Source organism: Psittacula echo (genome assembly GCF_963264785.1).
Source record: "Psittacula echo genome assembly, chromosome: 12".
NCBI classification, from domain to species: Eukaryota; Metazoa; Chordata; class Aves; order Psittaciformes; family Psittacidae; genus Psittacula; species Psittacula echo.
In genome coordinates, this window is record NC_137747.1 from 9,882,927 (window position 1) to 10,017,131 (window position 134,205).

The 134,205-nt window shown below is 58.2% G+C and overlaps 14 protein-coding genes and 1 pseudogene across 23 annotated transcripts in view; 8 read left to right on the forward strand and 7 right to left on the reverse strand.

Moving 5' to 3' along the window:
• Positions 1-2,899: 2,899 nt before the first annotated feature.
• Positions 2,900-45,596, reverse strand: CTNNBL1 (catenin beta like 1). The gene is made up of 16 exons (XM_080627621.1): positions 45,475-45,596; positions 39,202-39,390; positions 37,236-37,342; positions 36,818-36,959; positions 33,441-33,536; positions 31,408-31,501; positions 30,499-30,590; positions 28,638-28,710; positions 28,305-28,363; positions 27,712-27,860; positions 23,124-23,305; positions 14,517-14,614; positions 13,425-13,505; positions 7,970-8,107; positions 7,410-7,482; positions 2,900-3,124 (listed from the first exon to the last, which is right to left on the reverse strand). The coding sequence occupies exons 1-16, from the start codon at positions 45,502-45,504 to the stop codon at positions 3,036-3,038; spliced, it is 1,692 nt and encodes a 563-aa protein (XP_080483747.1). The 5' UTR covers positions 45,505-45,596; the 3' UTR covers positions 2,900-3,035.
• Positions 45,597-58,045: 12,449 nt separating this feature from the next.
• LOC308226388 (WAP four-disulfide core domain protein 2-like) lies at positions 58,046-59,532 on the forward strand (the record flags this gene model as incomplete). Its single annotated transcript, XM_080628077.1, has 3 exons — positions 58,046-58,133; positions 58,352-58,486; positions 59,381-59,532. The coding sequence occupies 3 exons, from the start codon at positions 58,046-58,048 to the stop codon at positions 59,530-59,532; spliced, it is 375 nt and encodes a 124-aa protein (XP_080484203.1).
• Positions 59,533-60,732: 1,200 nt separating this feature from the next.
• On the forward strand, positions 60,733-61,756 carry LOC308226192 (WAP four-disulfide core domain protein 2-like; the record flags this gene model as incomplete). The annotated part of the gene is made up of 3 exons (XM_080627691.1): positions 60,733-60,904; positions 61,017-61,160; positions 61,569-61,756. The coding sequence occupies 3 exons, from the start codon at positions 60,733-60,735 to the stop codon at positions 61,754-61,756; spliced, it is 504 nt and encodes a 167-aa protein (XP_080483817.1).
• Positions 61,757-81,208: 19,452 nt separating this feature from the next.
• DNTTIP1 (deoxynucleotidyltransferase terminal interacting protein 1) lies at positions 81,209-85,572 on the forward strand. Of its 2 annotated transcripts, XM_080628162.1 has the most exons (13): positions 81,209-81,345; positions 81,424-81,494; positions 81,577-81,673; positions 81,755-81,853; positions 82,200-82,268; positions 82,549-82,605; positions 82,776-82,837; positions 83,205-83,250; positions 83,708-83,766; positions 83,946-84,006; positions 84,351-84,422; positions 84,674-84,729; positions 85,028-85,572. In XM_080628162.1, exons 1-13 carry the CDS (start codon positions 81,268-81,270, stop codon positions 85,164-85,166), a joined length of 966 nt encoding a protein of 321 aa, XP_080484288.1. In that variant the 5' UTR covers positions 81,209-81,267; the 3' UTR covers positions 85,167-85,572. The 2 variants fall into 2 exon arrangements, with proteins under 2 accessions (XP_080484288.1, XP_080484289.1); XM_080628163.1 differs by lacking the exon at positions 84,351-84,422.
• Positions 85,573-85,579: 7 nt separating this feature from the next.
• On the forward strand, positions 85,580-86,710 carry UBE2C (ubiquitin conjugating enzyme E2 C). The gene is made up of 6 exons (XM_080628164.1): positions 85,580-85,782; positions 85,862-85,889; positions 85,986-86,072; positions 86,152-86,356; positions 86,438-86,497; positions 86,612-86,710. The coding sequence occupies exons 1-6, from the start codon at positions 85,694-85,696 to the stop codon at positions 86,668-86,670; spliced, it is 528 nt and encodes a 175-aa protein (XP_080484290.1). The 5' UTR covers positions 85,580-85,693; the 3' UTR covers positions 86,671-86,710.
• Positions 86,711-87,058: 348 nt separating this feature from the next.
• On the reverse strand, positions 87,059-87,772 carry LOC308226308 (regulator of G-protein signaling 9-binding protein-like; the record flags this gene model as incomplete). The annotated part of the gene is made up of 2 exons (XM_080627936.1): positions 87,059-87,468; positions 87,580-87,772. 2 exons carry the CDS (start codon positions 87,770-87,772, stop codon positions 87,059-87,061), a joined length of 603 nt encoding a protein of 200 aa, XP_080484062.1.
• Positions 87,773-88,603: 831 nt separating this feature from the next.
• On the reverse strand, positions 88,604-89,607 carry TNNC2 (troponin C2, fast skeletal type; the record flags this gene model as incomplete). The annotated part of the gene is made up of 5 exons (XM_080628047.1): positions 89,562-89,607; positions 89,317-89,460; positions 89,123-89,237; positions 88,714-88,850; positions 88,604-88,635 (listed from the first exon to the last, which is right to left on the reverse strand). Exons 1-5 carry the CDS (start codon positions 89,569-89,571, stop codon positions 88,604-88,606), a joined length of 438 nt encoding a protein of 145 aa, XP_080484173.1. The 5' UTR covers positions 89,572-89,607.
• Positions 89,608-92,273: 2,666 nt separating this feature from the next.
• On the forward strand, positions 92,274-93,750 carry SNX21 (sorting nexin family member 21; the record flags this gene model as incomplete). The annotated part of the gene is made up of 3 exons (XM_080627747.1): positions 92,274-92,547; positions 92,655-92,812; positions 93,079-93,750. 3 exons carry the CDS (start codon positions 92,274-92,276, stop codon positions 93,748-93,750), a joined length of 1,104 nt encoding a protein of 367 aa, XP_080483873.1.
• Positions 93,751-94,522: 772 nt separating this feature from the next.
• On the reverse strand, positions 94,523-96,660 carry ACOT8 (acyl-CoA thioesterase 8). The gene is made up of 6 exons (XM_080627772.1): positions 96,514-96,660; positions 96,288-96,424; positions 95,822-96,047; positions 95,414-95,571; positions 94,958-95,149; positions 94,523-94,867 (listed from the first exon to the last, which is right to left on the reverse strand). Exons 1-6 carry the CDS (start codon positions 96,654-96,656, stop codon positions 94,749-94,751), a joined length of 975 nt encoding a protein of 324 aa, XP_080483898.1. The 5' UTR covers positions 96,657-96,660; the 3' UTR covers positions 94,523-94,748.
• A 2,330-nt stretch (positions 96,661-98,990) lies between these two features.
• On the reverse strand, positions 98,991-101,829 carry NEURL2 (neuralized E3 ubiquitin protein ligase 2; the record flags this gene model as incomplete). Its single annotated transcript, XM_080627792.1, has 2 exons — positions 98,991-99,106; positions 101,178-101,829. 2 exons carry the CDS (start codon positions 101,827-101,829, stop codon positions 98,991-98,993), a joined length of 768 nt encoding a protein of 255 aa, XP_080483918.1.
• On the forward strand, positions 100,123-106,342 carry CTSA (cathepsin A; the record flags this gene model as incomplete). 2 transcript variants are annotated; one of them, XM_080627790.1, is made up of 15 exons in its annotated part: positions 100,123-100,203; positions 102,409-102,572; positions 102,650-102,761; positions 102,866-102,916; positions 103,151-103,237; positions 103,319-103,474; positions 103,806-103,897; positions 104,201-104,285; positions 104,402-104,493; positions 104,710-104,788; positions 104,888-105,036; positions 105,109-105,184; positions 105,263-105,352; positions 105,457-105,558; positions 105,667-106,342. In XM_080627790.1, 15 exons carry the CDS (start codon positions 100,132-100,134, stop codon positions 105,748-105,750), a joined length of 1,491 nt encoding a protein of 496 aa, XP_080483916.1. In that variant the 3' UTR covers positions 105,751-106,342. The 2 variants fall into 2 exon arrangements, with proteins under 2 accessions (XP_080483916.1, XP_080483917.1); XM_080627791.1 differs by lacking the exon at positions 100,123-100,203 and adding an exon at positions 102,189-102,239.
• A 396-nt stretch (positions 106,343-106,738) lies between these two features.
• Positions 106,739-112,043, reverse strand: PLTP (phospholipid transfer protein). 6 transcript variants are annotated; one of them, XM_080627849.1, is made up of 16 exons: positions 111,531-111,618; positions 109,822-109,940; positions 109,582-109,681; positions 109,382-109,510; positions 109,126-109,281; positions 108,886-108,949; positions 108,712-108,775; positions 108,538-108,629; positions 108,248-108,424; positions 108,033-108,092; positions 107,788-107,949; positions 107,590-107,657; positions 107,470-107,512; positions 107,303-107,366; positions 107,152-107,228; positions 106,739-107,049 (listed from the first exon to the last, which is right to left on the reverse strand). In XM_080627849.1, exons 2-16 carry the CDS (start codon positions 109,931-109,933, stop codon positions 106,909-106,911), a joined length of 1,509 nt encoding a protein of 502 aa, XP_080483975.1. In that variant the 5' UTR covers positions 109,934-109,940; positions 111,531-111,618; the 3' UTR covers positions 106,739-106,908. The 6 variants fall into 6 exon arrangements, with proteins under 6 accessions (XP_080483975.1, XP_080483974.1, XP_080483973.1 ...); XM_080627848.1 differs by lacking the exon at positions 111,531-111,618 and adding an exon at positions 110,520-110,629; XM_080627847.1 differs by having other exon boundaries at positions 109,382-109,940; positions 111,531-112,043.
• Positions 112,044-112,207: 164 nt separating this feature from the next.
• Positions 112,208-124,759, forward strand: PCIF1 (phosphorylated CTD interacting factor 1). Its single transcript, XM_080627546.1, has 17 exons — positions 112,208-112,339; positions 112,589-112,697; positions 115,302-115,440; positions 115,613-115,737; positions 116,761-116,898; positions 117,321-117,451; positions 117,690-117,844; positions 118,070-118,217; positions 118,417-118,500; positions 119,189-119,288; positions 119,504-119,666; positions 120,757-120,929; positions 121,361-121,447; positions 121,950-122,134; positions 122,558-122,651; positions 122,838-123,013; positions 123,756-124,759. Exons 3-17 carry the CDS (start codon positions 115,317-115,319, stop codon positions 123,997-123,999), a joined length of 2,127 nt encoding a protein of 708 aa, XP_080483672.1. The 5' UTR covers positions 112,208-112,339; positions 112,589-112,697; positions 115,302-115,316; the 3' UTR covers positions 124,000-124,759.
• A 2,300-nt stretch (positions 124,760-127,059) lies between these two features.
• On the forward strand, positions 127,060-128,325 carry LOC308226193 (E3 ubiquitin-protein ligase RNF182 pseudogene; annotated as a pseudogene). Its single transcript has 2 exons — positions 127,060-127,216; positions 127,329-128,325. The product of its transcript is annotated as an E3 ubiquitin-protein ligase RNF182 pseudogene (transcript).
• A 3,463-nt stretch (positions 128,326-131,788) lies between these two features.
• ZNF335 (zinc finger protein 335) overlaps positions 131,789-134,205 on the reverse strand; it is a 9,882-nt gene continuing 7,465 nt past the window's right edge. For both annotated transcript variants that reach the window (XM_080627669.1, XM_080627668.1), the window contains exons 23-28: positions 133,801-133,904; positions 133,640-133,717; positions 133,424-133,507; positions 133,186-133,251; positions 132,986-133,067; positions 131,789-132,488 (exon numbers count right to left, since the gene is read on the reverse strand). In XM_080627669.1, coding sequence (XP_080483795.1) covers positions 132,370-132,488; positions 132,986-133,067; positions 133,186-133,251; positions 133,424-133,507; positions 133,640-133,717; positions 133,801-133,904 — 533 coding nt within the window. In that variant the 3' untranslated portion in view covers positions 131,789-132,369. The remainder of the gene's footprint in view (positions 132,489-132,985; positions 133,068-133,185; positions 133,252-133,423; positions 133,508-133,639; positions 133,718-133,800; positions 133,905-134,205) is intronic.

Genomic DNA, 134,205 nt, shown 5'->3' on the forward strand with positions numbered 1-134,205 from the left:
TGCTGCAGGAAAACAACAGCTCTGACACTCAGCAGCACAGCCGCCTCCACGGCTCATCCCCGTGCAACACAGCCACGGAGACAGCGCCCGGTGAGACCCCTGGGGCGGAGCGCAGGGGCTCGGATGCGTGAACACAACCCAGCCCTGCCGGAACTGCTTGAACATCGCAATACACGAAGCAGGGAGGGGGATCCGGGGGGGTTGGGGTGGAGGGAACCTGTCTGGGAGAGCGCTGGGCCGCAGGACCGGGAGAGCATCCCCAGGGCACCGGGCACAGCAGCTCCGGAGTCTCTGAGAGTCCCAGGCCAGGGGGAGGCAGCGGGAACCTCCCCGGGCCTGTGGGGGTCCCAGGGCAGGGAGGGTCAATGAGGAGGGGCTGAATCTCAGGAGAAATCACTCACAAAGAATTCTTCCTTCCAAGCACAAGCCCTGCCTGGTTCCAGCTCCTTCCTGCCCTGCAGAACCCAGCAGCAGGTTGCGGATGCAGACAAACGCTGGCACCGCTGTGAATCATTCCAGGAACATTTCCCTCTTTCCAAACCATTGTTTTAAGGACCAAAGAAAATAATTACATGTAAAGAAACTCAACAAACAAAACCCCCAAAGCAGCCCCTTCCCCTCCACATTGTTTATGGCCAGATGAGAAAAGCCTCCCCTGAAACCCAGGTCTTAGAAGAAAATAATTACTACGACCCCCTCCAACAATCAATGGTTGAGGTGACTTCTTTGTGCTGCTGAAGGTTTGTTTCCCAGTTTTGACGGTGCCTGTGTGTTCAGCGCAGCCTGGGTCTCTCTGCTGGGACGTCAGGATATTCCTCAGTCACAATTCTCACCCTTCTCTCCCTATTCAGCAGCAGCCACTGCCCACAAACAGCCTCAGCCCCAGGCAGCTTTGGGCTTCCTGTTGGAGCAGAGCCCCCGACACCGTGTCCTGAGGTCCCACTGCAGAGAAGGGGACAGGGGGACAGCGCAGGGGCACAGCGCGATGCTCCAGCTGCAGAACATCCCCCCCTTCCTTTCGAGGCCAAGTTTCTCACCTCCCCATCAGCCAGTGCTCATCAATCATGTTCCTTCTAACTAACTTCTCATTTACCTCTTTAGTCAAACCTGTTTACAATCAGAGACAAGACACAACCCAGCGAGGGCTGCGGTGAAGGTTGGGCTCTCCCTGCACACTCCAATGACCCCAAGCCACAGCCAGGGATTTCTCCGGGCACAAGCACCAGGAGCTGTGATGCTTTAATGCTTCTCAGCAGATGAAGCTGTTGAAGAGGCTGAGCTGTGGGCTGGGATGGTCCCGGGGTGCTCTGACCCCTGCCTGTGCTGGGTGCTGGAGCCAGAGCCCACACAGCCCCCAGCTTGCCTTGCGACACAGAATGGGGTTTCCTGCTCTTTTGCACAAGATGACCTGTTCTGTGCACCCCAGATGGGGCCTGGAGCTCCAGCCCCTCTGGCACACTGGGACCACCACGCAGAGGATCCCAACTTTGCCCAGTGGGGTTTTCCCCTCTGAGAGAGGAGGAGAGAAGAATTCATCATCCATCTTGTAAAGCCTGACTTGCAGGAACAAGCTCTGCTCTGATTCCCCAGCAGCATCTGGAGCATCCTCATCTGTCACAGACGGTTAGGCTCAGGTAGACACAGGCATTTTGCCTTCCTGTATCCCACAAGCATCTCCTCTGGCTCTGGAGGCACACAGGTACCGTGAGGCAGGGAAGGACAGCACCTCTTCCAGGAGGAAAACCAGAGCCCAGCTTTGACCACAAATCCATTGGCTGTGCTGCCAACAGCTCCCAGGCTCAAGTACAACACTGAACGCAGCTGAGAAATACAGCAAAAAACACCTTTACGGAAGTGGTTGAAACCAGAGCAAAGCAATGAGGAATTCAAACAAGTTCTGCACCAAAAATGTGCTTTTGCAGCATTTTGTTGGCTGCTGAAGCCACGACTTCCACGTTGATCCCCCGAACAGGAGCGTTCAACAGTGCCCAGGCCGGCAGCGCCACCGCAGCCGTGGCTGAAGCAGTCTTTAAGCTTCCCTGACAATGCATTTTTCTTGGAGATAAAAAATGAATGCTGCCAGCATGCAAATCTCTCTAAATGAGGCAGGGCCCAGCTTGCCGGAGCTGCCGGGGCTCCTGGTGACACTCATTAACTCGAGCAGAAGAAAGGAGGATGCAGGAAAATATCCGCAGCTACTTCTTGTCCCGGCAAAGCCACGGCCGGGAGCAGCGGCTGAAGCGCCACGGCCCGGTGAAGGAGGCGATGGGAGGAGCTGTGGGTCTGCCCCACTACGTGCGGGGAGGGGCTGCCCCAGGGGGGTCCCCTCCTCTGCGGGAGCTTAGGGCTGCTCTGACAATCCAGGGCTGAGAGTCCCAACAGTCATTTCCTACAGGACAAGCACAGCCAAGACCTGAGGCTGACTGCGAAAGGCTGTCAGTGGAGTCTGGTCATGTCATGGATTACACACTCTGCCTCCTAGCCCCCGAGTGTAACCAAATAGATTCACTGCAGCATCCCCTTGGGAGCAGGGACATGGCCTAGGCCATGCAAAAACTCACCTTTGACTACCTTGGGATGTTCAACGGGGCTGGCCTCTGAGTCCCCTCTGCTGCTGAAGAGCCTCTGGCCTGGGCACATACCAACAACTGAGTCCCCCCAGTTTATGCCAGTACAGCAGGTTGTACATTTTCATTAGTGTATGAGGCTGGAATAACCTGCAAACAGTCTCCTGAGCTACCTGGGCTTCCTCTTAACCCCCCACCTCTAACACATCTACTGTTCCATTGCTTCACACCATCACTGTGGTTGGACTCAGGGGACAAGGACAACCCTTGAGCTGCCCCACCACAAGGTACACAGCTACATCCCCACCCACAGACTGCTTGTAACAAACAAGGAATTAAGAAAACCAAACTATCTTTAATATCTCCCAAATCCCAGTTAGAAGCAGTTTCACAGAAACATCACTTTGATCGTGCAATCAGGCTGGAGGGGGCAGCAGAGGCAGAACCATGCGCCGAGACCTCAAGGCCTCAGAAACTCTCCAGGAGGTCCAGGATCCGCTTCTGCTCACTCTCCCGAAACTCCTGGTTCTTCCCGTCCCCGATGTTCTCCGCATACTCTGCAGGGGACAGAGCAGACAGGCACACACTGAGTGAGATACTGATCAGCGATGGCAGCTTCTCATGCAGAGCCAGAGCACAGCCTAAATCTGCATCCACTGCCAACACCTGAACAGGAACTGATGCAGGGAGCATCGGTGTCTCTTCTCCCCATCCCCAGGGTTAAAGCTTTGTATAATAAACACCTCCTGCCCCTCACAAAGCTTTGTGGCAGAGAGGTGGCAGCAGGAACGTCCTGCTCCTGGCACTGAGCAGCAGCACTGGCCCTGGCACATGCCAGTGGCACCGTTCTGGCTTCTAACCACCAGAAAGGCCCCAGCGCAGCGCTCCTCCCGGCCCCTCCGTTATCCCAGCAGAACTGGGACTGATTGAACGGATGTCACTGCTCCGGCTTCTGCCAGCCCAAGAACTGCTACCAGCCCCCCCACTGCTGGCTTGCCTGGTCCCCTTACACTGCATCATGGGGCAGGGCTGTCACAGAGCTGATGAACGTTCTTAACCCCAGGTTAACTGTGGCCCAAGCATCCCAGAGGAGGGTTTTGTGTCAAGTAGAGACCAATCCCATCTACAAGTGCTTCTACCCCATAGGGAAGAAAACACCAGCCTAGATCTAACTACAAAACAAACTCCTTGTCCTCAGCAGAGGACACCAGACCCTGATCACAGTCTTGCTCATTCACACAAACAGCCAAATACCACAGAACCAAAGGCTTCCTCCCCAGCTCTCCTTCCTGGCACTCAGTATTTAAAGTCAGCAGCTCATTCCTGTGCCAGCTCCCTCCTTCCTGCCACCATAACCTGCATGCTCAAAGAAGGTTTAAAAAGGAAAACTGAAAAGCAGGCTTGGAGCTCAGCAAACCTTAACAAACCAGAGCAGATGCCTGCTTGGGCAGCGCCTTCCAGCTTCCCACATTCTTCCCCTCTTCCTAAACAAACAGAGAGCTTGCATTCAGCCTCTGAATGGTAAGTTGCTGTAGAAAGTTTGCTTTTAATATTTATACGTTCAGCACCGCTACATGTTCCTGAGCTCCATCAAAGCCTTTATTATAAGAGCACTGAAAAGAGCAAGGACAGGGACAAGTTGGCTGATGTGCGAGTCTCCTGCGCGTACTCTCCCTCTCCACGTACAAGAAGTGGAGCTCTTTGCCAGGGCCTCTGGGAGAAATCTGTTTAATATTTATAGACCACTACAGCACCTGTAACCAGAGGAGGTGGGGAGAGCTGAGGTTTGCTGCAGGTGAACCTGACCCCCTCGCTGTCCTGGAGCAGGGGCACCAGCGCAGGGCACTTGTACCTCCAGCAGTTGCTGATGCTGATTTGAGATCAGATAAACCCCAGCACCAGGCTTAAAACCCAAAGGAAATCTTGCACCGAGGCTGTCTGTATTTACTTTTTAATTTAAAATTCCACCTCTTCAGTGAGACAGCAAAAAAACCAACCCAACGCATGCTCCCCCTGCCCACAGTTAACCAGAGCCAACACGTGCTGGGGCTGCACAAAGGGAAAGGACCTGAGATTGGTTTCTGCTTCATTAGATAAAATACAATGGTTACGGAATAGTAAAAATCAATAGGGAAATACTGAAGCTGGTAATGGATATTGGGAGCTATAAAGCCTCCACATACTGAGGGACCATAGGGCAGATTCAGCACAGTGTTCACGACATTCATACCTTTGCTTTTGGACTACCTGTGCTAGCAGGCTTGGGTTGTACCACTCAGGAAGCATTTCACCTTCCTGGCTCCATGTCGTGCCTAATACTTGCACTGAAACCACATGTTTAACTGGGCACCAGGTCTTGGTGCTTCTGGGGAGGGAGCTCTGCACCTCTGACTGCAGCTTCCCAGGGGGAGCAGGTACCATGAGCTGTATCTGGATCCATACGGAACACAGACACCACTTGCTGTCATGAAGACTAGTCTCCAAAACACCCCAGCCAAGCATACACTGTTCAGTCATTCTCTTCCACAGAATGAATTAACTGTCCCATTGCAAGTAACACCTGATCTTCCCAGGCAAAGCAGCTGCAGGAGGAATGGTCAGGCTGCAGAAACACATTTAAGGAGCCTTCAGTTGTCCCCTTCTCACTCCCCCCACCTTGAAAGCCCTACCACAGGAAAACAGTCTGGCTTCCTCGCTTGCATCATAAGTAATTCTGAGCAACCCCAAGGGATCCATCAGCTGTCAGGTTGCCAGAGAAACATGGAGAATATGTAGGCCATAAAAATCAAACTAAAACCCAAGCAGCTAATTAGTATGCAAAAATAGAAAATAAAAACTGAACAGGAGCAACACACTGAACCGAGAGTAAAAATAAAGCAGCCCTGATCTGCCTGGGAGCAGCTGGGGTGGCCTGGAATAGGTCAGGCAAGGTGTCAGCCTCCTCTCAGCCATTTGGGGTAGAGGCGTACAGTTCCAGCAGTCAGACTTGGGGTGTCGCCACTGCCCCAGCCCTGGACACGCCACCAGCTCCACAGCCAAACCCACCACTGCAACAGGCAACCACATCCCACCACCAGAGCCCTCCAGAGGGGCAGGTCCGTGTCTGGGGTGTCGCTTCTGTCAAAGCTGCTGAATCTGACACTGAGCACACCTGGACATTGCTGTGTAACTACTGAAGCACTCCCGTGCCACCAGCTCAGGCTGCAGGCAAGCTCAGTGCTGCTCCTGTGCTCAGGAATTTGCTGGGCCCCACGGCACTATTTCACAAGGACCCACCATAAATCTATTTCTAAGGTCACTGACTACTGCAATGGCAAAAGTCTCTAGAACTGCCAAGCATCAGAGCTGGGGAAGACTGAAGACAGAGCCCCAAATGCTGTGTCCATCACCAGTATTATTAACAAGCCACGTATGGCCTCTTCGGCAGGGAACATGTCACTGCTGAGTACCAAACCTGCAGGAGAATCCCCAGCCTGTGAAAAAATGAAACCCCTGAAAAAGCCTCACAATGCAAGTCACTGTCTGTGAAAGGAGGCACCAGATGAAATTTTAATGCAGCTGCCCTCCAATTCAGCTTAGCATGTAAATCAACAAGGCAGGGACATGAGCTTGAGGTGTGTGGGTGCAGCGAGGTGTGCAGACAAACCCCATGGGCACCCATGGCCCCGGTCAAGTGCAGGGACCAGAAAGCAGACATGTGCCATGCTCCAAGTTGGAAATGGACAGTTTGGAAGCAGGAATTGTCAAGTATCATGATCAAAATCAGAAAAGACACCCTATCCAGTCCCCCTGTTCATCAGCAGGCATTAACTCGCACTTGCTGGCAAAGGATAAGAGCCAAAGAGATTGCCTATAGCTGCAGGTAATCTCTCACTGTCAGAAAATCACTCTTAATTTTGTCATACCAGCCATCCTTCTGATCCCCTTCTTTCCTGCATATGGGAAGGGAAAAAATCGACAGGACTGCAAGAGAAAAGCTGTCTGTACCTGCCAGTGTTGAGGGGGGGCAAGAAGAGGCCCGAGAGAACATCATTGTTACCGCCTAAGAAGGACACGCTGTAACACCACAGCCCAGCACCCCCAGAGACACTGCTGGCCTTCCCTCCTCTCCAGGAGGGAAAGACACTCCTCACCAAAACCAACACAGCCCCTCAGGAGCAGACACGAGCCTTTGCTAAACAAGGAGGCACCTCCTGTGGGCAGCAGATCCCCAGGGAGAGTCTGAGTCCTGTCCTCTCCTTGCCCAGCTCAGTCGGCTGCGTCTGCTGCAGATGAGAGCCACAGCTCAAACCCGCGTTGCTCTAACTCAACACAGGCATTAAAAATAACAAGCAGCACTTTAAAACTGGGATTGCAAATCACAACAGCTACATTTTAAAGCTACAGAGGATACTTTAATGCTATAATCCATATTAATCTGACACTAAGAACAAGACAAATACACCACCGATACTAATATGGTGCAGATGGTGAAGTGCAGGGCCACGTTAATGAAAGATGAGACTCCACTATTCTTCTCTTCAGCATGCATGTACCCTTCCCTTAAATATTGACTCTAGTGTTAATGTCAGCAGCGAGTTCCAGCCAGTGTGCAGCTGATGGCAGCACGAGGTGATGTGCCATTCCATGACAGCAGACAACAGCAAGCGGCCTAACTCCAGGGTCTTACCAGCTCTTACCAGGGTGATTCCAGCCCTGCCCATACCTCAGCACACTACTCAGCAGCTGCCTGAAGATGCTCATGAAATCAAGGAGAATTTCATGTGAAGGCTCATCCCACACAGTGGTCACCAAGCTGTGTTGGCAGGGATGAGACATATCCACAAGAGTATCCCAACTCACCCTTTAGGATGTGTCGAACAATTTTAATGGAGCTGCCTCTCATGTTCAGAATCTGATGGACTCTCTGACGAATCTGACAGGGGACAGGAAAGAGAAGCAATCAGTCTCCAGTACAACACAAACCCATGCACAACCCCATCTGCACCACTCTGAGGGAAGAGCAGAAACCCCAAGCACCACAACACCCAACTCAGCCTTTCCTAGTCCACAGTCCCAGAGCACATACCCACACACAGGAAGGTGTGCAGCACACATAACCTCGTAACAGTGTCACAAACCCCCTGCAGTCACACCCATAAAGCTGCAGTATTTTGCACTGACCTTACCCGAATGGTATTGTATGAATTCTGTGACAATTATCAGCCTCTACCCATTAATGCTCTCCTGACTGCCACAACTTGATGAAGCTGTGTGCACAAGTGAAACAAAGAGGAGGCTCCCTCCCAAAAAAGGAATTACAGAGAAGATTATTCACTGAGGCCATATTTGCAAGGATGTAGAGCCTTGTTGTACCATGGATGGAAACACAGATGATCTGCCAACCTTGTCTATAGCTTTACCTGGGGAACACTGGCATTACAGATCTCTGCCATGATGTAACAAATGAGCTGTAGAACAAAGAGACCAGCATCCAGGCGACGGAGATAGAATTCATCTTCCATGTCATCATCTATTATCTCTCCCCGACGCACCATGTCCTGTAAAGCAGCACAAAGGAAAGGTGTGATGCTCTCTGGCTCCCCAGGCACCTCCCAGCAGGGTGGCAAAATGCTGGAGCCAGTTGTGGTTTTAAGGAGTGCTTTGTTCCCCAAACACATTCCAAACATTTCTCGCCAAAGCAGCACTGTTAATAATTCATTTCCACTCACAGACACTTCACCCAGTTGTGACCCAGGTTTTGCCTCTGCTGCTGCTGAAATGTGTCCAGCTGAAAATTAAAATTTTAATTTAAGCACCAAATTGCATTTCTAAATGGAGGATCAGAGGCTGTGACTGTGGAACACACCTGCCTGGATCTCAGTTCCAAGTCCCCTGGCACCCTGGAGCAGATATCTGCTCTGCCACTGGCCAGCTGAGGGTGCTGTTAAGCAGTGTGGAACGTGACTCCAGGCGACTCAAAGACCCATCAGGTTTCCAACTTCATTATCGACTGATGAAGGAATAAACAGGTCGGAAAGCTCTGCACAAGCACAGCTTCACCATGCGCAGCCCTGCTCTTCCAGCTTCAACCACGGGCTCCCACAGGAATGGTGAGGGTTCGCTCCTCCCCTGCTCGTTCAGTGGTCACTGGTGAGACTTGCCCAAGCAGAGGCCAAAGACAGAACACACGAGGTCATTCCATCAGTCTGCTTCAGACAGCATCTCCTTCAAAGCCTGCAGGAGCAGCCTCCCCCTGCCCAGGGCTGTCACCAGCTGACCCTGCTACCCATCCTCATGGACCCAACAGCAGGAATCACTGTCAGCACAGGCGACCTTCTCCATTTGGGGGTTTGGGTTTTGGTTTTGTTCTTAAACAAAGGAAGCAGCTTGTCAACCCCTGCTGCCTGCCTGCAGCCCGTGTGATTTATTATGCAGCGTCTGGCAGGTGGGCACACTCCAGCAGAGCAATATTTTCTCATTAGAGCCATCACCCGCGAGAGCGCCGTACCCACACGCTCGGCGCTGCTCCTTGGGGCTGCTCCTGCAAACACACACAAGGTCACCAGCACCAGAGTGGATCCAGGCCACCAAATTTCCCTGTTTTGTCAAGCCAAGTCCTCATATCTAGCTGAAGGGAAAGTCTTCCGGGCACAAGAAGGAAAACTAACCCTGGGCACTTCCCACTGGAGAGAGCGCGATGGATGCTCGCTGCGCAGGGAGCTGGTGAAGTGACTTGCAAGTACAGCTGCCCCCGGGGGGCAGAGAGGAAAGCCCAGGTAATAAAATACTTCTTTCTTCCTAGAAACCTAGCCTGCAGTGAAAGGAGTTTAACAAACAATGCCTGGTTACCAATGACATAAAGTCAACTGCTTTGGCTCTACTCCACAGTGCTTCAGCACCAGATCCTGTGTATTCCAGCATCTGCACAACTGGAATTTACACCAGGTTCTCAAAACTATGGGCACAGGCATGACCCTGCAAGCAAGCCTTTGCCAGTAAAACAAAAATCCAGTTTTATGCAAGGAGCAACCTTCCTCACCCTACATCCATGTCAGATTGCAGGAGTCTGATCAAATCTGGTCTCTAAAGCTAAACAACAGTAAGGCTGGCCAGCCAGAGGCTGCAGTATTGTCTGAAAGATCACAAACCCCACTCAAAGCAGAAGGCAAAGCTGGCACTGTTGAATTACAGCTCACCCTCCTCTGCACACAAGCTTGTTGTCTACTCCTCTCAGCAGTGCCAAATTCCTGACCAGAAAAACCTCCACAGGCAGGATTTGACCCTCCAGAGCAAGAAACAAAGCCCGTGTCTGTTCTGTATTCCCATCCCAGCGTGGCGATCACTGGAGCTGGATCCAGGCAACTGCTGTCTTGATTACAGTAGGAAGGCGACAGCTCTAACAGCCCCTCTCAACGGAGAAGCGAGATTATTTTGTACCAGTAAATGAGGCAGATATGAATTAGAAGACAAGCATGGTTCTAAGGTGCCTTTTCACAGCCTTTTTTTAAAGCCACATCCACCCTGTAAATGCTCATCTGCCTCCAGCTCAGTACCAGTCACCTTTCCACTTTGTCTCCCTTGCAAAGCTGTCAAGGCTCTAACCTCCAAATGAGCGCTCAGATGCCATTTCTAATCTGCCAACAATATGTACTGAGATGCCCCTTGCTGATGGGAGAAGACAGCAATAAGATGGGCTTCTGTGAAGCTAAAATGAGCCTCTCACACTAATGAGGCAGGACTGACAGGCCTCAGGGTGTCAAGTAGAGACTCAAAACCTAAAGACACAATGGATCTGCCAATGAGATACAAGAGATCCCGTTTGCTCCACAGGGTCATTGCAGTGGGACCCAAAAGATTCTCCTCATCTTCCTCCTTCCTTACCCTTCACCTTCCCCAGCAGCCACAGCAAGGGTAGGTGCTGGTCAAGAACAAAGGACACCTCAGCGGGTTGGATAGTGAGGCCAACGCAGGCGAGCAGAGAGAAGGCTGCAAACACCAAGTACAAAACTATTCCAACTTGTCTCTTACACCAAGTGGAGCTTCTCTCCCCTTACTGCCCTGGGTCTGCACTATGGCGAGGGGCAGTGGTGCAGCCATGCTCAGAAGGTGCTTTCACACCTGGACGCAGCTCCAGGTCCTCCTAAATCAACCCAAACCCTCTTAAAACAAACAAATTCCCGTTTCTGCTATCCCAGTGTGTGGACACTGCTCTCCTGCTAGGAGTTCCACCTCTCCCTTTCAAGGGTGGAATGACTTAACCGTAGCACAATTAGCATGTAATTTGTAAGTCATTACAGCGCAAAGTGTCTGGTGAGAATATTTTATCGAATAAACCTGCTGAGCATAATTTTCTGTGGAACTGTAAAACCATGAAACCATCTCCTGTCTTTTCCTGCCACCATCAGAGATCACTGAGGCTATCGCTGCTGCCTGCAATTATCCCCCCTTCTAGAGGGAGCTGAAAGCACAGGATTTCCCACCGCTTTCTATGGAAAGAATTGAAGAATTTGAGAGGTGGAGGAGGTATTTCCTGGGTTTTGTTAACTAAAAACTCTAAGAAAAGCGCTAAGACAGGCACCGGGTGTCAAATACACACATGGACTTTGCTCCCAGGGTTCACATGGGTAATGGGTAATTACCACCTCTGATCACCGGAGAATAGATTCCACAGCAGCAAACAAGTGGGTACCCCTGAGAAGGGCTCCCATCCCGTTCCACTGGCCACATCAAGGGTGCAGTTTCGTTATGGTTCCTCCTCAGAAACTTCAGTGATTCTTCCCCTTCCACCCTCAGCTGTCTCCACACCTTCACTGCTGCAGGCTGAAGAGCTGGGCTATAATCCGCAGCACTGAAATAAGCCACACAAAGACAGAAGGAGGAGAACTGCAGGAGCTTCTTATACCAGCTGCATGCCCAGAGATGGAACAGCAGCTGTGATACACTCGGTCCTGCCTTGTGTAATCAGCTTTCACTTCCTGTAATGCCGGACTTACACCAGGATACTCTGCCCTCAGACTGGGATCTCATTCTCGTCAGCACAGCTGAACCTGTAAAATCTCATAAGGTATCATTTTCTTAGGGGCAGAGAGAAGGATGATTGGAATTCGGGTGTCCTGTGTCCTCTAATGCAAGCAGAAGGTCAAAATCCCCAAGATGCCACAGCAGTTTCTAAAGGACGCAGTGTTCATCCCATCCACTTCAATGATTCATGTGCCACAACAAGAAACATTAAAGTGCTCCATAAATCCTGTCACAGCCAGGCAATGCTGTGATTCGAAGGACAGAATGATGGCTTTTGACTACTTCTGCATGGGGAAAATGCTTGAGCCACTTCAGATCTCGGGAGACCACGTCCCACTGTCCATTCCAGTACACTACAAAACAAAGCAAATGGCAATTCCAACTCTTCCAAGCCAGAAACAAACCTCAGCATTGTCTGTCATACCTGTTGTGCCTAATACATTGCAGATACAAGATGTTTCTGCCAAATCCTATTCTTAGCTCTAAGAGAAGTGAGGAACTCCAGCCATTCCAGCCCACAGAGCCCGGCAGTGGGGCCAAAGCACTTCAGGAGGAAAACCAGAGGTTCTTTAGTTTCTCTTCTCCCGTGCATCAGTAGACATGAATGCTTTCATATTATTAACTTAAGAACTTCTACACAAGCTTCTTCACACTCAAATTCCCTTCACCCGTGCTTTGTGCTGTCTGTTTGCTACAGGAGTTAACAGTTGCAGAGTGCTCCAGAGTCTTTCTGGATACAGGGCACATGCACTGGCTCAGCCTGTTGCATTGAGTGGCTCCTGTACTGTACTGTAGCTGCCATTACACCACAGGACTTCAGCCAGGAAAACCCATTCCAGTTTTTGAGTCCAGAACCCACACATCAACACTGAAATGGAAAGAACAACTCACTTCTTGCTCTTTTCCGAGGAGATGAACAGAGCACAGAGGGATAGCAGGGAAGGGTAAATGCTGTTTTCCTTCAGGCCACTGCTCATGTGTGAAGCTGTAGCTGTGCATATGGAGCCGGAATGCTGGCAGCAGGCTCACCTCCATCCATCACTCACCCCCTGCCTCTGAGCAGCAGTGGCGTTGCTCTGATGCCCTCGCAGTGTTTCCGGTGCCGGTGCAGGGGCCTGGCCATGGGACCAAGCTGCATGTCAGAGCCTGTCGGGGCTGCAGCCAGTGGCACACCAAGCGCACCACGACGCTGCTGCAGCCGTTACTCTCTGTCAGTGCTAATCAGTCTCACACCCTCTTCAGTGCTGATACAGATAATCTTGTGGGAAGCTGGCCAAGCTCGCTAACAGCTCTGCAAGCTGCTTCCTGACTCCAGCAGCTCGCTCGCTCTCACAAGTCTGTTCAGCTTCGGTTCCAAGAAAGTGCTGTGTGGCACCAAGGCTCGTGTCATTCAAATGGCTCACTGCTGGTGTGCAGGGAGCACAGGGAGCTCACCAGCCTCTGTCTCCAGAACCTCTGACTAATCAAAATAGACGCTTCCTCGCAGCTGATCGGAACTCTAAAGACCAGGGTAGGAGGCCTCGCACATGAGCATGTAATTGTCTCTCTGCATTTCACTTACTCTCCATCTGCCAGACCAAGGAAGATCACAGCCAAGTAAAAATGAAAGCAAATTGCAGCACAGACTTAGGCCCTCCTGGTAAAATTCACTCTAAAAGGCCAAGAGTATTTGCTGTAGAGCAGTTCTCAGCCTGTTTTACGTGAGGTTAACTGGAAGCTAGAAAGCAAGGCAACAAGAATAAGGAGCTAACAGCACAGGTATGAGGGCACAGCTTCGAAGAGTGACCCCAGCTGAGCCATAAGTTCTGTGCAGAGGCGTTAGACATGAGCTAGCAAAACTTAGGCAATACATACATGTTTCTCTCCATCAATCTTCTTATCAGCTGCCTGCATTGCATCCAGGTACTTAAAATACAGTTCCATCAGCCTATCAACCTGCAAGGGCAGAAGAGAGAGACCCAAGCAAGAAAAAAGAACAATGCAATCATCTTTAATCCTTCATGCCATTCTGTTTTCCTTCCAGCTGCAGTCTCCACAGAGGAACAGGTGACTGTCACTCACAGGAAGGAACACGTTGTGGAAGGACGTGGTCGGATGAGTATAGAGTCTGCAGGCAGCTCAACCCAAGCCCCTATCACAGTATGCACTTGTCAGCTCCAGCTAAAAGGCAGCAAAGACACAGGGCCCCAGCTCGCACTCCTGTGCTGTGGCTCTCCCAGTTCTCCCAGTTTCTTTGGTCAAGCTTACATAGGATATACCAGGCATGTTACAGCTTTGCTGCTCTCCTCTGAACTGGAATTGGAAGCAGTCTGCAAGCAGTAGAACACGTTATGAAGAACGCCCTTAAAACACACTAAGTGAGGAGTACTAAGAAACCAGTATTTCCCCAGTGGTGGAATTTACAAACCCCTGGGGATTACTGGTTTGCAAAAGCTGCTGTTTCTGTCTCACAGCTCTTTGATACATCCACTACCATGGAAGTGTTCTGGAACGAACTTCCCAGAGTAAACACCACTGAAGGGACAAATTCTAGGAGAAGAATGAGGAATGCTACACGTGTACTACGGCAATCCCTCAACTCCCTGCAAAAGAGCTTCACTAGAAACACCAGCACCTTCCCCACTGCCCTGGTTTCAGAGCTGGTGCGATGTGAAACCATGTAATGTGTCACATCATCAGCCTGCAGCAGAGACACAGCCCGGGACTGAGCATCACTACTGCTGTGTGCAAGAGGAAACAAAAGCCCCTGGGATGTGGGAGGCCAAGCGCTAATGGCACTTTCAATCCTCCAGCTTCTGGATAACACCATAAATGAGAGTGTGAGTCCCTGCAGCAGGTACCACGAGGCTTTTCAGTAGCTCGCTGAGTGCAAAGAGTCATCCTGCTGGTACCGAGTATCCTCCCAAACCGGCAGCCCCAGCCTGCAGACACACACGGAGCACTCACCTTCTCACTGTCATTCTCTGTGAATTTATTCAGTAACCGTGTCCTCTGCTGCCCTCTCAGGTTTCGCAGGAGGGAGGCCAGGATGGAGCAGACATGTTCTGGAGAGACAAAATGAAAATTGCATGCTGAGATCAGGAACGGGGGCTTATTTTGTCTGTAACATGGCATTAAATTTACTACTTGCACTCCTGCGTGTAGCTGCTGATAAGCAGAACCCTGGTCTTGTCCCATCACTGGCACGAGGAGGCAGAGCAGGAGCAGTGGGAGCAGAAGTCTGCCAAGGCGCCCAGGCAGCTCCTCACCCTGCACAGCCCAGGCAGGGATGTCTCCGTTGGTTCTGTGCACTTACTCCTGCCACACTGATCACAGCCCTGCTTATCCTCAGTGACCTGGAAAAAGCACCTCGCACAAAGCCCAGGTTCTGCCCCACTCAGCTCCACAGGCTGCAGGGTTTTAGACCTTATGCTGTAGACACCTCAACAGATTCGCAACTGCAGCTTCTCCAAGATGTCCTCGTGTAATCTTGCTGGTTAAGACTCATGAAAAATAACGACCATAAACATTTCCTCACCCGTGGTGGTGGGGAGGGAAGGGCCTTGAGATTGGTTCCGTTCAGAGAAGAAAACGCAACGTGCAGAGGAAAGGGATCGTCATCTTTCTACCGCTGAGCCCCGCTAACACACATTTCCATGGTGCTGCCTGGAGCACGAGCAGCCATGATCAATGGCACCACGTACAAAGGACAAGCAGCACAGACACATCTGCAGGGAGCCTCCACAGGCAGGTGAAGCTGCACAGGCTGCCTGGCCCTGTCCTTGTCCCTGTCCCCTCTCCTCTGTATGCATTATCTGCACTGTGGTATGGAGCACGCAGGCACCCCTGTTCCATTCACCACTAACAAATGGGGCTTCCTTCCAGAAACAGATTTCTGCCCGAGGTGCTGGCGATTTTTCATGCACCAAAGAGATGGGGAGGAGAGGGTGAAGAACAGGTTTATGGGTCTCAGAGCCACGGCTGCTCCTGCGTGGGCAGGGAATAGGGATGAAGGGTGATGGCTCCAGGTTTGCCTGTGGCGCAGGAGTGACCGCACCACAGAACCACCACCAAATACAGGCTCTACATTAGACACACTGTAAAAGCCTCCAATGTCCTTGTAAGATCCTGTTTGCTTCAGGTAAATACAGATACAACAAAACAGAGACTTCTTATTTTAAATCTGCTCCAGCAGCTGCTGCTTTAGGAGGCAGCCAGCGCTCTGCATCTCACACTATTTCCCCCCCAAACCTTCTTTTTTTGGAAGTGTTTAGAAGTGTTGACACAGTATTTTAGCAGTCATATTCTCACCTATGATGTATCTTCATTGCCTTTTTTCAATATTCATTGGAATATTTCTACACTATATTTCACCAGGAAATGCATTTTTGTTTTGCCACCATTCTTGCTCTGGTGCGCACACGCAGGTATTTATCCATGCTTTCAGTAAAACCTTTACAACTACTGAGACGCCTGAAGCAGCTGACACAGGCTTTTTAAGAAGGAGGTTATTCTTCCCACACATCACTCCAGAACCCCAGCAGAGGTTCAGCTGCCTGGTCAGGATGCTCAACAGGGTTTTGCAGAAATATTTCCAAACTATATAAACCTTTTTATCAGCTTCCTGAAAGAAATGCACTGGTGCGTTTCATGCGGCCCCCAAATCCCAGTTATGCTCTATGGCAGCTCCTGGCCAACAAACCCCACAGTCACAAGTCCATCACCACAGCACTTGCTCAGCGTCGGGTCCTCTTTGGAGCAGGGTTAGCAGCTGGTGCTGTTCCTTGTCCTTGAAAGCAAACCCCGTGGCTGCCCAGGCCTGATCTCTGCTGGCAGACAGGCCACAAGCCGGGGCACTGCCTCGGGGTTCCTGCCCGCACTGAACACTGCGGGAGCCCCTCATGATCCTGCCACCCTCAGCATCCACAGCCCCTGAGGAAGAATCGCCAAGGCCAGAGGCAGGCACTGCCGCCAGCTCCGTTTCGCAGAAGGACCGGACCCGAGGGCTCTGAAAGCCACCAGCACGGAGAGCTGCCCAGAACAGCAGCCGGCAGCCAGGCTGGGCAGGAACAGCCTCCACGGGAACCCCACCGCCTCCCGAATGCGCGGCGGAGAGAGGTCAGAGGCGCCTCTCACCCACAGCCAGGGCGGTTCCGGCGCCAGGGGCTGCTGCTCCCCTGCGCCAGCCGCAGCCCGGCCGCCCCATCCTGCCCGGGCCAGGCTCACCCCTCTCGCGGGAGCTCTTCCCTCTCCAGACGGGCTCAGAGGCTTCAGGATGCAGCCGTGGTTAAACCACCCTAATTAGATCAATCTTGACTTCAGCGGAGGCAGGGTGGAATACAGATTAATCTGTTCCGTGGCTGGCACTGGCAGCTGCGGCAGCAGGAGGTCCTGTCACATCAAGCCACAACATTACCCTCCTCTGCCTTTATTACACCCCCCTCTTTATTTTTTACATTTCATTCTATCAGACACCTGCCTTCCAGCCCACTCCCCTACAGCACTGGTGCAGAGGAGGCCAGCATGCTCCTGGGCATGGGGGACAGCAGGATGGTGATCCTGGTGAACCCAGCAGAATTCACTCCAGCACCTTCTGTCTTTTAAAGAAGTCTCCAGATAAATTCAAAGCAGGAAAATAGCAGGGGAAACCAGCTCTCTCCAAAACTTCTCCCCTTCCTAAGCACAAAACTCTGTAGTTCATGTCTTTGCTGGGAAATATGGATGGAGCCCTGGCACATCACAAAGACCAGAGCCAGGAAGGAGGATGCTCGCACAAGGTGACACTGGCAAACCTCCCAGGACCCGGTGTGCATCCCTTCCCAGCCCGAATCCATAGCAGGAGAGGAATACCAAGAGGTGACTTCAGGAGTTTCTCTTTGTCATGGTGCAAGCCCAGCCTGTAGCTCAGCACCACGCAGCCATGCGCTCACCAAACCATCAGTGTGCTACCAGCATTGTTCTCAGACTGAAGCCAACACACAGTGCTGCACCAGCTACTAGGAAGGAGAAAAATAACTGTCACAGCTGAAACCAGGACACTCCTCCGCGCTGGTTTGGGATGCATGTGAGGTGCATTCTGACAGAGGGTTTGCAGTGCAGCCTTGTGAAGCTGCAGCAGACTGACTGCTCCTCACTTGTGTTGATGAAATCAGGGTCATGCTACTGCAGTGGTGCAGCATCTAACATGCTTACCTGTTTCCACATGCATTAATAACTGCATTCTAACAGAGTAACCCTCTCAAGTGTCATAGTATTTTGCAAAGATAAATCTTAAAAACACTGACGATACTGATGGGTAAAGCAGGACCTGGAAAGGCCAGAAGAGCTCCATGCACAATGCTCCTGTGAGCTGGACCCCATCATCACACTGAACATAGAACAGAATTCTGTTGACTAGGAAAGTTTATTTTTGTCGTGTTCCTGTAGCAGGGAGCACTAATTGAGATAAATCTAACTCTGCCCTCAGCATCATGGCTCACTCCCATCAGATTCCTGTCGCATTCTGGAGGCTTGACGGTAAAATAACAAATTGGCATAATAAAGCTCTGTTTAAACAGGCTGATGCCTTCCCCAGGTATCCACTTCAGCAGAGCACCGAATGACAACATTTCCCTGTGGCTGCCAGAGAGGCCAGATCAGAGATAACTCTTCATCAGGCCATTTTCTGTGACTGCCTTCTCACTGGTCCATGCCCGGGGAGCTGGTTCTGCAGCAGGTTCATTCCACGGGCTTTGCTGCCTGTCAGCATCTGCTACACAGGAGCAGGAACACATTTACTAAGAAATGGGGTTTCTGCTGTTGCTTTTTACACAGATGTACAGCTGAGAATCTCCTTGTTGTGAGGGGGAGAACGGACAAGAAATCACAGCAATAGGAATTCTCATCTGGAAATTGGCTGAACTAATTCTCAGGTTATCAAATTAAGCATTCCTAAGTAAACCTGACATCTAAGTCAAGAGAAGGCATCTAAATGAAGATGAATTGGGCAAACAGCCTTTTATACCTCATTAGACTCTCCAAGTGGGCAAAACTAGGCTAGAAATAACCATCCTGAGGAATCACAGGAGAACCTCCAGCACATGGAGCAGGTCATGACTGCTGCACTACAGATGCCACTTCAGAGGGAATTTATTTTTCTCCATCTTTAGCTCACTGAGACTGCTCGAGAGTTTCAGGTTCCAGCTCCAAGAGCTGCTGCAGCCCTGTGGGCACGGCTGACCCTCAGCTCTGTAGCAGCAGGTTTTAGCACAGACAGCATCCCCCGCATTCAGAGGTCACAACAGAACCATCATTTCAAACCTTACCCTGTATTTACACCAGGAACCACCCAGAGTCCCGCTCCTTTTCACACCCTGTGGTCACACACCAGACACTTCATCTCTACTCCTTCAGCTCAGCAAGGCCATCGGGTCCCCACAGGGTCCCCATCAGGACACCTGAACAGGGCAGATCTCACCATTTCACATGTCCGATGCAGCCCCCAGGCTCACACTGGCAAAGAGCACATCTTCTCCACAGTTTGGCCTCTACCTTTCTACCGATGCTCACTACAGGTAGCTCTGTTACACAACCGTGTGTTACTGACCACACAGATAAGCCACAAGAAGCGGCGTCAGCCACATTGTGCTGCACCATACCTCGTGCACGGTGCTTAGCTTGGCTCAACACCCCTGGGTCACAACCAGAGGGATCACAACCCTTCACCAGGATTGCCAGGAGCAGTCACAGAAACCAACCCCAAGCATCGGGTAGCACTGGACATTTCTGCAGTAATACCTGTGGCTATTTCTCCACCTTCACCAGCTCCACACAGCACCGAGGGGACTCTACAACCCCCAACACCATTCCACAGCCCCGCAGTGCCGCTGTGCCCAGGCCACACTGCTCACCACAGCGATGGGCTGGCTCCCTCCAGACCTGGGACACTCGCAGGTATTTGGACCCCACAGACCTGAGAAAATTCTAAACCATTCCTGCCATCAACTAAAAATATTTGTGTTTAGAGCTGCTTCAGTGCCCCAGGAAAAGGGAAATTGCTTCAAATGAGATTTTTCTCCCAAACCCAACCCCCTCAGACATAGATCATCATCTGTACAAAGTCAGGCAAAATTCAGGCGCAGATAACACGTACGCAGCCAGACAGCACCAGCCTGAGCTCAGGCTCAGATCATCCATAAAGATAGTTAAGGATTTTTCCCTCTCTTGTTTCCTAATTACACAGTGTATATAAAGCATAAATATGTGCAGTTTGGGTTTAAAATTGTTCCCAGGCTCCCTAGAGGAAAATAATTTTTAAACAGTGACAGTGTTTAAAATGGAGCTAACCAGCACTGACACCTTTACAGGAGCTTTTAACGAGAGAAAAATGCATTACAGAGGAGATATTTTTATCAAATTTAATTTGGATTATAAATTTCTTTAATAAATAAAGCTCACCAAGCCACACTGAGAGAGGTTTTTTCAACCAGGGTATTTATTATTTTGCCACATCCGGAACACCGCCCTCAAGACAATAAAATAAGCAGTATTTTATAGACTGACTCTTGTGTTAACAGCAACACTACCATAAAGACAGACCAGGGGAGTATTTTCCTACCACCACCAGACACACAGGAAAGATTCTGTGCTCTAAGGACAGAGCACTGGATGAGAAGAGTGTCCCTGCAGCGAAGCACAGCAAGAGCATCCCTGAGTCCCGGCAGTGCGGTACCAGTGGCGCTGCTGCTGCAGGAGAGGAACACCCAGACCAGCAGTGCGGGGACAGCCGCAGTCACAAACACCTCTGGCAGGGCCATCCTGTGCCTCACCCAGCACTGAATCTCCCAGCATGGCTATCCTGTAAGCAGGTGTAATTAGGCTCCAGGGTCAGCAGCCTGTTAAGGACCCCGTAGCTGCAGTGTGACCGGGTCTGCGACCCAGTGGCCTTACAGCGGATCCGTTCACAGCACACCTCCTTAGAACTGCTTTTAACAAATACTGAGGCCTCTGCTACAAAGCTCTCCTGGTTAACCCTGTAAAGGAATCTCTCCTCCATTGGACACACACATGAACACTCTCCCAGTGGAAGAGGATCATGTTAATTAATTTTTAATGTGTATTTTTTAAACACTGGGAACACAGCATGAAGTTTTTATAGTGCAGAACGACAAGACTGACTACTGCATCCTTTCTGATAAATAAACAAAAAGGAGAGCTGCAGAAGGAAGCTCATTCCTAGAATAACACAGCACAGAGGCCATCGACTCAGCCACACCAGCCCCACACCATTCTGCACCATTCCTGACCAGTCAGTGGCTCCTGGAGCTGACAGCACTGCCCCAACACAGGGAATTGTTGGCAAACATTCAGCAAAGTAAAACCACACTGTGCTGCTGGACACATGTTGGGACAATGGCTGCGACGGGCTCCAGGGACCTGCAAAACGTCTCAATTAAGTCCCTCTTTAGAAATTCAGGGACTCACCTGCCCAGCGATGCAAGACAAAGAAAATTGAACTTACTGCCCCAGCCTTTTAGGGAGAGTTTATTTTAATAAAGCCAATTTCTGGCCTCATCTTGATGTCCTCCATTTCTTCTTGAATACTAAGGAGATGGAGGCACAGCACAGGCTGGATGCACGGATCGTGCCTGTCTCCCACAGGGCGCATTTGCCTCTTCTCCTATCACAGACTTGGGCAGGATCAGGCCTGGCAGAGCTTTCCAGGCTGCTGCCTGATCCTCACAGGAGCCAAGGCTGCACTCAGATGCCATCTGCAGTCTCAAGACTAAGCAGATGAGACAGAATTTAACCCACCTTCCCAAACTGGAAATTTAAGTCAATGACACGAGCCACAGGCCCAGATCTCTGCTCAGAGCCTCACGTTCTAGCTCAAGCTTTCTCACAGCAGAATTAAGCAACCTCCTTTTCATGCTGCAAATGAAGATTTCAAAACATCCCCTGAATCCACCATCTGAGCACAACTGTGTATTTTAATATCCAAACCCACAATTTTATTACACAACCTAGATAAATCAAACCAATCTCTGCCATTTTACCACAAACACCCCAGAGCACACAGCACATTCTGTTCCCACCATTAAGTGTCTAGGACAAGACACATGGTCAAGACAGAGGAGACAGTAGAACCACCTCTGTGGCTGCCACTGCCTTCAGTAGTGGCGTTACCAGCTCTCAGCCATGGTGCTCTGAACAAACAGCACCAGCCCACCATGGGCAGTCTTCCAGAAAACAGCTCCTGGCTGGATTTGTGCCTCCTTTTCTTCACCAGCCTCTCCTCGGGGGGAGCAGAACAAGCAGATGCTCTGCAGCGAGGTCCACAAGAGGGGACACCTCCTTGGGTTCTACCCAAGCTGTGAGGACAGCACCGCAACAGGCAGGACACATGGGGTTACAGCTCCTGTTTTGTTGCTGAGTCCTTTCATTTTCCCTTGGTTTGCTGCAAGAGTTAAGGATGTATATGAGGCAGGCCTGAGACCCCCTCACGCCTCTCCGGCTTTTGACAACATTCACCCTTTTCAGAACTGAGTAATGAACTGACACAAAGCTTAAAGCATCACTGGCAGCATATCAAGTTCATCTCAAGCCACATGCTCAAGAAAGTCCAGATAAGGCCAGGAAGATGCTCCAGGGGCTGGAACAGCTCTGCTCTGGAGCCAGGCTGAGAGAGCTGGGCTGGTTCCACCTGGAGAAGAGAAGGTTCTGGGAGACCTTAAAGCAACTCCTAATGCCTAAAGAGGCTACAAGAAACCTGGAGAGGGGCTTTGGACAAGGGCCTGTAGGGACAGGCCAAGGGGAATGGCTTTAACCTGCCAGAGGGGAGACTGAGATGGGCTCTTAAGCAGAAGCTCTTCCCTGTGAGGGTGCTGAGGCGCTGGCACAGGGTGCCCAGAGAAGCTGTGGCTGCCCCATCCCTGGCAGTGTTCAAGGCCAGGCTGGACAGGGCTTGGAGCAACCTGCTCTAGTGGAAGGTGGAAGGGGTTGGAACTGGATGAACTTTAAGGTCCCTTCCAACACAAACCAGTCTCGGATTCTATGATTATCAACAAAATGAAAACCATGACATTACCAGAAGTAGGAGGGCCTGACCCTAGATTCAGTTCAGCACAAGGTCCTGTGGTTAAGATTCCACAGATTTCTGTTAAAGCACTTTTCCAGGGAGAGAGGGGGAAAAAATAGAAAAGGGAGAAAAAAAAAAAAAAAAAAAAAGGCAACTTCAAAAGCATGCAGTTTATTTCTGCAATGCTTGATGTTCATTGAGTCACACTTCAGTGCTCAGAGCCATGAAAACGCTGCTTTTGAGGTGACATTTGTAGTTGCCTCATTACTCTTTTCAAAGGAGTTTTGCATCAGAGTCAGAGCTTCAAACAACAGACCCTACAGGAGTAAAATAACTTATTACCAGCACATGAAATGGAATTGCCAGAAGTGCTGATATCAGAAGGAGGTGGCAAGCGTGTTGTTCCCAGCAGCAGGAGGAGCCCTGAAGAGGCGGTGATGTGCTGCTCCCTCCCTGCAGGCGCACAGACATCGATCCACCTCCACCACAGAAATAAGGAGGATCTGAAGCACACCCACCTTCGTGTTCCTTTTCAGTTGTTCCAACTTTCTTTATCTTTTTGGGTGATTTCATGAAGAGAGGAAAGATAGTTCTCAGGCCCAGAATGTCAACGAACTTGTGGCAGTTATCAGTGCCCTCTGGTCCAATCATGGCATGGTCCAGCACCTTCAGGGCACTGCTGCGGGAGATCTTCTTCTCTCTGAAAAGAGGCAGGTTGAACTTTTCAGGGACATAGGAGCTTTGGACCACACTATGTTAAAGAGACAGCACGGAAAGGGAAATGGGTATGACAAGGGAAGTACAAAGAGTCTAAGCACAAGCTCTACGAAAGATTTTCTTCAAGCCAAACCATTATATTGACAAATATTCTTCTCAGAACTGCGGTTGGGAATATTCTCTTGGGTATTTCTTTTTTAATGTCTTTTATTTATTTTTATTTTCTATTTCATTTTTATTTCATTTTATATACTTTACTGCTATGGTTTTATTTTCTTATTTATTTCCTGGCTAGGGAAGAAGTTATTTCCTCACCACCCTGCAAACAGCAGCACAAAGCAGCAGTGGAGCTGGGCTGGGTACACAAGGCACATACTGACACACCGAGATGATCAGGATTTAGATCTAGTAATAACTCAATTCAATAAAGCAGTAAGCTTGGTAAGCAGAGCTTGGTGGTCAGCTGTAATGAAGAAAACCCCATCTCCAGAAACCACATGTGGAGGGATGAAGATAGATTCTGGGCTATTCTGGTTTAATGCAGGTTCAGAATGCTAACGCAACTTGGCTGGTTTGGACATGCTCTCAAAATGTCCAGTACCTCTTAAACCAAAAACTGAGGAATTTGTAATTCATCCAGGGGAAAAATGAAAACATCCTGTGCAATGTGAACAGAAAAGCCACCGCTTCCCTTCATGAACCCCTCACAACAGCAAACTGAGACACCTGTATTAACACCCTGCCTAGAGGGGAGCTGCCGTGCCCAGCACAGCTGCAGGGCTCCCACTGGCACTGAGCTGTGCTGAAAGCACCGTGTGCTGCTGGGAGCCGGTGCAGCTCAGTTCAACCCCAGAGCAGTGCTGGAGGGAGCTCAGCACCACTCCTTCCCTCCACAGACCGCTAAAAATAAAGTACTTCTGAGGCCAGACAATATAAGAAATGTTTTCAGGGGAAGTAGCTGCATATTGATCAGCATTTAGGAAGGTTGCAGAGAGCTGATCTCTGGAATACGCAATGGTTTAAGTTCAGGCTTTTACAGATCAATAGCTGCTTGACTGCACTGTCTCGAGTTGATTTTATTTGAAATATTTATTCTGCCAGAGGGCCAGCAGTTTATCTTGGTCTCATCTGTGCTTACTGACGTAACTTTTAGCTGCACAGTCATTCAAAGACAAGTACAGGTGAGTGTCACCAGACAGGGAGTGACCTCAGTCTTCACAGGGGACCCCAAGTTACAACTTTATTTGCTAACCATGGTCCTTTTAATACCCTTACATCTGAGAGAACTCTCTTGGTGCATTTATGTTTTCAGAAAGAAGAGATAAGAACATTATTTGGACTTTCCACATTAGCATAACACAATTTCCCACTTTCAAAATATCAGATTTCCTGCAAAAGTGCTGCATAAAATGGTTCCGTTTAATTAACCACAAGATTTAGTAAAGAGACAGTCTAAGTTTCCACAGGGTCATTAGGAACAGCAGGACAAGAAAACATAAAAGGATTTTAATGTCATAAAAACCATACCCTGGAATGGCTGGAGCTGAGCTCTGGGGAGCTGGATGGAGCTGCCTGTCCTCACCCTGGCTTTTCTGCACATAGCAAATGCTTTTCCAGTGTGAAGAAAAGCCACTGAGCAGCCACAGAGCCAGACCACGCTGCCCAAGTGATGTACATGGCCCATGAGCTCCCTCCACCACGTCCGTCCCTGTGCACACTCACGTGCTCCCAGTTAATAACTGGGAAAGCCACACATCATTTTCCCTATGTGACAGAGAATCTTCCCCCCGGGAACCAAGCGGCTGCTTCTCCTCCAAACCTTAACACAATTTAACAGCAAAACCAATGAGCTTCCTGTCACCGTGCGAGGAACTGACACTACACGCCTGGGCTTCTCTTTTGGCTCTGTCAGGTAAACTGCAGTTAGGTTACCAAGGCTGAGGGGCTCTGCTCTAAAGAGTGCGTCCTGACCTAAAAGCATCAAATTGAATTTTATTCCATGTGACATTTATAAACTTTCCACTGGTGGCTCCCACCTTGATAAACCACCTTTTGTTTTATAAAGACACTCCATAAAATAAACCAGCCTCCGCTGCTGCAAAGATGCAGACCAAATAATGATATACATCCATGCTCTCCCCCTCCTCCAAAACCTCCTGCTTCGTTTCTGCTGTCACAGGCTCTATCCTGCTCAGTCTGGTGTCTCCCAGAGCCCTCTGCTCACCTCCTGCTTGGTGAAGCCCTGCTCAGGACACTGATTGCTGTGGACATACATGTGAAGCCCATCACCCAAACTGTGCTCATTTTTAGGTGTTTTCACCATCTCCCCATAAAACAGTAGAAGTTCTCACAGCACAACATCCCCTTTTACTGTTGGCCACACATTCTAAGGCTCAGCATAGCAGCAAACAGCCCTGTTTCCATTACTGCCCACAGGAAACTCTCAAGCCTGCTGCCTGCTCAGCTGGAAGATGCTCCACTTCCCTGCAGGTCTGTGGGCAGGTCCATTACTAACAGAACAAGCTGGGCAGATGGATCAGGCAGCATGAGATACAGAATGCTGTGTTCTCGATGGCAGTAACAGAGATCCCAGCCCGATATCTTTATTCTCACACAGCTTATCTATCTCCCATCACGTCAATAAACTTTCAACTTTGCTTATTTGTCCTTTCATCTGCACAGATCATGGTACAATGATTAACCACCTTCAAAGTAACACCAAAACGTAACAGATCTCTGCCCCCAGCCTTCAGAGGACACTGACAGCAGAGAAAAATACTTGTGCCTTGTTTGTGGGCGAGGTGGTCAATCACAGCAGCATGGTACTGCTCTTCTGCCTTGGTTATCAGGAGGGATCAAGAAGACACAGGAGCACGATACTCCCACGCAGCCCCAGATGACAACTACCACAGCTCCCTCCCCACGTACAACACCAGCCTGCTGTTCCCAAAGCAGAACTGCCCAAGAAAAACTGAGCACCTCAAGGAGCTTTTAAACATCCACCAAGAACACTCTAGTGATAACAGTGCTTAACAGAATTAACAGCCATCTAATATCTTCTGGATATTAAAACATGTAAAAACCTTGCAGAGCCAGCTCTCAGGCACTTGGCTTTGTTTGATGGTTTGAAAGCTCCAGAAACATGCTCTGTGTCCTCACCAAAGCGCTGCTTGCTCAAACAGCCAGCTAAGAGCTTCAGCTCTTCTCATCTACATCAAGTAAGTAGAAGAGTTAAAATAAACAAGCCCATCCACTGTCAGTGTAGCCTGTGCTTATGGGCAGCAGTGATAGAAGCTTCTACAAAATATTTCACGATTCGTTACTTTTCTTCCTCATTGTCACTTTACCAACCCCATCCATAGGTCCCAAAGCATCCCAAGATTGAGGTCTTGGGCACTCCTTCACTATACAAGCTGCTGCTGGCAGTTCAGCCATGCTTTGTCCCTCCTAATCCCTTTGCAACTACTGGTGGGGATAAATGTATCCAGGAAGAAATTTTTCTCGTCCTAATTTTCCAGCTGGGATCCTGGTGCAGAGAGTGGCAAACAGCAGAGCCCCAAAATGGGGAGAAAGCCATTAAAAACTGAATGCTGGTCCCACCCACATGGCAAAAAACTCCAAGTCATTAGTTCTGCAAGGCTGGCTTAGCAGCTTAGCGCTCAGGCAGGGGGAACCTTCCCTCTCAGTCTTAGTTTTGGAGCTTTTCTTTAATTAGCCTCAAGAAAACCCAGTGCTCCTGTTTGAATAATCCACGTTTGGTTCTTTATTCAGTTCCCTGCTGCTGCACACGAGCCAGCCACACGCTGCAGGAACACAGCACCTCGTGGTGGCATTTGCCAACCAGCCCCACAGTCCGAAGGAAGCCAGAGAGCAGAGGACACCAGGCAGGATGCGGCGAGGGTTGAGGAGGAGCCCTGGTGACTCACGGTGTGACAGGATACACACAAGAGAAACAAACACTTGTGTCCACTTCACAAACCCAGGTTTTGTATCCATACCCGCAAAAACTGCAGGACACACAGCACAGCAAAGCTTCAACTGGCAACAAAAGAAAAACATTTTCCCTAGAGACATCCAAAGGTTCTCCCTCATAGGGGTCTTAAATCCTCAGGGGATTAGTGGCCTGACCCATGGCATTCTTTCATCTGGGGGTCTGCCCCACTGATCTGCACAGTTACTCTCCTGATGCTTCATAGTAACCCCTGTTCTTAGGAAACAGGGCTAAAGACAGAGTGGAGCTTACGTCTGAGAAGGTTTGACTTACATGCTGGAAAGAGACATACAAATATGCTAACAGAGAAGTTTTAGAAACAGAAAAACAAAACTATCTAGCCAGAATGTGTGTTGGCATGTCAAAGACAGGCAAGAAAACCAGAGTTATGTGGGTACCTCAGCATCAGGTTCATCAGCTGTAGACCCTCACCCTTCAGGAAGCGATCCCGGTTGGAGCTGAGCATTAGACAGGAACAAAGGGAGTCAAAGAGGTTCTCCATCATTTCCTGTTCTTCAGCTGTACCAGGGTTGTGTCGTTTAAACACCTGCATGACAAAGAAAGCAGAATTACCTCAAATGGAGGGCCCACTGTGGTGCACACCATTGTAGGGCACATGAACATCTTCTACCACAAGCCCTCAGAATTTGATGTGCCCAAGCCAGCAATTGTACCCATCATCAATGCATTCCCTCTTGTAATTCTGCTGCCCTGACCCCTTACTGACTAATGTGTGACTTAAAGACCACACAGGCCTTCAAAGGGAAAGGCAAATTCACCACTGGCAGTTCACAGAAGCACATGGATAAGCTCACTACCAGAGAACCCCTGGGCAAGTCACTCAGGGACGATGCCACCAGTAAACAGAAAGCACAGCAGTGCTTCAGCATCTCCTGTCTGCCAGGGCAGTGCTACACCCAGAGCCTGCTCCACCTCCTCCCACCCAGCCCAGGAGCCTCCAACACGGAGAGGACGTGTGCGAATTACTCACAGATAACTGCTGAAGCAGCACATCGATCCCATCCAGCTCCCCAAGCAATTCTCTGTTGTCTAGACAGAGGTGGGGGGAAGGGGAAAAGAGAGAGAAAAATGAAGCTAACTGTCAGATTTTACAGCCATCTAACACTGATACATCAGCAAACAAAATCAATACGGCTTGACAGAGTACAAAAGCCGCAGAGAAGGAGAGGATGCATGAGTCTGCAGGAGAGCACAGCACAGGAAGAGCTCAGCAGAGGATACCAGAGGCAGAGGAGTGCTGCTGTGGTCAGAGAGAAGCCTGGCTCCCACCCTACCAGGATACTGATACAAGGGCACGTCTCACCATCGTTATTCTGGAGCAGAATAGCCAGCACCTCGCTGCAGTACAGCTTGTTGGCGTCAAAAGGCATCTTCGCCTGTTGGTGAAGGAGGAACAAGAGACCCATCAGGGCACAGCACTGCTTCACCGATTTCAAGAACACATTAATCAAATCCCCAAGTGTCTGGGCAACACTTAAACCAAATACAGTGAGAATTCTGCAGTATGCCTGTGACAAAGCAGCAATAACTGCCTCCAGGCTGGGGGTGTGCTCACACACAGGGGTATGAACGGCTCTGATCCCTCCCCTGCTGTCCTACATGAGTAGGTTTGACCAAGTTGGCTCACACCCCCCAGCACAGTATAACCATGAGGTCATATGAGCATGTTGGGCTCATTCCTATTCTGAAAGGCTGCACTGTCACCAAAATCTGAATTTCAGACCATACCTCACAGTGACACAAAATAGAAACTGCAGAGTTTGACAAGGGTCGCAATGTCCCAGTCACTAACATGAGGCGGGTTTAGCCTGCACAGTCACAGCACCTCCATTTCATACGCTCCCTCCATAACTCAAATATGTTAACAGAAATCACAATGAAACCAAATTGCTGAATTTGAAGAAAAAGCAAAGACACCTTCAGCACCACATCCTGAACATCGTGAGCATCCATTTGTGGTGGCACCACACTGAGGAATCCAAGCTGTGGTTATTCTGCTCTCCATAGGTCCTCAGCCTTTCAGCTGCCAGCGCAATCACGAGGCTGGCAGCAGCACAGACCTTTCTGAACTAAAATTACCTTCACTTTTAGGGTTTTGAGCAAAAGGAATACAATTATGCTAGTACCTGTAGTGAGAAATTATAGGTTATTTTGGCTAGCACTATCTGCACACTTACAAAGCTGAGGGAGTATTTCTGTGAATCAGAGGCCTTTAACCATAAAGACATTAAAATATAGAAGTGCCAAGGCCTTACTAACAGGGTTAGGAAAGGTCAGAACCTGTTTGCTACATTTCCCTCCCTAGTTCTGAGAGAGCTGAACTGTCCATTCCTTTCCTGCAGGATTTTCCAGGGAATGTTTAGGCATCTCTTCACACAGGACAGAGCAGCTCACTTTGCAGCTCACTGCCATAGGATGCAAAGAGTACTGAAAAGTCATTTTCAATTCTGAAGGCAATTACAGGAGTTCAAAGAAAAAGCCACCAGCAGCAGTTAAACAAAGACACCACTTGAAACCCAAAGAAGTGTTAGAAACACAGGAAGCACAGGCATGAAGTGTTCTGCAAGAGTTCCCCTGCTCACTGGTTGTCAGCTTTTATATCCCTACAACTCTCAGCCACAGACCAGAAATCCACCATACAGGAATCAAACCAACAGAAAAGAAATGCTGTAAGACATGAAGACAAAACACAATCATGTTCATTTAAACTAAACCACAGAGGACACAAACCCCGATTTTTGCCTTACTGTCCTTAGCTTGGCTTCTGCAACACACACACACAAAACTGGCTTATTTTACACGGTGTTGTAAGCTCATACTGACTGGTCTGGAGGAGGAAGGTGGGCGCTGGCAGAGTTCTGGCACTACTGGTGCTTGAGCTAAGGAATGTGGTGGTACTTACACACTGAGCCAACTCCTTCAGTTTTGCTGGTTCACAGTAAGTCAAAAGGGATGTGTCCCAGTTTGAGGCGAAGTTTGAATTCACTGTATTCACAAGTGTTAGAACTTACTACAGAGATTACCTACACAAGCAGAAGAGCCCCCAAGAAACAGCCTTGGGCCTTTCAAGTTGTGTCAACACCATGTGGATTCACAGCAGCTTCCAGACCAACAGCCAGTTTTTATTGGGCTATCTCCCAAATGACAGTGGAAGAGGAACTCACTTTCAGCCTCTTGAGCAGCCACTGCATGAGGCCCTGCTGCGCAGCCTCTGTGCACATCTCCGGACGGAACTCTGCCATGTTCTCAACGATGGCTGAAAAGAAAGACACACAACACAGGTTCCAAAGACACAGCCCTTTGCCAGGGCTGCACCAACACTGCTTTGCCGGGGCTGCACCACTCTCCTCACATCTTACTCAAAAAACCACCTTTGCGTTGAGTGAGACTTAGGCTCAGTTGTACAATACCCTCTGTTTTCACACTGCCCACACAGCCCATCCTCAGTGTGACACTAGCTCCTGCTGGAAGAAGCCCAAGACACTTCCCAGTTCTCACTGTTCAGAACTAAACTAACAACAACAGCAGCAGTAAAACTTCCAAACCTTATGTTTTCAGTCGACCTCATTCTTCCAGTCCTCAGGAGATGACAATCCCAAATTATGGTCTAAATGCTAATAACAGCCACACATTGCAAAGCAGTTACTGTGCTGTGCTGAGACTGGAGAGAGGTAATGATGTACTTACAGGAAATGCAAATGTTTTACTATCTGGAAGTTAAATATATTGCTAAGACATAAACAGCTCTTGTAACGGAGTGAGTAGAGCTCACAGTAAGAACACAGTAAATACAGCGGCCGTGGAGATCTCCTGGTGCAGCTTGAACTGTGCAGCAGCACCTCCCTGTGTACCCACTTTGGGAGGAGGCCCCTTACCACCAGCCAGGCACCAGACACTGGCACAGGGGACAAGGCTCCGCCACAAGAGCTTTAGTTGTGCTTGAAAAGCTGCACTGGGTCCTCAATGGTAGTGTTGGGCAATTCAAAGGGGAAGGAGTGAGAGAAGGAAGGGGAGGGATAACCCACCCCCTTTGTACAACATCGAGAAAGAAGTGACAAGCAACAGCCACTTACCCAGTGTATTGTGGACACCATCAGCTTCCTCCTTCACGCTTTCATCCAGACGCTCCAAATTCTGGACCAACAAGGCCACAACCTGGCCCTCCACCTGAACACCAGGGAAAGAGAAAAGATAAGAGGTGACTGAAAAAAGAGGAAGATGAAGGAGAGAAAATGGGGGTTTAATAATAAAAGTCAGTAAGCTGTACTGAAGCATCCTGCCAGGCAGGAGCAGAAGGCATTAACAGTCTTGCTCTAAAATCTCAGAGGAAACAAAGGAATCACCGAGTAGGTCTGCTGCTGTGTTTGCCCTAATTAATTAAACAACTTTTGTGTTTCAGATTAAACAGAAAAACATCTGGAGGAAAACACGCACCTTGTCACAGTCTTATTTCCTGAGCCAGCCTGACTGATTCATAATCCCTCGCAATGTCGAGTGGGAGGCATCATGGGCAGGCTGGCAGCCCTTTGAGCAGCTCCATTTCCACTGGTTACACTGGTTTGCCCATATTTCTGTTCTATCTTCCACCTTAGGGGGTACAGAAACCTGAAGGACCAATGCTCACACACACAGCCTCAAATCCAGAAGCTGAATGGTCACCAGTGGAAGCCTCCCTTGGTTTGAGCAAGCTGAATGTTCCAAGCAAGCCAATGAGACTCAGAGATCAATGTCAGGAGCAGGAACCCACACCTGCAGGTGGGGCCTCCTCTCCAAGAAGCCAGCACAAGTAGTAAGCATGCTTTTAAAGCTGCAATTGCGCAGAGTCCACCCTGACTTCGGCTAACATTCCATTGCAGACATGAGCTTGGGAGAGTTAAACAAAATAACATTTCCCATTCTAACTACTAGCTTTGGGCCCAGAGGACACACGGAAGCAGTACAAGTATCAGCTGGTGTGGAAGGGACTGCAGCAATCTTCCCAGATCCCAACAGCATTACACCCACTTTCTTCAAAGAAAGAAAAGTCACCTCAAAGGCAGAGATCTAAACATTTCTCCCAAGATATGCCTGGCCTGTTCCTTTCAAAGAGGACAATAAAGCCTCTAGAACTTGGCTATTATCAATGACAAGGGAAACAAAGAAGGAACTTCACTTGATTTACTACCTCTCTGCACATCTTACAGAAAACATCTTCTCCAGCAGCCCCTCTCCATCTCATCATCTGCAATCTGCCCACGAAGGAGTGTAATTACAACAGCCCAGAGGACAGCTGGAGGAACACAGCTCAGGGCCACCATCTTCAACCTCTGGAGGTAACACTACAGGGACTGGACACAAAGGATTGTAGAACAGAGCAGCCAAACAAAGCAAACAAAGAAAGCCCTTAATTCCCACTATTCCAATTTCAACATGACAGTTACAGAACAAGACACAGCCATAGTGATTCAGACAAGCAGCACTTGCCAGCAGGAGCTGCTCAAAGGCAAGACCCCCGAATCTCAGGCTTTGAGGGGCATCAGCTCTCCAGAGGGCATTCTCCTCCTGCATCCAACCCAGATGCCAGGAAAAGGGGAAGTCCCCCACCACAGAGGCCAAGAGGCAATCCAGAGGGTTAACCAGGCAGGAGAGTGAGCCATGCAGCCTCTGCTGCACATAGGTTGTCTCATCTCTACACCAAAAAAGATCATGGCCTCTGAGCCCTCCTTTACCTGTAAAATGCATTCCCCTGTTAAATGAAAACTTGTACTTCTCATTAGCAAAACCACACACCCTCCCTCCCTATAACAAGATGTTCCAGCTCAAGCACAGATCCAGGGTTTGAAACAGGAGTTCCTAGGTAGAAAGCGACTGACTCCTGTGTAAGAGGCCAGGCTGAAAGCTCACAGTTTGTCCTTCAGATAAAGATCAGAGTCCTGCCATGAACTTCAGACCCCTTCCCGGCAAGAAGGAAGACAAATGCAAATGAAGCTCAGCAGGACACAGCCCAAGGCGCAAACATCACTTCACACACAAAACAATCTCCAGCCTACGCAGCGCAGCGTGTTCCTTCCAAAAAGAGTGCTCCAGCAGACGTCAAGCATTGACATTCCTGGAGTTCACAACTTACCAAAGCATCTATGAGGACTTCAGCTCCTTCTTCACTCTCATGGAGAGTGTCAATGTCTGTCAGCTCTTGAAGCAAGTCTACCACTGCTATGGAAACATGTGCCAGGCGTTAAGGACAACTGACAGAGGGGCAGACACATTTAATATCTAAGGCAGATTGCTCTTGTTTCAGCATGCTCCCAACATGATCCAAAACAAGTGGTAATACTGCAGCAGTGGGCACAGGAACACGAGAGCCAAGGGCACAGAGATTACGTCAGCATAGTCCTTGAAAGCACCAAAGCCAGGAATGCCAGCAATTAGAATGGTAAAGCCAGATGTGACTGTGCTCACTGCATCAGGCAACGTTGCTCTTTCTTGATGATGCTCATTTTTTCAGACCAAAACTGCTAGCACTGGTGTAACCAGAGCCCATCCTGCACTGTCAAGACTGAATGTAAGCAGAGAAAGGAGTTCAATAACCTGATCTGGGTGTCCTGCTCTCAGCAATCTCCTCACTAACCCAGCAGGATGCGCCCCACACAGTAGCCACAGGAGCAGGGCGCTCCCCCTGCTCAGCCCAATGGGGACAGCACCTTCCTCTCTCCATGGAGCTCATGGAACAGCACAGCTGCTGCCAGCCCCATTCCCGCTCATTAACTCTGGGCTGCATAACACAGTTCTATGAGACACACTGCACCTCATTAGACCCGCTTCCCTGTGCTCACAGACACATTGATCAATCCTGCCTGAGCCCTGCTGGGGCAGAACCAGAGACACAGCTTTCAGCACATCCTCATCACAGCTTGGTGATTAATGTCTTCAGAGGGCCCAGGCCAAGGATCCTCCTGGTCCTTCTATCTGTACATTTGCTCAGAGATGAGCAGTGGCCGGAGAAGCATTTCCATACATCTTTTCTTAGCAAGATGTATGAAGTCTCAGGACTTATGAAATCTCAGGGAAGACTCACAGAGAGCTGCCTGTCCCCACCCCAAGTAACCTGTGTCTAGGTGCTGCAGAAGACATGCAGCAGCAACACCACCACTGTCTTTATTCCCTCCTCAACCAAGTCAAAACTATCTGGGCATTTTCTTGACGCACAGGACATGTCTTGATGGACAGAGCCAGGCTCTTCTGACAGAGCTCAGCAAAGAGCTCAGCAGGCAGAGGAGCTTGCCCTGCTTCTGGGAGGGAGATTCTGTGAAGGCCTCCAGTGAGAGTATCTGTTGTCCTATAAAATTTAGGAGATAGAAAAGCAAAACCTCACTTGAAGCTTTCCTGTCTTTCATGACTAAATCTTGCTGGTGATCATCTTTCATTCACTTGTGCTGTATAAAACTGCACGACTCATTCAGCAGATTATTTGCTCCCCCTGGACATTGCTTTTGTCTCCTTGCATTAGTCCCTCAAGCCACCACATTTAAATTGCATTTGAAGAGTCATTTGTTTAGTTCTCTCCTTGAAGAACTCATTTTTAAAATCCTTTTCTATTTGTTTTAACAAAAAGTCATTAGAAAACATGAGCTGAAACAACTGAGTTCTGTCTGGATGCTCCACCTGATAGCGTTTGTACCCCGAACGCAAGCAGTGGCGCACGGGAGAGGCACTACTACAGCCTGTGTCCTGCTTCCAATGGGTCTGAAAACACTGCAGCACTTTTATAACAAGAAATACACTTTGCCCAGATTCCCACCCCTGCACTGACTGTCAGGCAAGTTGCAAACCCATTAAAAAGAGTTCACAGTGGAAACCGTGACAAGTCTTTGACAGCAGCAGTGACCCAAGGACATGGCTTTCCATGGCTGACAGAACACAGCAAGTTCCATTCCCATGCACCCCAGCCATGGACCAGCTCTGTTATTCCAGAGTTCATCTCCTCCCTGTGAATGAGAAGTTCAGTGTAAGCTTTCCCGTTACACAGAGACACAAAAACCTGCAGTGCCTGGCAAGAAATACATCTGAAACGCTGGCAGCCATGAAGCTGGTCATGCACGTGGGAGCTTCCCACGGGACAGCAGTAAATCCTTAACAAATGCTTACTTGAGAGTGATTCCCATTCCAGGTCACAGGTAAGGGAAGCTGTGGTGGCTGGTGTCTTGCAAGGACCAGCATTCACCATACCAAGGCTCAAGTAGATGCCAGTCACACACCCAAACACATAAGAACTCTGTCTAATATGAAGCAATAGGCTAAAAAATATTTATGTTTTAGTTCCACCTTCCAGTCACTGCCTCCACTTAGAAAGAATGAATGATGCCTGCTTAATACATGGCACTAAGGAAAAGGGCTAAAAAAGAAAATCAAGACCTGTGCATCAGACCACAACATTTAGCACCAATGGTCCTTTTAACATTGCTTATTTCAAAACACCTCAGGAGAGCTGGTGTTATCTGCTTCTTCACACAAAGAAATATAAAGAATAAATCACTTTGCTAAGGTCATGAATCAATAAAAAAGGAAGAAGAAAAGCTGCTGTAGTCCCATGTCTGCATCTAGAGCCCTTTCTGCTGGGCTTCACTGCTCCCTCTGTCTACCAGTGTCTGTCAGGACATAGACACACCAACTCCCACATCTTGTCACAGTTTTCCAGCTTCATTTACTGGGGAATATGCCACAAGCAATACAGGCTGAGCTCTGCTTCTAAAAGTTGCCCAGAGGTAAGCCAGGTGTAGTTGAATCTATTGGCTGAGCATCAAGGCACCAGCATATCCAAAAAATGACAGAGTTTTTGGTCAAAGCTACCAAAGTCTCTGACAGGGTAGACAGAAAACTGTCCAAAATGTCCTCAGATGATCAGAGGCAGAAGGGATGGGCACACAGGGATTGGCTCAGCAACACCAGGACTAACTGAGCATGGAAATACCTCCGGTATTTCCATAACCAGAGGGCCTACTCAAACCTCAACCTCTGGGCACACCAAAGCAAAGGTGTGGGCACATTCAGAATTTACCACACCTACAAGCCAAGGCGTAGCATTGCGGTGAGGGAGCCCATAGCAAACAGCTGATGGTGTGACAGCTCAGCCTCAGGAGAAAGGGATGAACTGGTTCTGTTCTCATCGGAGCTGTTCCAGACAAGGGTTGTTCACAGTTCAAGGAGCTGCTAAACCCACACCTCAGCTCTTCCTGCGCTCTCATCTGCCCACATCCTAACACAGCCACTCACACCTGGATGAAACAGTCATAAAACAAGAAAGGAGAATAAAAGCACTGGAAAAATGCAGAATCAATATTACTTGAAGAGAGAAGACTTTCACTTGGACAAAAAAAAGAAGACATAAATTCAGTGTGGTGGGAGAGAAGAGAAAAACATGGGAGCCTGTAAGAGCAGGAAATAGGAGATTACAGCAAAGCCTGCAGAAAGCCTCTCTCATGAGAGCTGCTTTAGCAACCAAAGGATATCTGTGTTGTCATGGCCCAGCAGCCCCAGGAGGGACTGCACTGCGTTGAGCTCCACCAGCAGGTGATACAGGTCCGGCATTGTGGCGATCACGTGCATCTCCTGGATGATGTCATTTAAATCCAGCTCGGACTCCATGAACCTGGGGAGACACAAACATGGTTAAGGAAAAGGGAAAAGGTGCACGAGGTGTGTTCAGTGCCCAGTGCCCTCAAAGCAGAGCCCAGCACCCTCCAGGAGATGCCAGGCAAGACGTGTCAACCAGTCTAGTTTTGAATACAATTTAGAACAACATGGTGATAACCGCTGTTACTTAAGCCTTGTGTAACTAAAAACATATGTATAGTCAAGAAATTGATTCAGGGCTGAAACCTAAAATCAAAGGGAAAAGGGCAGCAGCGGATAAGCACAATCTTACTTCTCTGGATTGTCAGGAAACTTGATCCGCAGCTCCTGGTTTTTGTAAGATCTCTTCTCGAAGGTGAGAATCATCTTCTTCACCGAACTTTCATCCAAAGGTTCCTCCTAACCAAACCAGAGAGAGCACAAAACAGCTTGGGATGGCTGGAACAATTACCCAGAAAAACCAAGAGCAGTGATGTGGCGAGACTGTGGCCTGGCTCAGACCCTTCACAAGCAAGCTGCCACCCCAGCAGTGTCAGAAACCTGTCAAAACCCCCACACTGTTACTGTTAGTTCTGGATTTACTCCAACTCGGACCTGAGCAAGCTCCTGGGAGCCAAAACCTGTAAGTCAGATTGTTATTAAACCAGGATTTACGATGGAAGGATCTTGGAAAAGAACCAGAACTGCTCCTGACCCTTTCTGACCCTGAGCATCAATGAAAAACCCCAAACCAGCCCTGCAATGGCTCATCTTCCTCTCACTGCTCTTCCATAACCGTTATTACCAGCATCACCAGCACCTCTCGAGGCTTTTTGCTTCTGATGTACCAGAGTAAAGCTCATGACCATGGACGGTTTCTTTCCAGAAGCCCATTGTGCTGCTTCCCTTCACAGCTCTGCATTTAACCACCCCCAGTTTATGTTCTTTGTATTTTCCTCACTCGGATAAGCTTTCACGGCTCGTTTCAGAAGGAAAAAAATAAATCAATATTTTACTCTAGTACTTTTTTTTTTTTAAGTGCTTCTGAGGTGTTTCTCAGCTGGCAACAGACATTTACTGCACAGCAGTGACAGAGCTCCAGCTCCTGCCCTGACACCTCAACCACACTGCTGTTACCTTCCCTGCTTCATGACTTCAGTGCACTTTCGTTAAAACCTTGCCAATACAGATTTCTTGTGGAACCTCTCCCTCTCCTCTATTTGTATCTTCATTTAATTTGCATTCAGTATTGTGGCGTCCCACAGATTAGCTCCCTTCCAGCACATTCCATGCTACAAAGCACATTTTAATGGCGCTTACATCAACTGCATTTAAGATAATAAATGAGAGACTTTGGGTCTAAAGGAACCTTGGAAGTCAGCCCTTAAGATGTCTGGATGAGAGAACTCTGCTTGACAAAGACAAGGGACTTGTGCACTGCAGGAATCCACAAGGCTCCAGCCAGTCAAGAGGACCTTGTCTGAGTCCATTCATCTCACAGGAGCTGACCCATACAGAAATCCTGCGTTATCCTTCGCTATCAGCAACCACTGCCATGGCAATAGCTCAACATCAAAAAAACAGGGAGCCTTTCAGAGAGGAACGCCAGCAATGTTGTGTACAGAGAACAATACTTTAGAAACCTACATGATCCTGCAGTGGTGAATATCACTTGGGTTTTTATCAAACAGGCAGCAGGAAGCAAATATCTTCGAGATTTAGACCAATCCACGTGTCGCATTTATAAAGTGATCTTTTCCCTGGCCCTTGGCAGAAAGGCCAATGCTGCATTGGATTTCTGTCTCGAAGGCTTGAAATCATTTACCCTTGACAGCTGCCACCAGCCCTTTGACCCAAGACCTTTCTTGCACAGCAGAATGGTTATTTGCTGCTGCACAGCTCCAGAGAGGGAAGGCGCTGCATGGCTGGGGCACTGATGAACAACGGTGAGGAAATGAGATCAAACACAAACTGCTTCCTAAAAATACATTTTAGAAGGCAATTCCAGCCTAAAGCAGAGATTAGGCTTGAAAGCTTTCCCTTCCCCCTCCCTCTTGCCCCCCTTAAGCCCTCAGAGGATATCTGTGAGAAGCCCTGTCTGGAATTCATGAACACACCGTGGCACAGGGAACTAAACCGTAACCTCACACTGCATGAGGCATGTGGAAATCACCAGTTGGTCTCATCATCTGCACGCCAAGAAATGGAAATCAGAGAAGTGATTTAGTGTTTGCTCCTTTCCCCCGCCTCCCCTTTCCCACAGGACACTGGTGATTTACCTCCTCCTCTTCCTCCTCACCATCCCTCTCAATTATCTGAAGGAGCTTCTTCTTCTCATCATCAGTTTCCTCCAGCGCAGCCGACTCCTCTTCCCGGTGACGGCCATGCTCCCGCGCGCTTGCCTGCTTCCGACGGGCTTTGATTTCCTCTTCCTCTTCATCACGGGGCCTTTTTGTCCCTCTGTTAGGCTACAGCCAGGGAAAGAAGAGAAATGAGTACAAGTCCTTGCAACCCTAGCAAGGCAGAACTCCAGTATTACAAGACACACCAAGGAAATTCTTCCAAGTTGCTTCAAACATTTGCTTACACAGCGCTCAACAGCTCTGAAAATGGGAAAGGAAATTAATTTAGTGAAGTGGAACATCACATGGGCAGATGAATGCCTCTGCCAAGAGCTGTGTCAACATCCTACCTTGTTTGATCTATGAACACCATTCCCAGGAAAACATCTCTGCAGGCAAAGGCTACAGCGTCCGAGGCAGGAGTCCAGCCCCAGCCACTGACCCATGATTTTGTGCCACAATTTCTATTTAATCGTCAAAATTACAGGTAATTTGCCAGGGACAAGGAAAAAGTCCATTAACCCTGATCCTGTGGTTTAATTTAGGCAAAAACGGATGGCAGCATTTGCAATAGAAGAAGAAACTCTCCCCTCAAGCACTACAAGGATATTAAACTTGGTGCCTCCCATTTTTCTGAAGGACAATCAGGCTGGAACAGAGCAGCCCATGCTCTACACCTACAAGAAAACAAGGCTTAATTCTTTACCATTTGAAAGCAGCCTGTGTGTTAAGAACAATGACCACAGAAAAAATACTTTGACTTCCCATCACTGCTCATAAGGCATTCCTGCTGCAATCCCGATGTGCACGCCACAGGCCAGATCCAGCTGCTCCTCTGCACAGCCCAGGGAGCATCGAGCAGCTATTTACCTCCATGGTAAAATAAAGGAAAAGCCAGCAAAGGAAAGCTCTGCTCCCAGGAAAACCCTGCTCTGGGAGAGACGTAAAACAAAACCCAAAACCCAACCCAACAAAAGACGCCACCCAAACAGCACCGAAGTGCCCATGGCAGCCAGAAGGCCCCCAAAGTGCCCATTACACCCAGAAGCCAGCTGGACCAGCCTGGCCACCAGCTGGCTGTTTTCAGGGTTACCAAGTTATCACCACTTCAAGGAGAGGCAGAATCAAGTTTCTGCTCCTGATTAGCACAAATGGAAGCTCTCGGTGCTGGCCCCCAGCTAGACCTCTTCAAACCCATTATCCGTCTCCTTCCTCCCTACATCCTCTCTGCCATTTCCACTTCCATTAGGGACAGAACATTCCGGACTTTAAACTCTTCTAAAGTGCTCCCATGCACTTTTAAAGCAGTTACTCAGCTCATAATGCAATAGCTGTGAAGCAGAAGCATACTCAGAGATTCTTTGAAATGAAAATTCATTTGCCAGAAGGGGTTGGGGGAGGGGGGGTGGTTGTTGGGGCTTTTTTTAAAGCAAATTCCTATTCCTTCTCTTCTAGGTACATTAAAGTCTAATTTCACACAGCTCCATTTAGAAACAAATGTGTCATTGTCAACAACCAGGAGTTCAAACCCTCCCCAAGCAATGAGCAACCCAATAAGGAAAAAGAGAAAAGGTGCTCTTCTAAAGGAACTGTCTAAGGAAAAACCTGTGGTAAATACATGTTCCCTACTCAGTGCCCTTAGAGACACAAAGGTCCCTGTCCTTCCCCTCACTCAGTAACAGCCCGTTCATCCCGATCCACCCGTGACAGATCAGCATTACACACAGCGACAGAAATAGGGAATCCTGAATTCTCTAGCAAAAGGCCCCACAAGATTTGCCCTGGCTGCTCTGAGTCAGGGGGTCAGAATCTCATTCCGCACTCATTCCTAAGCATTAAAAGAGGAACAAACCCCCCTCAGTGAAACGTGGCTGTAATGAGGGACCAGGGGGGTGTCAGATGCAGGGGGGGACCATGGGCAGGGGCTGCATCACCCCAACAAATCTAAGTTAAAACTCCATGACACCAAGCCCTTTCCTCTGAGCACACCCTCAGCAGCAGCATTTATACCCTGCCCCACTCTCAACTGCTTTATCCTTTCTGTATTTGTGCATTGTTGGGAGGAGGAATCTTCTGTCACACATCCCAGGAATCATTATGATAAATTATAGAGCTGCCCTGTGTGCAATTATTAATGCTGCAACAGAGCAGCAATAGGCAGTAATTGAATTCCCAGCAAACACATTAAGTGGGCATTAAGGTTTTTCCTTCTGTTATTGATGTTACGCAAAAATCTCACTCAGAATATTGCTGTTCTCCAGCACTAATGAAACCAAGGAACAGAGGCTGGAGGGAGGCACTCAGCACCTGCCCAGCTCCCATGGCTCAAGGTGAGCATCAGCCTCTGCCCATTGACTCTCCTGAGGTTTGCATTTGCTCAAGGACTGTCACCAACCAACAAGAATTAAGCACATCCATTGCTGTGCTGACACTGGTGTATGTCCATAGAACCACAGAATCATGGAATGGTTTGGGTTGGAAGGGAGCTTAAAGCTCATCCAGTTCCAAACCCTGCCACAGGCAGGGACACCTTCCACTAGAGCAGCTTGCTCCAAGCCCCATCCACCCTGGTCTTGAACACTGCCAGGGATGGGGCAGCCACAGCTTCTCTGGGCACCCTGTGCCAGTGTCCCACCATCCTCACAGTGATATTGTGCAAACACATATATTGTGCTCTAACACATACATTTAAACAGTGTCACAGCTTTATGCACATCAAAACAAGTTTTGCTTTCTGGTAGGGAAGGGAAAATTCATTGTTTGCTAAATAAAACGTGGGGTTTATAATCAGCTGTGCTAAGATGCATTTGGCGAGGAGCTGGGATTCATTAGTAAAGGCACAAGAAGAGCAGTGTGGAATTGTTTTGTTAGTTAAGCTTAATTCCGTTCCGCTGACTGCAGAGCATTCACAGTAATTTATTCCAAAGACATTTTCATTTAAATCTAACACTGATATTGCCACACAAAAAGCAGAAAAATACAAAAGGGCTTTAAGAAGCTGACATTTATAAAATACAAGTAAACAGAAGCTCCTCATGACTGGTGAAGGGAATTATCTTTGTTTCTCTCCCAGACCCAGCCATAAGTGCTTTGCGGTAAGGACAGACCCTAGGTGAGCACAGACCTGCCCTGGAAGCACCCATTGCTCACAGCCCCTGGAACACAAGCACCCAGCGGATGTGAGAGCAACCATACCCCAAACACAGAACAGGCTCTGCCCAGGGCCCCCATCTCCCTCAGAGCACTGACAGCACATTAATACCAGGATCAAGGGCCCCATCAGATCCAAGAACGTTGTTTAGGCCCCCAGTTGCTTTCAGCCTTCTCTGAGCACCACACAGGTTTAGAGGAGCCTCAGTAATGGAGTTTCACATTACTGAGACATCTGCTTTGTACATAACCTCGTTACTGTGAGCTCAGAAATTGTGAATGAAACCCGAAATCAATCTTCCTAAGTGATGCAGCTCCTGCAGCGGCCGCAGCACGCCCTGAGCCGCCATAGCAGCAAGCACCGCAGGAGCTACCAGGGCAGGACCCCCGAGAGCAAGCCCCGGTCTCCAGAGGCATCTTCACTAACTTCTTCATTTTGTGTCCAGCATTTGTGATGAACCAAGCTTTGATCAATCGTACTTTGATTGGTTTTGTTCCTGAAACACCACACTTCCGGATGCTGCAGGATCCGAGTGTTAAAAATGGGGAACTGGTACCAGGAAAATCCAGAAATCTCATCAAGCCCCAAAAGCTCAAACTCACACAAGCTGAGGCAACCAAAATGCAAGTCATGCCCTGTACTCCCGTGGATATGGATTATTACTGTCAGAGAGAAAGAACCCACATCCTCTCCAGACTGATCCTGAGGAACACAGCCATTGGGACCCTGCGGGGCAGGGACCTTCCCTGCCCTGGTTTGACGGCCAGGGATAACACAGCAAAAAGTAAACTAAAAGCTCAGCTGCAGCCAGCAGTGCACCAGGCTGGGTACCAGCGCACCAGTAAGTACACGCAGGCTCCGCCACACGGGGCCAGTGACAGCTCCATGTTTGAACCCACAAACAGGATGAGAGGCACTGGGACAAGAAGGCTGGAGAGTCAAAATCCCACAGCTGAGCGGCCCCTGCACCAGGGCACCCATTCCAGTGCAGATTTACAGGGAATGAGCTACAGCAGCAGCAATCATTGTGCCTTTCTGATCCATAGGGACTCATCCCACTACAAACCACACTCAGCCCATTCCCACAGTGAGCAGATGGCCCGGCCCCAGTCAGACCTCACCCCTTATCTGCTGCTGCTTCTGTTATCTGAGTTTGCTAATAGTGCATTAAAAAATGAGCAATTTGTAATGATCACTCACAGCAGCGAGAGCTGCACTGAATGGCAGTTAAAGCAGTCTCCCTTATTACTCCCAACTGGAAGGGATCTCTGGGAAGAGCCAGGGTTGGCTCTGTCCCCTCCATTACCCCCCCCGGAATGTGAGACCAGACACAGGAGCTGGGCAGAACAGCAGCGATATTTAACCATCAGCTCAGACCATCTGCAACTGTTTTGCAGCAAAACATAAAGTTTATGGATTTCTGAGCTTGTATAAACTGCCAGGTGCTGTTTAATTGTATTTTTTATTGCAAGAGGTTCCTTTTCCCCACACGTGGTGCTGAGTCAGTGGCACAGTGCCCGAAATCTTCCACGCCAGGCTTGGCAGCGAGGAAGAACATCATCTTGATTAAGCAAGGGCACAGATCAGGCATTTAGAGGAGAGAAATTCAAAACACTGCAAGAGAAAAGTAATTATTGTGGGCTGTGCTGAGGGAAGCTGAGGAGGCAGATTCATCTGCAGCAAGAGATTAAAATCAGAGAGCTGAGGAGCACAACACCCGCCCCCAACACCCAGTGCCATCCTTGCAGCAATGGTAAAGGAGATCCTGAACCAGCCCAGGGCAGGAAAAGAGCCAGCTGTGCCCAAGGCAGCCTCATGGCACCAGACAGCAGCCCTCCTCCTCCTCACAGAAGCAGCAGCCCATCAGCTGGGAACAACATGGAGCTCCCTTCATTTCTCCACCACACACAGGTTGTACTCCTTTCTGTGGCACAGGCACTACAGAACTACTCTGTCTCTGATTCTCCTGGTGGACAACAGTGTGCATTTCCAAGACCACCACAGAAAAGCCCCTGCTCTGCCTGACTCAGAGCCATGGCAGACACCTGATGGGCTGGAGGCAGCAAAATCTGCTCCTTCCAATTCCCATTTCCATCTTTCAGCCCTAGCAGAAGGGAATCCCATTTCTCAGAACCAGCAGAGCTGTTTATCCACCTCCTGCTCCTCTCTCCCCTCACCTGTATTCACCCCAATCCTAACCCGACTGGGGAGGTCTAAACTCAGAAATGGTGAGAAATTCCCCAGACTCAAAGGTAACATCCAACATCCCCTCCTTCCTTGTGCACCTCCTAGGGACACCCTCTGGACACACAGACACGTGCTCTGAAGCAGGATGCTCCTTCCACCTCTGAACATACACGGTCTCCCCACAGAACACCACACACCGGGAGCACATGGGAAGGGATTCCATAAGGAATCCTGTGTCTGGAATTTAGACATGGATCGAGTCACACCGCTCCTGTGCTGGGATAACGCCGGGCACTGAGGTACCAGCCAAAGCTGCCACACATAGAACGGCAGCGCCGGCCCCGAGCCACACGGGGACGCAAACCCACCCCTGGCAGTGAAAGCACCATCCACGTTATAACCGAGCTCTGAGCCAGGAGCAGCCACACACCGGGAGCAGAACACTCACAGGATAAAAGGAATCGCATGGGGTTTGTCCTGAAAAAGGGGAAAGAAGAGCGAGAGCACAGGGCAGAAACCAGCGCTAGTTTTACTCAGGACAGGGCCCGGCAGCGGCACCGAACCGCGTCTGCCCAGGAGAACCCATCAGCGGCACGGCCGCGGCCCTCAGGAGCGCCGGTAACCGGCCCCAACCAGGGCTCCTCGTGTCCCAGGGAGGGACAGGCCTCAGCAGCACTGTACCGGGGTCCTGCGAGCGCGGCCGGGCACGGTCCTCACGGCGGCCCGTCTGGAGCTGCGGCGACACGGCCCTTCCGCGCTACCAGCACCAATGGCCAGGCACCGCGCTCCCGGCCGGGGCCGCCCCGTCCCTCCCCAGCGGGGCGGCAGGAAGAGCCGGGGCCGCTCCCCCGGGCCTGGTGGGCACCGCTCACCTGGTAGCTGAGCAGCTCCCCCACGTCCATGGCACCGGCCGGGCCCCGCCACCGCGGAACTGTCGCCAACAACCGGGGCCGCGCGACACCGCGCCGTAAGGCAAGCAGCAAGGGAGAGCTGGGAGCGCGCCACTCTGCCGGAAAGCGAGAGGCAAAAAGCACCACACCGCCGCAAAGCAGCCCGGGTTACTTATAGCCTGCCGAGGGCAAAGGTCCCGGCGGCCCCCGCGTGCCGCGGTGCCGGCCCCAACCCCTGTGGTCCTGTATCCTTCCGCTGAGCCCCGCGCCACCAACCCCCGTGCGCACCGCCGGACTCCAGCGTCAGCGGTTGCACTCGAACCGTTCGAACGTTCAACCATTGCTTAGCGTTCGCAGCTTAACTAATGGGAGCAATTAAAGAGAATCGACTTGGCCCGAGTCTGACCGGATTTATTGTGACTTAGCGTTAGAAACCCGCTCTGAGCTGCGATGTTTCCGCACAGCACCGCCTGCAGCTCCTGCGCACATCCCGGCAGAAGCCCGCGCTGAGCACTCGCCAAATTAAACCAATAGATAACGTTTGGAGCGGTGCCCCCCGCGTGCCGTGGCTCCGTTACAGAGCAGCGGCATCCGTCATGCCAGAATTAACACGACAGATCTGTGTGTGGAAGATGGGATAAAGGGATCATCACCGCATCCTCTGGCTCTGCCGTGTGGAGAATTGGGATCATTCCATCCGGGACACGGCCGCAGTCCCACGGCAACAAATACCCCCATGGCTGTAAAACCTGCAAAGTGCAGCAGGAGACCCCGGGTGGAGGCAGGCATCAGGGGTGCTCACGGCCAGGTTGGACATGGGGGCTTGGAGCAAGCGGCTCCAGTGGAAGGTGTCCCTGCCCATGGCAGGGGTTGGAGCTGGAGGAGCTTTAAGGCCCCTTCAACCCAAACCATTCCATGATTCTATGATCTATGAATACTCTTCACTCAGAACGGCACCTCCCGCCTGCAGCTTCTCCTCGTTAGACAAAGGGATAGAACGTGGTCGATTCGCTTCCCCAGGAGGCCTGGGCAGAGAAATAAAGTCAGGAATTTGAGAAGCTGCTGCATTAACTGCCCTAAATACAACGTGATTGCCAGGAGCCTGCAGCCTCGCAGGGAAGGCGCAGCAGCTCAGGTACCGTTTCTCATCCTGAGGGCTGCAAACCCAGCTGCTGGGAGCTGTGAAAGCGCCGGCACTGAAAGCCAGGAATGGGAACCAGACAGCGGGGACAGCACCTCCCGTCCCCTGCACCATGCAGTGGGGATGCCCCGAGCCCCCGACACAGCTGGGGGCGAAGCCGGAGCATGTGGGAGCCCCCCAGGCCGTGCTGCTGCTGCAGGCAGGGCCCCAGCCCACGTACGCCTGGTCTAGAGCCCCTCTCTGCCGCCAGAACCCAGAAGTGACCCGCAAAGGCTGCCCCGAGCGCGGCATTGAGCGCCGGTGCGGGAGCAGCGGCTGAGCGCGGCGGGGGCCAGCAGCGGGGGCAGCCGAATCCCGGCTTCATTTTATCCCGAGTTCAGGTTTCAATCCAGATGCTTTGAGATCTAATTCTGAATAAATAATTGTAGTGAGTAACCCGGGTCCCGCGGTGATTAACTAAACACACTGAGCCTCGCAGAAATTGAATTAGTGCTGTGCACTCAGCCGTTATTGCCCTCCCCACGTCATGAATAGTGATGAGGGGTTATTAAGGAATGTAAATGATGCCTCAGGGGGTTGGGAGCACAGGGGTGCAGGGCCGTGTGGGCTGATAGGACAAACCATTAGGAAAACAGCCTGATTGAAGCCACTTTTTAATTATGTCAGCTCTCGCTCTTCCGCGGGTGCTGCAGTGCTTCCGGATGCTTTCGGTGTTATTAAAATGGAAAAAAGGGAACAAGTTGGAGCTGGAATGTGAAATGAGCATTTGCAGAGTGGAAAAGCCGCAGTACGAGGAATGGTGGGGCCCTGCCTGCAGCCCTACACCCCGTGGGACCCCAGCACTGCCACCAGCCCTGGACAGGGCCCCGCTGCAGCCGCAGCCCCGTCCCTGCAGTTGGGCATCGCTGCCCAGGAGAGGCTCATGCATTTTAACAGGTTCTCGCCGGCGCTCCCCGCGCCACCGAGCAGCGCTGACAGGGGCAGCTCAGTTAATCAGAGTGGATAATGGAGGCAAAGGAAGAAATCTCAGACCAAATTGCTGCCGAAATCATGAGCTGGGGCTCGAAGCTATCCAGTTAAACTGGGAGGAAGCTTAAAGGGAAAGACGGCTTCTCCCAGCCACATCCCACTGCAGCGGGAGAAGGGGGCAGGAGGGATGTGCTGCTGGTGCTGTCCTGGGCATCATGATCCAGCCAGCACTGCCACATCGGTGGGTTGCCTGTAAAACACAGGGTTGCTGGGGTGATGAACACGGATCCAGCCCAGCCCTGGTTGTGCTGTGGCCACCATTCAACACCACTCCCCCCTGCTTGTGCCCTGTGCCACCACCTGAAGGGCTCAGGCAGCGTTGAAGTTAAACAACCCACATCTAATGTAGTCAAGGCCCGTTACTGCAGCATTACCACGGTGTGACCACGGACAGGCGGATGGCCAGGGATGGGAACACACCCGGGAGCCGGTCAGGATTCAGGTCTCTCCACAATGATGGCTTCATGATGCCAGGCTGGCCTCTTAATTGCACCTGTAAATGTGAAATTACTGAAGGGTGAAATGCAAACGGGCTGGAACCTTCCCAGAGCTCACACCAGCTCTGCGCCAAGTCAGGCTGCCAGGCAGTTCCCTCCCAAACCCCCAGCAGGGAGAGGACGGGTCACACGCTGGTTCCACCAAGCTGCAGGAACCAGAGACACTGGAACCCCAGCCCCAGGCTGCCCACGGCACCTCCTCTGGCCCCACAGCACCCCAGTGACAGAGCAGAGCCCAGAGCCAAACCTGCAGCCTTTGACACCCTCCCTGGTGCTGCCTTCCAAGGCCAAAGCGGTCCAGTGCAACCCCTGCCATGGTCCTGGTGGGATGCCCATGCCCATCCTGCCATCCTGCTGTACTGGTGCTGTCACCATCCCGGCACAGCTGGAGCCTTGGAGCCAGAGCAGCACCTTATTTATGGCTCTGCTTCCCCGAGTTAAACTCCACAAAGTGTGACAATCAAAATTAAAGGTTTCTGCAGGAAGGCGGCCGGGGGGAAATCAGTGCCGTGGCCAACGGAGATTTCCCAACGGTGACTTTTAAATTAAAGGGGAAAAAAATCCCTTTAATTTGGCGGCATGCTCAGGCTGCAGCTCACTGGGCGCGTTATTACCCAGCTCAGCAAATGCTCCCAGAATTTGCTCGCACTCCAAATTACCCATCTCTTTGCAAGGCAGCACATCCCCGCCTGTGCCAGCACCAGGGGCCTGTGGCATAGCCTCGAGTGGGGCTGGGACCATGCTGTGCCCCCTCCACCCCTGTCCCACCTCCTGGCTAATGGAAAATGACTCCTGTGGACCTGAATCCTGACCTCCTGAATGCTGGGACTCAACATGGGGACCCCCATGCTGAAATGACCATGCTTCAGAACCCTCACACTGGCACAGCCCATTCCCATTCCCACTCCCAGCCCCTCCACGTATTTCATGCTGCAGATCCAGATTGATGGGCTGGGGGTGCTGGCCCGGACTGGGAGCAGAGACGTGGGGGCATGGGCAGCCCCAGGCCCCCGCCCTGTGCAGTTCTTCCCCTTCCTCTCCCCCCACCCCTTCAACATGAAGCAATAAAATTATTTTTCTACTTGAGTAGTTTTCAATTTAGATTAAGAAAAATCCGCGCTCCGTTAGCGCCGCCGCGGTAAATCAGCGCCCAGGGCTGACAGCGTGATCGCTTATCGCCTGCAAACCTTTCTTCACATTGACAGGCTCCAAGTGTGACATTGAGCGAGGGCAGCAGCAGCGCGGCAGGACGCCGGCCTGGCCTGCACCGTGGCACCGTGCTCAGCCCCAGCAGCAGAAGCACTTGGAGCAGGCAGAGCCAGAGACACAGTGGGCACAGCTTGGCAGTGGGCACAGCTCAGCACCGTGCTGGGGCCGCACTGAGCACATGCTCCAGAGCCACGGCAAGTCCTTACTCCCACCCATCCATCACCACTGGTGATACGGTGACAGCCACCATGGCTGTGACAACACCCATCACCAGCTGCCCCGCAGCCACACCAGGAGCTGATCCCCACCTTCTGTCCCTGTGCTGCCACTGTCCTCGTGCCAGCACCATCAAAAGGAGAATTTGACAGAAAACAAACCCTTTTTCTCTCACTCTGGTTGTTGCAGCTCGTTTATCGCTCGCACCAGGGCAGGCGGAGCTGTCAGTGCGTGAACCTCACTCATCCGTTTAACCTTGGGGGAAGAAACACATTTGTGCCGGATAACGTGCATCAGATGGTGGCACAGGGAGCGCCTGTAGCTGCTGCGCCTGATGGATGGGCTACAGGGGCCTCGCCTGACCTGTGCTTGTATGTTATCTGCATTGCTGCAGGAGGCTTTTCATCACACCGACAGCTCCAGCATCGCCTGCCTGGCAGGAGCTCCTCGCCAGGGACAGCTGCAGGCAGCAGCAGCCAGGAGGGGCCCAGTACTGTGGCACCGCAAACCACGTGCCCAGACAGGGTCTGCACGCTGTGCCTGGCTGCACTGGGGATGGAGGGATGTGGACAGCCAGGCCAGGAGCAGAGCTGGTGCCTGCCATGCCAAAGGGGACCAAGGAGGTGCTCACCAGCAGTGGTGCCACCAGCCCAAGCAGAAAGGAGAGGCCAAACGGCTTCACTTGTTCTTTGGGTGATGTTTTGCCATCAAGGGGTCCTGCAACAGTGACAGAGAGGGCACAGACCTGGGCAGCCAGAGTCTTTGTGACAGATGAGTACTGCCAAGTGCCGACACAAAAGCTATTTGGTGTGGGGAAATGATAAATGCTAACGCTAATTTTAAGCATAGGCAGCCGAATTCCTCCAGACAGTCACAGCGCTCAGGATTTAGGGCACAGCTGCTGGGTTCAGATAAGGTGTGAAATCAGCCCAGCATGCAGGGTGTTACTTAATAATGGACGTCTCATGATGGATGGGGTGGCTCCGTGATACAACCTCCACATTTGGAGCCTTTCAAATCTCTTACCATCAATCCTGGTCCCTGCTGGGCAGTAGGAAGAGGAGCCGGAAATGGCAACATGCCAGGACATTGCTGCTCACCCAGCACCACGCCTGGATCTGAGATCACCTTGCAACAGTGAGCAGGATCTGACCCACGTGGGCAGTGCACAGACATGGCACCAGCCCCAAATATTTATGGTGCAAACGAAGCTGGAAATGGCAAGTGCTGTGCTTGTCTGGAGAGTTTAATCTTTCCTCTGACCTTATAAAAAAAATCTATTTGTGTTGAGATTTTAAATTCACTTCTTAAATCACCCACTACGTGTTTCACACTGTATTAATTTCTCCTCAGGCAAATGAGTTTGGTATTTGCTCTTTTCCAGTGCAGCAACTGCACGATGCATCCTCCCCACGCAGAGCTGCATTGTCATGACATGAGCTGGGAGAGCCCTCGAGCACAGCAGGAAGGCATCACAGCATACACCAGCTCATGGCTGTTCCAGCCCCAAAACCCACCCCCTTTCCCATCCCACAGCTGGAAACTCCCAAGGCAGGAGCACCACCAGCCCTCACATGGCACGGCACAGGCTGCTGTGGGACCCATCCCCTGGCAAGCAGGACTGGCCATGGGACAGGCGGGGAGAGCACATGATCCGCTTAATGGCGCTGAACCGCCACTGATTTATTGCCCAGGAAACGCTTCACTTAGGTAATGTATTTAAAGGAACTAATTAGAATTGTATTAATATTTATGGACCTTATGGAGAAGCTGATAGGCACTATTGGAGGGTATTAACTGTTATCTTATACTGGGCAGGACTGTGGCATTTGAAGGCAGCTTTAATTGTGGTAAAAGCAGTTGAGATGTCGCCAGAAGGCACTGACAGCAGCTCACCCGACGCTGCACGTCCAAACCGCGTCTGCAGCGCTAATGAATCCCGGCTGGAATTAATCACCCTGCCCACATGCTCCCCCTTAACATCCGTCCGAGCATCCCCACAGCCAGGGACGGGCCCAGCCGCCTGCTCAGAACGTGTTGCGGGCAATGGGGGCTGGGAAAGCCGGAGCTCCCCCTCCTGCAGCCGCTGGAACTGCAGCACAGTCCCCACAGTGGACATGATGCTCCCGGCCCTGCCGCTGCAAATGCTCCCAGGCTTCCAGCCCGGAGAAGGGCCGGGACCAGGCAGTCCCCGGCTCATCCATAACCAGCTCCCTGCCCGCGCCCGACCTCTCGCTATAGCAAAGTTCACATCAATTTTCCTTCACCTCATTTGTCTGTAAACCACGACGAAAAATCACTGCCGTCTGCCTGCATCAGGCACCGTGGTGATGTATGGCTGTAATAAAAACCCCATTTTGGGAGACCGCTTTTCTGTGCCGCCAGCCAGCACACCACGCGTGGCATGGGGCTGCCACCAGGCCTCGAACAGCCAGCACCACTCAGCCCCAGCCTCCCCACACCAGCGTCCTGGCACCACCACAGCCGGTGGTTATGGATCAGAGCTAGTAGAGCTGTTATGGAGCAGCAGCCTCCATGGCATCATTCAGGTGCCATTAACCCCAAGAGCTGGACTGTGGGACACGGCACAACAGGGGCTGGGGACAGGAGTCATGATGCTGGGGACTGGGATCAGGGTGCTGGGGATGAGGTGCTGGCCCCATCCCTCCCCAAACAGGGGCTCTCATCTCGGCAGCTGCCGCGGCGCCCGCTCGGGGCCGAGCAGAGCAGGTGAGGAAGGAGCTGAATAATCGATGGCACTTTCAGGAGGTTTTTTATCTCCCCTGCTCCTACTTCCTCGCTATCTGTGCCTGCAGAGCTGCCAGGGACCCATGGGGAGGGTATCGCGGCTTTGACACTGAGCCCTGCTCCGCCTTGCCACCGAAATCTGGGGAATAAACTCTCTGACCAGAATGATGGGTTAGAACCTGAGCGAACACCACCTGGGGCCCCCCGGCCCCAGCCCTCTGCCCTGCCCAGGAGCACCGCGCTGCTGCGGGAGGAGGCATCACCCACCGGTTCGGCACCATCTCCTCGGGACTTCCCCGAGCCATGCCCCGAACTGGGGCTCTCCCGCGGCCTCTCCGTGATTCCTCACCCGATACAAGGAGGGCAGCGCCGCGCTCGGACCTGGTGAAGCCTCTGCTCCGTCCACCTCCGAACCGGCCCGAGGGAGCAGCCCCGGCTCCGCGGCCGCTTAAACACCGGCCGGGAGCCCCAGCGCGCTCTGACGGAGCAACAGCCTCCTCTGCCGGCCGGAGCCCGGGATGCTGCGCTGGGACAGGGACCGCGGAGCTGCGCGGCAGGACGGGGAAAGAGGGGGGTTGCAGGCAGGGAGGGGGCAGCGGGCGAGTGGGGCTGCAGGTGGGGGGCACAGTCCCCCAGACCCGGGACACAGGGAAGGACACGAATGCGGTTAATGGCACGGGATGGGCGCACGCAGCCGGGGGGAGGCTGAAGCCCCCCCGAGCCAGGAGCCACCAGCACCAGCCAAAGGACCGGGCACTGCTCAAGGGACACTGGTGACTCCCAACATCAGCACCGCGGCACCTGCCACGTCAGGGCAAAGGCATCGCTTAGAGAGACCCCACGCACATAAACAGGGATGGGACTGCTTCCACAGCCGCGGTTCTCTGGCCAATGGTCCCTTTGTTTCAAACAGTTTCAGTAACAAGAAGTGCATTTGGCCACTGGGAGCAGGGATGACGCAAACAGGAATTTCCCCAAGTGGGGAAATGCGATCGTTGAGCTGTAAAACCCTGAACGAGACCGCAGAGCTCACGTTGGCCTCGGCACAAAGACAGCTCCTTCCAGCCGGGCTGGCCTTGTGACAGCCCCGGGGCAGGGACCGTCCTCGGCGTCCCCCTCTGCCTCTGCCCGACCTTAGCGACTCGGTGGGGCACGGTGAGAGGTGCAAACCCATTTGGTGGGGTCAGGGCACAGCAGTGGCAGCACCGCAGGGTCCCTGAGGGCACAGAGCAGACGTCACCCTCAGCACTGCCACCGTTCACTGCACCGGGCTCTCCGTGTCCTCCCTGCAGTGTTAACCTTGGGCTTCTCCACAGATCCGCACACGGGGAGGTGAAAGGCAGCCCCGGTGCTGACCCCGCCAGAGCACCCGTCTGCCAGGACATGACGGCAGCAGCCCCCCGCCTGTCCCCACATTGGAATGGTGCTCGGAGCACGGAGCGGGCTGTGGGTGCGCCCGGCCTGGCACGTCGCACAGGCTGCACTCCCCCGAGGCCACGCTCGCCCGCAGGACATCGGCTTCACCTGCAGCTCCGTGAGATGCAGCCACCGAGGTGGGACGGGGGAGGCAGGCGCCAGGTCTATATGTGGGTATGGCAGGGGACAGACCCTGAGCTGCTCTGTCCCAGAATACCCTGTGCTGTGCTGCCAGAACAGCCACTGCCACATGGAACCATTCTCCTGCTCAGTTCCTGTCCCATGAACTCATCTAATCACTTGTGACACATGAGCAGCACTTGACATTGGTGGTGTGCAGTCCCACAGCTTGATGAGGGGACCGACCACCCTCTGACCCCTACCTATGGGTCCTCCCCAGCACCCCCAGCTCCTGCAGTCACAGGAAAAGTCCCAACTGCACTCTCTGGGCCACTCTGAATGTACCAGCCCTCCCTCTGTCCCCTCTTTCCCAAGCCCCAGAGCTTCAACCCCTTCCTCCAGGCTCCCCATGGCCATGGGGGAAGCCCCAGCCCATGGCTGCATCTCCCTGTGCCCTGAGCAGGGTGTTTCTGGGTGCTGTGGGGTGCTGCAGGGTGCTGCAATCCCCAGCGCAGCTGCAGCCTGGCACTTACCCGGCTGTGGTAAATGATTCTCAGGCACTAACATGTCATGGGGCTGTCGCTGCCTCGGGCACAACTGAGCTGCAGCCGAGTTTCAGCACATGAAGGTTTATGTGTGCGCGGCCCCTCCCCAGCCCCACGCAGATATAAACCCCCGGCGACCCGCGCTGCCCATCAGCACCTGCAGGAAGCACCATGAAGACTGCCATCGTTCTGCTCCTGGGCATCCTCGCCTTGTGCACCCACATGCAGCTGGATGCTGCGGCTCCTGCCAACACTGGTGAGTGCTCAGGGGGCACTGGGCAGCTGTGGGGCTGACCCAGGCTGGGGTCCTGCATGGGATGAGCAAGTCAGAGCGATCACACCAGCACAGAGGCAGGCGCTTCCCCAGCTCTGGGCACCCCACAACCCACCAAGGCTCTGGCTCTGCAGCACGAACAGGGGCCGGCGTTGTCTGCACGGTGCGGGCAGTGCAGGCAGGAGGGGGTGTGGCAGCAGCAGCATGGTGGGACCCCCAGCCTTCAGCATGCACCAGCATTCCCCTGCCAGTGGGTGCTCATCTGAGCCCCAGCAGGGGTCACTGGGACCGGGCAGGGTCAGGTAATGTCCATGCATTAGCCCATGCATCCAGAGTGGGGACCCCGAGCTGTGACTGCCTGGGCCCGATGTCTCCCAGAGGAAGGGGTGTCCTTCCCTACCACTGTTCCCAGCTTTCCCCGCTCTGTTCCACTGCGGGAGGCTGGTTAGCCAGCCGGGGGCACCTTGCCTGGCCCTTTTAATCATTGACCATGCTCCCTCCCAGGGAGACGTGACTCCAGCACCTTCCCTGCTGCCACGAAGGAGCCGCAGTCACCCGCAGGGCTTAGGTGCAACCCGCATGACCAGGCTCAGCGGTGCCGGATGCTGCCACCCAGGGATGTTGCAGGGAAGAGCCTCTGGGTTTGGGCTCAGGGCTGCTGATCCCACGTCCCCAGGCAGGATCTTCCCTGGGACAGGAATTGGGATGGGGACGCCGTGTTGGTGGACCCTCGCGCTCCCTACAGCCATCCTCAGCCTCTGTCAAGGAAGTGCCTGGAAAAGCCAGGGTGGGGACGGCAGCATCCTGAATGCCACGCACTGGGGACAGGAGCCAAAGCATTTCTATCTTCCGGAAAGTGATGCCGACTCTCCAACAGCTCCGCCTGGCTGGGGGCAGCTCCAGCCGGATCGGCCACTCAGCAGCCACCAGCCACACTGGGGCCAAGGTACAACCTTGGACAAACCCGCCAACACCCACACTGCTCCCCACGGCCCTCGCCTTCCCTGTGGTTCCCCCTCATCTCCTGCCACCTGCCTGTTCCTGGGCTCCCACCTGCTCCCATCCGGCTGCTCCAGCGCAGCCGAGCTGCTGGCATCCATCCTCATAGCATCCCTGTGCTGGCTGCTCACCACCAGCACCAAGGCTATGCCACATGCTGGGCAGAGCAATCACACTGTCAGACCAGGGCAATGGTCCTCAAAGGGAAGTGCCTCTGGCACGGGAGCAGCAGCTCAGTTGCAGTGGGACGTGGGGCATCCCCTGCCCTGGCAGCAGGGATGGCACCATGGGGTTGGCAGCACTGGAATGGCAGCAGTGCTGCTGCTCCAGGATCAGGGTGGGCTCTGTCCCTGCATAGATCCAGCAGGGATGACACAGGTCCCTCATGTCCAGCCTGGATGATGGAGGCCATAGCCAAGGTTCATGCTTGCAGCAGCCATGTTACCACTCACATCCCACCCCTGCCACAGGAGCACCATGTCCCAGCCCTGGCCTGGGGGCCACTGGGCTGCAACACCCTTTATTCATGGAGTCCCAGCGTCAGCCCCGAGATAGAAACACCAGCCCAGCCCAGTTCCCCCACGCGTTGTCCCCAGTGGGACCCAGTCTCATGGGCACAGTGGGAGCATCCCACCAGCCCAAGCGTGCCTGGGTCCTGGCACCAGCCCCAGCAGCTCCATTGCTCTCTCAGCACCTAGCCCTTCCCATCCCCACTGGTCGGATCCTGCTGCCGGTGTTGGTGTAGCGCGGAGCGGTGTTGGTGCAGGCACTGGCCCATCCACACCAGCTGCTGTTCCTGCACAAACACTGGTGGCAGGGAGGGGACCGCAGGCAAAGGCAAACAGTTACTGATTTACTGCCGCATTGTTGACTGTGGGGTTAAATTACCTGGAGACGGACCCCGGCAGAGTGGACACTGGCTCGTGACTCGGGCAGGAACCATGTCCCGGCCCCACATGCCCCTGGCCACACAGGTCTGCAGGATGCTCCAGCCTGGAGCTGGGTCTGCCCCTGGTGCCTCTACCAGCAACAAGGGCACATCACTGGAGACGGGGCAGGTCTCACTCTCTGCCCTGTGCAGGCTCAGCCTGTGACCATACCCAGGTTGGGCCCCAGGGAGCTGGGATGCTCTAGGATTGATTCCCAGGAATGGGGTCCAGCACATGGGGTCCAGCCGGACAGCACCGGCACCACGCAGGAGGACCCTCATTGCAGTGGCATCCAAACAACCAAAGGTGTTGAGATGACACTGAGAGCTGCGAGCCAAGGGGGGTCCTTGGGCTTCCCGCGCAGTGTGCTGGGCATCAGGAGGAATTAAAGCCACCACTGACAGCACCGGTGGAGGAGACAGGAAACTGGCAGGGCAGCGAACTGCTGAGAGCAGGGCAGGAAAGCAGCTGCTCCAGGCTGCTTGGCCACTGAAGCAAACAAACCCCGGCTCGATGCTGCATCCCCATGTGCCGGAGGGCGCATACAGGCCTCGGGAGGGGTATCCCAGACACTGCCGTGCCGAGGGGCTCTGGGTCCTACGGCACCACCCTGTCCGGAGCACCGGGCGTGCAGCCAGAGCATGCCGGCTGCTTGCTCCCCGCCAGCCACTCGCCCAACCGGTGCTGCCGGATGGTCCAGGCCGCATCCCCAGCACTGCTGGAGGCTGCGGAGGATGACGGGGGCTGCGCGAGGAGGCTGCGGCCGGGCAGCAGGAGCTGTCGGGGGCAACCAGGGGTAGTGCCAGGGTGGGTGCCAGCCAGAGGCACAGCAGCCTGGAGAGCCCTTCAGTGGAGAAGTGAAAGCTGGAGGAGGACAAGCAACTGGAGCACGAGCTGGGCGAGTGGCAGCAGCCGCCGATCCACAGTGCCAGCATTGGGGCACCAGTGACTCAGGCTGGAAGCTCCACTCAAGCTTAAGACTGCTGCAGTGGCAGTGGCAGGATGAGTCTGAGCGGGGAGAGATCATGCGCCACCCGGGTGCGCCCATGCCAGGTGTACCAGCGGCATCCCCTTGGGCTCCATCACCGAGCCCTGCACAATGCCACGACAGCGCCGTGCCCCCCTGGCTGGGCACGGGGTCCGGAGGGCTCGGGCGTGCAGCGCACGGGGCCGGGCTGGCGGCTGCTCTTCCTGCCCGGCCAGTTTTCGGCGCGGCCGCCCGGTCTCCTTCAGGCTCCCCCTCCCTGGTCGGCCGCCAGCAGCGGCAGACACCTGATACTCGGGTTGTGCAAGCGCGAAGGGGGAGCCTGGCCCTGCCCGGCCCCCGGGAGCCACCCGGAAGGCCGAGCCCTCCCGCCCGCCCGCCGCCCCACCTGCACAGGAGCTTAAAGGCCGCCGGGCGGCCCGAGGCGCAGCGCCGGTCCCGCACCATGCCCAAGGCCCGCAGCGTGCTCGTCCTGGCAGGGCTCCTGGCTCTCTGGGCAGAGCTGCCGCCAGCATCCGCCCAGAATGTCACCAGTGAGTATGAGCGCACGGCTCGGCACAGCTTGGCACGCCCAGGGCCAGCAGCCAGCATCACTCCCACCCCTAGGGCCTGCCGGGGTGGGGGCCGGGGCCGAGAACCAGCTGGTGACCAGCACGGTTGGGCTCAGCAGCATCCCTGGATCCAGCCCTGGCGCTGGTGGCAGCATCTCCCTCCCCGGCACCCACCCATGGCCTCCACCTTTGCCTTGCAGCAAAAGCCGGCGTGTGCCCAGACCCGGCGACAGAAGCAGTGAACTGCACGGTGGGGTGCCAGTCCGATGGCGACTGCGAGAGCACCCTCAAGTGCTGCCCGGCGGCCTGCGGCAAGGCCTGCCAGAAGCCCGACGGTAACACTCCCTCCTGCTCCCGGTGCTGCTGCCACGAGCCCACAGCCCAGCCCAGCCGGCGGCACCGGTGCTCCAGGGTGTGGGGCCTGGGCGCCCGTTGTACATTGCCTGCTGATGTACATCATTGGGGACTGAGCAGGGACCCCGGCAGGGCTGGGGTGTGCTCCCAGCAGCCACACTCACCCTTCCTCCTCCCAGCAACATGGGATCGGTGCAGTGGGCAGGGGTCTGAGCCATTCCCCTCGCAGCCCTCATTACCCGCTCAGCCTGGTGGGCAGCAGCCAGCCCAGGACATGGGCATGGTCCTGCCTCGCAGCCATCATCCCTGGCCCTGCATGGACATGGCCCCACGGCCACCTAACTGAGCTCACTCTCTGTGCCTGTCCTGCTGGAGAGCAGCCCGGGTGAACGGTGCAGGAGTTGGGATCTTCAGTGGCAGACGGATGTGAACCTGAGGCTCTGGTACCTCCACAGCCGCCTGCAAGAACAGAGCTGGCCCAGCTGTGCTGCAGTGCAGGACGGTGTGGTGCAGAGCTGGGAGCACAGTGCTGGCGGCAGGCAGCTGGACAGGATGGCAGGGACGCTGCGCACTGGGCACAGGCTGGGGGGGAGCTTGTGCCTCTCGACGAGGCCCCGGCTGAGCCCACACACCGCAAGCACACAGCCGGGGCTGGCCACAGCAGCCATGGGGGAAAGTGGGGTCAAGGCACTGTCGCAGCTGCCACGGGGTCAGGCTGCACCATGGGGTCCGGGGGTCTGCTGGCCAGGATGGGGGTCCCTCCACTGTGGCAGACAGGGGCTAGGCCATGCCTGCAGCTCCGGGGGCTGCAGATTCCGCCCTGCCCCTTGGGCTGGTGCCGGCAGGGCTCAGGCCATGTCCCTTTGCCTTTGCAGAGAAGCCCGGCACGTGCCCACCCGTCAGCCCCGGGATCCCCATGCTGGGTGTCTGCACAAACCAGTGCAAGTCGGACTCCAACTGCTCCGGGAACCAGAAGTGCTGCAGGAATGGCTGCGGCAAAGTGTCCTGCGTGACACCCCTCCACTGAGGTCAGTCAGGTGCCCGCCAGCCCCCGGGGGCCCTGCAGCCTCTGTGGCCCATCCCGTTGACAGCTCTCTGCTCCCTTTGCAGGTACAGCCGCCTCCCACCAGCCCGGCCACAGGGGAGCTGCTGCCCGACACGAGTCCTGCATGCCCAGGCCCTGGCCCTGCACCGTCCCCCTGGCTTGGAGCCTTCAGCCTCATCCTCCTCCCTGGGGTCCCCTGCATTCTTTCCAATAAAGCAGCCTCTCCCTGCCACCCCCCTGGCTGTCCCTCTGTACTGCTGTGCTCCTGAATGCGCAGCATCCTGCCCACTGCTGGTGCTGGTGCTGCCTGGAAGGGCTCCACATGACAAGCACCATCACTGACTGGTTGCACCATATCTCCAGGGGTCCCCAGCCTCTGCCATGGCCTCCGCTTCTGTGCAGACAAGCTCAGAGTGTGGCCTTTAAGGTGCAGCCACATCTGTGTCCCATGGGAGCAGACCTGCTCTCTGCTCTGCAATGCTCCCCAGGCAGGACTGGGGACAGGACACCGCTCCCTGTGTCCCATGCCTCCAGGTGTTCCATCCCAGGAGCTGCTCACGGGTCACTGGTGACCTGGAAAGGGCTCCCTGCGGAGGATGCACCACTGTGGGCTGCGAGCCCAGCGCTGCCCTGGGAGCCTCCCCTGAGCTGGATTGTTGGTGCCTGGGGCTCCCACGGTGCCCACAGGGTGCTGCTGTGGGAAGGAGCAGCTCGATGCAGCCGGACCCCACCCCAGCAGGGTTTAAATCCCGGTCCTTGGGCCCAGCCCCAGCTCAGCTCCCCAACGGCAGCGCCATGGCAGGCGGGTGCAGCCTTCTCCTGGTGCTCCTGGCGCTGTCCGTGGAGCTGCCGCCCGCCCCGGCCCAGCAGCACCGCACCAGGCACAGGGGCGCTGCCCCCCCGGTCACTGCAGCACCGCGCCATGCCCCGCGGGTTTGGCGGCCCCCCGCTGCCCTGCCTGCCCCCGGCAAGGCGGGCGAATGCCCGGCGGGGGGGCGCGGGGCGCCCCGCGCGCCCGGGCTGTACTGCCTCTCCGACCACAGCTGCCCTGGCACCGAGAGGTGCTGCCGGAGCGGCCCGGTCCGGACCTGCCTCCTCCCCACCACAGGTACTACAGGGTCTGGGCGGGAGGCGGGCGAGGGCCGGGGCCGGGTGCCCTCGTTGTGATCCCCGCTTCCGGACATGTGGCCGCACGTGGAATCTCCCCCTGCAGAGAGCCCCGGCTACTGCCCCCGCGCCGGCAGCGCCAGCGGCACGAGCTGCGGCACGAGCTGCCACAACGACACCGCATGCAGCCCCAGCGAGAAGTGCTGTGCCCACGGCTGCTGCGCCCGCTGCCTGCGTGCTGAGCCAGGTGAGGTGGCACCGTGTCCCCATGCACGGACAGGCCCATGCTCCACAGTCCCCGTGGCTCCTCAGGGCCAGGCCGGCTGCACACCGAGCCCCAAACCTCCCCTTCCCTGCAGCCAAGCCCGGCCTCTGCCCACAGAAGCGTGTCCAGAGGAGCGCCGTTGCCTGCTCCAACCGCTGCGCCGATGATCGGGACTGCCCCGGGAACCGCAAGTGCTGCTTCTCTGGCTGCGGGCTGGCCTGTGCCTCCCCAGACAGAGGTAGGGCCCTGCCATCCCCCTCCCGGGGCTCTGCTCCCCGAAGGGCAGGGGCTCACCAGACCCACATCCGCCTCAGCCAAGTGTGTGCCCCTGGCACTGCCCATGGCTGCCCCGCAGCCACCCCGTGTCCACCGCAGCTGCACCGGTGGTGGCACAGCCCCTCCCTGCGAAGCCCAGCGTGTGCCCAGCGGGGTGTGCAGCCAGTGGCAGTCGTCCAGGCCCAGGGAGCGCGTGCTGCCAGCTGTGGCACCTGGTGCCGCACACACACCCCGGCACAGCCCCGGCCACTGTGAGCCTGGGGACAGGGGACAGGACCAGGGGATGTGATGAGGGTACAATGGGGACCAAGGGCATGCAGGGCTGGAGGAAGCAAGATCCTGGCACAGCCGTGGTCCCCGTTGTCAGCAGGGAGTCTCCGTGCTGTGGCGAAGCCCGGCACATGCCCCGTGGTGCTGCGAGGGTCCCTGGGACCCTGCCTGGAGCTCTGTGACACCGACAGCGACTGCCCTGGGGCTGCCAAGTGCTGCACCACCGGCTGTGGACACATCTGCAAACCACCCACCGAGGGTAACACCACCAGCGCCCTGTGGCTCTGAGACCCCCCATGTCCCCTCCCTGCCCTGTCCCGGGCTGAGCTCCTCTGCCAGGGCCAGCACCCTCACGGGGGCAGTGGATGTGCAGGGACCCAGCTGCTGTCCTCATGGCGCAGGACCGGGTGAGGAGCTCACCCCGGAGGGGTGCCCTCCCCAGAGGTAAGCCCCTCACCCCTGTCTCTCCACATGTGCCAGCACATCCCGGGCTCTGTCCCCCTATGGCTGATGGTGACTGGTCAGCCGGGTGCCTCCTCCTGTGCCTGCAGGACAGGGATTGTCCCCCCAAGCAGAAGTGCTGCCTGCGAGGCTGCGGCCGGACCTGCGTCCCCTCCCTGCAAGGTAAGGCTCCCCCTGAGGCCCCCAGGTCCAGCAACCCTGGGCACCACACAGGTCTCACCCTGCTGCGGGTCCAGCCTGGAGAGGACCAAGAGTGGCCCAGGGTGGGAGCAACCCATGGCCCCCATCGCTCAGGACAGGAGAACCCATCCTGCACTGCCCACCCCATCCATCTCCTCCAGGCACAGCCTAGCCCTGGCTGGGAAGGGCTGCAACAGGAGCTGGGTGCCAGAGCCACTGTCATCCCACCCTGTGGGTGAGCAAAGAGCTGCTGCTGCTCCCAGCACCCATTGCCCCTCGTTTGTCCCTGCACCGGGTCCTCTGCACTGCCAGCCAATTGCACCAGCATTGCTCTGACGGGTCCTGTCCAGGGTACTCAGCGCCCCCAGACCCTGCACCCCATTGGCCCCAGCTGCTCCACGGCACTGGAACAGAATAAACTGCGTTCAGTTCTGAGTGGCTCTGTGGTGGGTTCCAGGAGGTGCAGGCAGCACCGGGCTGTGTCACAGGCAGGAAAGTGCAGGTGGGCATCCGGCAGCATCCCTGCAGGCAGGCACTGCCCCGGGGCAAAGAGAGGTTCCCGTTTCCATGAGGGCGCCCTGGAGCCACCATCACCCCATAGTGACCATCCCACTGCGTCTGAGGCTGCACCGATGTCCCCTCAGCAGTCATGGGCTGGAGTGCAGAAATCAGTTCCCTCGGATTCCTGTCCCCAAGGAAGGGCTCATTAGCATCCCAAAGTGTCAAAGCCTGGTTGGACAAGCAGTCACTGGTTGGGGTAGATGAAGCACCCAGACAAGGAGGGAGCAGCACCCACCTGCTAGAGGCCACTGCAGGGTGCAGCGGGTGCATGTGGGAATGCACGAGTCCACTCGCTCCCCGTCCCAGCCCAGCCGCATCACCACGAGGGGACACGGAGCTAGCCCAGGACACGTCTCTCACCTCCGGTCCGCCTGCGGGGGTCTCAGGGGGTGGCCGGGCAGGGCCGGGCTGTGCACTGCAGGTTCAGCAGCCGCCTGACCCCAGCCGCCCTCCCCGGCCCCGCGGTCGCCCTGACCCGAAAGCGGGGCTCGGCCGCAGATAAGCGGGTGGCTGGCGGGGAGCCGGCGGGTTCCAGGAACTGCCCCTCCTCCTGCCCCCCTGCCGCGGCACGGCCGCCTGGCACGGCCGGCAACCCGGCTCCAACTGCCACCAGGCACCCGCACCAGGGACCTTAAACCCATCCCTGGCTCAGCTCCGGACACGCACAACGTCCCCGGCAGCACCATGAGATTGGTTTTGCTCTTTCTGGGGCTCATCACCCTCAGGGCAGAGGCGGGCACTGTACCTCAGGAAACGGGCGGTGAGTACCGCAGGAGAACCCGGCAGCTGCCAGCCACAGGCACCCCGGCCCCCTGGTGCCCTCCTTCGTCCCCTCTGCCCCTGCCCGGTGCATGCTGGCACTGCCTGGCACATGCTGGTGGGAACCATGTCCCTGACAGCTGCAGCATCTGTGCCACAACCCTGCTGCCTCAGTGAACTCACTCCCGTTCTGACCTGCATGGGCATGTCTGCACCCCCTGCACCCCGCATGCACCCCCTGCACCCCACACGCACCCCTTGCATCCTGCATGCACCCCTTGCACCCCACATGCACCCTTTGCATCCTGCATGCACAGCAGCTGTCAGCACCCAGGGGTGCTGCAGGCAGCAGGGGCCCCCTCCTCATCCTCCCTGGGCACCGCACACCGATACAGGGGAAGCTGGATTTGGGATGTCTGTGCCCGCAGAGCCCAGAGCTGAGGAGGAGTCTCTGCAGGTGATGGTGGGTGCCAGATCTGCAGCTCTGCAGTGTCCAGGCTCTGGTCCCTGCACCTCCCACCCCTGCACACAGCCCCTGACCACGGGGATGGATCCAAACCCCAGCAGAGGGGCCGGGGCTTTGGATGCCGCTTCCCAGCACAGACCCCACTGGAGGACTCCCCACCGTGGGGCGATGAGGAGCAGTTGTGCCCGGCTGTGATACTGCTCTGCCCGCCCCGGCTGCCGGGTTCCTTTTTGTTTTAACCAAACAGCTGCTGTTTGGAGTGAAACCTCCTGCAGCATCTCCATTTGCAGCCCAACCGGCGTGGCTGGCGCTGGGTGTTTGCAGAAACCACTGCTCAGGAGCATTGCCCACTACTGGCAACGGGGCACAGGCACCGGCTGGAGCAAGCACTCACCTGTGCCCATGGCAGGGCTATCCTGATTTTCCCAGCATGGCCAAGATGAGCACAGGGTGCAAGGAGGAGGAAGAAGAGAAGGTGGCAGCAGCAAGGAGTATGCTGCTTGCAGTGGGGATGCACGGGGCAGCAGGATACTCAGGGATGGATCGTAACCTCCAGCCAATGTGGGATCTGTACCGGCTTGTCCATGACAACACCATTGACACTCCTTGTAGCACTTGCTGCTTCACGAGGGCACACACAGCCCCAGCCATGCCACACCATGCCGTGCTGTGCTGTGCAGGTCTCAGTGTGTGGGTACAGCAGCCCAAGGGACATGCTGCAGGGGAGTCCCCAGCCCCGCTTCAATCAGTCCCCCTCCTGCCAGGGCCCCCCAGGCATGGAGGATGAGAAGCTCCATCCTGCTGCCACAGGGGTGGAGGATGAGGAGCTCTGGTTCCACTCCCTGGGGACGCAGGATGAGGAGCTCCATCCCACTGCGCCGGGGATGGAGGATGAGGAACTTTGGTCCCACTCCACCACAGGGGAGCCCCAGAAGGCAGGGAGGTGCCCGCGGGACTTCACACGCTGCCTGCGCCTGGAGCCCCCACTCTGTACTAATGACTCCAGCTGCCCCGGCTGGCACAAGTGCTGCCTCCGAGAGTGCCGGCTTCGCTGCACCGCTCCAGCACAAGGTACAGCACTGCAGCACAGCCACCGGCAGCACCTCTGTCCTGGGGCAGCCAAGACCCTTCTCCCCTGTCCCTGTCACTTGTGCCATCCCCATTGCCCTGGAGCAGTTCTCTGTGTGCTGCTGGCAGCCTCCTGCCCACAGCCCCAAAGGCTGGCATGGGGTGTGTGGAGGGGTTTGGGATGGGGCAAGTGATGGGGTCCAGCCAAAGGCAGTGGAGGAGTCTGGCAGGGGCAGGGGGCGCTGCCCTCAACACCGTTGGTGCAGCCTCACCTCAGCCCCATGCCACAACACTGCAGAGAAACCCGGTGCCTGCCCGGCGGCAGCCCCCGAGGGGCTCTTCTACCCCTGCTCCTTCCCCTGCCTGGAGGACCGGGACTGCCTGGGGATGCAGAAGTGCTGCGCGCTGGGCTGCGGCTCTGCCTGCCTAGAGCCGGTGCAGGGTAAGGCCCAGGGCAGCGGCACAGCTCCGGCTCACCGCTGCGTGTCCGCAGGGCCCGGCCGTGCTGTAGCCACCTCCCCGCCACCACTGGTCACTTGCCCCTTCCCCTTCACTGCCAGCGCCTGGACCACAGTGAGGGGCCACAGAGCCCCAGCGCGGGCAGGCACCTGCTGGGATGCTGCAGCCTCGCCCCCGCTCTGCTCCTCCAGACCAACCCAAGCCCAGGGAGTGCCCCACGGCGCAGCCAGGGCCGGAGAGCGCGTGCCAGGAGCGGTGCTGCAGAGACAACGACTGCCCCGACGCTCAGAAGTGCTGCAGTGGCAGCTGCGGGGGGCAGTGCCTGCCCCCAGCCCCGGCCGGTGAGATGGGGCTGGACAGGCAGCATAGGCAGTGCTGGGGCCCAGGGGTGATGCCGTGGGGCCAGAGCCCCCTCAGGCACAGAGCTGTGGCACGGCGGGGCCCATCACTGCGTGCTCGCTGGGGTGGGCTCTGCCGGTGCCAGCCGCTTGCTGCTGCTCCCTGTGGCTCCTGTGTGGGTGCCACTACAGGGACGCACCACGTGGCTCCTGGGCGGGCACCGGGGCTGGCAGGGGACACGAGGCCACCCCCGGCCGGCCACCGTCCCGCTCGGTCCTCACCACCAGCACCGTCCTGCTCTGCGGTGCAGGGGACACCAGCCCTTCCACAGCCACTCTGCAGCCACCCCAGCAGCAGAGGTGCCGCCAGGACCAAGACTGTCCCCCATCCGAGGTGTGCTGCCACCAGCAGTGTAGCCGGCAGTGCCACACACACAGCCAAGGTGAGTAGATCAGACCTGCCATGGAACTTTGATGGCTCTGCCCACCCTGATCCCCATGGCTGTGCTCTGAGCAGTGCCGGGAGCCAAGGGCAGAGGGCTGCCAGCACTGGTGCAGCCCTGAGTGCTGCACCGAGGCAGTGGGTGAGTGCCGCAGCCAGGGCAGGAGCCAGGCAGTGCCAGAGTGGGAGAGGGTGGGTGTGTCCTGGTCCCCACTGGCATGCCTGGCACCCCATGGGCCGTCTGCCTTGCAGGGGCCCCCACGGCCACACCAGCCCGGCAGGAGGGGGTGAGGTGCCAGAGTGACGGGGACTGCAGCAGCGGGGAGACGTGCTGCGACGGCTGGTGCGCGGGGTCGTGCAGCACTGTGCACCAAGGTGGGATACGGGGGGCGACTAAATCCAGGGAGCTATGGGGGCAAAGGCAGCTCCTCTCCACACCTCTGAGAGACGGTCTGGTGCCAGCCCCGTGGTTCTGGTGGGAGGAGATGCCGCAGCATTGCCACAGGGTAGAGCTGTGCTGCAGTGCCTGGTGCAGCAGGCCCATGATGCTGAGAGGGCTGCGGTGCCAGGGGATGCATGCCCTGGGCAGCCCCATAGCCACTTCACGCCATGCCCTCCAGAGAAGCCCGGCTTCTGCCCTGCCCGTGCTGGGATGTTCCCCAGTTATGACTGCAGAGCCTGGTGCTGGCACGACGCCGGGTGCCCCGGTGAGGAGAAGTGCTGCCTGCGCGGCTGCGACTACGTCTGCCTGCCCCCGGCCCGAGGTGCGAGCCACTCGGCCCCAGCACGAGAGCAGTGGGCTGGGATCCTCTCCAGCTGTGGGGCTGTGGGTCGCCATCACCCCGTGTGCCCACAGCTCCACTGCCTCCTGTCCCCAGAGAAACCGAGCATCTGCCCTGTGGCCACGGAGGCACCAGCCGCTGCAGCCCCATGTGGCATTGCCTGTGCTGGGGACTGGCAGTGCCCAGGGAATGAGAAGTGCTGCAGCAGCACATGTGGGCGCGTGTGCTCAGCCCCTGAGCGAGGTGAGGACACAGGCACGGGGGCCGCGGGGCCACACGGGCACGATGGAAATGCTCCCTTGGGACAGGACATGGGGCAGTGCTGCTGTAGGGCAGGGACAGCCCACAGGGCGGGGGGTGCCCGCAGTGCAGGGGGTGCCTGTCCCTGTCGCCCCTTCACACCCCTCAGACAAACCCGGCGAGTGCCCGAGGGTGAGGCCGCGGCAGCCACCGGAGCCGTGTGAGGAGGAGGATTCCTGCGCCCACGACAGGGACTGTCCCCGGCAGGAGAAGTGCTGCTTCTCTGGCTGCGCCATGCGCTGCGCCCGCCCAGCCCGAGGTGAGCACGGGCAGCCCAGACCCTACACGGAGCACGGTGTGTGCGGGACCCGCGCCCTGAGCTGGTCCCTGCCCATGCAGAGCACCCCGGGCAGTGCCCTCGGGCAGAGCCGTGCTGGGACCCGCGGCGCAGGCGCCAGAGCCAGTGCCTGGACGACAGCATCTGCGGGCGAGCTGAGAAGTGCTGCAACACCGGCTGCGCCTGGGAGTGCGTGGCTGTGCCCAGAGGTACCAGGAGCATTGCTGGGGGGCACTGGCCACCAGCACCCGAGGGCCACCGGGTGACAGCAGTGGCTGTGCCCCTGCAGAGAGCTGGGACAGGGATGGTGGCCAGTGCATGGAGGAGTGCGAGGCTGACTCACAGTGCCCCCGGGGACAGAGGTGCACCAGCAATGGCTGCGGCCACATCTGCACAGCTATCCCTGGAGGTAAGAGCCAGCCAGGCTCCCCGGGGCCAACCCTGGGGTGCCCCATGGTGGGATACCCCCACCGGGTGCTTCCCTTGCAGGCAGAGTGGGAACATGCCCCATCCCCAGGGAGGCAGGGACATGTTTGGACCTCTGCAGCTTCGATGAGGAGTGTCCCTGGGGACACAAGTGCTGCAGCAACGGCTGTGGCCATGCATGCACACCCGTCTCTCTGCAAGGTCAGCATCAGGTACCCCCCCCGGCCGAGTCTGGAGGTTCCCTCCACACCAACCCCACAGCACACCCTGGTGCTCCCTCCCCAGCGAGGACAGGCTGTGCCCCAGGGTCCCACACCCTCCCTGCTGTCCCTGTCCGTCCTTCTGTGCCCCCACCTCATTCCATGCACATGATGAGCACGCATGGCCTCAGCTCAGAGCTGCCCATGACCGTGCTCTCCCTCCCACAGAGCGTGACACCACAGCCATGCCCTGGCACGGGGCCGAGCGGTGCCCACAGGAGTGCGAGGCCGACTCACAGTGCCCCAGGGGACAGCGCTGCACCCACAGTGGCTGCGGCCACGTCTGCACAGACCCCCCCAGAGGTGAGCTGGGGCTGGGCCAGGCAGGACCCAACAGCACCCTGGGTGCCCCCCAGCAGGGTTCCCCACACGGGCTGCTCTGCATCATGGGCAGGGAGGAATGTCCATGAGGACTGTGCCCAGAGCACAAGTGCTGCATCAGTGGCTGCAGCCATGTCTGCACACTGATGCCTGCAGGGAAAGGGGCACTGGGCCACCAAGCCAGGGCAAGCACCAGGGCAGAGCAGTATGAAGGGCACAGTGTTCAGTGTGCTCCTGGCTCCACATCACTGCAGCCGGCTCCTGCTGCTGCCCCATCACTCTGCTCCCAGCAGAGATGTGCTTTTGTGTTAAGGGGATGCGAAAGGACATGGAGCTGGACAAAACTGCTGCCAGAGCCAGCCATGCTCAGCAGCACCCATGGCCTCCACAGCCTCAGAGCTCCCTAAAACCACATCCTTCTTTTCAGATGCTGTGTGACCTGAGAGCAGCTCCTCCACGGCAGGAAGACACCTTCGGAAGGGGACACAGGGCCAGCTGGCTTGTCCCCTCTCCACCACCTCCAGCAATAAAGCCTGTGCTTGGCCACCTCCAGCTGCCCCCTGAGTCTTAGCAGCTCCAGGTTGATCCCACCAGGCACAGAGACAGCCCCGGGGCTCACCGGGGCAGGGATGGCCCCACCAGGGCTGGGGCTGGTGGCTCAGCACACGCCAGGGTCACTTCACCAGAGGTTGGCGAAGCAGTGCAGACACAGACCCAGGTCTGGGGCAGACGTAGACCCAAGGCTGTGGGATGGGTATGCCCCAGCATCCACCAAAGGCTCTGTTCCTCCTCCATCAGATTGCTTTAGCTCCCAGCCAGGTCATGTTGGCAGCTTGAGGGCAGAGCTGGGGCTGGGAGCATATCCAGGGGCAGTGGGAGCTGCAGGGTGGTGGCTGGGTGCACCTGGGGCTGCACATGGTGCTGCTGAGAGCACCCAGTGCCTGGTGCCAGCACAGGAGGGTGGCCCAGAGGGATGGGCACTGCCTGCACAGGCAGGAAGGACAAGACCCAGACGTGCTAATCCAAGGACCTGCCCTTGTATTGAAGTGTCACAGCCCATGGGAGGGTCGGGCTCCTCCAGCGGGGCACCATGGCACAGGAGGGCGCAGCCTGCTGCCATGGATGCACATCCCTGTCCCTGGGTTGGTGAGTGTCTCTGGCAGAGCCACAGCCCCCAGCACAGCCACCCTGGCCAGCAGCGCCCATCACTGCCAGCCCTATGGGGAACGGCTCCCCACGGGGACAGGGCCGTGGCCACCAGCAGCAGCTTCCCCTGGGCAGGGACCATTCAGGGGCCACTGTGTTCCCCGGGCCAGCACTACCGGGCACCTGGAACTGAGACACAGCGCATCAGGAGCGGGGCAGGAGCAGCACAGGGCACACGGCATAGGGCACAGGGCTAGTTACCAATGTGGCAGCAGGCCTGGAAGCACTCGTCCTTGGTCTCGAAGTTGTTCCTGTTGCCACCACAGCCACCGTAGATGAACTCCTCGCACTGCTGGCTGGAGGCATTGAAGAAGAAGCGGCGGAAGAGAGCCTTGCAGTTCCCACAGACAGAGGGCAGGTAGCAGAAGTCTGCGTGGTCCAAGGGAACAGGCTGAGCCAGGGGTGGCAAATGGATGGTGCCAAGCCCGGCACTGCCAGGGCCCTGAAGAAACCTCCACAGCTCCTGTCCCTTCTTAACACCAAACCCTTCCCACCAGCAGCCAGCTCTGCACCCACCAGCACCATGGCCCCACGCACCTGCAGGTGGTTACTCCCTACCCCACAGCATGGGGCCCTCCTGGCTCTGCAGGACCCGGCAAGAGCTCAGGGATACCCCAGGGAAACTCCCTTCCAGTCTGCTTGGCTCCCACCTCTGCGACACTGAGCCCTTACCCAGCACAGGCTCCTGGCACGTGTAGCCACACTTGCTGGGGCAGCACTTGGTGGCACCAGGGCAGCCAGCATCGCTGGTGCAGTGGGAGCAGGAGGCATCCTTCTGGCAGGCATTGCAGTCCTGGGGCAGCAGGTCTTCCACCTCCGCGATGTGGTAGCAGTACCCGGGCTTCACTGCAGGACACAGATACCAGGACGCTGGGGAGGGCTCAGGGCAGCCCCCCAGCACCCCATGGCTGGATGCTGGTAACTCACAGCCCCGTGCCCCTGCAGACAGCCGGCACCACGCAGGGAGCTCTGGGTGGCAGCAGCATCAGGAGCATCCCCGGCACATGGCCTGAACACACTCACTCGTCCCCAGCTCCTTTTGTCCAGCTGTGAGCGGTGTCGGGCCAGCCCGCGCGGCGAGGGGGAGCAGGGCTGCGAAGAGGGGGAAGATGAAGAGGCAGCCAGGCAGCAGCTCCATGGTGCCCTGGGCAGCCGGGTCTGGTCCGGGCGCGGCGGGCTGGGATTTAAGGTGTGCCGGGGGGCGGAGGGAGCCCGGCTAATTCCTGCCATGTGGGTAACGAGCCGCACCCAGGCCGGGCCCGGCCTCTCCGGCAGCATCCCGCAGCAGCGCTGAGCCGGGGCGACCGGTACGACGGGATGGCTGCCCCGGTGCGGCAGCGGCATGACCCGCGCTGGGCTGAGGGCACCACCGGCGCCCGCCGCAGCCCCTGGGGACGAGCCGTGGTGGCGACGGGCAGGGAGAGGTCAGTGCCAGCCTCTGCGCTGCCAGGGAGCATGGAAAGGGCGCGGAAAGCCACCGGGGAGGCAGAGGGCAGGGTCTGGGCATCGAATGCTGCGGGACTGCTCTGACCGTGGTGTAGGTCCTCTGGGAAAGGCCCCTTCACCTCTTTCTCCCACCCTCCTCCACGGCTGATGGAGCATCCTGGGCGGATGATCCCACAAAGGGCTGAGCCCCTGGTACCACCCCGTGTGCGAGTCCCCACTGCTGTGGAAGGGAGGTCCCCCAGGACAGCGATGCTCTCATCTCTTCTCACCCTGCAGGCACTTTGCCACCCACTTCATCACCTTCTCCTGGGCTGGAACCATCCCCTTCACCCACTCCTCTCCCGGGGCTGCCTGCTCGGAGCTGTTCCTGTGTCCCCCAGAGCCCCCCTGCATGTGAGGCATGCCCCAGGACACAGCCGGAGGTCCGGACCCACCGCAGTGCAGGGCTGTGGGCGCTGGGCTGGGCGCAGGCACATCCCCGGCATCCTGCCAGCGCCCATGGGCGGGCGTGGGGTGAAACCTGCCAAAAGGAGGGAGAAACAGATTAAGCTGTTGCCATTCAGCAGAAATAATTGTCTTCCTAATTACGGGCGTAATTACCGTCCCAGTGGGGAAGTGGAGGGCGAGGAAAGCTCCGTGGGGAGAGGCCAAGAAAGTTGGACGTGGGGTGCAGTTTGCGGGGACACCCACATCCCACTGCAGCCTTTCCCTGCCTCTGCTGTGAAACCCCAGGATGGAGACCCCGGCAGCGGCACCGCACGGGACATGATGATGTGGCAAAGCCTGAGTGGGGCAGGAGCAAAGCTGGAGAGACACAACAGTGATGGGAAAGGGACCCCTGCACAGGGACAGCGGTTGTCCTGGGACTGCAGCTCATCTTCCATGACCTGGAGCTGCGCAGGACATTCCCAGTGACACAGAAGCTCCCAGCCCTGCGTCCCACATGAGGTCAGGGCCACGGCACCAAATCCACTGGGGCTACATTTTTCCCCATTATCTTCCCACTGTATCTCAGCTGCCCGGGTGATCACTGCAGGGACTGACATCATCATCCAGAGCAGCCCCTGCTCCCAAAGGAATGCCATGGCCAAGCTGGGCAGACACAGTGGTGGACATGGGGCTGGTGGCACTGGTGCTGGGGCTTGTGTCACCACAGTGGGGGGGTGGAGGGTGAGACAGCTCTGTGCCACTAGGATGATGGCCTGATGGGACTGATGCTCCATGGGGTGATAGGAGCCAGGTGCTATCCTGCTGCCCACCCAGCCATAGAGACAGCCCCTGTTCACAGTGAGGATACCCCAGCACAGCAGAACCCATGCTCACTACTGCTGCTCATCCCATGACTCCATGTGCTCCTGGGATGGGTCACACCAACGGGAGAGAGTCCCCATCCAGTCAGTGGCATGCTGGCAAGCGCATGGTGCTGCCCAACCAGCCTGGACCATGAATGGTTTGGGTGGCACATGCAGCGTGTGCTGCACACACATCCATCCATGCACACACACATGGAGTGTGAACTGCACATGCACGCGCATGCACGCACACGTGTCCAGCCCGTGCCGGCTGCGGCTGCACGTGCACAAGCACACGCTCGCACGCGTGCAGGCAGCTGGCCCAGCGAGCCGAAGTCCTCCTGCCTCTTCCCGGAAGGGAGCCGGTGGGAAAGTCCCAGCAGCTCCAGAGCCTCCGTCCTTGCGACACGCAGCGGCAGCAGCTGACACCACCAACAGCCCCATGCGGCACTGGGCCAGGCAGCCCCTGCTGCCAGCATGGCCTGTGGCACACCGGCAGTTGCCCCCATGGTGCTGGGGGCAGCTTCGTGCCCCCTAGGAGAGGCAGGGCCTGAGCAATGGCCGTGGGGTGCCAGGCATGGGCAGAGCTGTGTGTGGGAAGCACAGCCAGAGCCCGGGAAGGGCTGTGTCCTTCCAGATGCTGATCCATGCCCATGCCTGGAACCCCAGCAGCAGGCGGCCGCAGCAGCTGGGGTGGTTGGTCCCACCAGCCCCATGGAAGGGGGTTGTGGGGTTCCAGCCCCATGGAAGGGAGCAGGAGGTGAGAGGAAACTCCAGCACTGTATGACAGGGACTTGGGCACCCACCCTAGCTCCACAAAGGACACAGGACCTGCTGCTGTGACCCCACAGTCCTGGCACCCAGGCAGAGCACCCGTGCACCCTCCAGCTCCCTGTCCCCAGCACCAGGGCCCTGTACCCCCTGTTAGTTCTGGTCCCCGGCTGCTGTCCAAGGTGTGGGCCCAGGTGGGCATGGGCTGGCCGGGAGCTGGGGGGCTGCGGTGGCAGCACGGGGCTGTGAACCGTGTCCTGTCACAGGACGTCCCCTGGGAGCCAGCCATTGTTCCCGGAGGCAGAACAATGCCTGGGGAGCTGCCAGGGCACCGCGGGCCGCTCCACAGTGCCCGGACAGGAGCCACCTCCATCACCTCGGCAGGGCTGGCTGCACACAGGGTCCCTGGACCCTGCCTGTACCTGCCCTCTGCAACAGGAAGCTGCACCAGCTGTTCTTGTGGCATGGCACAGCATAGCACACATGATACAGCATGGCACACATGGCACTGCATGGCACACATAGCACAGCATGGCACACAGTACACATGGCACAGCATGACACACAGCACACATGGCACAGCATGGCACATAGCACTCATGACACTGCATGGCACACATGGCACAATATGGCACACAGCACACATGGCACAGCACGGCACACATGGCAAACATGACACAGCATGGCACACATGGCAAACATGACACAGCCCTCCCAGGGCTGCACAGAGCAGCAGCACCTTTGTGCCTCCTGCCTGGCTCGTCCAGCAGCATCATGCAGGTGGGGGGGGGATCACGCTTGGCCGGAGCGTGCTGGGCGCTGGGCACGGACCAGGTCACTGGGACCAGCCTCCAGCCCCAAGAGGATTTAAAGCTGTGCCCAAGCCCCGGCGCTGCCCTGCACCATGCGGCTGCTGCTGCTGCTCCTGCTGCTGGGGCTCTGCTGCCTCTGGGCCCGGCTCGTGTCCACCGGTGAGCACAGGGCGGGCATGGGCAGCCGGTGCTGCAGGAGGGTGCAGCCGTGGCTGGAGCCCAGCTTCCTAAGCAGGGTCAATGGCTGCACCCCAGTGTGCTCCGAAGACAGGGCTTGGGACACGAATGCTTTGGTCTCTCCCCAGGACTCACCTAACCCCTGCGTGGACCTGGACCAAGGATCCAGCCTGTGCGGCCACCAGACAGACACAGACGGACAGACAGCGGCCATGGAGGGACCCACCAGCTACTGGATAAGGGCCTGTTCCCCCGGTCCCACCTCCACCCCTCACCCTCAGCTCCCTGCAGAGTACGGGGGTCTCAGTGCCCCCCACCCCAGTAAACCCATTCTGCAATGACCGCTGGCTGGCTCCTGCTGCATCAGGCTCCTGGTGAGCCCCCGTGGCCACCCTGGGAGCTTCGGGCCCTGTGGGAGGGACTGGGTCCAACGGGGGCTGTCACCGTGGCAGCACATCCCTGGGGATGGGACTGTCCCCAGCTGCAGGAGCCCGTTTGGCCCCTGGCAGAGCTCTGCCATGGCAGCTGCTGCCAGAGGATGCTGGGGGTTGGCCGTGGGGCAGCTCACCCCAAGGAGCCCCTGGGGAGCTGGGTAGGGTCTCCTGGCCCAGAGATGTTCTGTTGGTCCTGGCAGGGCTTGTCAGGGCCATTCCTGTGGCTCTCTCACAGGGGACCAAGTCATGTTGCTGTGCAAAGGGCCCTGCCAAGCCCACACCAGGCAGAAGCAGGCGCAAGAGCTCCTCATGCATGGGACAAGGCTGGGGCAGCCTTGACGGGCTGGCCATGCCAAGCACTGATCAGGGATAGCTTGTCACGCCAAGCCGGTGGCTCAGTGTGGGGTTTATTAGGAAAGAGGACCTGACCAAACACGGCTGGTGCTTGAGGCCAGCCCTGGCAGAGTGCGGCAGAGCAGGAGCCCCAGGGCAGCCATCCCTGCGCCCACCCACCACAGGCTCTGCTTGCTTCCTCACACACCTGGTGGCATCGATCACCAAGTGTCATCGCCATAACCACCACCATCATCATCGTCATCATCTTCATCGCCATCACCATCTCCATAGCCTTCATCATCACCACCATCATCACCATTGTCATCACTGTTGCCATCGTCATTGTCATTGCCATCACTGTTGCCATCATCGTCATCACCATTATCATCACCATTGTTGTTGCCATCATCATTGCCATCATCTCCATCATCATCGCCATTATCATCTCCAGCATCATCTCCATCATCATTGCCATCATCATCTCCATCATCATCACCATCGTCGCCATCCTCGTTGCCATCATCATTGTCACCATTATCATCACCATGCTCATTTTTACCCATATCATCATCATCGTCATCTTTGTCATCATCCTCCTCACTCTCACCCTGATCAGACTCAGGTTTCTCTCCTGCCTCAGGCTTCCCCTCACTCTCTGGCTTCTCCCCAGCCTCCGGCTTCCCCCCAGCCTCCGGCTTCCCTCCAGCTTCTGGCTTCTCACCAATCTCCGGCTTCTCCCCCTGTACAGGTTTATCCCCAGTGTCCGGCTTCTCCCCAGCCCCTGGCTTCCCTCCAGCCCCTGGCTTTGCTACGACCTCTGGCTTCTCCTGAGTCTCAGTCTTCCCCCCACATGCTGGCTTCTTCCCTGAACTGGGTTTCTTCCCTTTGTCCGGCTTCCCAGCCGGTGCAGGCTTGTTGCCATCCGGCGCCGGCTTGTTCTCAGCCATTGCAGGCTTGTTCCCATCCAGCGCGGGCTTGTTCCCAGCCATTGCGGGCTTGTTCCCTGCTGCAGGCACTCGCCCAGGCTCTGGCTTCTTCCCCCGTGCAGGCGTTGTAGCAGCCACGGGCAGGCGCTGGTCTTTATACACCCACTCCGCACACGACTCCCAGGTCCCGTCACGGGCGGCATTCCCGGGCAGCGGAGCGGGCACCGCGCTGGGCCGTTCCTCGGGCAAAAGGCTCTTCCCCACCAGAGCGTCTCCAGGACATTCTGGCTGCAGCCGCGGGTCCAGGGCTCCTCCGGGGCGCCCTGGAACGGAGCAGAGAGCAGCAGCGTCACCCCGTGCGCTGCCCTCTCACCTGCAGCTCCCGGCCATCGCACCCAAAGCTCCAACCCCCCCGGTTCCATCCCGTGCACCCCGAATCCCACCCGCAGACAGGCACCACGCACGGAGTGGATGCAGGGCTTGAGGAGCTGGGCAGAATGTGGAGAGGAGAAGCAAGAAAGTGAGTGTGTGACTGCAGTAGCTGCTTAACAAAACCAATCCAAATACAGTAGGTGCTGTTTAACCAGGGCAGGAATGCAGGAACTGGGAGCACTCAGGTCTATGAGCTCCCATGGAGCAGCAGCACAGCCCATGGCTCCCCACAGCAGTGCCGTCTCCTTGGCATTGCTCTGGGACAGGGAGCGGGATCAGCGTGGTCGCTGGCAGAAGGTGGATTATGCCACAGGGCTTAGAACCAGCCTGTAGCTGAGACCAAAAGAAACTCGGGTTTCCAGAGGAGCACTGGAAAGTGATGACATTTCTGCTGACACATTTAGATCAGTGCATGATGGCCCCAGCATCCTGTTACAGAGCAGCAGCAAACTGGGCTCCCACTGCACAGGAGCTGGTGCTGCTTCAGAGTTTGAGCTCGGCTGGCAACGTGGGCGGGAGCATTCGGAAAGAAGAGGTTCTGCAAAATGCCCTCAAAATCACTTCATGGCTCATTCAACAGGAGTGCTGTTTTCACTGCGTTGAAACGTGGCCGGTTTACCCAAGAAAAAAATAATATTAGAAGGAAAACTATTCTTCCTTGGTAATTTCCCCTCTCCAGAGTGGCACCTCCCCTGGGCTGGTGCTTCCAGAGGGCTCATAATGGGAAATGCCCTGAACAGCCCCCAAGCCAAGCACTGGGGCAGCTGCCAGCAGGATCATCAGGGTCCAGCCGGTCCCAGTCCCGGTGCAGCACCTGGGGCTCTGCCTGGGCTACATCAGCACCAGTCCCTGCACCAGCCACTGCTTCAACCAAACCTCCTCTCGCGCATCCCTGTGCCTGTGTGCCGGTTCCGCAACCCTCTGCATCCTGGCAGGAGTTTTGTTGAACTCAAAGTTCGCACAATTGAAGCCATGGCTAAACCTGAGCAGGGCTCCAGCTCCTCACAGGAAGCTTTCAAAACACAGGGATTGAAGCAGACATTTAAACACATCACCGTCAATGCTGATCTGGTGGAGGATGTCCATGCTCATTGCAGGGGGTTGGAGCAATGATCCCCCCTTCCAACCCAAACCATCCCGTGATTCTGTGAACACACAGAAAACACCCTCAGTCCCGGCGAGGCCGGGTGCTCCCAGCCCGCCCGTACTTGCCTGCGGTGGGTGCTGCCTGCAGCTCTGCCCCCAGCCCCAGGAGCGCCAGCAGGAGGACGCCTCTCGCTCTCATGCTGCCGGAGCCAGTGGTGCCGGCACGGAGCCGGCGGCGATTTAAAGTTCCTCCGGGCGGGCTGGGAATGGGAGGAAGCAGCTCCCAGGTGACCTGCGGGAACCTCCCACAGTTTGCTGTAATTCTGTTTTCTGGAGAGCCACTCTAGTGCCTTTCTCCACCCCTAACCGAAGCCGTATGCCGCAGGGAGGACAGCACGGGGCCAGGAGGAGGGAAGGGTCTGCTTCAATGAGATGGAGCTCTCTGGAGGGAAAAGTCTCAGGATTTCAAGTCAAGAGCTCAGCCAAGGTGAAGAGAGCACAGGAATCTGCCTTCAAACCCCAGGTCCAAGCTGCTGGCCTTCATCAGAGACCCACCTTAAGAGTGAAAGACAAATTAAACACACTGCCACCTTTACTTCCCTTTCCTCTGCACCTGATTTCAGGGTAAAGACTTATTTAATATGCTTGAGATAACAGAGTAAGCAGTACCTTCAATAATGAGTGACAACCCATTTACATTGAGTTATTCTCAAGTCACACAGGAGTGGTGGAATCTGATTTTGTAATTTTTTTCCTTTCCTATTTAGTTATTTCTTCCTGAATTATACATAAGCCAAAGTGCAATCAGCATTACAGGAGCACTTTAGGACTAGCCTGGCCAGGAGACACCAGCACTAGGCAAGAATGGGTCAGACTTGCTGGATCAAAAGACAAAGTTTAAACCTGTAGCTGTGGGGCAACTGAAATCAACTGGTTTAAACTCAATGTTATTTCTACAGTTCTAAGCAGTGTCCACTGCTTGCTGCCAGCACGGGAGAGGTGAAGGTCCTGCTCAGAGCGCTTTCCATCAGTCACACCGAAGTGATGCAGCAGCAGTGCAAGGAGTGAGACTTGGGAGCAGGAAGGTGCACTGCTGCGTGCTGCCAAACCTGTGTGGGAAGAGAGCTCAGTGCAAGAAACACATTTTAAGAACAGGTTTAATCCTCTCGTGGCCATGACTCAGTTCGGTGCCATTTCCACATGAACCGCCCGTGTCTGCCGGAGACCCAGTGTTCCACCCTGTGGCTCTGGGCCTGACCTCCCAGCCCAGTGCTTATCATGTGCTGCTGGAGCAGGACATCCTCCAGAGCCTGCACTGGGGTGCTGGGCTGGGGTAGGTCATCGCTGAACTGATGCAGAGCTCACAGCATCCATGTAAATCCCACTTCCATGGACAGCAGGGTCTTGCTCAGGCCCCTGCATGTGCCCACCTGACTCCACAGACATGAAGCATCCTGAGGCTGACACAGACCGATGGGAAAAGGGCTCTCAGCATTCAGAACACTAGGTTTCTCTCCTGCTCCTGTTCCCTCTCCCAGCCACCTCAGCCCCCTGAAACCCAGGGTCCTCTCCTGTGCCCTTTCTGTGAGGGCTGGTGCACTTTTACAGCATTTGATGCTAACCAGTGATGTTAAAGGGTAAAGTTTACAGGATATGGTCCCATTCCTCCTTCCTAATACCCTGTGCTGCCTCTCACACTGCAGCCGTGTGGTGACCTGCAAGGGCAGAGCCAACACCGTCATGAGGAGCCAGTGAGATAACAAAGCTTTTGCACGAGTCTTGCTGCCAAAACAGGATGTGGGATTGGGCTCAACAGGTTTCTGCTGCCACCAGAACCTGCCTGCACTGAGGGACAGACGGGACTTGTCTGAAGCATCTCTGTGAATCAAGAAAGCATTCAGGAAGCCTCAGCTGTGAAGCAGCTGTTGGTGCACGGCAGACACCCGCAGGCTGGCGTGTTCTGCACACCCACCACACAAATCCATGGAAAAAGTACCATTAAACAATGGGAGACCCAAACAAGTCATCTCATTGGTTACGTCGTGGTGATCCCTGACATTGTTCTGATCTGCTCTTCAAAAGACATCCCCACCCCTTCCAGAACAGGGACTCTTTTAATAAGAATTTGTTGCAGGATTTAAGTCTCTGTGAAAGCTTTTCCAGAGATCTGATCCACGTCTCACTTGATTCAAACCAACAAGAAGATTTGTCTGCTCACAGTGGGTACAGAGAGCAACCAACAGTGTCCTCTCAGCAGCACATGTACCGAGCTGAGCCCTCTCTCCATCGAGCTTTGCTGGTTGAACAGAACCACTTCTCTCACCTCCCATGACTTTCCACAGCCGTAGTTATTTTCCCTCCCTCTGGACAATATCCTATCTTTGTTGCGAACAATTTGGAAGAACCAAAACAAGCACGAGATGAGCCCAGGGCTGGTGGTGATGGAGCTGATGATGACTCGACCGGCTCCACATCCGCAGGTCAGGTTTGTGTGTCAGCCTGGTCCCCTCCCGCGCTGACGCAGCCCCGGCCAGGGCAGCAGGAAGGGGACAAGGAGGGCAGGATCCTCCTCCATGCGTGGCCCAGCCTCTCCTCCCGCGCACGGCTCTGGTCTCCCGCGGGTGCTGCGCGCGGTCGCTGCTGACAGCAGCAATGGGAGGATCACACAGGTCACGCTGAGGGGATGCAGCCACAGGCTGCAGTGACGCAGGCTGAGAGACACCCACAGACCATCCTCTGGCAGCATCAGCACAGTGCCTGTGCCACAGACACTGGGCTGCAGTGTCCGCCAAAGCCAGTGGGGAAGGAGAAGCTGATTTCCCTCAGTGCAGCACAGTGAAGGGATTTCCCCTTGTACATGGGGCACACCAGGACCCCTCTGCTCGGCACCATCCTCTGTGCCAGTGGCTCTGGGTGCGGGGCCATGAGTGACCTCAATGCCTCAGGCTTTGGGAAATTCCATTTCTTTGGGTTATCTTCCCATCACTTTGGAAGGAACAAGGAAAAGCATTACCCGCACGTCAGCAAATGCTTTTTAACCTTACACTGCTCTCCAGCTGACACAATGGAAAAGTACAGGTCTAGAAAACGACAGACAAGTCATTTTGAATGTTCTGCACACACTGGACGAGGTGAGGAAATGCTGGAGTGTTTCCTCAGGTAATAGCAGGATTCCAGAGAGGTGAGGGGTTTGAGGACACAGACACAGAGCTGCTACAACTGGAACAGAAACGAGCCTGGGTTTCTGTTCTGGACATAGATAATACCACACCAGTGACCACACAGAGAGAGGCAGGAGGAGCTCGCCCGCTCCTGCCGCCACCACCCTTTGGGCAGGGTCAGAGCGTGACAGCTCCACCCGAGACCGGCCCCGCTCCCGACGGAGGCTTTAAGGATTCGGGTTCTGTGCGAGCTGACGGCCCGGGTGCCCTCCCCCGGGCAGCGGCGCTGCTGCAGAGCCGAGGGTTCCCTCAGTGCTGCGGGCTCGTACCTGAGCCTGAGCCCGCTCCCCGCGAGTGTGAGAGCGGAAGGGTTCACACAAGGCACGGGGGGACACCGGTGCTGGGGCACGAGGGGAGGGACGGGGATGCTGCGCTCAGGCCGGCGATAGCTCGGCCCCGGCCATGCCGCAGCCGGAGGGACGGACCCACGTGTCCCCGCAGCGCCCGGCGCCGTTGCCATGGCAGCGCATCACTTCCGGCGCGCGGGCTCGGCGGCGCGGGGCGGTGACGCGCGAGGGGCGCCGCGGTTCCGGTGGCGCGGTGCTGGGCCGGGGCCGCCATGGGCGCCGCCCGCGATGCGGAGCAGCAGCAGCCGGGGCCGGGCGAGGCGGGCGCGGACGGCGCCGAGGAGCAGCAGGTGAGCGCGGTGCGGCGGGGCCGCGCGGGCTGGGCCGGGCGGGGCGGGCGGGCCGCGGCTGACGCGTGTGTCCCGCAGAGCCCCTGGAACATCATGATCAAGCACCGGCAGGTGCAGCGGCGCGGCCGGCGCTCGCAGATGACCACCAGGTACGGGCGGACGCAGCCGGGGGATCGCGGTCGGACCAGGCTGCGGCCGGGCCGCGTCCCCCTCTGACCCCTCCGCCCTCAGCTTCACGGACCCGGCCGTGTCCATGGACCTGCTGCGCGCTGTTCTGCAGCCCAGCATCAACGAGGACATTCGCGGCGTCTTCAACAAGTACATGAAGGTGAAAGCCGCGGGACGGGCCCCGCAGCGGTCGTGGGTGCCCGTGCTGAGGCTGCTCAGGTGCTAACCTGCTCCTCTCCAGTTCTTCCAGAAGGCAGCAATCAACGTGCGCGATAACGTCGGGGAGGAGGTGGACCCGGAGCAGCTCATCCAAGAGACGTGTCGGAGCTGTCTGGAGCAGGTGAGCGAAGTGAGGGGCTCCACACCCTCTGCAGAGCCTGCACCTGGCTGCGATGTGTCCCTTTTAACAGCTGGGGGAACGTATGCAGCCCTCACACGGTGTAGAACCACAGACTGGTTTGACTTGAAAGGGACCTTAAAGATCATCCAGTTCCAACCCCTTGCCACAATGCCAGGTGCCCAGACTGTCAGGCTCAGATCGTGCTTTTGCATCTTGCTGCACTGTGCGGTGGCTCTCCAAAAGCAGAACAGTTACGGGGCTGTCAGGCAGATACATGAAAGAGGGGGCATCAGGCAGGTCCTCCTCTGGATCCAGAATCAGGTAACTTTTCTTCCTCTTCCTGCAGGCCAAACTGCTGTTCTCAGATGGGAAAAAGGTTGTTCCCAGGCTGCCTCATGAGCAGACAGTGCCAAAGGTAAAAGTTGTCATTGTTCCCAAAGGCCTGAATGACTTGTCAGAGCTGGGAGGAGGAGGAGGAGGGTTGAAATTGCTTACTCTTCTGCCTCATTCTGTCCAGGGATAGAGCTGGAGGGGGTGAGTCTGGGAGGGGGGGACCTCCAGGGCCCTGAAAATCGTGGCTGCTTCTCAGTGCTTGGTGCTTCTCACCAAGGTGGGGTGGGATCAGCCTTTCCCCACAAAGGGGGAGCGGCGGCTGGAGAAGGGCCCTGCTCATCCCACTGCTGCTCTGCTTCCAGCGAGCCCGACAGATGGACGAGGAGCTGAACCGCCGAGGGAGCCCGGTTCCCAAGAAGGTAGAGGTGTTTCTGCACGGGCAAAGGCAGCTCCTGTGCTGCCTCGGAGGAGCCTGTTCTGGCAGCGCTGCTGCTGGTGACAGAAGGAGCAGCTTCCCTGGGAGGGGGGGAGCAGCTGAGCGGGTTCTCAGCGCACAGAGCTGAGTCACTGGAGGATTTCTTCCACACAGAGAAAGGGGCGGCCTCCAGGACAGAGCCTCTTGAACGATCGCGGGGTCTCCGGCATGGCTGCGTGAGTACCAGAGCGCGTCCTGAGCTGCAGCCCTGGTTTGGGAGGGTGGGTGGGAAATGAGGATGCACAAATCGGGGGTGCAGAAAGGCTGTGGTCTGCTTCCCCTCCCGCAGGAAGGAGAGGTGCAGGAGGTGCACAGGAGGAGGGAGGTGGGTTGAGGAAGTGGCGTTAAACAGGCCTGGAGGGGTGGAAAGGTCCAGATGGACTGTTTGGAGTGAGCAGCTTGAGGGTGGAGTGGGGTCATGGCAGCCAGGGAGAGAACATGCAGCAAAGATGAGGGTCTGGAGCAGGGACTGAGCCCTAGCTCCGGTGGGGGCTGTGCTGGTCCCACAGGGACTCGTTCTCACTGCATTTTCCTTCCCCTCAGGTGGAAGCTGAAAGTCTCTGAGCCTGTGAGAAGGGATGGACCAAAGGTATTGGCTGGCCAACACTGCTGGGCTCACCCTCTCCTCCCCTTTGCTCCCACCAGCAGAGCCCTGCTGCTGCAGGAGCAGAGGACAGCACTGAGCTGTGCTCTGCCCCGACGGGCCCCTGTGGCACAGAGAGAAGCAAGAAGAGGAGTGAAGTGCCTGGAGGCCTTTGCTTGCCTCCCTCAGGGTAGCCTTTAGCTCTGTGGTGTGGGGCTGCTGTTAGGAGACCTGGGGAGAGCAGGAGCAGCCAGCAGGATCCCACAAGGGTTTCCCACCAGGGAAACAGCTTAAATCAGCCCAGGGGGATTGTAACTTCCCTCCTCTGCAAGAGTCTGGAGGTCTATGTCCAGCTCCCAGGCTGGGGCCTGTTTGAGGTACCCCATCAGAGAGCTGAGCTCGTGGAGCATGGGCCAGCACCAGCCTCATTTCTAATGTTGCCCCTTTTCCAATTGCTCTGTAGTGGGATCCATCCCGACTGACTGAAACCACAACCTTTGTGCTGGGATCTCGAGCAAACAAGTAAGGAGCGGCCCTGTCGATGGAGGGTGGTGTCTCCAAGGCAGGAGCCCATAAGACCCTCCCGTCACTTCGCTTCCTGGCCTCGAAAGCAGCAGGAAGGGCCTGGGGAGGAGAGAGGTGTCCCTGTGCCGCCGCGACCACCCTCGTGCACTGTGACACCTCTCCTGCTCCTCTTCCAGGGCTCTCGGGATGGGAGGAACAAGAGGGCGGCTCTACATCAAGCATCCCCACCTCTTTAAGGTCAGATGCCGCAGCAGAACACTTCCTTCTTCGGGACTTGCTTGGAATCAGTTTCCGGTGGGAGTGGGGAGCCTGTGCTTTGGATCGCTTGTGTTCCTGCCCCACCATGCCCCTGTTTTCTGTCCTGAAGCACATTCCCGCAGTCTGGCCGGGGCACTGGACGCCAGTTGAGGGCTTAGCGCAGCTTCCGCGGCGGTGGGTCTGCCTGGAGCCGTGCCCTGTGGCTGGAGGAGCCGGAGCCCTTGCAGGGAGCATTGGAGCGGGTGCAGCATCCCAGCAGGAGGGGGTTCAGAGCAGGAGGGTCTGTTCCTGTGTTCAGCCAGGTCCTTGCTGCTCTATTGCAGTATGCAGCCGACCCGCAGGATAAGCACTGGCTGGCAGAGCAACAGCACATGAGGGCCACGGGGGGCAAGATGGTGAGTACAGCCAGGCTCCGGGCTCCTGCAGCCGTCGGGGACCGCACAGAGACCCACCGCAGGGCCAGGACAGCAGCTCTGCCAGGACGCCAGGGCAGAGCATGCGGAGCAGAGGCGCTCTCGGGGGTCTAGCTACAGTCCTTTGGGATCTGGGTGCCCAGGAGGGCGGGTCATGCCATCTGGGGATGGGAGACATGGCACTGCCCTCGCCATGTGTAGCAACCCTGAGATGTCTTCCCATTGTGCCACAGGCCTACCTCCTCCTTGAAGAGGACATCCGGGATTTGGCTGCCAGCGATGATTACCGGTGAGGAATGACACGGATGTGGCTATGCTGCAGGGCTGGGGGCTGCTGCCCTGGGGACCCCAACACTGTGGGGAGACTGTCCTGGGGGTCCATGCCCCATGCTGCATGGAGTGCTCGGTGCTGGGGTTTTGGGCTTAGTGGTGGCTGGGAGTCCATGGTGGGTGCTTTGGGTCCAGGCTCAATGCTGGCTGGGGTCTGGGCTTGGTGCTGGGGGTCCAGGCTCAGTGCTGGGTGCCAAGGTTCTTGGTTGATGCTGGAGTCCATGCTGGGGGCCCCCATCTCCCCCCACCTCTCACAGGGATTCGGTGGACCTGCGGCTGGAGGAGCTGAAGCCGTTCGTGCCACCAGCCTGGATGACCGAGAAGATGCAAAAGCACATGGAGACGCTGCGCCGCGGGGCGGAAGCGCCGCCTCCCGAGAGCCCCCCCGAGCCCTGAGCCCGGCTCCCTGGACCCCAATAAAAGCCGCTTCGCACTCGCTTCCGCCTCCGGGGAAAGGGGGGTCGGGCCCTTTAAGAGCCGCCCGGGACCGCGGCTCCGCGCTCGCGGGGCGGTGGCTGATCAGCAGCCGCTCGCCGTTACCGTGGCATCGCATCCCCGGCGAGCGCCGATTGGCCAGGTCGAACTGGGCTGCGCGCTGATTGGCAGAGGGGACGCACGGTGCGTACATTCAAAAGGGGCGCGGGAGCGGGGCGGGACCGAACGTGGTGATCGCGGAGAGTAGCGTCCAGCGAAGGGCCGCGCACCGGGACTCGCCGGAGAGGCCTTGCACCGGGAATCGCCAAGAACTCGTGCACCGGGGACCCCTGCACCAAGACACCCGCACGGGGACCCTGCCGCAGCGGGTCCGGGTCCTGCGCAGCCGCGGGAGAGAGGAGCGGAAGGGGGCCCGGTGCGGAGCCGCCCGGGAGCTGGACCAGCGTCCAGCGCCCGCGAACCGGGGGGCAGCGGGGGCCGGAGCCGCCATGGCCTCGCAGAACGCGGATCCCGCCGCCGTGCCCCGCAAAGCGGCTGAGGCGGGGGCCACGGCGGCCCGCGGCGCGGTGGGGAAGAGGTGAGGAGACGGGGCTGGGCGGGGGCCGGGGCTGGGCGGCTCCGCCGGGCCGGGACGGTAACGTGTGCTTCCCTCGCAGGCTGCAGCAGGAGCTGATGGCGCTCATGGTGAGTGGGGGCCCGGCGCAGGGAGGGGGTATCGGTGTCACGGGGCCGAGCCGGGGTGTGGAGTTCCCGATCGGCTCTGACGTGCTGTCCCCCCAGATGTCCGGTGACAAAGGCATCTCCGCCTTCCCCGAGTCCGACAACCTCTTCAAGTGGATCGGGACCATCCACGGCGCCGCGGGCACAGTGAGCAACTGGGACCTGACACAGTGGGACCCCGAGCTCCTCCTAAGTCTGTGCCCCTCTGACTCTCTTCTGCCCGCAGGCCTACGAGGAGCTGCGGTACAAGCTGTCACTGGAGTTCCCCAGCGGGTACCCCTACACCGCGCCCACGGTGCGGTTTCTGACCCCCTGCTACCACCCCAACGTTGACACCCAGGGCAACATCTGCCTCGACATCCTCAAGGACAAGTGGTCGGCGCTCTACGATGTCCGCACCATCCTGCTTTCCATCCAGAGCCTGCTGGCAGGTGGGTTCCACGCTGCCGGGGGGGGGGCCGGGGCTCAGGTATCCGGGTTGTCCCCCCCACTGACCCCGCTGCTGTCCCCAGAGCCAAACATCGAGAGCCCCCTGAACACACACGCTGCTGAGCTCTGGAAGAACCAAACCGGTGAGTGCCTGGGGCAGAACACTGTCCAGCTCTCTGTACCCCTGGGGTGCGCAGTGGTGCAGCCCCCGACCCCTTTGCGGCCACCCCTCAGCCCCGCACTGCTCCTCTCCTCAGCCTACAAGAAGTACGTGCGGGAGACTTATGCGAAGCAGACCCACAGCCAGGACAACTGACCGGCACCACCACGTCCCACCCCTGCCCAGCCGCTGCCCCGGCTTCTGTATCATAGGCTATTATTAAATTAATTTTGCAGTCTGAGCCACGGTTAATGTATAAATAAAAGCATGTTTGTAACTGTCCTCCTGGGGGCTCTGTTGCAGCCTGGAACCCCTGAGTCTTGCCAGTCCTTCTGCATTTGTGGGCAGGAATGGAGGGACACTGCTCCTTGTGGGATGAGAGGTGCCTTATTGACCCTTGAAGGGCCTGAAGCTGGTCCCCTTCCCTCAGCAGGGTGGGGGCATCCCTTGCCCTGGCTGGGGGGTAGACAAGGTCCCATCCCCTGCTCTGTGACACCGGAGGGTGCAAGTGGGGTGCCGGTCCTGCCTCCTTCCCTGCACTCACTCAGAGCACCCTGCAGCAGGGCCCAGCGGGAGGTCCACCCTGACTTGACACGGCCGTGGTGGTGCCCGTCCCCGCCGACTGCGTGGCCTCCACCGTCCACAGCGGGATGTTGGCTCTGCTCTCCATCTCTGCCAGCGTGGCCCTCACCTGCTCAATCTCCTCCTCCAGGCATGGGGCAGCCAGGGGCTGCAGAGGGGCCCCCCCTCGCCGGTTCCCCAGCCCGGTGCGCAGAGGGGCTGTGCCGTCCCCCTGCAGGGAGAAGAGCTGGCAGAGGTGGTGGGCTCTGCACAGGTCCTGCAGGAACAGCTCCAGCACGGACAGGAAGAGCACCCAGAGCCGCTCCAGCTCCCGGCGCTCCTCGGGGCTCCCTGGTGCCTGCCGCAGCCCCGCCAGCAGAGCGCACCGCAGCCCTGCGGGATGAGGGCGCTGAGCCGGGGTGACCCTGGACTCCTCCACCGGCACCGGTGTGGGTGCAGGGGGGGCACCGCAGCCGTTGCGCGGTGCAGCGGCCCCCTCCTTACCAGAACTGAGCTCGCGGGCCTCCGCACTCATCCTGCGCCGCTCCTCCCGCAGCCGGGGGCCGTCGGCGCTGCCCCCCAACTGCAGCACCAGCTGCCGGTGCCCGGCCGTGGCCTTGCAGAGCGTGGCCTGGGCTGCAGCACACGTTCCCGCTGCTCCCCGTGTGCGGCACGCGTCCGCTCTCCTCAGTGCCATCGTGTGCCGTGAGGCTGTGGCTGTGTCCAGCCCTTCCACGGTGGTCCCTGGCTCTGGGCTGCGTCCCCCTGTCCCACCAGCTGCACGGTGCTGCTCTCGCTGTCCCCACATAGCCTGGGTGCTCCCTCGTCCCCTGCTACTTCTCCTGGCTACAGAGGCTGTGTGGAGCTGCAGCGGGAGCCAGGGAGGAGCATATCCCTGGGGAGCAGCAATGCATGCCGGGCGGGCACGGGATGTTCCAGCACAGCAGCTCCAGGGTTGACTTGACCCTGTGGGGAGGGGGCAGCTGCTCCCCCCACCCCGACCCAGGTCCTCTGCACCCTCCTAGGTGGAGTACAGGGTTCCTGGTGTAGCACTGGTGCTGGAAGCTCCCCAGATCCCCCCGATGGGCAGGAGCAGCCCCAGGGCCCCCGGTGCTGCCGCATGAACCGGCTGCTCTGCATGGAAAGTCTGAGCTCAACACTGGCACCGGCCCAGCCTCCCGTGGGAACCACGGCCCCGCGCTGCCCTTTGGCCCCGCAGCGTGAGCGTGACCAACGCAGGCACCCACCACACACATCCCTGCCAGGGGAGCAGCACAGGGGCCGTGGGGCCACAGCCCCCTCTCTGTGTGAACCCGGTTGAGCCCCGCACCGGCAGCTCGAGCCTCTCCCCTTTTATTGAGGATCACACTGAAACCACGCGCGGAGGAAAAGCTCAGCCGTGGCAGCGGGGCCGGCACAGGGCAGGACACAGCTGGGGCCAGGGGCTGGGTGCAATGGAGCTGCTGCTCCCTGGCTGCTGGTGGAGCAGGGCTGGGCGCAGCTGCCGGCCTGAGGAATGTCTGGTCCTTTACTGCACCCCCTCCATCATCTTCAGGAACTCTGCAAGAGAGCAGCGTGCTCAGCCTCTGGCCCGGCTGGGGCACACAGCACCCGTGCTCAGCCATGGCCGGCACTCACCGTCGAAGTCGATGCGGCCATCGTTGTTCTTGTCCGAGTCCTTCATCATGTCCTCAATGTCCTCATCAGTGACGGGCTCACCAGTGGCCCTCAGGATCTCACCCAGCTCCTCGATGTCAATGAACCCGTCCGCATTCCTGCAGCAGGGTGAGGGCAGGATGTGCCCAAAGAAATAATAAATGTTTTTTGCCCAGAGAAGCTGTGGCTGCCCCATCCCTGGCAGTGTTCAAGGCCAGGTTGGACACAGGGGCTTGGAGCAAGCTGCTCTAGTGGAAGGTGTCCCTGCCCAGGGCAGGGGTTGGAACTGGGTGATCTTAAGATCCTTCCCAACCCAAACCATTCTGATTCTATGTCACCCCGCTAGCCCCTGCAGGCAGGATGGGGCAGCCATCACATCGCCCCCACTCACCGGTCAAAGACGCGGAAGCAGTTGGCCAATTCCTCCTCAGACTTGCCCTTGGCATCCTCTTTCATCTGGCGCACCATCATCACCAGGAACTCCTCAAAGTCAATGGTGCCACTGCCTGGGGGCAGGAAGTCAAGCATGGGTCAGGCTGCCCACCCAGCACCAGCACCTCCTGCCCAGCACCCAGGGCTGCTCACCATCCTCGTCCACCTCCTCTATGATGGCATCCAGCTCCTCCTTTGTGGGGTTCTGGCCCAGCATCCTCATCACCGTCCCCAGCTCCCTGGTGCTGATGTCCCCGCCGCCATCAGCATCGAACATGTCGAAGGCGGCCTTGAACTCTGTGGGGAGAGGGTCAGTGCTGGGCAGTGCGTGGGACGGCGCCGGGGCAGAGCCTGGCCCCGTGCCTTGCCTGGGTCTGGTCCCTCTCCCCCATGCTCACCCGCGATCATCTCCTCGCTGAGGAAGGCACGAGCCTCTGCCTGCTGGTCTGTCTGCAAAGCACGGGAGCGGGCTCAGCGCAGCCACGCACGGTGCACCAGGGAGCCCCACGCACACCACAGCCAGCGAGGCAGGACAGGGGGAGAACCCATCACAGCCAGGGGATGATGCCAGGGCAGCTCTGGTGCCGCACAGGCATCTCTGGTGGCAGTGGGTGCTAGGACCCCTCCGTGGCACAGTGGTCACGGTCCCCATGCGCATCCTTGGCATCCTGGGCACGCGGTGCTATTTTGGGGGTCTCCTCAGCTCCCCTTATAGGGATCAGTGGAGCCGCGGCTGCCGGCACCTGTCGCTCCCGATCGAGTTTCTCCTGGAGGCGCAGGCTGGGGCCGGGGCGAAGCCGTGTCCCATGACCCTGCGCTTGCCTTTCAGCCACCGCTGCCACTGCGCTGTCCCAAGCTCCGGGCAGGGCTGAACTCGTGTCCCCATGCACCCACACCCCCCGGGCAGCCCCCCAGGGACACGGCCATGGGGCCCCTGCACCGCCCTGACACCTCTGTGCCCTTGCCCGCTGAGCTTAGCCTGGCCCCAGGCTCCGTCTCCCCACCACCATCCATGGAGGCACCTCAGCAGCCCTGCTTCCCTGGGCACCCGGCACCCCCTGCACCCCGGGTCTCGCCCCAGCACACAGCACATGCCACGCAGCACATGGCACGCAGCAGCTCTTACCATTGAAGGCATTTTTGCTGCTTCCTTTCCCGAGGGAGTCACCACCTTCTGCAGCAGAACCCCCCAGAAGCTTCCTGGTGCCGCTGGCACACCAATTTGTAGCGTCCCGCCGGGTTGGCGTGCCCCCAGCCGCTGGCCCCCCGGCCCCGGCAGCCTATCAGCTCCCCGGTGGCAATCCGGCCCCGCTCATTGGCAACCGGCGCATTTTACCTAATTTAGCCAAAGCGTTATTGGCCAGGAGCTGGGGATTAAGCGTGGGTCTGGAGCTGGAATAGAAATTCAAGCCCTCTGGGGAGGGACACTGGAGCCTTGGCAGGAGGACAGCTCTGCCCCCACCCCGCGGCACCCCTGCCCAGAGAAGCTCAGCATGGAGGGGGTTAAAAATATCCCCAGAGCCACCAGTATCACTCAGAGAAGGGGTTCAGGACACCCCTGCCCCACACATCTGCCCCAGTACAGGGATATGGACCACGGCCCCCCTCCCCTGCCAAGCCCACAGCCCTGCTGGGGCAGGATCCCAGGATGGGGCCACGCTCCTGTGACACAGCCCCATCCTGACACAGTCACCTCCTTCACCCTGCAAGCCCCCGGGGGCTCCAGCCTCTTTCCACCACCTGTGCCCCTCCTTCAGCCCCATTTTCTGCTCTGGCGGGCCAGGGCACAGCTGTGCTGCAGCACCTACCCCAGATGAGGAAAGGTCCGCAGCAGGACCTTGGCCATGAAGCCCCTGCAGAGCACAGAGCATGCTCCCTGCCCCGCAGTGTGGGGTCCCCATACCATTGGCACCTGAGTCCGGAAAAGGCCCTGTCTCTCCGTGCTACCGGGAGAATGGGAAATCTGCCCAGGTGCCTCTTTGAAGGCTGTGCCATCACACACTGCAGCCCATGCCAGCCACCTCTGCCAGGACCAGCCACAGCTAGTGGCCTTGGGGACATGCTGGCCATGTAGTCTGTGCTCCGTGGTACTCTGAGGAGGTTGCACAAGAGCTGGGGGCTGCAGAGGGGCCAGGCAAACAGCACCCTGTCCTGCAAGGTCCCAATGCCAAGGACATCCAGGAGGTTCCCTGGCTCTTGGTTTTGCTGGGAAAACCCATTTCCAGGATGGGTGCTGGGGATGGCACCAGCACAGCCTCTGCAAAGTCCCACTCTGCCCTGCAGCCAGCAGGGAGGAAGTTGGGAGGGTTTGGGACCACTGGGCACCAGGTGCTGAAGCCCCCCAGAGCCGCCGGTGCCGTGGGAGCTCCAGAACCCCTGATGGAGCCTGGGCAGGATGCGGGCTGCTGGAGCTGAGCGCAGCGGGCGAGCAGGGGCAGAGCGATGGCAGCAGCTGGGCCGGTTCCTCGATATTAATAGACATTCCCAAGGAAGCGGCGAGGAGGGAGCAGGCATGGCGCTAAATAAGGCAGCGGAGCAGCGCGGGGCATGTAGCGAGGTTGGACGGGGCAAAGGCCTGGGGAGCCCGGGCAGCGGGGAACGACCCTACCCGGGAGGTGCGGCACCGCGGAGCCGGGAGCCGCCTGCAGGTACCGGGGTGATGGGGCACCGGGAAAAGGAGGTGATGGGGCGTCAGGACCCCTCAGCGCCAGGCGCCAGGATGCGCGGGGACCCGGGCGGGGGCAGTGGGAGCGGTGACCGGCTGGGGTCGGGCCGGGCCGGCCCCGCTGCCGCGATCCGGGTTCCAGGCGGAGGCGGAGCCGCGCAGGGAGGATCCCGGGACGCGCCGCAGCCATCGCTCGGCACCGCCCGGCGCGGGCAGCGCGGTACGGACCGGCCGGACCGGCCGCGGCGGGACGCGGCTCCGCCGGGCGGGAGCGGGGAGGGTGCGGGAGCGGGCCCGGGGGGTCCCGGGGCCGGGGGTCCCAGGGCCGGGGTGTTCCAGCCTAGGCCCGCACGGGGCCGCAGTGGGCAGCCCCGTGCGGCGGCAGCCCCCGTCCCGCCGCGTTGGGGTGACCGGTGTGACCCCCCCCGGCAGCCGGCCCGCCGGGATGGCCGCCCGCATCCTGCACCGTCTGCGGCACGCTCTGTCCGGTGAAGGTGGCCGGGAGGAGCGGGCGTGCGGCAGCGTTGAGGCCGAGGACTGCCCGGAGAGCTCGGAGCTGGAGGATGACACCGAGGGGCTATCGACGCGCCTCAGCGGCACCCTGAGCTTCACCAGCCACGAGGAGGAGGAGGACGAGGAGGAGGAGGACGAGGAGGAGGGTGCAGGAGAGGAGTTGGGGCAGCCACCGCAGCCGGCGGCAGCGGGTGCCGAGGACGGAGGTAGGTGCTGTTGGGGCCGGAGCGGCAGCACCATGGGGGGGGCGGGCGATGGTGGGGGGGGCGGGCGATGGTGGGTGCCGGGGACTGACACCCGTCTCCCGGCGCAGAGTGGGGCCCTGCGGCCGAGCGTGCCGGCGGCAGCAGCCTCCTGACCCGGCAGCTGCAGGAGCTGTGGCGCAGGTCCCGGGGCAGCCTGACACCGCAGCGCCTGCTCTTCGAGGTCACCAGCGCCAGCGTGATCAGCGAGCGCTCTTCCAAGTACGTGGTGAGTGAGCCCGGTGGGGCTGCACGCAGGGTGATGCTGGGCGGGCGCGGATCCTGTTCTCCCCCGGGGCAGGGGTCTCCCGGGCTGGTGCTTATTTCTCTCTGTCTTTCTCCGTGCTGCTCGGACGGTGCTGGCGGCTCAGATGAGCCTCAGGTAACTATTGCTGATGGGTGCTGTGGCTGCGCCCTCCTGCCCAGGCAGACCCCGCCATGGCCGTGCTCTGGCTCTGCCCACGGCTCTTCCTGACGCCCAGCTCCCCTCTGCAGCTCTACACCATCTACCTGATCCGCTCCGGCCGGTTTGACAAGGCCCCCGCCGCCATTGCCCGGCGCTACTCGGACTTTGAGCGGCTGAACCGCCGCCTGCGCTGCCGCTTCGGCTGCGACATGGCCGGCATCGCCTTCCCCAGGAAGAGGCTGCGCCAGAACTTCACCGCTGAGACCATTGCTAAGCGGAGCCGAGCCTTCGAGCAGTTCCTGTCCCACCTGCACTCCATCGCTGAGATCCGCCGCTCCCCCGAGTTCCTCGAGTTCTTCTTCCTGCAGGACCTGCAGGCAGCACAGCGCCTGACCTGCACTGGCATGTACCGTGAGGCCCTGGCTACCTGGGCCAATGCCTACCGGCTGCAGGACCGGCTGGGGGCCTGCGGCTCCAGCCGCTTCCTGCTGACGCTGGCTGGGCTCGCCGTCTGCCACCAGGAGCTGGATGAGCTCGGCGAGGCCCATGGGTGCTGCGAGCAGGCGCTGCAGCTGCTGGAGGCTCAGGGCAGCCACCCGCTACTGGGGCCCTTCCTGCAGGCACACGTCCACCTCGCCTGGAAGGTGGGCAAGGACAAACGGCGCTCAGAGGCCTGGCTGCAGGACCTGCGGGAGGCCGGGCCGCCCCTGCAGCAGCAGCCCACCCTCAAGGAGTGCCTCATCAAGGAGCCTCTGGAGTGAGCATCCCACTGGTGCCATGGCGAATGGAGGGACAGGGGCAGCAGCGAGGGTGGTGGCACTGTTGGGACGGGGCAGGGAGGCAGTGCTGTGGTCCCGCAGCAGCACGGCCCATGCCCGGGAGCTGCCTCAAAAATGCACTTTCTCTGTGGTTCATCCGCCCCATCCCGTGGGGCCGGGCACTCACCAACGCCACGGCACTGCCGGGACCTGGCTCAAGGGGCTTCGGGGATGGATGGGACCTTAGCTAGGTCATACTGGCACTGCAGAAGGGAGCGGGAAGGTGTCTGCAAAGTCCAGAGCTCTTGCCAGGAGCTTCCCATAAAACTTGCATAAGAAGGACTTTATTTAATAAAGTCTCAGTAGGAAGCAGAGCAAAGTGCCCACCGGGTCTGTTCAGCTTCACCTCCCCCTGGGCACCACCAGTGGGACACTTCATGCTGCCCACCCTGAGGTGGGAGCAGCTCCATCCCCTTTCCCTGCTCCCTCTTCTCTCTTCCAAAGCTCTCTTTTCCCAGTCCCTCCCCAAGCCCAGCCCTGGGGAGCAGAAGCAATGACTGAGGTGCCAGGGCACAGCAAGGGCAGAAGAAGTGAGAAAGGGAAGCAGAAGCTGCATGTGCCGCAGTAACACTTTCACCGGCTGCAGGGGCAGAGCCGGCCCTGGACCCTCCCACCCTCCCCTCCAGCGAGGTTCCCTGGGGTGAGCATGGTGCCACGGGGACAAACTCCAGAGGCTGAGCTGAGCTCTTCACTAACAGCTTGCTTTATTGCAGGTGAAAGGTGCTGATCACATAGTGCGGTTCTGTGCTGTGCTGTTGGTGACAGCACACATCTCTGTGGGTCCCCATCCATCGCAGAGGGCCTCAGGCACCAGCACTCCCACAGTGCTGGATCCAGCCCATGATTCAAGGCTCCTTCCTTGCTGCCTGGGTCCTGCTCTGCCACATCAGTTTTGGTCCCCCTCTCAGCGTGAACAAGCCCTGCCCTGTGGGGCTCCTCAGCTAGAGCTTGCTCTGGTTTGGCATTTCCTGCACCCTGATGACTCCCTCCTGCGCGCAGGTGACAGCAAGGACCCCGTCCCTGCGCCACAGCCGGCCCTGCACCAGGCCCCGGCACCCGCCTGCAGAGAACAACCCTCAGACCACAGCTCCAGGGGTGGGCAGGGCCAGCGTCTGCTGTGCAGGGCCTTGGGGACACGGTGAGAACTCACCAGCCCAGGGGCTCTCGCACTCGTACAGCATCCAGTGGTCTGCTCGGAAGGGCGCGTGGAACCACATGGAATGGTCAAGGGACACCATGAGCTTGATGTGGTACTGCCGGTGCGGTAGCAGGGCCGTGCCCAGGAAGGCGTAGTCGGAGATGTAGGCAGCCACACAGCAGTGCACCTTCATGTCAGTCTCTCCTGCAAAGCAACCGACTCTGCCCATCCCCGCGGGTGGCTGCGGCACCAGCGAAGCCCTGGCCTTGCTCCCGGGGGAAGCCCGTCATGGCTGAGCACAGCACAGGGCACTGCTCCATGCTGCGGCACCTGCATCGCAGCCTTGAAATCCACAGGCTCGGGATGCAGGCAGCCTCTGAACCACAAACCTCGAGTGCTCTGCAGCATGAGCTTGAGCTCGAGCCCTCAGCTTCTGGGGCAGCCGAACACCCTCCTGGCAGGACCCACCTATGTAGCCTCGTGCTCGCACCCAGAAGAACTGCTTTGGCTCCTGTGGCTCCAAGCAGAACGTGTCTGGCGGGTTCACGGGTTTGATATCAATCGGCACATCTTCGGCTTGAATCTTGGTGAGGTGCTTTCTGTATCTCTCTGCCAAGTTAGGATTCCTGTAGACCGACACAGAGAAGTGAGGTTAGTGCCAGGCAGGCCAAAGGCACGTCCTTGGCAGCGGATTCAGCCCGGGGCCACCTGGGACACACTCCTGCCCTGTCCTGCCTTTCTGCTCTCTTCCCACGTGTATTTGGGAATTCCTTGGGCAGTCATCCCAATCCTCTCCTGCCTGCTTTCGCCCCCGCACTTCCCCAAGCCCCAGGCACAGGAATGGCATCCCCGGGGTGCCCCTTCCACCCCACTCACTGCAGGAACTTCTGGATGAGCTCCTCTTGCGTCAACAGGTCCTCCGGGGGGGGCACGGAAGGCATGGTAAACTGGTGCTGCACTGGGCTCCCCTGGGAGAGCTGGAAGGAGGCCTGGCAAGTGAAGATGGGCTTTCCGTGCTGGATGGCCTTCACGGAACGAACAGAGAAGCTCCTCCCGGTGCGGGTCCGCTCCACCTCGTACAGCACCGGCACCTTGGGGTCCCCTGGGACAGCAATGGGACATTCTGTCACTGGGCCACCAGCACCGCCGATGGGACGTGACCTACAGAGGCCAAGCCCTGAGGCCATGCGGGCAATGCCGCACCCCCCCTCCGTGCTGCGCTGCACCAGCTCACCCTGCGGGCCTCATCCGCGGGATTCACCGCACAGCCCCGGCCCCCTGCGCATTGACAGCCGCTCAGCAGCCCGGTTACCCCACTCCTCCCGCCCCGGCCCCGGCCCACCTGCCCGCACGAAGTAGCAGTGCAGCGAGTGGACCTGCTCGTCGCGGCTGACAGAGAGGGCGGCCGCTACCAGGGCCTGCCCCACGATCTGCCCGCCGAAGAGGCGCTGCGTGGCGGGCACCCAGTGGTGCCGGCCCCTGCGGGGGACAAGGCGGCGGCGGTGAGGGCGGCGGCGGTGAGAGCGGCGGCGGCGGGAGCGCGGCCCGGCCTCGGCGGCGCCGAGTACCTGAAGAGGTCGAGCTCCAGGCGCTCCAGGTTCAGCACGCTGGTGATGAGCGCGCTGCGCAGGTCCCCGGGCGGTGGCCGCCCTGAAACCGAACCCGGCCCCGAACCCGCTCCCGCCCCGTCGGCGTCTCGCGGCGCCGCCATCGCCTTCGCCAGCGGCGCCACGGAGAACAACCACCGCTCGGCCGCCGAGCTGAGGGTCAGGAAGCCCCGCCCCCCGGGGGGGCGGGGCCTCCAGCTGATTGGCAGCCCAGGTGTCAGTCAAGTGGGTGTGGCAGAATGCTCTGCGCTGTTTGGCTCCCCTCCTGCCAATCCGGAGCGAGCGCCTTTGATTGGCCAGATCCAGTGTGAGGGCGGGGCCGCATTCAGTTTAAGGCAAGGAGCGCGCTTTCGGCTGCAGTTGCAGCTTCTGGTGCGGTTTCGGGGGTGGCCCTGTTGGGAGCGGGAGCTGTCGCTGGCCTGCTCTGCTCTGCAGTGTCTGCTTCTCCCGGGTTCTTTGCTCTCCTGTCTTTGTGCCTTCTTCCCCGGGATGTGTGATGGCAGCGCCGGAGCCCTCCGGTGCCACCGTACCCGGCAGCAATGGGCCGCTTCGGGCTGGTCCATCCCAGGGGATGCTGGGTGTCCGCCCGGCCGGCAGGGGGCCCCCAGAGCCACGGTACAGCCCGCTGTGGCTCGTAGTAGAGCGGGGCACGCCGGAAGGCGTCCCTCCGGTAGCGGAGGCAGCCGCTCGGTCGCTGCGGGCGGAGGCCCCCCCTTGGCTGGGTGGCTGCTCCGTGGTGACCTGTGTGAGCACATGGTCTCTGTGAACCTCCAGAGCGCAGCCACGGGCAGCGTCCGCGCCCGCTTCTCCCGGGCGCTGCCTGTGCGCCGGGCCGGGGAGTTGGGTCCTCCTGGTGACACTGGCGGTGTCCCTCCTGCTGACCTGGCGAGCCGCGGCTCCCGCCGCGAGGAGGCGGTGGTGTGATGCCGTGTGCTGAGGCTGTGCAGGTCCCGCCGCGCTCTTGTGCAACGGGGCCAATAATGGGCCTTGAGTCACTCGGAGCTGGGTCCGTCCCCGCTCCCCCTCTGCTTGTGCCGGCTGCTGTCGACCCCCAGCGACAGGGACCTGCTCCCGGCGCGCAGGGGCAGGCGGGGGGGGTCACCGCAGCGCTGCGGAGCAAAGGCTTTAAACATGAGGGGTGCGGGAGGGAAACACCCAGAGCTTGCTCCTCAAGCCCCCGTCCCCGGGCGCTGAGCTCGCAGCAAGAGCTGCTCCAGCGCAAGCAGCTCCACAGCCTGTTGGGTTGGGATGTGGGGAGCGGTGTTGGAGACTTCACCCCATTGCTGTGCTTCAGTTGTGTTGGTGTTTTTGGTAGGGTCGGCCCCTTGCAGGAGCAGGACTGCTCTGTGGCTGGGGATTTCCTCTTGATCGAGGGTTTTGTAACATTATCTGATACTATCAGATCTCTGTGACTAAATGGAGTGTTGTGTTTCCTAAAACGTTGGCCTGTGCACTTGGAGCTGCTTGTTTCACTCCTCAGCTGAGCTGCAGAGACACCCCGAGGGCTCTGCCTGCTGCTCCCCCACCATCTCTCCCTGGCATGTGTGGGCTTCCGTCCGATTCTGGAGGGCCCTTCTCTCTGCATCTTGCTTTGTGCAGGTCTGACCCTGTGTCACCACCTGGCACCGGCACTGCAGGAGGGTAAAGGGTCTGGGGAGGGGTTGGGAAGCGCTGGGCTCCCTGCAGCCAGCGAGGTGGGGTAGCTGCACACTGCACCAGGTCACCAGCCACAGGCATGTGCCTGAGCTGCGGCTGCTCCAGCACAGCTCCCAGGGTGCTGCGGGTTTCCCTGCAGTATTGCCCTGTCCCCAGCAGGAAACAGCTCATCCCTCACGGGGTAAACATGTTTCCCAAGAGTGAAACTGCCCGTCTGGGGCCAGCATCCGCCTGTGATTTACCTACACGTGAGTGCTGGGCCCGGCCCTCCTGCGCTCCGCCCGGCCCCCGCACAGGAGCACCCGTGCCCAGCAGGGTCACGGGCTCAGCTTCATGGGGCTGCTGCAGCAGGGGGATCCCAGCCCAGCCCCAGCCCCTGAGCCCTCCTCTGACGGGACTCTCCCACCCTACTGAAAGCAGCGCCCTGTAGCCACAAGAAATGCTGCGACACAGAGGGCGAAGGAAACCCCCTTGGCTGGGGACCAAACACCCCAAAGCTGCAGTTTCCTCCCCAGACAGGAGCGGGGCAGCTGCCCCCTTGCTGCTCGTGTTGCTCCGTGCACCCAAGCCCTGCAGTGCGCTCGCTCGCTGGCTGGCTGGAAGGACTTTATTGCTGCTCTACCCGCTGCTGCCCGCACACCCGCCCTGCGGCGCGGTGAAGGTCTCTCTGACGCGCTCTCATGTCCCCTGTTGGGTGGCTCGTGCCGTGCTCACCAGTGCTGGGGGCAGCTGTGGGTGCAGGTCCTGTCACCGTGGGGCAGCTGGGGGGAGCCCTCAACACCTCACTCATGTTTGCAGAAGCTCTTCAGCGGCGGGGGCAGGTCCAGGCCGTCGATGGCCAGGCGGTGCACGATGTGCCTCTCGATGACCAGCCGGCACAGGGTCTGCAGGGACGGCACTGGGGACAACACAAACAAGGAGCTGAGCTAGCTGTGGGATGGGTCCCACAGCTCCCCAAAGGCACCCAAAGGTGGCAGTTGCTCTGCCACAGGAGCAGCAGGGTCCTGCCCAGGGCTTGAGCTGGCTGCGCTGGCTGGGCTGGGAGCTCGAGGGCTCTGTGCAGGGAAGCTCTTCCCATTGCTCAGAGCAGGACTGAGGGATGGTTCTGTGCCCAAGCCACACCTTGCTGGGGCTGTTTGTATCTGTCATCTCCGGGGGCTGTTGAGCAGCTCCCCAAGTCTCACATACCTGCACTGTGCTCTGCTTTCCCTGGCTCCTTGGCCTGCTTCCACTGCTGGGTGCCTGCAGGACAGCTCTAGCGATGCCTTTGTGACAACTACCTTGACCTATTCTGTGGCCACCCCTGCGGCTCTGCCTGGTTCCTGCTCCTGTGATACACGTCCCTCTGGGATTCCTCTCTCCACAGCCCTTGGTGGCTCAGCACCGCGGTGTGGTTGTTTAAACAAGAGCTGACTCAGGTGCAGCCCTTGGGCCTTGGTTCATCCACAGCCTCCAAACCAAAGGAGAGCTCCCTGGGGCACCGTGCTCAGCCAGAGTGGACCCAGCCCTTTCATCTGAGGCCTCACGGCTGCAGGGCCAGTGCCTCCAGGAGTTCACACCAGGCAGAGCAGGGCTGTGCTGAGCAGGACCATGCTGTGCTCAGCCTGCTGCCAGCCGTGGGGCTGGTTTTGGATGACTGGAGCACTTCTCTCCACCTTGGCAGCGCAGGGGGTGCATCCTGCCGAGTGCTGGGTTACCGGTGGCAGATGCCCTTTGCCTCTCCTGCCCCCCCGTACCATGTGTCACCAGCAGCTCAGCTGCTGCTTCTGCTTTCCACTTCAGCCACCAGTCCCTGGCCAGGAACAGAAACTCACTGGGACTGATTTTAACCCCTGCGGAAGTGGTGCACAAACCAGAGCTACTGCAATCTTAGTGAAGGAGAGGAAGCCAGACTGAGCCTCTGCAGCGGTGCCTGTGCCAGCCATGGGAACACAGCCTGGGGCTCAGTGCTCACAGGGACCCATGGCTGCGGTGAAGGGGCCAGCTCTCCCCCAGGTACGTGCTCCAGGGCATCCCTCACCCTCCAGCGTCTCGGTTGCCTCCGGGAGCTCAGGTCGGTCACCCTCAGCGCACTCCCAAGGCAGGGCCTGGGCAGCCAGGCACGTTTAACCCCCCTGTTTGGATAATTGGGCTCACAGCAGCTGGTGGAAGAATCCCAGATTCCAGCCTTGAGACAGAAGCAGCTGAAGGCTGCACCAGTAGAGAGACGGTTGGTGGCTCCTGGTGGTCGGTGCAGCCACCACCCAGGCACCAGCTCCTGTCTTGCCCCTCATCTCACCTCATCCTCAGCACTGGCTGATTTATGGTGCTAATTAGCAATTACGAGCCTGACTCCTCGTAAGAGCCATGACCAGCACCGGCCGAGGGACGCCAGCCATTGCCCAATCTCCGGTGGCATCACGGGGTGTCAGCTCAGGGCACAGCACGGGGCACGTGGCAGTGCAGGGCGCAGCTTGTGCCTGGGCGGGCGCTGCCGGATGTTTTGGTGCCTGGCAGGACGTCGCCTGGCTCCAGTTGCCGCGTGCCGTGGGTGAGGCCAGGCACCGCGACGGACACCAACAGGCAGCAACGTGAGCACCAGCTCTGGTCTGGAGCGTCCATGCAGCTGGGGGTGAGCATGGTACTGCTGGGGCACCACAGCCCTCGGTCCAGAGCAACCCAGAATACCCACCCCATTGCTCTGCCCAGGAACAGCAACCAGGCCGGGCTCTGCTCCGGCCAGCGCCACCACGAGCCCTCCCTGGTGTGGGCCCTCCCCTGACTCGGTGCAGCAAACTTTCAGCAGACACTGCCCATCAGCAGCAGTGTGGGCTCTCACCCCTGCTCTGGAGGGCCCAGGGCTCTCCTGTGCCCTCTGTCCCATGTTCCTCTGCTCTGTGCCACTCTCTGATGCTCCCACTGTTGAGGTGCCCCCCCCCAGCCATTCCACAGCTCCTGTCCCGTGCCCCTGGGAGGGTTTGGGTGCTTACAGCCATAATCCACTGGGATAACCCGGACGCTCTTGGTGGAGGCAAAGACGTCGACCACGGCGTAGAGCGGGCGGGCTGTGGGCAGGCGCCGGGCGCTGGGCCCCATGTCCTCCCCGTTGATGATGATGTGCATGTCGGCGGTGCCGTCGGGCTGCAGGGTGTACAGCACGCCAATGCGGCTGCGCCGGGCCGTGGGGGGCAGCACATTCGTTCTGTACAGCTCGTCCAGGATGTGGCTATAGCGCCCAGGCCTGCTGCGCCCTACCAGCACATCACGGGGAATCCTCACCCGCTCGATGCACAGGAAAGGCTCCTCGGGGGGGGCCCGTGCCTCCTCCTCATCCACCACCACGCGGTTGTGGTTGCGGGTGATGGCAAACACCCACGTGTCACCCATGTTGACCAGGTCCGGCAGCGAGTACTCAGGCACGGCCTCGAGGCGCTGCGGGTCAAGGGCTGTCAGCCCCACGCGCAGGTGCCCGCACCAGCCCAGCTCCTTCTCCTCGATCTCCACCAGGAACACCTCCCCGGGCGCCAGCGGCTCCTGGCTAAAGCAGAGCCCATGGGCGAAGCTCTCCACGCGCGTGGCCCGCGTGCGGGTCCCATCCAGGCGGACATTGGCGCCGTGGATGCGATGGAAGCGCGCAGCCATCGCCAGCTCTGCTGTGCCTATTTATAACCGGCCCCATCGGCCACAGCTGCCGCGGGGCGGGGACGGGCGCGGGGCCTGGAGGGGGCCTAGTGCCGCGGGGGAGGGTCCCGCGGATACCGGGGGCAGCCGGGCACCGCCAGCCTCAACTGTGCCCAACGCAGAGCCTGCCCGGGGGGGCCCGGCCGTGCCCAGCTGTGTCCGGCCATGCCCGCTGTGCCGCGGCTGCTCTGCCGGAGCCGGTGCCGGGCTCACGTGCCGAGCGGACCGGGACAGAGACCGGGCGCCCCCGGAGCTCAGATTGGCCGCCGCGCGGCCCCACCCCGCTCACGTGATCGCGGGAGGTCATATGGGTGGGTATCATGTGCCTGCCGGTATTGCAGCCTGCGGGAGCTGCGCCGGGAGCTGCGGGGGTCAGCGGCACCGGGCGGGATGGGGCAGGGGCGGCACGGGCGGGAGGGGAGAGACCGGGCACCGGGTGCGGGGCCGGTGCGGGGCCGGGGACAGCTGGGGCGGTTCGTGGGGCGCTGCCGGCCGGGAACGACCGGCAGCGCCCCGACTTCTCTCTCCCGCCGCCCGCAGATGGGGCCGGTGCTGCTGTTGGCGCTGCCGCTGCTGCTGGGGCTGAGCCGAGCCGCCCCTTCGGATCATGAGGTGACCTTCCTGCCCGGGCTGCGTAAGCAGCCGTCCTTTCGGCACTTCTCGGGCTACCTCTGCGCCGGGCCGGGCAAGCGCCTGCACTACTGGTACGTGCGGCCAGGGCTGGGCTCTGCCCCGGGAGAAGGCAGGCGCTGCCCGGGCACTGACAACCGCGTGTCTGCAGGTTCGTGGAGGCCCAGAGCAACCCCCAGAGCAGCCCCCTGGTGCTGTGGCTGAACGGGGGCCCCGGCTGCAGCTCCATGGAGGGCTTCCTGAAGGAGCACGGTCCCTTCCTGGTCAGTAGCTGCAGCTGTCCTGTGGCCGGGCGCTGTCAGGCACGAGCCATCCTGCTGGGGCGAGCCTGGCTGTGCCCTTTGGCCACTGCCTTCTGCCTTCCCAGGTCCAGCCCGATGGGGTTACGCTGAAGTACAACGACTATGCCTGGAACAAGGTATGGGCACAGGCGCTGCCACCATGGCTGAGGGGAGAGGGTGGCCCTGAGTTGGTTCCTCTTGCCTGTGCCATGGAGCCCATTCCTGCAGCCCCCTTTCCTGGCTCACTCTCCTCTCAAGTCTGCTGTCAAGACCTGGCAGGAGCCCTGGGCCAGGCCAGGCACCCGTGGGTGCTGCTGGTGGCAAGCCAGGAGCAGATCCTGTGAGCTCCCTCTCCTCTGCTCTCCCTGCAGATTGCTAACGTGCTCTACCTGGAGTCCCCTGCAGGCGTTGGCTTCTCGTACTCCGATGACAAGAAGTACGCCACGAACGACACAGAGGCGAGTGATGGGGCTGCTAGAAGGGCCCATCCCAGCGTGAGGGTCCTGCCTTGCTGGTGACCTGTCCCTTCTGCCCTGCAGGTTGCTCACAACAACTACCTGGCGCTGAAGGACTTTCTCCGGCTCTTCCCCGAGTACTGCAAGAACGATCTCTACCTCACGGGGGAGAGCTACGGGGGAGTCTACATCCCCACGCTGGCTGAGTGGGTGATGCAAGACCCCAGCCTCAACCTGAAGGTGGGCAGTGGGGCTCTGCTGCCGGCCCAGCCCGAGCAGGGGCTTGGCCCAGCCTTGCCGTGGTGCCGGGTGGGGACAGCTGTGCGGGGCTCTCTCGGGGTGTGGGGCAGGTCCGGCCCAGCAGCCTTTCATCTTGTGCTGGCGCTGGCAGCGGCTGCTGCGGACGTGCCCAGCCCGGCTGTGCAGGACCCAGGGAGCGTTCTCAGGCAGCCCTGGCCCTCCCTGTTCCCTCCGTGCAGTAAACAGAGCTGCATCTGCTTCCTGCCGGCTGCCTGCGGCTGCCCTGTGGGGAGCTGGAACACAACAGGGTTGTTTTCTTCTTGCCTCGCAGGGAATCGCTGTGGGAAATGGTCTCTCATCCTATGAGATCAATGACAACTCCCTGGTTTACTTTGCCTATTACCACGGCCTGCTGGGGACCGAGTAAGAAAGAGGGGTGCTGCTGGATGCACTGTCCCTGTACAAGTGGGCCAGGGCTGGCTGAGTCTGTGGTGTGCGGGACACGGGGAGCCCCTGGCCTGGGCCAGCAGCCAGGCTGTGAAGATGGCTCCTTGTCACGGGCAGCTCCTGTGGGTGTGATTGCTCATGGGCACACAGGGCACGGGCTGAGCCTCGTGCTATGTAGCAGCAAGGCCGGGAGCCTGCGGTGCTGCAGCCACAGCTGATGGCTTTGTGTTGGTGTTGCCATCTGGCAGTGCGGTTCAAGACCCTGGTCTCTGCTCACAGGCTGTGGAAAAACCTGCAGACCTTCTGCTGCTCCCAGGAGAAGTGCAACTTCCACAACAACTCCAACCTGAACTGCACACTCAAGGTGAGGGGAGTGGCAGCCCCCAAGCACGTGCCCTGCGCTGGTGTGTGGGAGCATGGCCCACCACGGACCCTGGAGCATCCTGCTGAGTCCCAACCCCTTCCTGCGGCTTGTTGCAGATGGAGGAGATGATTCAGATTGTGGAGGAATCCGGCCTCAACATCTACAACCTGTACGCGCCGTGTGACGGCGGGGTCCCCGGGGCCATGAGGTCAGAGATGCCCCAGGGAAGTGGGTCTCTGGCACTGGCTTGGTTTGGTTTGCTGTGGGGAGGGTCCTGGCTGGCACTGGGATGGGGTGGGCTGGGCTGAGGTACCTCTGGGACACGTTGATCAGGCCTGGCTGCTGTCGAGGACTCCCCCAGGGAGGGCCCCAAGCTCTTGCTCCTCCAGAGCTTTTAGCCCATCCCACGTCATTCTGGCTGCAGGTATGAGGGTGACTACCTCATCACACACGACCTGGGCAACTCCTTCATCCGCATGCCAATGAGGTTCTCCTGGAGGCAGGTGAGCCCTGGGGCTGCACGTGTCCTCGGGGGGCGGGAGGGGGCAGAGTCCAGCCACCCCCGCAGGCAGTTGTGGCAAGGCCTCTCCTGACTCTCCCAGAACCTGTTCCGGATGCCGGTAGCCCGCAATAAGGTGAGGATGGACCCGCCCTGCACCAACTCCACAGACATCAGCGTGTACCTGAATGCACCGGAGGTGCGGAAGGCTTTGCACATCTCCCCCGAGGCCCCGGAGTGGCAGGTTTGCAGGTGAGTGAGCTCCAGGCGGGAGGGACCGGCCCCAGCGCCAGCGGCCGCCTGATGCTGACACTTCCTCCACAGCTTTGAGGTGAACCGCGGCTACAAGCGCCTCTACATGCAGATGAACGACCAGTACCTGAAGCTGCTCGGAGCCACGGTGCGTGCGGGGGAGCCGCCAGGCCCCGGGACCAGCTCTGCTGAGCTGTGGAGCACTCACGGTCCTTCTGCCCCACAGAAATACCGAATCCTGGTGTACAACGGGGACGTGGACATGGCCTGCAACTTCCTTGGGGACGAGTGGTTTGTGGACTCCCTGTGCCAGAAGGTAAATGGGCAGCGCAGGGCCGGGGCGGGCTGGTCACCAGCTCTGTGTGCTGGGGCTGGCTGCAGTGAGGGCAGTGAGCCCTGAGGGCACCCCCCTGCTCCCAGGTTCAGGTGGCTCGCCGGCCCTGGCTCTACACGGAAAGAGGTGAAAACCAGATCGGGGGCTTCGTGAAGGAGTTTACCAACATCGCCTTCCTCACCATCAAGGTAGGGCTGTGCAGCCTCGGGGGGGGGGACAGGGCTGCCAGTAATGCAGCCGGAGCGGGGCCGTGCTGGCTGGGCTGTGGCTGAGCTGCTGCCACCCATCTCCCACAGGGAGCTGGACACATGGTGCCCATGGACCAGCCGCTCGCTGCCTTCACCATGTTCAGCCGCTTCATTAGGAATGAGCCATACTAAAAACAGGGGAGGCAGCACCTGGCTGCCCCCAGCATCTCCCGCACCGCCCCACTGCAGCTGCGCTGGGGTTCCTGCACCTCACACCCGCCCCTGCTGCAGGCTGTGGGGCTCCTGCACCTCACACCTGCCCCTGCTGCAGCCTGTGGGGCTCCTGCACCTCACACCTGCCCCTGCTGCAGCCTGTGGGGCTCCTGCACCTCACACCTGCCCCTGCTGCAGCCTGTGGGACTCCCTGCGCTAGCCCGGGGTGAGGATGGGGCTGTGGGCAGGAGGGGCAGCCCTGGGGGCTCTGCTCTCACTGGGTGAGGAGCTGTGCGCCTGCTGCAGCTGCCACCTCTCATGTGGCTTCCTGTGTCGCCTCTTCCCTGTCTGGGGTGGCAGCTGCTTCCCCCCTGGTCTGGCACAGCCCCACACTTCCCTTTGCCCCTGCACGCAGAGCCCTGGGCAGACTGAGGCAGCTGCCCCATTAGGAAAGCACAGTCCATGCAGTGGATGCGGGCAGCTCCTGGAAGGCTGTCTGCTCCCAACCTGCTCCCACCTCTGATCCTGCTGCAGGAGGCATTCCATGATGACAATCCCACTGCCCACTCCCTGCCCAGGGCACACCGTGCTCTGGGAACTTGCAATAAACTCTCTGAACCAGGTGGTTCTGCTCCTCCTGCCCAGCTCCTTGCACTGCTCTGTTGTGCCTCTGCTCTCTGATGAGGGTCACCCTGTGCCAAGAACGCTGCAGCAGTGAGTGCTGCCACACTGTGCTGGGGCACCAAGACTTCTGTGTCCTCTGTCCCCTCCACTGCTCAGGGTCACTGAGGCCTGGAAATGGGGCCCCCACAAGAGCAGGGAGAGGCAGTTGCTCTGAGCTCCTCTGCCACTGGTCTGTGGCTGCCTCCTTCCCCCCCTCTCCCCATGCACAACACAAGTACATCCTCCAAACATAGAGGCCACAGGGCTTGGAGTCACATGGTTTATTAGTGTGAGGAGCAGGGGAGCAGCAGGGGTTCCCAGAGCATCCGTCTCCACCTTGCTGCTACCCACCAGGGCTCGGGGCCCTGCAGGACGTGCCAGTGGGACTGGGGAAGCTGCTTCCTACCTACAGTCTACGGGTCCAGCCCGGGATCTGCCCTTGATCCGCAGTGAGGGAGTGAGTGTGGAGAAGCGCTAGAGCTGGGGGGGCTCCATGCTGGCTGCTGTGGGCTCTGAGCTGGGGCGGGCAGCGGCTGTGGGTGCTGGGCGGTATTTCTCAATCACCTCTCGCAGCTCTTTGGAGAAGTGGAGATCAGCTCCCACCGTGAGGAATCCCTGCAAAGGGGAGAGGATTAGCATGAGGCTGGGTGGGAACAGGCCCTGCCCCACAGGGCACAGTCCCTGCGCCCACCGCGGGGGCCCAGGCTGTCCTCGTACCGCATGGTTGGTTACCACCTCCTTGGTGAAGTCCATGCCTTCTGGCAGTGGGATCTGCACCCCCTTCTTGGTCCTCTCTGCAGGGAGGGAGAGGTGCAGTGAAGCCATGTCCAGCTGCCCCAGGCCCTGTGCGGGCAGCGCTGGTGCCTACCGTTAATGATGGGCATGATGGTCAACTGCAGCAGCGTCTTCAGAGGGGCCTGCAGCGAGAACAGCTGTGGGGAGAGGGGTCTGGGTGAGGCAGCAGCCCAGGCCCTGCACGGCCCTGGGGGGCTCGGGGAGTGTCCTGTGCCCTGGGCAGGGGCTGCAGAAGCTCACCGCGAGTGACTCCAGTGCTGACTGCTTGGAGTAGATGCGGAACCTGCGGGGGGAACCAGGTGTGAGCAGGGTGCAGGGGGGCACCATCCCGCAGCCTCCACTGCCCCGCACGGGCCCTACCGCCGCAGGTCCAGCTGCACGCGCAGCGCCTTCCCTTGCAGGTACACCCTGGCGCTCAGCTTTGTCTCCTGTGGAGGGAGGAGGGTGAACCGCAGCTCTGGGTGCTGCTCCCAGCCCTCCTGTCCCTCTGCTCTGGGACACCGCAGCCTTCCATGTGGGCTGGGAAACACTGTTTCATGCACAGGGATCTCCGCTCACCATGGCCATGCTGGAGAGCTGCACAGCCGGGCGGCCGGGTGGCACCATCGAGATGTTGAGGAAGGCAGAGACGGAGACGGAGGTGCCCGAGGGTTTGATGATGCAGCGGGGGGGAGCCGAGACCTGCAGCACCAGCCGCAGGGGCGCATCCACGGTGGGGCTCTGAGGAGGGGAGGTGAGCCACGGGCAGGGAGTGGGGCCGGGCTCTGCCCCGTGCCTCCCACCCAGCCACATGCTCCTCTCACCAGCATGAAGATGGTGCCAAAGAAGGTGGCTCTCAGCAGAACCTCTAGGTCCTTGGGCACCTGCAGGGAGGACAAACCCCCCAAGGCTGAGTGAGCAGTCGCTGTTGACCCAGCAAAGCTGTACCTTCATCTGCTGTGTGGGCAGAGCCCAGCCCGCCCTCCTGCCTGCCCGCAGGCAGCTGCCTGGTGTAATCGGGTGTCCTGCACTGCTTTACCTTCTCCCCCTGGAGCTCAATGGCCAGCACGCCCGCCTGGAAGTACGCGTGCATGGCCGAGTCGAAGAAGTACTCAGAGAAGGCAACATAGACCATGCGCTCGGTCTCCTTGATCACCGGCTCCACCGCGTGGTTCTCCAGCTCCTGGTTCTCTCTTACACGTGGAAAGAACATGCCCTAGGCCGAGAACAGGAGAGGTTTCTGTAGCTGTAGCACAGCCCAGGCTGCTCCACGGGGCCCAGCATGCAGCCAGCACAGCTGCTCTCGGCAGGGCAGGATCCAGCCTTCACCTTGAAATCCAGGTCGAGGGTGTCTGTGGAGACGGCCGGATCCCGCAGGAGGGAATAGTCAATCCCTATGTGCTCATCCACGTAGTTCCTCACTGCCGGGAGAACGTGCTGCTGTCACTGTGCCCGCGAGCAGCCCGATGCCCAGCTCTGGTCCCTTGCCCCAGCAACACTCACCTGGCACTGTGTCCAGCACGGAGTTGAGCAGCACCAGGCTGGCGTGCTCCAGTGACGGGCAGATCTGAAAGGCAAGGGGCTGGGCTAAGAGGTCTGGATGAGGACCTGGCCCTCCTGCTGCTGCAGGGCAGGGGAAGGCTGGGGTCCCCATTGCCTGTGTGCACTTAGCTGTACCTGCTGACTGAGGAGGAAGCGCATCCCTGTGACAATGAAGGTGCTCAGGAACTCATAGACCTTCCTGCGGGACACAACAGCAGCTCTGCAGCTGCCTGCCTTCCCCTGTGACTCCAGCTCCATGTGAGCACACAGCCCAGGAGGGGGGGGAAAGGGTGCAGAAGGGGAAGTCTGGGAGCTGGGCACAGGCAAAGCTGCTCTGGCAGAGGGACAGGGCTGCTGCAGTAGTGTCGGGTGTACCTGAGCGTGCCAGAGAAGCCTGCGTGCATCCTGGCAATGGAGGCATTGCAGGTGATGTTGGAGATCTTGAGGCGCCCAGCCTCGTCCTTGGCGAGCTGCAGCACTGTGTGGATGTGGACACCGTCCGCGGAGGCATTGATGGACCCGATGTCATAGCTGGAAGCAAGGAAAGCGGATGAGAGGAGCCCAAAGCACCCAGCGGGCATAGCCGGGGATGGGCTGGTGCCCGGGGCAGTGGGAACAGAAGGAAGCTCACAAGAACCAGTAGAGCAGCTGCCTGCGGAAGCGCAGGCTGATGGAGGCATTGTTGATGTTGAAGACGAGGTGCTGCTGCGGCTGGAAGTGCAGGTCTGACAACGCTAGCTGCAGGTCCATCACCTTGACCCTGCAAGGAGGGAACAGCGGGTGGGATGCACAGACGGGTGCAGGGAGCTGCGGGAAGCAGGCAGCACTCACTGACTGATGTTGTAGTGGAACTGTCCCTCCTTCCCATGCAGGTCTGACACTGTGATGTTCTGTAACTCCTGCTCCACGAAGCGCAACCCCTCCTGCTTCACTGCAAAGCAAAGGGAGCCCGGGCTGGCCACAGCCACACTGCATTCTCCCAGTAGCATCGCCCTTGTGTGTGCAGCACAGGCAGAGCCCAACCAGGGCTGTGTCCCAACCTCCCTCTGCCCAGGGCCTGGGGCCTCTTACCCAGGTCCAGCCCCTTCGAGGTGATCCGGATCTTGCAGCCGGGTGGGCTGTGTGAGGCGGTGACCAGCCAGGGCAGGAGGAAGAGGAGGAGGAGGTGGCTGCCGGCAGCCATCTCGTACCTGAAGCAGAACAGAGGGTCAGCACGGGCGGGCTGCAGTGACACACCGGGGCACCGGCCCCGCTGGGAGGAACACGGCCGGTGCCTGATCTGCTCAGAGCCCCAGAGCAGGGCACGGCCCAAGGAGCACCCGCAGCTCCTGCTGCTGTCCAGACCCCATCACCTGAGCCCCCAGAGAGAAGCAGCCCGCAAGAGGCAGAGCCCTCACCCGGGCCGCTGCGCACGAGCCCCTGCATGGACCCCGCGGGATCTCACGTGCTCTGGGAGCAGTCGGCTCCTGCAGCCCCAGCAGCGTCCAGCCCTGAACACCCTCAGTCCCGCAGAGCAAGGCACAGGCTGCGAGCTGCTGCTGCAGGGAGCCCGGGCAGCCCCATAGCCTCCCCTCCCCAGCCCTGCCGCGGGGATGTGCTAGGGCCCGGGGGCTGGGCTGAGCAGCAGCAACAGGCAGAGCTCCTGCAAGACTGGGGGACGCTCTGGGGCTCCCCCCTCCATTGCCCCCCAGTTCTCACAGGGCGAGTGTGGGGACCCTCCTGCAGGGCCCGGGGAGCACGGCACAACCCGGCTCGGTTCGGGTACTTACAGCGGGGCTTGCCCTCGGCTCCCCTGGCGGGGGGAAGCTGGATCACGTGAAGGGACGGAGGGAAAGCACCAGCAGCTCCAGGAGTTTCTTCAGCGCCGGCTGCGGTTCTGCCTTTATAGAGCCCACCCGCGGCCACTCCTTGCGAGCCCACAGCTGGGAGGAGACACCGGGACGGGGAGGATGCGGGTGCCAGGCTCGCTGCCTGCCAGCGCGGGCAGAGAAAAAGCCGGGGCAGGGACATCGCTGCGGGCACAGCCCCCGCGGTGCACATGGGGACTGAGGGGTCCGTTAGTCGGGGCAGCTCCCCCGGCTGCTTCTCCTAGTGCCAATTTCCCCCCAGCCGCCCTCTGCCAGCTCTGGCTCCGGGCTGGGGCCAAGCTCAGGTTCTGGGGTGCCGATGCAGGCTGGTTCATGCCCATCTGCGAAGTGAGCCCCAGGCAGAGAAGCCGCCGATGCTGCCCAGTGCAGCAGCCACTGCCCGAGCCCCTCGGGGCTGCAGGATTTGCTGCCGGCGGCCTGGCAGGTCCCAGCGCTCATGGCACCATGATGGGCACTGCTGAAGCTGCCTAGGAGCGCCCAGGCTGCTGTCCTGCTCCCTCCCCTCCGGCAAGCATCCAGCACAGAGCGTATGAGAGCTGCCCCTGCCCTCATAGCCCCTTCCTCTACCCTCCGAACCTGCTGTTCCCCCTCAGGCAGGGGTCAGTCTGATAACCCTCTGTGCCCCGGGGTTATCTGTGCTGTGGGGCAGCAGAGCTGCGCCGCGGGCTCGCACCCAACACAGGGAGGCTCTGGAGAGACTTATTGCTTACACAGCACTTATCCCCCCACAACTGCTTCGCCAGCATTAACTCCTGCATTGACCCCAGTGCTCCGGGAGCAAAGGGCAAGACCTGTGGGAGAGGGAGCGGTGCGGCTGCTGCCGGGGAGCCCGTGGAAAGCGGGACAGCTCAGAGGGAACGGGCAGGACAGGGCCCCGCAGTGGAGGTGACAGCCCCACGGCTGGGCACATACCACAGCGGGCCCGGACTGAGGGCAGCCCCACCGAGCCGCCAGCACTGACGAGTCCCAGCGGGAGGGAGTGTTGCCGAGGGCCGGTGGAGGGGCACCGCCGGTACTCAGTTGCAGCCGCACAGCGCATCTCGGGCCCGGACACACCCCGGTATCGCCAGCACCGCAGCCGGTCTGTACCCGATTGCGGCCAGGCTAACGCTGTCCTGGCGGGGATGTGCGTTCACACGCGTGCGGCTCCCGCTGCGGTTACCGGGACAAGCCACGCCCGGGCCCGGCGGGAGGCGGAAACCCCGCCACGGGCCCCGCTGAGCTACTGCCGCCGCCGGCCCCGCCTCGGCGCCGCCGCCTCTTCAAAGGCGCTTTCTCGGCGGCCGCGCCCGGCCTGTGTAGGGACCCGCCCGCGGCGGCAGGGCCAAGCCGAGCTGAGCCGGGCAGGGCCGGGCCACAGCGACAGCGGCAGGCCCAAAATAGCGGCGGCGCGGCCCTGCCCGGGGCGTGCCCGGCCGCACACACCCAAGATGGCCCCTCGGCCGCCGCGCCACCTCCGCGCATGCGCTCCCCCCCGGCCCGAGCGCGGGCTCAGTTGTGCGCAGGCGCCCTGGCTGCTGGCCGGTGCGCGGCGGGCAGCGCGCATGTGCTGGGCGGTGGCCGAGCGGCGGCACCTGCGCAGTGCCGCAGGGGGGCGGCCCCGCGCCTGCGCACCGCCGGCCCGCTGTCCCGGCGCAAGATGGCGGCGGCGGGACGGGCGAGGCGGAGGTGGGGTGGGTGTCGCGGCGCCCGGTGTCCGCAGCCCCCGGCAGTACGCACAGGTGAGCGGCGCGCCCGCGGCTGCTCGCGAGCAAGGGAGGGGCGGACGGCGGCGGCGGGCGGGCGGGCGGTGGAAGGAGGCGGCGCAAGGAGGCGCCGCAGGCCCGCGGCCGCCATCTTAGAGCGCAGTCGCTGCCGCCGCCGCCGCGTCTGCCCTGGCCGCGTCGGGTCCGCGATCCCGCCGCCGCGCGTGCGCGCGAGCGCCCGGAGGCTCCTCCCCGCGGCGCTGTAACGGCCTCCTGTCTCCGCAGCGGCCCCCGTGGGCCCGGCGCGGGAAGCCCCGCTATGAGGATGCGGCCCCGGCGCGCCAGCGGCCAGCACGGAGCGACGGCCACGCGTCCCGCCAGGCAGCCCGCCACCGTAAGTACTCGTGGGGCCGCCCGCCTCCGCCCCGCTTACACCGTACCCCCGGACTCTTCCCGTCCAGCCTGCAGAGTTGTCGCCGCCGCCGCTTCCACTCCGCACTCGCTCGGCCCCGGCCTCCTTGGCTGCCTGCCGGTCCCGGCCCGCCGCGCCGAGGAGCTCCATCCCGTGTACCGCCGGCGGGAGTGCAGCCTCGGGCGCTGCCGGGCAGCACACGCTTGCTTCCCTGCCCGCGGCTAGCGCGGTCCCTGGCCCCCGGCGTGCTCGCCACACGTGTCCGTGCCGCCTTGGGAGCGGAGCCCCACTCGGCCCTTGTCCCGCCCGAGCTCAGGATCTGGCTCTCGGGGACGGGACAGGTACCGACGGAGGGAGGCGGTGGCCTGGCCTCCAGCCTCCCGGAGCGGCTCTGGGATGAGGGAGAAGCTTTGCTGTGCCCCGGGGGCTGTCGCTGCTCTCCTTTGTCTGCGTTTGCCGTTGTCTTGTGTAAAATCCTGCTTCAGTGAAATGGAAACAAACAACGACCCTGTTCATTGTACTTTGCTTTGTGTCTCCTTCCACCTTGCTGTGGTGTCTGGTTGTGTTGCTGCTCCTAGGTTGTAAGCTCTCTGGGCAGGGAGAGTGTTGTCTGTGAAGTACTGTATGCACCATGGTGTATAAAAACAACCATATTCACCATAAAATGCTGGATTATTCTGGATCCCTTTCACTGTCTGAAGTCCCAACGCTAGTTGCATAAAAGTCAGGATTCCCATCAGTTTGCTTTTCACTTTACCCATACCTTAAGGGTACTTAGGTTCAGTACTCATCAAACCTGATCAAGTGATAAAGCTTCTTGTCTACTTCCACCATCCTGGTTTATCCAGAAATAGGAGAAGACAGAGACAGGGACGGACCCCTGCCTGTCAGTGTTTTTGAGTACCAGCAGGTTGCTGCAGCTGGTGTGTGCTGGCCAGTGCAGGAGGATCTTGATAGCCAGCACTGTCACATCTTAACATTCACTGAGAGGTCTGATCCCATCAGTATGTACCGGTTCCTTGCAAGTTGTTCTCTATGTACCGTGCAGGACATGTGAGCACCTGTGTGTGCTTCAGTTTGAGCAAGGGCTGAGCACAGCTTGGGAGGACTCCGTGCCTGCAGTAGTCCCCATCCACCCCTGCGGCCCTTGGCCAGCAGCTGAGGGGCTGGGGCTCAGGAGCAAGCGTGAGCTGCAGCCACTGCCCAGTGCTGGCTGAGCCCACTGCACATCCTGACCTGCACTGGAACTGTGTGACAGACCCTCTTCCCTGTGGGCTTGGTCATTGTCACCTGCCTGATTGTGAGCAGAGACCGAAGCTCCTGGTTCCTGCAGTGTCCCAGACCTTTTCCTGCTCACCCGTGCTGGAAGGATGGAAACATCTTCCAAGGCGCTGAAAGGGGTCAAGTTCCTCAGCCCTGGCCTGCATTACGCCAGTTCCCCAAGTGGTACTGCAAGCACCCCAGCTAGTGCCTGCTAACTCGGGGATCCTTTTGGCGCTCACCATTGTGCTCCTCTGACAGAGCCAGCAGGTTTTATGGGCAGGAAGGGGAGCAAAGGTGAATAAATGCAGGTAACTTGGCCTGCAGACCAAACAAGGGGGTTACTTATGAGATGATCTAAAGCGAGTGTACAGCTGGGGCTGCTGGGGTGTTCAGTTAGAAACACTTCTGGGTACAAGATTGTGCTGCTGCAGCCCTGACTTCAGTGTTGTGCAGTGTGTCCCCAGAGGCCTGAGTCGAATTAAGTAACAGAGGCAACAGTAATTATTTAAAATACCTCATTTTCCCGGGTCTTTGCCACTGTATTTCATGCTGTGGGGAGGAGCAGGCTGCAGTGCTGTTAGAGAAACCTCCCCAGGGGAGGAATGGTGAGTAAGAGGAGAAGCCTGGCTCTTTCTCTCTAGCTGGCAACATTACATTATGATTTAGGGGAGCTTGATTGTCTCACCAGAGCTTCTTCTGCATAACTGTTGTTATGCAAATGAAAAAGTACCAAAGGCTAAACCTGCCTGAGGCCTTGCAGCTAGTCTGGGACACGCTGAGGAAAAGAGGCCAGGAGGTCCTGACCCCTGCCTGTGGTTCTCTCAACCACAGGAGCTGTTATTAGTGAAGCACTAGGGCTATTTTATACAGCAGAAGTTGTTTAACAAGAGCCGTTTGGTTAAATTATGTGCACTTCTTTGTGTGTAGATGGTTTAAACTGCCTCCAAGTGTAACAGGTCAGATTTGGCTGTGATGTGAGTGTGGCAGAGGTGGTACGTGTTCACAGAGGAGTGGATTTATGTTTTGTGCTCTCAGTGCTGCCCTATGGGCCAGGCACTGTGCTCTCAGTAGGGCTTTAGCTGGGAAAAGAGTATTTTGAATGCTGGCCTTAAGAGCTCCCTACCTGGCACCACATAGAGCTCAGCATTCCTCACAGCTAGTTGTGTGTGGGACAACAGATATTACTGAGGACTTAGGTGCTGTGTGTACTCATTCAAACCCTGTTTTATTGGCAGAACGAACTTGCAGTGCTATAGCTGAATGAAACAAGTGCATCTGGGATCTCTCCTGCTGTAACATGGGTTTTGTATCTGTGTTTTCTAGTGTGGTTGCTGAGAAATGGCCAATGAGAATCACAGAAGCCCTGCGGAGGAAGCGTCTCTCATGAGTCACTCACCCGGCACTTCCAACCAGAACCAGCCTAGCTCCCCTAAACCTCTGCGACTGGTGCAGGACCTGCCAGGTACAGCTCTGCTTTAGGAGGGCTCAGCACGGAGTTCTCAAGGCCCTGGAGCAGGGGGAGAGTGAAGGAAGGCTGCTGCGGGAGAAGCTGGAGTGCTGCGTGTGTCAGGGCTGTGACAGTAGTGGGGCTGCTGTGGAGGATGCTGCTCTCCTGACTCTCGCTGTATTCGCAGATGAGCTGGTGCAGGCTGGCTGGGAGAAGTGCTGGAGCAAGCGGGAGAATCGCCCTTACTACTTCAATCGCTTCACTAACCAGTCTCTGTGGGAAATGCCTGTCCTGGGGCAGCACGACGTCATTGTAAGTGCACACTCTTCTCGAGGGGCTGTGCTGATGGTGGGATGTTCTGCAGGGGCAGGTGCCATGGTCTTGTGGATTTCAGATTGCACACATGGGAGGGTCACACTGCCTCCAGAACTCCTTGTGAAGTCCATCGTGTGGCTTGATTCCAATGAAATGTTCTTCCTCCTGGTGCACGCTTGGGTGGTGCTGTTCCAGTGTAGTGCACTGCTCAAAGAACACTTACCCTGGGGGAGCTCTGATGTGTTTTTCTCAACTAAGTCATAAAAAAAGCATACAGCACAGGTCTAGAAGGGAATTTTTTAGCTTCCTTCAGGTGTGAGCATTGGTGTTCTTCTGTCCATCTGTGTCAGGCTAGGGCAGTGAAATGGGAAGTTAAGGGCTTATTGTCTTTGTCTGGGACTCAGGTGTGTCCTGGGTTCAGCAATAGCAGTCATTTTTCTTCTTCTTAGGAGCTGGTGCAGTGGTGTGTTTTTGACTTTCAGCTTGGGAACAGTGCTGATAACACTGATGTTTTTAGTTGTTGCTCAGTAATGTTTACTCTGACCAAGGACTTTCTGAGTCTCATGCTCTGCAAGGGAGGGGAGGGAAAGCTGGGAGGAAGCAGAGATTGGACACCTGACCCAAACTAACCAAAGGGGTATTCCATACCACAGCACGTCATGCCCAGTATATAAACTGGGGGCAGTTACCCAGAAGGACTAGATCACTGCTTGGGTCGGGCTGGGTATTGGTCAGTGGGTGGTGAGCAGATGTATTTTCTTCCCTTGTTGTTTCTCGTATCATTATTGTTACTGGTGGCAGCAGCAGTGGTTTGGGTTATACCTTAGTTACTGGACTGTTCTTATCTCAACCCGTGGGAGTTACATTCTTTCCGTTCTCCTCCCCATCCCTTTGGGAGTGGGGGGAGGAAGAAGCAGGGGAGTGAGCAAGCGGCTGCATGGTTCTGAGTTACTGGCGGGGCTAAACCACAACAATTCTTTGTGACGCTAACATATGCTATTGTTGTTTGGGTGCTCATAGTCGGACCCTCTGGGACTGAACGCGGCTCCGATGCCACTGGAAGGTGGGATGATAGATACCTCTGTGGAGAGCAAGCAGAGGAAGAGGAGATTCTCTGAGGAGGTTCCACCGAGCGGCAACAGTATGAAAAAGCCCAAGGTGGGTCTGGTGCTGTGAAACAAGTAAGCTTAAGGACATTGTTCCAGCTCAAACTTAGGGAGTCTGAAACTTGCGTCTGGGTTTTGAGCTGTGCAGGGTCAGGCCACCCTGGTGTAGCTCAGCTGATACTCAGAAAGTAGAAGAGCAGAAGCAGACTCAGGTCCTGCCAAGTTGTCATTTCTCTCCTATGGCCATGGGAGCTGGCAGATCACAGACTGGGACTGAGAAGCAGCTGGGACATCACAGACTGGGACTGAAGCAGGGTGACTTGCACATCCATGTTAACGTGCACCAGAACAGGCAGAATGTGCTGTAGCAGTTCGGGGGTATCCCAAGTGCTGCTTAGCAGGACCATTGGCTGCATCAGTTGCTTCCCCTTTACCTGTTTCTGTGGGGCAGTAATTCATCTTTTATACCCCCAGGCTGACGTCCCAGGGAACCCAGCTGCTCAGCCAGTCCCCAGTTCTCCCAGTATTCCAGGAACCTCTGTTCTGAAGGCATGGTGTGTTTCACCTGAAGATAAACAGCAGGCAGCTCTCTTACGACCAACTGAGTGAGTTGTCTCCATTTGTTTTCTGTCATTTTCTTGGTGGTAGATCAGACGCCTGGTTTTCCAGACATCTTTGAAGAAGAACCTGAGGGATGTAACACCCCCTATATCATTGCAAGGAGCCTGAATAGTTCAGTTTCTTGGCTGGTCAGACAGTCCAAGGAAGCATCTTTAGAAGTAATATTTGATAATTAATGAGGCCATGATCTGGCCACCCTGATGGCATTTTCTTCTCCCATAGAGTGTATTGGGACCTGGATATTCAGACAAATGCAGTGATTAAGCAGAGGGCACCATCTGAAGTGCTTTCTCCACACCCTGAGGTGGAGCTGCTTCGATCCCAGCTCATTCTCAAGCTGCGGCAACATTACCGTGAGCTCTGCCAGCAGCGAGAAGGTGGGTTCCTGTTGGCTCCCCTTGTCACCTCAATCTGCAGTACAGAGGTGGTCTGCCTTTTGGTTTGTCTGTCTTGTCCTGTAATTTCCTTTTGTGGTGGTTTTACTCTCTGTGACATTGTTGGTTATATACTTAACAGGCAGAATTCCAGTGTCATGATCCTTACCAGAGCTTTTGGGCACACGTTTGTCATGTTGATTAGACCCTTTTCCTGTGTTTCTTAAGGGATTGACCCCCCAAGGGAGTCCTTTAATCGCTGGATGTTGGAGAGGAAGGTGGTTGACAAAGGGACAGATCCTCTTTTACCCAGTGACTGTGAGCCAGTAGTGTCTCCTTCCATGTTCAGAGAGATCATGAATGACATTCCCATAAGGTACTGTTCAGAGCAGGGCACCTTGCTGGCATGGCTTTGGGTAGGTCTGGTCCAGTGATTTATTTATCTGCCTTGGTTTTGTGCTCTTGTGTTTTACTTTGGGGATGAAGCGGGGTGCTGGGGATGTCAGTCCAGGGAACTGGACCTGGCCTCTGTGGCAGCTGTGGAACTGATGCATCTGAATTTAAACTCACCTCAGGTTGTCCAGAATCAAGTTCCGGGAGGAGGCCAAGAGACTGCTCTTCAAGTACGCCGAGGCTGCAAAGCGGCTGATTGAGTCCAGGTGGGACATCCTCTTACGTTGCTGCCATGCTCAAAGGAGGAAGGAAAGTTACAGGGACTTTAGAAGGAGCTGCTGCATCCCATTATTCAGCATTGGTCATAATCTTACTGAGGAGAAGTAAGGTTAGGAACATACAGAAGAAAACCGGTACTGCTGGAGGCATCTCTTGATAGAATGTTGGGAAGCTGAGTGAATGCAGAGACAAGTGAGAATCTCTGAAATGCTGGACATGGAATGTCCTCTGCCATTTATCCCTGAGAAAAAACTGAGTGCTCAAGCACTCACTGCTGTTGAAGAGAAGCAAGCTTAGAGTAGTATTTTATTACACCGTGTGGGATTTCTCTGACAAATTCTGCCACAGGGCAGAGTTGAGGAAGATGAAGCTGCTGGGGAAATGGAAGGCTTGTTAATGGGGTGGTTTTCTCAGAGCCACAAGCTATGAGCTGCAGCTGCATTTGAAAATGAGAGGCAGGATCAAAACGAGTCATGTCCAAGATAAATGCTTTCTCTGCCTCTCATGTGCAGAGGGCAGTAGGCAGCTGCACTGTCCTTTGGCAGTCCCTGGTTGTGCAGATGTCTGGAAGCACTTTCCAGAGGAGACCTGGAGGGAGCATTAGCAGAGCTGTGGTGGTGGATGGATTCTGTTGCCCTGCAGCTGTGGGTTAACTTCTTCTCCCATTTCGAGCAGGAGTGCTTCGCCAGACAGCAGGAAGGTGGTGAAGTGGAACGTGGAGGACACCTTCAGCTGGCTGCGACGGGACCATTCTGCCTCTAAGGAGGACTACATGGTCAGTATCCCTCTGTGTGAGCAGCTGAGCACAGGGAGCCTGGGAAAGGATGGGAAAGCCACTGGAAAAGCCTTTATCTGACATGTTGGGGATGGATGAAGGTCCTTCTGGAGAAGGCTGCGGCTGCTTTCCTTTACTCTGTGATTTGGGAGCACTGGAGGCTCCGCATCCCTCTGGTGGGATGTGTGAGGGCCTCTGGTTCTCTGGTTCTTCAGGACCGCCTGGAGCACTTACGCAAGCAGTGTGGGCCCCACGTGTCTGCTGCAGCAAAGGACTCTGTTGAAGGCATCTGCAGTAAGATTTACTACATATCCCTTGAGTACGTCAAGCGGATCCGGGAGAAGAATCTTGCCATACTCAAAGAGAACAATATATCTGGTACGCAGTCAGCTCTGAGGAGCTATCAGGCTACTGCACCACAGCACAAACATCCTCTGGCTTGGCCCCACTCCAGCAGCATTATGTGCTGGGGGGTGGCTGCTCTGAGACCACGGGGCTGAGTTTCATAGTCAGGAATAGCCAGTCCAGTGTAGGTCTTAGCTGGCACTCACACTGTGAGTGCAGAGGCAAAGTGCCTTCCATCAGGTGCTGTGGCCAGCTCTAATATCAAGTATCATGATTTATCAGGATGAAGCAGCTTGTTAGGAGCTGACCCCAGTGCACAGGGTGTCAGTTTGTTGCTGTGGATCATACCTTTTTGCTGTACTTCTGCATGAATTCCTGGGGGCAGCTGACAATCCCTTTCCTCCACAGCATTCTTCCTTTCTTGGCAGGTCTTTTCTTTGTTCTTTCTTCCTAGTTTATGTCTCTACTTCTGCCTCTGTCACCTTTTGCTTCTTACATGGTTCCTGCTGCTTTAATCACTGCAGTTCCATAGTCCTTTTCCTTTTTGAGCCCTACCTCTCCTCAGATTCCCTTCAGATCCCAGTGTGTGCCTTTGGCTGCTCTTGTTTTTGCTGCTTTTCTTCCCACCTGATTAAATCCCTCATTCCTCCTAACTAATCTTTCCCATGAGCTCTCTTTTTCCCAGCTGAAGCTGCCGCCCATGATGGGTAACCACAAGGTAGCAGGAAGATTCCTTTGCCTCCTGTGCTTGACAACCTGGGAATATTTATTGTGGTTTGGATGAGTTTGGGGCAAACTGAAATAATAAGCGTAGCAACAAGGGGGGTGTTTTACTTGTCTGAATGTGCCTCACGATGCTGGGGTGGTTGTGTGCAGCCTACAGGTCTGTCTTAGAGATGGATCCTTTCTGTGCTCTGGCAGTGGGTGATAGAATTAATTTGGGGAATCACCTCAGAACCTAGGTAACTGCTTATGAGATCTGTGAAGGATCACCATGTGCTTCTGGGGGGACCACTCTGCTCTTTAGCCCTGTTCCTGTCACTGCATGTTTGGAGGTAAAGGGAAGATCTGTCCCAGATGTCCTTGGATTCTAATAGGCTGCCTTTCTCTTTATGGTCTGTAGCTGAGGTGGAAGCTCCCGAGGTCCAGGACAGGCTGGTCTACTGCTACCCAGTGAGACTGGCCATCCCCTCCCCACCGCTCCCCAGCGTGGAGATGCACATGGAGAACAACGTGGCGTGTGTGCGGTACAAGGGGGAGATGGTCAAAGTGAGCCGCAACTACTTCAGCAAACTGGTATGTGCTGAGCCCTGGAGCCTGTGTCCCCCTGTCCCGTGAGGGGAGGGATGGTGTCGGGGGTTGGGGGGCTGCTGGACACTGCCCTGATCACAGCAGAAATGACGACAGCTGCTCCCACCTTAGTCAGGGTCAGGCTCCTGCTGGGAATAGCCACAGGGTGATGTGTGTGTGTGCTTTGGACACAAACTGTGCTGCAAGAATGGCCATGCCTGCAGTGAGGCAGCTCTTGCTGAGACACTGGCTGGTGGGTACGTTCATGCTAGTCAAGAGCTTGTGGTTCACTCAGTGGGAAGAGCAGATGTGCTGACAGCCTCCATGCAGAGCCCCCCCTGCTCCTGCTGCTGCTGAGCATTCCTCTCCAAGGCATGTTTGTGTGCTCTTGTCTGTGCTCATTCTGTTTGTGGTTAATGCTGGGCTTTCTCTTGCAGTGGCTTCTGTACCGGTACAGTTGCATTGATGACTCTAGCTTTGAAAAGTTCCTGCCCCGGGTTTGGTGCCTTCTCCGTCGATACCAGGTGCTGTCTCATCGCAGCTGTATATCAGAAAGCCTCACTAATAGTGAGAAACTTTGTCTGTGCTCTGAGATCGGCCCGCAGCTCCAGGAGCCTGATGCAAAAGAGGGTTTAAACTGGGTCTGTGGTCTGCTCCCTGCGTTTGGAGATAGGACTGTGGTCAGGGGAGCAGTTGTGATCTTGACAGGAGATCTCAGTGGGAGTAGAGATAATTATTTATGAGAGAAACCTTCAGTAGTTGTGGACTCTGAGGCCCAGGTGAAGGTTCCTGGGGGATATGTGTGAACATTGACACTTGGTTTGTGGGGCCTGAGTTGGATGAAATATCTAAAGAGCGTTCTTGGGTACATGCAGGGGACCTACACGAATTTGAGAAAGGACGAGGGGGCCCTGCGTACCTAGAGGAGTGGGTGCATGGACGTGTGGCCTTGGGTCCGTGGTCAGTGAAGGGAGCAGCAGGAACAGCGAGTGCAGGCACGGCTCACCCAGGGTTTGCTCTCCTCAGATGATGTTTGGTGTGAATCTGTATGAAGGAACTGGTCTGCAGGGGTCACTTCCCGTGCACGTCTTCGAAGCCCTCCACAAGCTCTTTGGAGTGAGTTTTGAATGCTTTGCCTCGCCCCTGAATTGCTATTTTAAACAGTACTGTTCGGCCTTCTTGGATACAGACGGGTATTTTGGATCCAGGGGGTGAGTCCACGTTTGGTGCTGTGTTTCTGTGTGGATGCGGGGCTGGTTCTGTGGTGTCTGCTCAGGAGGGTCTGTGGCTTCAGGGCTGCAGAAGGGCAGTGAGTGGGCACAGACTGGCTGTGAAGTGTTGGCCTGGCTAAAGGCCTCTGATCCTGGGGTGATGCAGTTTGTGGGTGTGCCAGTACTTGTCCCTGTTCTGGAGATTGGAGACTCGGGCCCTCAATCAGCTTAGATCACCAGTCACCTGCAGTCAGGGACTGGTGGAGTGTGTTCCCAGGGACCAGCACCACTGGTCAGACTTTGCACTGCCAGGGATTTGGGCTTTCCAAGAGTATGACTGCCTTTCCTGAGGAAACACGCTTTTTAAGGTATGAAAGTTAGAATTGCAGCCTCTTTGACAGGGATCTTTGCCTTTTCCTCCAGCCCGTGCCTGGATTTTTTTCCTGTAAGTGGCTCTTTCGAGGTAAATCCTCCGTTCTGTGAGGAGCTGATGAATGCCATGGTCTCTCACTTTGAGGTATGTCTGCTCATGTCTGGAGCTGCATCTGTTCTGTCCTCCCCACTGCTCCTGCAGCCTCACAGCAGGGCTGTGATGCGGGAGGTGAAGGAGGGTGACTGCCACAGCACTGCTCTAGAAGCAGAACTGTTTCCTGTCCATCATTGCTCTGCCAGCACTGAGACTGTTCATTTTCTCGTTGAATAGAAACTGCTGGAGAGCTCCACTGAGCCTCTGTCCTTCATCGTCTTCATCCCCGAGTGGCGGGACCCTCCTACAACAGCCCTGATCCGCATGGAGCAGAGCAAGTTCAAGCGGCACCAGCTCAGCCTCCCAGCCTTTGACCACGAATACCGCAGCGGGTCCCAACACGTCTGCAAAAAGTAGGCCTTTTCCTGGGATCCTTCTGGGAATGTGAATCTGAGCCATGTGACAGAAATGGCCTAAGTTGAAATCAGTGGGAATAGGGAGCAGGCAAGGACAAGGGCAGGGCTCACCCCCACGTGTGAATTTTGTGTTGGTTTCATGACTGCTGAGGTATTTTCCCACAAAAGGCTTGTGAGTGGTGTCTTCCTTGGCACAAGTGCAGCCTGATCAGGTCCTACTAGGGGTGCTGTGGGGATTGGCTCTGGTCCAGCACCAGCCAGATCTGGGGAGTAGCTGAGCAGCAGTTTCTGGGCTTCCAGATGCTGCAGTGTTCAGAGTCACTTGGGGGAAGCAGAGCCAGGGGCAGGTGGAATCTCGGTGCTCAGTGGAGCAAGTTGGCTGTTGGTCTGCTGCTGAAGAAACAAGTTCAGGCAGCAGCTTGTTTAAGCAACAGTGCTCATACTCTGAAGTTCTATGTACCTGGTTAAGACTGACACCTTAGCATGACAAGTCTCCTTCTGCAGGGACAGTGATGTCCCCGCACATGCTGTTAGAGAGCAGCGTGACTGTGCAGCATCAACTCAGAAGTGCCTGATAACTGCATTCTGCCCACTCTTGTGCTCAGGGTAATGAGAGAATCAGCAAGAGAGGATATCCTTGTCCTGGATGTGGCACAGGAAGAGGAGGGCAGGTGCTGGGCAGTGGGTCTGGATGTATTCTGAGTTGAAGATGCTGAGTGCCTGTTGTCTTCTCTTCCAGAGAGGAGATGTACTACAAGTCTGTGCACAACACGGCCATCCTCTTCCTGCAAAACAGCGCGGGCTTTGCCAAGTGGGAGCCCACCCCGGAGCGGCTGCAGGAGCTCGTTGCAGCCTACAAGCATTCGGGCCGGACCCTCAGCTCCTCCTCCTCCTCATCTTCCTCCTCCTCCTCCTCCATAGTGGACAAAGAGCGGGAGCTGGGCCGAGAGCAAAGCAGCAGCCGGGAGACTAATCCCAACTAAGGCGCGAGGTGGGAGGCAGAGGGGAGTGCGTTGGCCCTGATGGCAGCGGGGCAGTGACAGACTCTGCCTGCGCAGCACCGGCCGCAGGGGACTCCTGCGCAGCAGCTCCGCGGCACCCGCTTCCCCCCGCGAACTGCACAGTGCCCGCGCACCGCGGGAGGGGAGGCACCGGGAGCCAGCGCGGCACAGAGGAGCCGCCGCGGCGCCGAGGGAAGGGGCAGCCGCACGCAGGGGCAGAAGGACGGCGGGATGGACGGACAGATGAACAGAGGGACGGGCAGGAAGCGCGAGTGCTCGGCACCGGCACCGTGGCTGGAGGGGCCCTGGCAGCACCCACAGCCCAGCGCCGGCAGGACAGTGACGGGCAGAGCCCAGGGGCTCCTGCGGCCGGGGTGGCACCAGTGCAGCTCCGTGTCCATAGTGTAAATAGTTGTGTCCGTGGTGCCGCAGCTCGCGGGGCTGCTCCCATCGCATCCGTGTTTCTTTCCCTTGTGTGAGTCCCGTGTTCGCCGACGCTGTGTACCGTATAGGGGAGGAGCGGAGCAGAGGAGTTCCTTTGGTGTGTAAAGTCTTTGCAGCTGTTTTGTAGTCGTCGTGGTTTTTATGCAGAGCCTCTGGGCTTTATTTAACCTCCTTGGGTTTTGTTTTGTAAGGATTAATTTAACACCGCTAACCATTTTATTACTTTTATCAAGAAGAGCAAAGTCTATTTTTGATTTCTGTTTCCTAGTTCTTAGGAACATTAAAAACCAGCATTACAGCTCTGCGCCTTTCCTTCTGTCAGCCCAGGGCTGTGCTCACCCCGTGCCCTCCCTCTGGCTGAAAGGTAGAAAAACGCTGGGGTTTCTCAGATCCGTCTGACCCGTTCTATGCTGCCCATCCCAATGGCAGGTTTATCCCAATGACTGCTGTGAGCCTCTAAAGCCCCCCAACTGCTGCCACGATGAAGGCTTGGCTCTCCCTGCCCTGACTCAGGGAGCAGCTGTGGTCACGCTCAGCCTCTTCAGCGCAGAACCAGCCCGTGTCCCCTTGTGCCGTCTCGGCTCTTGGTGCTTCGGGAGCCCTTTGTCCTGGTCAGGGAGGTCCAGGCTGAGCCTCATGGCACAAAGCAGCCACTGGTGCTGTGCCAAGAGCCGGCCTGGGCACCCTGCAGGGGGACCTTGATGGCCATGGTGAGAGGGGAGGTTCCAGGGGTGAATGCACCTGATTTCCCCCTTGGATTCTGCTTCAGCTCCTACGTTTGATCTCACCGTGTCCTGGCTGTTGGGTTAAGGAGCCGTCGCTACCACCAATCTCTCCTGGCCTGAGGCTGTGAGGACGATTCTGGGGGTTAACAACCGTGGTCATTCCTGGGGTTCCTGAATTTCCTGCAATCCTGTGGACAGGGCAGGAAGAGCCCGGCTCCAAGCACCACCTGTTCCTAGCGTCCCAGCAGCTCTCCAGGGATGATTTCCATGACAAGGAGATCATTGACACTGTCTGGCCCTGGGGAGGGCTGGGAGTCCTTGTGCTGAAAGCTGCAGCTTTGGAAACCTTTTTTTGCCTGTTACTCATTATTTTGAGCCGAGGCAGCTGGTTCCTCAAGCGCAGGTGAGCAGAGACACGGGCCCTGGGGAGAGTCAGCAAGTTCTCCCTGGGGGTCTGTCCCCAGGTGTTGGCCCATTGCCTTGTTAAGTACTTCGTTGCTGAGGTCTCAGTGGAGGTGTGAGTGATCAATGGCCAGGGAGCCCTGTGTTTTACCTTCCAGGACATCTCATTTATCCCGGCAAAGAGAACAGAAGGGAGAACCATGGGGGTTTTGTGGGTGCTGCCATCCCTGGAGCTTCCCTTGAACAAGTGGAGGGGATGAGTCCTGAGGAGGAGCACCCCAGGACCCAGTCGGGTCTGTACAAGGGGCTGCAGGGATGGGGGCAGCCAGAGGCACAGCTGGGAACGCTGGGGCGCATGGGCAGGACTGGGGGAATGAGCCCGGCGCTCTCAGTAGCTGGACCTTGTCCCAGGCCCTGGTTATCCCCAGCTCGCTCAGACGCTGCCAAACCCTGGCAGTGTGAACTGAGGGGCTCCTCCGGGCAGCTCCAGTGCCAGCGGCTGCTCTGGGGTGGGCAGAGCTGAGCTCGTCAGGGCTTGGACATTAATTACAGGGCAGCTCATGGAGCTCAGGACAAACCCTTCATTTCCTTGTCCAGCGGCACAGAGGCCCTGTCCCGCACCCGGGGGCTGAGGGCAGTGGGTGAGTGACCCATCCCCGGTGAGGGCTGGAGCCCCCCTGCACATCCAGGCTCTGGCGTGTTCGGGTCCATGCGTGGGGTCCCTGGGTCGCTGCTGCTCTCATTGGGTGTTTGCTGCCCTCCTCCTGCAGGGCAGCGCTGGGAGCGGGGTTTGTCCTGCCCGGGCTGGGGGGGCTCTGACGGCTGCTGCCTATCGAGGCTCCTGGAAACACCCCTGTGAGGGCTGCAGCCGGGGGGTGTTGGCACTGGCTAGGGTAGGGATGTGCTTGGCTGTGTCCAGCCTGAATCTGGGAAGTGCTGCAGCCCCCGTGTGCCCCCAGCCCTGGCTCCGGGGATGCAGGGGTGGAGTGAGGGGCCCGGGCACACACTGGCAGGGGCGAGCCTTTCTCTGCACCCCAGAACCTGCTTTGTGAGGTGCTGCTGGGAGCGGGGACGGGTGTGCGGGCCCTCCCCAGGGGTACTTCATGCCCGGGGCTGAGCAGGAGCCGCCGTTCCCAGGCCAGGGAAGGGCAGGGGCTGTGCCAGTGCTGGGGCTGCCTCAGGACCCTGCTCTGTGGCCGTGTTGTCTCCAGGGCCGGGGGCTGCAGGGTCCCCACTGCCGGCATCCCCAGGCAGGGAAGGAGCATCCTCAGGGCTGCCCACGAGCAAAGGGGCAGCAAAGCTGCACTGATCCCCCGGTACTGACCCGCTGCAGCCCAGAAGGGGCCCGGGGGAGCCCCCTGCCCCAGCTGTGCCCCACGATGTGCGTGAGCCCGACCCGAGCTCTGCACAGCACCGGCTCCGGCCGAGCATCCTCCGCCCGCTCCCCGTTGCCAGGCCAACGCCGCGTTGGATGCCGGCAGCCCCTGCGCCAGGGCCTCCGCAGCGTGGCGGGCAGCAGCCCCACACCTCCCCATGGGGTGCCCGCTGCCGCCGGCCCCCCGCCTGCCTCCGCGACGGACACCGACCCACGGCTGCGTCCCCCCCCGGAGCCCCGGCGCACACCGCAGGTACGTGGGGTGCTGGGGGGGTGAAGGGCAGGGCGGTCCCTGCAGTCGGCAAAGCCCGCGTCCAAGCCCCAAGAACCTGCACACATGGGGAGGGACAAGCATCCGGGCCCAGGGCTCTCACCCGGCAGCCGGTGCCGGTGCCTCCCTCCCAGTCAGACACCGAGGCAGGGATGCGGCTGAGCCTCCGCGCTGGCAGCAGCACCCAGTGCCTGCATCTAGGCTGTGCCAGACCTGGGAGGGGGCTGCTGCTGGTGCCGGTGCCGCACACCCCTGGGGCTGAGCAGGACCCTGCCAATGGGGCCAGCCGGGAACCGGCCCTGGGAGCTCAGAGTGGGTCCCCTCTGTCCCCAGCCCGGGCAGCCCCCGGCCCGCCCCCCGGGAGCATGGCGCAGCGGGACGGCGAGCCCGGCCCTCGGACGACGGCGTTGGCGGCCGCCGAGCTGGAGTGCAAGATCTGCTACAGCCACTACGACGCCCGCTCCCGCAGGCCCAAGGTGCTCGGCTGCGGCCACCGCCTCTGTGCCAGGTGCCTGCGCAAGATGGTGCCGCCGGGGGACGCATCCCCCCAGCAGCTCCGCTGCCCCTTCTGCCGCCAGCACAGCCCCGTGCCCGGTGGGGACGTGCAGCGGCTGCGGGACGATGGCGAGGCACTGGCGCTGCTGACGGGCTGTGAGCGGGACAAGCAGCGGGGGCCTCCCCGCTCCCCCGAGGTCCTGCTCTGCCCCAGCGTGCTGGAGCCTGCGCCCAGCCCCGAGTGCCTCGTGGTCACCATCTTGGAGGTGCCGGGGGACGTGTCGCCGCCCGAGGGGCTGGGCAGGCTGGAGGTGGTGCGGTTGTACCGCCCGGCCAGCCTGGGCACGCTGCCCTGCCGCGGCCCCGGCCACAAGTGCCGCTCCTGGGGGTGGCGAGCCGTCCCCCGCTTCATCCTGGGCGTCCTCTGCCTGCTCTACTTCAGCTCCCTGCCCTTCGGCATCTACCTCCTGCTCATCGAGCACCACAGTCTGGGCATCATCCTCGTCAGCCTCGTGCCCTGCACCCTCCTGCTCTGCATCATCTACAGCCTCTGCCAGTGTCTGTGCCGCGAGGTCTTTGGGTTCCCCCACTCCTGACCCTGTCTGCTGAGCTCCGTGCCGCACTGGGGAGGTTTTGGGCACCTTGGAGTGTTGTCCCTTGGAGATGGGTGTTCCTGCCCCACGGCTGACCCACAGCCTGGAGGTCTGCCTGGACCATGGGGAGATGCTCAGTGCCTGCTGCTGCCCCTCGCAGAGCAGCGCAGGCTTCTGCAGGAGCTCGGTGCAGCCCACGAGCGTTCAGACCAGAGCCTTGACTCTCGGCATCCTCCACAGCAGAGCGGGACCTGGGCTGAGCGCGAAGTGGCCGCCAGGAGGGGAATCGCAGCCGCCGGGTAGAGCCCGTTTCCAGCTCTCTGGCACATTAAACACCGTGGTGCAGCTCTGCCCTGTCTCTGCCTCCCTGGAGTCCTGCTCCCTTCTCCTCTCCCTGCCTGGCTCCCCTCGCCCCTTTGCACCCCGGGGCTATGCAGAGCCGCCTGCCACAACCCGGCCCCTGAACAGGGGCCTGAGCCCGGTCCTGGCAGCCGATGTCCTGGTCAGTGCCCCCCCGTGTGATGCCTCCCACATCCCCATCAATGCTTGTCTGTATATCCCTGCGCTGTGACTGCAGGAATGGCCACCCTCAGCCCTGCGCCCCGAACGTGTGCCCACCCCATGTGTGGCCCTGGGCAAAGGGAAGCCCGAGCAGCTCATGTCAGGATCTGCCCAGCTCCCTGGGAACTGTACCAGTGGAGATGCCCCCATCCCGCCAGCATCCCCATCATCATCCCCACCAGCAGCCCTGAATCCTTACTGGCACTCAGCGTCCCCATCGCAGACAGGCAGCACCAAGACGCCCAGGACAGTGACATGTATTTGTTAGCTCTCCGTGTCCCACACCACCCGCTCTGCTCAGCCGGGCAGCTGCCGGGGCCTGTGTCCCTGTGTCCTGCCCTGCTCAGCCCCGGGGCTGTCCCCTCCCCGCGGCCGTAGCCCCGGCGCCTATCGGGCCCCTATGCCTGCTCCAGCACCCGCGGGGGACACTGGCTCTCGCTGGGTGCCAGCATCGCCACCACGCTCCAAATCTTGGGTTTTGGGGGCTCATTGCCCTGGCCAGGGCCCGGCCCCCCCTCGGGGCTGCCCCCGCCGCCCTCCTGCGCAGGGCTGGGGCAGGGGCCGGGGCCGGGGGTTGCTTCCGGGCACCCCTCGCTCTCGCTGTCGTCTCCGTCGGAGGCTCCGCGCGGGGCCCAGCTCCCCTTGTTCTCCTTCTTGAGACGCCGGCGCGCGTTGGCGAACCAGGTGGAGACCTGGGTGAGGCTCATCCTGCTGACCACGGCCAGCATCACTTTCTCGCCCCTGCTGGGGTAGGGGTTCCGGGGGTGCCGCGCCAGCCACGCCTTCAGCGCCCCGGTGCTCTCCCGCGCCGCTGCCGCCTTCGCCCGCCCTGGCTCCGCCGACAGCCCCAGCGGCACCTCCATGGCCGGATGGACCTGAGGGGCAGAGGGTGTCGGGGCAGGACGGGGCTGGGGCACGGGCCCTCCGCCAGGCTCTGCGTGCCCCAAAGTGCCGGGGGGTGCAGCTCCCCAGCCCCAACCGCCCCACACAGCCCCGGCCCGGTGCTGGGGGCAGGGGGAGTCCCACTTCCCGGTTCCCCCCGAGCGGCACTTACCAGGGGTGCCAGGAGGGTCAGGGGGGGTGGCAGGAGGCTGTAGCTGGCCAGCACAGGGCAGGGGCAGGTCAGTAGAGCTTGGGGGGGTCCCCGCAGGGCCTCCCATGGTCCCCCGCAGCCACCCAGCTCTCGGCCTGGGCTCCCCTCGCCCCGAGGTGCTGCCATGGTGCAGGGAGAGGAGCCGGGGAGCTGCTCTGGGGTGTTTTATAGCTGCCGGGGTCCGTGGTGACTGACAGCTGATTAGGGGGTATTAGCACCCACGGGAGCAGCCGCAGGGATCTGGGGCAGCCGATACAACCCCCCCGGCCAGGGACTGGCAGGGAGCAGTCTCCCCCTGGCCGTCACCAGCCAGGATGTGTCCAGAGGTCCCCCAACCCTGCGTGGCCCCAGAGCAGCCCCCAGGGATGGGGTGCATGGGACTCTTGAGCCCCACAGACACCCATGGCCATGGGGACACACGTGGGACGTGGCACACTGTGGTTCTACTGCAGTGCCGAGGGCTGTAAGTGCCCGTCCTTGCACCAGCTCTGACCTGCCCTGAGCAGGGGTCGGCAGAGCCCCCTACATTATGGCAGGATGGGGGCTTGTGCACGGTGTGGGTGCTGCCCTGGAGCCCACATCTCCTCTGTCCTGGTTGGGTCCCCACCCAGCCCCAGTGCTGCCAGGCCGGCTGCCCAGGAGCAAAGGGGCACCACAGCCCCTTTGGGGACCCTTTTGTGGGGGGGACACCCCTTGGTGTTCCTGCCTGCAAGAGGGGGCAGCAAGCAGGGCAGTGGTGGGCAGGCAGGGCACAGGCAGGGAGCCGGCAGGGCAGATGTGGGCAGCAGTGCAAGGGGCCCTGGAAGCCTGCGACCCTCTGAGCCATCGGCTCCTGCCGCTGTGCCCCCCCTGCTAAGACCGGGATTATCCCACAGGTTGTATCCGTCATTAAATACCGATAATAACGCTCTCAGGATATTAAATATGTAACAAACCCGCTTAGCGCTGGCGGGACGGAAAGGGGAAGGTCACTGCTGCTGCGGAGCCCTGCCACATTCCTGGCCTCCCTGCAGGCCTCAGCTGATAGTACAAGGTCCCAGGGCCAAGGTGCCAGTACCGAGGGGCCCCAAGCCCCCGCCACGGCTTCAGCCAGAGCCCCAGCAGACCCGGAGCTCCCCACGTGTGGCAGCTGGGTGCTCTATCCCGTCCATCCCATCCCCATCTCAGCTGGTCCTGTGCTCTTGGCAGCCACAGCCATGGAAGCCACCAGGCAGGCAGGACAGGACCAGTCCTGGCTGTGGCCCCACAGCGGCTCCGTAACCTTGTCCCCACAGGACTCCTCCATCCCTGATCAGCGCCAGCGGCCGAGGATCCGATTTATTAGATAATGGGGCTGTAATCTAGGGAATGCAGCAGTGGACCTTAACCCTGCTCGGCACAGCTGGAGAGGGAAGCCCGGCCAGGCAGGCACAGGGAGTAGGCACAGCTGCCTCGCACTGAAGTTGGGTGGCTCTGGACCTTTTTCCCCTCTGCGGATAATCAGTTTAATGCAAGAGCACCCAACGAAAACTCCGAGATTAGCTGTTATAATCACATGTAAACACTTCCAGACAATCCGCTCAGGGAGGGGAGGCTGCTGTAGTCCGGGACAGAGTTACACGGGATTTAGGCTGTTTACCACTCGATTAATTTCATGACTCCAGCTCCAAGCCCACCATTGCAGCTGATGCCCAGCTCGCTTCCCACTGGTCAAGGTCAAGCCAACAGCCGAGTGCAGCCGCATGTGCCTGGCCCCAGCGCCAGGCTCAGGCTCCCCAGGGAGAAGCAGCAGAGGCAGGAGGAAGCCCCTGGCCCCTCAGGCAGGGACAGGCACAGGTTTCAATCCCTTTTTATTCATAAGCATAGTCAAAGCTTGAGAACATCAGAATTGAACCCCCCACAACCATCTACAACCCAACTCCAGAGTCCACCCCTCTTTAGAAGAAAAATAGAGCATCTTCCCCACTGTCTTGTCCTGCTCTGGGTTCTTCCAGTCCAAAGCCCCACTGCTGCCTGCCTGCAGGCCGGAGAAGCCAAGGGAAGGCTGAGTACCCCGTACGCAGGGAGTGCATGGCTGTGGCTACACAAACCTCCTGCAGCACACCACAGGCTGTGCTCGGCCGCACAGCTCCCCGCCAGACCCTGCTGTCAGGCAGATGCTGAGCTGAGTCTGGCCCATGCAGACATGATTCAGGAAAAGAGAGTTCAGAGCATCCAGTGCACCGGGCAAAGAGCCTGCGCAGACAAGTGCTGCCCCTGCGGCTGCGGAGCGGGTGCTGCTAGAGCAGCCGCCCGTGCCGGGGCGATGCGCAGCACCCTCGTGGGGCACAGCAGAGCTCAGGCATGGCCCTCATGGCCCCGAAGCAATAAGGCAACTGCTGAGGAGGCTCCTGTCGGCGTGGGGGTTCCTGGTGCTAGTCCGTGAGTGTGATGACGTCGTAGTGGATCCCCTCCTGCAGCTGCTGCATCTGCTCGGCCGCTGCCTCGGCCGCGAACACCCCCTGCGCCTGGGCCATCGCCGCGTCAGCCACTGCTGCACAGGAGAGCGGTCAGAGAGGGGCTGCCCGGGGCCCTGCACGCCCACAGGCAGGAGCCTGATGTGAACCCAAGGGCCACCGTGCTCACACCCAGGCCCGGTTAGCTACAAACGCATCAGGGCATCTCCACCCTGTGGAAGCTGCTGCACCTCCCAGCAACTCAGCTCCAGGAAGGGAGCTGGCGCTGCCTCACAGCTGGGCCAGCAAAGATCAGACACCAGCGCTGGCCCCCTCCCAGAACTACAGGGACTCAGGCAACGAAGTGGCCATGGAGCCTCATCTCCCCAGCCTGCCGGGCAAGGGCCACTGCACAGCCGCCCCGTCAGCTACAGCAGGAGAAGCGTCTGCAGCAGGGCTGGGCTGGGCCCATGGCATGGCAGCAGCTGCCAGCGGGCATCACAAACTGCCTGGCAGGAGCAGCACCCCAAGACCTGGAGGGAGACAGAGCTGCCAGAGCTACACCAGAGCTTGGCTCTGGGCCCCAGGATCCTACCTGAGACTGCTGAGTGTGCCGCTGCCTCCAGCTGTGCCTGCGTGACCAGCTGCTGCTCAGGTGAGACCGGCATGTACTGGATCTGTGGGGAGGAGAGGACAGGAGGGTCCTGCACTGAGCCATCAACCCACATGCACCTTCTCTTTGCCACTCCTCCCTCTCCAGCCCATCTGCAACAGCCACCAGGCCTGGACCCTCACCTGCGGCTCCTGCAGGAACTGGCTGCCCTGCTCGTACTGGATGTGGGTGATCTGACCATCCTGTACCTGGAGACAAGTGCTGCAGTGAGGCTGTGTCAGGACCATCGGGTATCCATGCCCTCAAAAGAGCAGTGGCTTGAGCAGAGCGAGCCACAGGGAACAAGGAGGCCCAGTCCCACACATGTACGCTCAACAGCCCCATCCACCACACCAAGGGAGCAGATAGCCTGAACCTTACCTGGATGTGATGACCCCCTGGGACAACAACATACTCGTGAGGAAGCAAATGTTGTACACTGTCCTGGGCAATGATGTACTGAACCTGCAAACACAGGGATTCAGACCCCAAAAATGTCACCACTGCCCAATGCCCCTCCCCAGCAGGGCTGGTTCTTGTCTGTTTCCTGTCCCCACCTCACCTCTCCCCACTCCAGCTGCACAGAAGCCCCCTCACCTGGTTGTCAGAGGTCACCAAGTGCTGCACTGTCTGTCCATCAGCAGTTGTGATCTCCTGGATGTACGCAGCCTCCTCCTGCAGGCCAGCAAGAGCCAGTGTCAGCGGGTTCCAGAGCAGGGAACCCCCCGAGCTCCTGGGCGGGAGGAGACGTGGCTCACCTGGCTCGTGACGCTCTGCCCCTGCGTGACAATGATGTGCTCCTGCCCCAGAGCCTGCTGCAGCCGCTCGGGAGCCAGCACCGCCTGGCCGGACTGCAGAGCTGCTGCAACGCCAAGAGAGCTGCTGTGGGGACTGCCGGGGCTGCGGGCAGTGCTGGCTGCGTTCCTGAGCAGCCCCTGCCCAGGGCTTGCCCCAACAAGGAGTTGGACACTCTCTAAGATCTGCTCACAGGTCAGAAGCTAAACCAAACTCTCTCAACACAAAGGGAACTAGAGCTCACTGTGGGCAGAACAACCTCCACATCAGACCATGAACTCTGCTTCTCATTTCAGCTGTGACCTGCTCAGAGCACTGCTGCTCCCACAATGCACTGAGTGACCGGGATGTGCCTGGAGGAAACCCCA

Bases quoted from the DNA above. Each gene is read 5' to 3' on its own strand.
- CTNNBL1 (XM_080627621.1), bottom strand. From the start codon at position 45,504: ATGGACGTGGGGGAGCTGCTCAGCTACCAG. The intron at 28,711-30,498 runs GTGAGTTCCTCT...CTTCACCAACAG, and splicing joins GGCTGCTCAAGAGGCTGAAA to GCGAAGATGCCTTTTGACGC. The intron at 7,483-7,969 runs GTAAAGCTATAG...GTCCCCTGTCAG, and splicing joins GTAATGCCAGTGTTCCCCAG to ATTCGTCAGAGAGTCCATCA.
- DNTTIP1 (XM_080628162.1), top strand. From the start codon at position 81,268: ATGGGCGCCGCCCGCGATGCGGAGCAGCAGCAGCCGGGGCCGGGCGAG. The intron at 81,674-81,754 runs GTGAAAGCCGCG...GCTCCTCTCCAG, and splicing joins TCTTCAACAAGTACATGAAG to TTCTTCCAGAAGGCAGCAAT. The intron at 82,606-82,775 runs GTAGAGGTGTTT...TCTTCCACACAG, and splicing joins GGAGCCCGGTTCCCAAGAAG to AGAAAGGGGCGGCCTCCAGG.
- UBE2C (XM_080628164.1), top strand. From the start codon at position 85,694: ATGGCCTCGCAGAACGCGGATCCCGCCGCCGTGCCCCGCAAAGCGGCT. The intron at 85,890-85,985 runs GTGAGTGGGGGC...CTGTCCCCCCAG, and splicing joins AGGAGCTGATGGCGCTCATG to ATGTCCGGTGACAAAGGCAT. The intron at 86,498-86,611 runs GTGAGTGCCTGG...TCCTCTCCTCAG, and splicing joins GCTCTGGAAGAACCAAACCG to CCTACAAGAAGTACGTGCGG.
- ACOT8 (XM_080627772.1), bottom strand. From the start codon at position 96,656: ATGGCGGCGCCGCGAGACGCCGACGGGGCGGGAGCGGGTTCGGGGCCG. The intron at 95,572-95,821 runs GTGAGTGGGGTG...GTCGGTCTACAG, and splicing joins CTCATCCAGAAGTTCCTGCA to GAATCCTAACTTGGCAGAGA. The intron at 95,150-95,413 runs GTGGGTCCTGCC...GTTGCTTTGCAG, and splicing joins GCGAGCACGAGGCTACATAG to GAGAGACTGACATGAAGGTG.
- PLTP (XM_080627846.1), bottom strand. From the start codon at position 110,790: ATGTGCACCGCGGGGGCTGTGCCCGCAGCGATGTCCCTGCCCCGGCTT. The intron at 108,093-108,247 runs GTAAAGCAGTGC...TCCTCCCTGCAG, and splicing joins TTGAGCTCCAGGGGGAGAAG to GTGCCCAAGGACCTAGAGGT. The intron at 107,050-107,151 runs GTACGAGGACAG...TCCCCTTTGCAG, and splicing joins AGGTGGTAACCAACCATGCG to GGATTCCTCACGGTGGGAGC.
- PCIF1 (XM_080627546.1), top strand. From the start codon at position 115,317: ATGGCCAATGAGAATCACAGAAGCCCTGCGGAGGAAGCGTCTCTCATG. The intron at 115,738-116,760 runs GTAAGTGCACAC...GGGTGCTCATAG, and splicing joins TGGGGCAGCACGACGTCATT to TCGGACCCTCTGGGACTGAA. The intron at 119,289-119,503 runs GTCAGTATCCCT...CTGGTTCTTCAG, and splicing joins CCTCTAAGGAGGACTACATG to GACCGCCTGGAGCACTTACG.